The sequence below is a fragment of the Pristiophorus japonicus genome, chromosome 1 (genome assembly GCF_044704955.1).
Source record: "Pristiophorus japonicus isolate sPriJap1 chromosome 1, sPriJap1.hap1, whole genome shotgun sequence".
Classification (NCBI taxonomy): domain Eukaryota; kingdom Metazoa; phylum Chordata; class Chondrichthyes; family Pristiophoridae; genus Pristiophorus; species Pristiophorus japonicus.
The window spans coordinates 463,370,655-463,514,833 of record NC_091977.1 but is presented as its reverse complement, the minus strand read 5'-3'; the positions used below and the strand labels follow the sequence as shown (position 1 = coordinate 463,514,833).

Sequence of the window (144,179 nt, the reverse complement as noted above, 5' to 3'; positions counted from 1 at the left end):
CCAGCTCTGGCCTTGTGGTTGACCCTCGAACAGGTATGAGACACTGCTCTCACGCAAGATGAAAACATCATGGATGCTCCCTGGATATTGGGCATTGACTGCCATGATGTGCTGAGTATGGTCGCAGACGATCTGTACATTCAGGGAGTGGAATCCCTTTCAGTTTCGGTAAACCTCTGGATCCTCTAAAGGTGCTCGCAGAGCGATATGCGTACAGTCAATGGCAGCCTGAACCTTGGGGAAGCCAGCAATTCGTGCAAAATCTATAGCCCTGTCATTCTGTGTCTCCTTGGTTATTGGGAACATTAAAAAGTCCATCCTGCATGCATACAGTGCAGTAGTCACCTGGTGAATGCAGCAATGTGTAGTATGCTGCGAGATGAAGCATATGTTCCCCTGTTGATGCCTGAAAGGAGCCGGAGGCATAGAAGGCAGTCACCTTCACCTCGATGGGCAGTGCAGTCCTGTTGCCGCTGGTAGGTCTGCCTTTATGAGCATATCTCTGTTACCACAACTTTTCGGAAGAGCAGCCTTTGAATGCACTGTGTCTCAGACAGCTGCAGGTATGAGTGCTGTTCCCCGTAAACTCGTGGAGGGTGAGGCCTCCTCCACAAACGTCTGCGAGCTCTTCTTTATGCTCAAAATGTTCTCAAACCCTTCTTCCAGCTCGATGCTGCATAGAAAAAGCAGCCAGGAATAATGGCAGAGATATTATAGCTCCTATTCTTTTAAACATCCTTAAATATCTTTAAAAACAAACTATAAACCCAGAAAACTCACTGTTAAAAACGCAGCCTTCACTCCAAATCCTTTTACGCACTGAACTTCTGCTCTGTTTTTCAAGATGGCACCGTTAGCGCCAAATGTTCCCTGGATTCGACCTGGTAAGACTTAATTTTTTCAGGGTGTTTTTGGGATGGTGGTAAAAATGGCAATATCGGTGAATTTTCCGCCTTCGGCAATAGCGCAGCATTGAACGCCGATTGACGTCATAAAAACGGCTAAAAAAATGAGTGGCCAATAATTTTTAGTGCCATTGCAAAACCGCTGCCGAATTTTCCACCTGGACGCTAAATTTTGTGCAACTCGTTTAGCGCCCCAAAAAATTACTTTTTCCACTACGCCATAGCGAAAAACGGGTGCAAATCTGCCGAATTTCTAGCCCATTATGTACAATTCCCTATGAAAAAGAAATTCAAGTGAAAGTTTATCAAACTATTTGCTGATCTGATTTGTTTTAAACATATAACCATGAACACGCAATATAAAAAAAAAACTAGTCACTGTATTGCTGGTTAAAACTGTCAACTGAAAGCAATTTCAAAGACCCAGCTGGCTTAGTGAAAAATCACCTAGCTTTTAACCATTAGATTAATTTAACCATTAGATTCAAAAGATAAGATTGAGTAATATTTGACTCAAATATTTGACCTTCAAAATGAGTGTGCTTGATGGAAAATTGAGCTTTTCTCATTCCATGTTTTCTTATCTTTTTACATTGTCATCAACATTTTTGCTGCTTTGCAGCACAACTCTGTGGCTCCAGTTATACCACAGATATAGGCCCCGATCTTCACTTGCAAATGCACTGGGAGCGGGAAGTCCGATATCACATGGGAAACGCGGAAGTATGTTACGCGCGTCTGTCAGTGGCTTTTTAACAAAGTAACTTCATTATCATTTTACTTCCCGGTTTACCTGTCCAATCAGCAGCATCGGGTGTGATGAGGACTCACATGATGCAATCTCAACTCCAGTATTTAAAGGGACAATCTAAAGATGCAATTTGGAGGTGCATGGAGTTCTGGGGGAGAAAGGCAGAAGGAGAAAAATGGAAGGGAGATGTGCAAAGACTGCATCCCGGTTCAATGCTGCCTCCCTGGATGTGCTGCAGTGAGGAGTAGGAGGGATATATTCTCCCCAGCAATGGGAGGAGAAAACCTGACAGAAACCAAGAAGGCATGGTTGGAGGTGGCAGAGGAGCTGAGCAGCAGCAGCATAGTGCCATACTCCTGGATTCAGTGCAGGAAGCGGTTTAGTGATCTAAGCAGGTCAGGAAAGGTGAGTACACCTAAATCCTGATAAGCACATCATCCCAACACCCTCACTCAGCCTACTCACAAGCCTACTTCAGCATATCACTCCTCACACCCACTCATCTTGCAGGTGCACCCATCCCTCTCTGCCTCGGCACTTCCTCACGTTCCCATCTATCCATCCACCCTCATCCTTATGCATTAAATCCCTCTCCTTCATAGTGATGCTCACCAAATGCATTCCATCCATCAGTTGGACACATGCCATTACATTCACTCATGGGTCTCTTCTTTCTCTCCTTGCAGGAGAAGAAAGGGAGAGGCAGAGAATGAGAGATAGACTTTCACAGATCTCACAATGCACAGAGGTGGAAGCGCTGGAGATCAGTGGAGTTTTGGCATGCCTGGCTGTCAGAGATGGAGGCCTCCTAGCTACCTGGTGACAGAATTAATTATCAGACAACCACATGTCACACAGCACTCAGTTATGTTGATTTGATGTCAACAGCAAGTGAAATATGATCATGTTCATAATGATAACTTCCAAAATTACAGCATTTGTTTGTGTGTTTTATCTCCCACAGTGGCCCTCATACGTGGAGCAGGAGTTGATCGAGGTCACCGATGGCGATTCCTCAGGAGCTCAATCAGATTGCAGCGTCACAGGGCTCATACAGACCAGCTCAGATTCTCACACTTCGGTGGACCAGTCACCTGGTGACTCACACTCACAAGTGAACAAGAACAGATGGTGGAGTCAGGGACAGCAGTGGCATCCACGTCGGAGAGCCGCTCCAAGCTCTGCTCAGTTAGACACAGATGCTGGATCCTGGGGGCCTTCAATGAAGAGGATAATCATTGAGCAGCAGCAAAGAATGTGTGATATACTGACAGGTGTTACAATTGCATAGGGTGTCATGTATCTTACATTATTATATATAACTGTATTCTAACATGCTATACATGACTGTAATAAGATATGACCTGTAACCACCAGCATACCTTACCACCAGGGGTGCACTTGCAAGAGACAGGTATATAAGGACAGGTCTCAGGCAAATGCAGCATTCCAGAGCTGTGAAATAAAGGTGCAGGTCCAGAGTGACCTTGACTTCACTACATGCCTCATGTGAATCTGTACTGAGGGGACAGGACTTTACAGTGGCGACGAGTTACAGGATTACAGAATCCACAGAATGGCGAACAACGGATCAGATGAAAAGTACAATGCGGGAGACATTTGGGAGGACTTTATAGAAAGGCTCCAGCAAAGCTTTGTAACCAAAGACTGGTTAGGCGACGATAAGGCAGACAAGAGAAGAGCCTATCTCTCAACCAGCTGTGGCTCGAAAACATACGCTTTAATGAAGGATCTGTTGGCACCCGAGAAACCAGCAAGCAAGTCGTTTGAAGAATTGAGCACACTGGTAAGAGACCACCTGAAGCCAGCGAGCAGCCTACACATGGCCAGACACAGGTTCTACAACTACAGATGCTGTGTGGGCCAGAGCATACCCGACTTCGTGGCAGAACTTCGGAGGTTGGCTAGTTTATGTGAGTTCTCCGATGAACTGAGGAGAGAAATGCTGAGAGACGTTTTCATTGAAGGAATAGGCCACGCAGGCATATTCCGAAAGCTCATAGAGACCAAGAACCTGACCTTAGAGAGAGCAGCACTGGTTGCACAGACATTCTTGGTAGGGGAAGAAGAAACGAGGTTGATTTACAATGCAGGTACGACAACTAACAAAACATCGGAACAAGAAGTTTACAGCACTAAACAAGCTGCTACCCCCACACACAAACAAAACCGGGAGAACAGGCTCTCGACAGCAGGCAGAAGCCATCAAGGGCCACAGGAACGGCCATTCACACCTCATCAACCCACAATGCGAGCAATCAACTACAAACTGAGAGAAGCTCAAAAGAGATCAGCCAGACGCAGCTCATTCTTTGGGAACACTTTGAACAATGGAACAGGTCTGTGCTGGAGGTGTGGGGGTGGGCACTCGTCAAGGGGATGTTGATTTCAGCATGCTGTTTGCAGAAATTGTGAATATACAGGGCATTTGGTCCGCATGTGCAAAAAAATGGCAGCTCGGCTGGTATACGAATCGGATGGGTCGGAAAGCGAACTAGAAGATGGTGGGGACAGTACCCGGGACACCGATATACAGCGGGTCAACATGATCAATGGCCGCTGCTCCTACAACAGGAAGCCTCCTATAATGATGAGGGTCCTACTCAACGGGATATATGTCAACATGGAGCTGGATACGGGAGCGAATCAATCTCTCATGGGTGCTCAACAATTTGAACAACTGTGGCCGCATAAAAGAAACAGACCAAAACTCACAAGGGTCGAGACCAAACTAAGAACCTATACTAAGAAAGAAATCGTACCATTCCTCGCCAGCACCATGCTCTCTGTCACACACAAAGGGACAGTGAACCGACTTCCCCTGTGGATTGTCTGTGCAAATAGATGTTAACAAATATGATGTGATTGGGATTACAGAGACGTGGCTCCAGGATGATCAGGGCTGGGAACTCAACATCCAGGGGTATTCAACATTCAGGAAGGATAGAATGAAAGGAAAAGGAGGTGGGGTAGCATTGCTGGTTAAGGAGGAGATTAATGCAATAGTTAGGAAGGATATTAGCTTGGATGATGTGGAATCTATATGGGTAGAGCTGCAGGACACCAAAGGGCAAAAAAACGTTAGTGGGAGTTGTGTACAGACCTCCAAACAGTAGTAGTGATGTTGGGGAGGGCATCAAACAGGAAATTAGGGGTGCATGCAATAAAGGTGCAGCAGTTATAATGGGTGACTTGAATATGCACATAGATTGGGCTAACCAAACTGGAAGCAATACGGTGGAGGAGGATTTCCTGGAGTGCATAAGGGATGGTTTTCTAGACCAATATGTCGAGCAACCAACTAGGGGGGAGGCCATCTTAGACTGGGTGTTGTGTAATGAGAGAGGATTAATTAGCAATCTCGTTGTGCGAGGTCCCTTGGGGAAGAGTGACCATAATATAGTGGAATTCTGCATTAGGATGGAGAATGAAACAGTTAATTCAGAGACCATGGTCCAGAACTTAAAGAAGGGTAACTTTGAAGGTATGAGGCGTGAATTGGCTAGGATAGATTGGCGAATGATACTTAAGGGGTTGACTGTGGATGGGCAATGGCAGACATTTAGAGACCGCATGGATGAACTACATTCCTGTCTGGCGTAAAAATAAAAAAGGGAAGGTGGCTCAACCGTGGCTATCAAGGGAAATCAGGGATAGTATTAAAGCCAAGGAAGTGGCATACAAATTGGCCAGAAATAGCAGCGAACCCGGGGACTGGGAGAAATTCAGAACTCAGCAGAGGAGGACAAAGGGTTTGATTAGGGCAGGGAAAATGGAGTACGAGAAGAAACTTGCAGGGAACATTAAGACGGATTGCAAAAGTTTCTATAGATATGTAAAGAGAAAAAGGTTAGTAAAGACAAACATAGATCCCCTGCAGTCAGAATCAGGGGAAGTCATAACAGGGAACAAAGAAATGGCGAACCAATTGAACAAGTACTTTGGTTCGGTATTCATTAAGGAGGACACAAACAACCTTCCGGATATAAAAGGGGTGAGAGGGTCTAGTAAGGAGGAGGAACTGAGGGAAATCCTTATTAGTCGGGAAATTGTGTTGGGGAAATTGATGGGATTGAAGGCCGATAAATCCCCAGGGCCTGATGGACTGCATCCCAGAGTACTTCAGGAGGTGGCCTTGGAAATAGCGGATGCATTGACAGTCATTTTCCAACATTCCATTGACTCTGGATCAGTTCCTATAGAGTGGAGGGTAGCCAATGTAACCCCACTTTTTAAAAAAGGAGGGAGAGAGAAAACAGGGAATTATAGACCGGTCAGCCTGACATTGGTAGTGGGTAAAATGATGGAATCAATTATTATGGATGTCATAGCAGTGCATTTGCAAAGAGGTGACATGATAGGTCCAAGTCAGCATGGATTTGTGAAAGGGAAATCATGCTTGACAAATCTTCTGGAATTTTTTGAGGATGTTTCCAGTAGAGTGGACAAGGGAGAACCAGTTGATGTGGTTTATTTGGACTTTCAGAAGGCTTTCGACAAGGTCCCACACAAGAGATTAATGTGCAAAGTTAAAGCACATGGGATTGGGGGTAGTGTGCTGACATGGATTGAGAACTGGTTGTCAGACAGGAAGCAAAGAGTAGGAGTAAATGGGTACTTTTCAGAATGGCAGGCAGTGACGAGTGGGGTACCGCAAGGTTCTGTGCTGGGGCCCCAGCTGTTTACATTGTACATTAATGATTTAGACGAGGGGATTAAATGTAGTATCTCCAAATTTGCGGATGACACTAAGTTGGGTGGCAGTGTGAGCTGCGAGGAGGATGCTATGAGGCTGCAGAGCGACTTGGATAGGTTAGGTGAGTGGGCAAATGCATGGCAGATGAAGTATAATGTGGATAAATGTGAGGTTATCCACTTTGGTGGTAAAAACAGAGAGACAGACTATTATCTGAATGGTGACAGATTAGGAAAAGGGGAGGTGCAACGAGACCTGGGTGTCATGGTACATCAGTCATTGAAGGTTGGCATGCAGGTACAGCAGGCGGTTAAGAAAACAAGTGGCATGTTGCCTTCATAGCGAGGGGATTTGAGTACAGAGGCAGGGAGGTGTTGCTACAGTTGTACAGGGCCTTGGTGAGTATTGTGTACAGTTTTGGTCTCCTAACCTGAGGAAGGACATTCTTGCTATTGAGGGAGTGCAGCGAAGGTTCACCAGACTGATTCCTGGGATGGCTGGACTGACCTATCAAGAAAGACTGGATCAACTGGGCTTGTATTCACTGGAGTTCAGAAGAATGAGAGGGGACCTCATAGAAACGTTTAAAATTCTGATGGGTTTTGACAGGTTAGATGCAGGAAGAATGTTCCCAATGTTGGGGAAGTCCAAACCAGGGGTCACAGTCTAAGGAAAAGGGGTAAGCCATTTAGGACCGAGATGAGGAGAAACTTCTTCACCCAGAGAGTGGTGAACCTGTGGAATTCTCTACCACAGAAAGTTGTTGAGGCCAATTCACTAAATATATTCAAAAAGGAGTTAGATGAAGTCCTTACTACTAGGGGGATCAAAGGTTATGGTGAAAAAGCGGGAATGGGGTACTGAAGTTGCATGTTCAGCCATGAACTCATTGAATGGCGGCACAGGCTAGAAGGGCCGAATGGCCTACTCCTGCACCTATTTTCTATGTTTCTATGTTTCTATGTCCCCAGAGACCCCCCCAGCACTGCTAGGGAGAAGCTGGCTGGCAAAGCTAAACTGGAAATGAGATGATGTCCATGCCTTGTCATTAGAGGAACGGACCTCCTGCTCAACAGTTATAAAGCGATTTGAACATCTCTTTCAGCCAGGTGTGGGCACTTTCAAAGGGGCCAAAGTCAAAATCTACATCACACAGGATGCTAGACTGGTCCATCACAAGGCCAGATGTGATGAGGGAAAAGATTGAACACAAACTAGACAGGCTTCTGCGGGAAGGCATTATATCACCTGTGGAATTTAGCAACTGGGCAAGTCCCATCATCCCAGTCACGAAGCCTGATGGATCCGTACGAATCTGTGGGGACTACAAATCTACCATAAACAGAGTCTCCCTGCAGGACCAGTACCCGCTGCCCAGAGCGGAGGACTTATTTGCCACATTGGCTGGAGGTAAACTGTTCTCAAAATTAGACCTCACATCTGCGTATATGACACAAGAATTGACCGAGGAATCCAAGCTACTCACCACCATCAACACACATCGAGGCTTTTTCATGTACAATCGATGCCCATTCGGCATCAGGTCGGCAGCTTCCATATTCCAGCGCAACATGGAGAGTCTGCTCAAGTTCATCCCGGGGACGGTTGTATTTCAAGACGACATACTTATCACGGGCAGGGACACCAACTCCCATCTCCGTAATTTGGAGGAAGTACTAAAGTGGTTGGATCGGGTAGGCCTACGAGTCAAGAAATCCAAGTGCCTGTTTCTCGCACCCGAGGTTGAATTTTGGGCAGAAGGATTGCCGCTGATGGAATCCGCCCAACAGAGTCTAAAACAGAAGCAATTCGCCTGGCACCCAGGCCCCGGAATGTCTCAGAACTGCGCGCCTTTCTCGGGCTACTGAATTACTTTGGGAACTTTATGCAGAACTTAAGCACGCTGCTGGAGCCTCTCCACGTGCTAATAAGGAAAGGGTGCGATTGGTTTTCGGGGGACGCCCAGGAATGCGCCTTCAATAAGGCACGCAACCTTCTGTGTTCCAACAGTGTTTTGACTTTCTTTGACCCAGGTAAAAAGCTAGTCCTCACATGCAATGCGTCAGCGTATGGAGGCGGGTGCGTTTTGCAACATGTCAATAGTGCGGGCAAATTACAACCCATGGCTTATGCCTCCAGGTCACTTTCGCGGGCGGAGCGCGGGTACGGAATGGTAGAGAAGGAGGCGCTCGCGTGCGTGTATGGTGTCAAAAAGATGCACCAATACCTCTTCAGGGCCAAGTTTGCATTAGAAACCGACCACAAGCCCCTCACGTCCCTCCTATCCAAGAGCAAGGCAATAAATGCCAACGCCTTGGCGCGAATTCAATGGTGGGCACTCATGCTGGCGTCCTACGACTATACCATAAGGCACAGACCAGGCAGAGACAACTGTGCCGACGCGCTCAGTAGGCTATCCCTGGCGACCACGGAAGGGTCTGACAAACATGACTGTGAGATTGTCATGGCAATCGATGCCTTTGAGTCCACAGGTTCGCCCATGACGGCTCGCCAAATCAGAGCCTGGATGGCCAGCGACCCCACGTTATCCTTAGTAAAAAGATGTGTCCTAACCGGTGACTGGGTAGAGGCTCGCGATGCCTGCCCCGAGGAATTAAAACCCTCTCACAGGCGCATGCTTGAGCTATCACTACAAGCAGACTACCTGATGTGGGGCAGCCGAGTAGTCATGCCTCTGCGAGGCAGAGAGGCGTTTGTCCGGGAGCTCCATCGCGAGCACCCGGGGATCGTTCTCATGAAGGCCATAGCCAGATCCCACGTCTGGTGGCCTGGTATTGACGCGGACTTGGAGCTCTGCGTCCAAAGGTGCACCATTTGTGCCCAACTCAGCAATGCCCCCAGGGAGGCTCCACTGAGCCCCTGGCCCTGGCCTACCAAACCGTGGTCGCGAGTGCACGTAGACTATGCGGGCCCATTCATGGGCAGAATGTTCCTCGTAGTTGTAGATGCATTTTCAAAGTGGATCGAATGCACCATTTTAAACTCGAGCACAACCTCCACCACTGTGGAGAGCCTCGCAACCACGTTTGCAACGGAATCCCTGACATATTGGTCAGTGACAATGGTCCGTGCTTCACCAGCGCAGAATTCCAAGACTTTATAATTGACCACAGCATAAATCACGTCAAGACGGCACCGTTCAAGCCGGCCTCCAACGGCCAGGCGGAGAGAGCAGTGCAAATCATTAAACAAGGCATGCTTAAAATCCAAGGTCCCACTCTGCAGGGTCGCCTGTCGCGACTGCTACTGGCATACAGGTCTCGTCTGCACTCACTGACTGGGATCCCCCCCGCGCAACTGTTGATGAAAAGTACTTTAAAAACAAGGCTCTCATTAATCCTCCCAGACATGCACAAAATCGTTGAGGCAAAGCGCCGTAAGCTGATTGAGTACCATGACAGAAATTCGAGGGGGAGCCAGAATGAGATCGGGGACAAAGTGTTTGTACTAAACTATGGCAGGGGTCCCAAATGGCTTTCAGGGACAGTAACGGGCAAGGAAGGAAAAATGCTACTGGTAGTACAAATGGACAATGGCAAAACCTGCCGGAGGCATGTAGAGCAAGTCAAAAGCAGATTTACCAACAGCACTGTGGAACCAGAGGCAGACTACAATGTGGAACTCGCACCACACCTGGTGGACAGACAGAGGGAACAACCTGAGGAAAGGGCAATCCCAACAGACAGCCCAGGCGAGTCAACAACAATCACACCAATCGAAACAGACAGCCCAGGCGAGATACCAGCAACCACACCCAAAGAAAAACAGACACCAAGGCAAACAACTGAACCACAATTCAGACGCTCCACGCGAGAGCGTAGACCACCTGAGAGACTGAACCTATAAAGACAATAAGACCTTGGGGGAGGCTGATGTCATGTATCTTACATTATTATATATAACTGTATCCTAACATGCTATACATGACTGTAATAAGATATGACCTGTAACCACCAGCATATCTTACCACCAGGGGTGCACTTGCAAGAGACAGGTATTTAAGGACAGGTCTCAGGCAAGTGCAGCATTCCAGAGCTGTGAAATAAAGGTGCAGGTCCAGAGTAACCTTGACTTCACTACATGCCTCATGTGAATCTGTACTGAGGGGTCAGGACTTTACACAGGGAATAAGGCAGATGAGCTGAGAGCACAGATAGACACTTGACAGTATGATATCATAGCCATTACTGAGACATGGCTGAAAGAAGGAAAAGTATGGCAGCTCAACATTCCTGGTTACAGGGTTTTCAAACGGGATAGAGAGGGGGGTTAAAAAAGGAGGGAGGGTCGCAGTATTAATTAAAGAAACAATTACATCTGTTAGAAGGGATGATATGTTAGAGGGGTCATCAAATGAGGCCATATGGGTTGAATTGAAGAACAAAAAAGGGGCGATCATACTACTGGGAGTGTATTATAGACCCCCCAAACATTCAGAGGGAGATAGAAGAACTAATATGTGGGCAAATTGCTGAGAAGTGTAAAAACTATAGAGCTGTAATAGTGGGGAATTTGAACTACCCTAATATTAACTGAGAAAAAGCAGTGTGAATGGTACAGAAGGTGCAGAATTCCTAAAGTTCAGGAGAACTTCTTTAGCCAGTATGTAACAAGTGCAACAAGGGAGGGGGTGGTTCTGGACTTGGTTTGGGGGAATGAAGAGGGGCAGGTGGAAGTGATCATAATTCAGTAAGATTTAGGGTAGTTATTGAAAAGGACAAAGGTGGACCAGGAAAAAACATTCTCAATTGGGGTCAAGCCAATTTTGCTGAGTTGAGATGGGATTTGGCTTGGTGGACTTGAAACAGCTACTTGATGGTAAATCAGTGTCAGAGCAGTGGGAGGCATTCAAGGAGGAGATCCTGAGGGTACAGAGCAAGTATGTTCCCTTAAAAAAAAGGGTGAGGCTAACAAATCTAGAGCCCCCTGGATGTCAAGGGAAATACAGGGTAAGACGAAGAAAAAAATGGAAGCTTTATGACAGATTCCGAGAACGCAATACTGCAGAAACTCCAGAGGAGTATAAGAAGTGCAAAGGTTCAATTATAAAAGATATCAGGAAAGCAAAGAGAGAGCATGAAAGAATGTTGGCAAGTAAAATCAGAAAAACCCAAAGATGTTTTATAAATACATTAAGAGCAAGAGGATAACTGGAGAAAAGGTGGGGCCTATTAGAGACCAAAAAGGAAATCTGTGTGTAGAGGCAGAAGATGTGGATGTGATTCTTAATGAATATTTTGCATCTGTTTTCACAAAAAAAGAGGGCGATGCAGACTTTGCAATGAGGGAGGAAGAGTGTGAAATATTAGACGAGATAAACATAGTGAGAGAGGAAGTATTAAGGGGCGTAGCAGCTTTGAAAGTGGATAATTCCCCAGGCCCAAATGAAATGTATCCCAGGCTGTTAAGGGAAGCAAAAGAATAAATAGCAGAGGCCCTGAACATCATTTTCCAGTTCTCTCTGGTTACAGGTGTAGGACTGGAGGACTGCTAATGCTGTACCTTTGTTTAAAAATGGAGAAAGGGATAGACCTAGTAATTACAGGCCAGTCAGCTTAACCTCAGTGGTGCAAAAATTATTGGGAAAAATCCTGAGGGACAGGATAAATCTTCATTTGGAAAGACATGAATTAATCAAGGACAGTCAGCATTGATTTGTTAAGGGAAGGTTGTGTCTGACTAACGTGATTGAATTTTTCGAGGAGGTAACCAGGAGAGTCGATGAGGGCAGTGTGTATGATGTAGTGTATATGGATTTTAGCAAAGCTTTTGATAAGGTCCCACATGGCAGACTGGTCATCCAGAGAGTGGTGAACCTGTGGAATTCTCTACCATAGAAAGTTGTTGAGGCCAATTCACTAAATATATTCAAAAAGGAGTTAGATGTAGTCCTTACTACTAGGGGGATCAAGGGGTATGGTGAGAAAGCAGGAATGGAGTACTGAAGTTGCATGTTCAGCCATGAACTCATTGAATGGCGGTGCAGGCTTGAAGGGCCGAATGGTCTACTCCTGCACCTATTTTCTATGTTTCGATGTTTCTATGAAAGTAAAAGCCCATGTGATCCAAAATTGGCTCAGAGGCAGGAAGCAAAGGGTGATGGTTGATGGGTGTTTTTGTGACTGGAAGGCCGTGTCCAGTGAGGTTCCGCAGGACTCGGTGCTGAGTTCCTTGCTTTTTGTGGTATATATCAATGACTTGGACTTGAATGTTGGGGGTATGATTAAGAAGTTTGCAGATGACACTAAAATAGGCTGTGTGGTTGATAATGAAGAAGAAAGCTGTGGATTGCAGGTAGATATCAATGTACTGGTCGGGTGGGCGGAACATTGGCAAATGGAATTCAATCCGGATAAGTGTGAGGTAATGCATTTGGGGAGGTCTAACAAGGCAAGCGAATACATATTAAATGGTATGACACTGAAAAGTGTAGAGGAACAAAGGGACCTTGGGGTGCAGGTCCACAGATCCATAAAGGTAGCAGGCCAGGTAGATAAGATGGTTAAGAAGGCATATGGAATACTTGCCTTTATTAGTCAAGGCATGGAATACAAGAGCAAGGAGGTTATGCTTGAACTGTATAAAACACTGGTTTGCCGCAGCTGGAGTACTGTGTGCAGTTCTGGCCACCACATTACAGGAAAGATGTGATTGCACTGGAAAGGATTTACTAGAATGTTGCCTGGACTGGAGAATTTTGGCTGTGAGGAAAGATTGGAGATGCTGAGTCTGTTTTCTTTGGAACAGAGGAGGCTGAGGGGAGACCTGATTGGGGGTATAAAATTATGAGGGGCCTGGATAGAGTGGATAGAAATGATCTGTTTTCCTTGGCTGAGGGGTCAACAACCAGGGGACATAGATTTAAAGTAATTGGGGGGTGGTTTAGAGGTGATATGAGGGGAGGTTTCTTCACCCAGAGGGTAGTGGGGGTGTGGAGCTCACTGCCTGAAAGGGTACTAGAGACAGAAACCCTCACCACATTTAAAAAATACTTGGATGTCCACTCAAAGTGCCGTAACCTACAGGACTACGGACCAAGAGCTGGAAAATGGAATTCGGCTGGATAGCTCTTGGTCGGCCGGCGCGACACGATGGGCCAAAATGGCTTCTTTCCGTGCTATAAATTTCTATGAGTCTATGATTCACTGTGCATAATTGCAGAGAGATTGGAGGAGTGTAAGAGAAAATTAGCATTAGGGGAAAAAGCAAAATAAGGTTTAAAGTGTTGGCTTCTACATTGGCTCAGCAAAAGGGGCAGAAGGTCTGTGGCTGACCTCACCTTCTAACATATTCCAGCACCAAGGACCCAGAGGCCTCTAAATCAACATTGATGTACCAAAACACAAGATAACATTAAGGTACGTCCAGTCCGACAAGATAAGACTCTGTGAATAGACTCTAAACAGACTTTTAGGCGCTACGTACGATCAGCAAATTCAAACCCAATGAAGTCATCCAGTTAAGATCTAAAAGTTGCCTTGAGATCTTGGTCTGTCAATCCAAAATATCACTATTAAGGTAACCCAATTAGAGATTGAGGGAGGTCATACCGGGGGGGGGGGGGGGGGGGGCGAAGGATCTATGAAATGTATAAATGATGAACAATTTTGCTATTCAGGGAACATCTCCACTCACAGGCGGCTGTGATGAGGAGTGTTCCCGGACGTCCATAATTAAAGATCATTATACCTTGCCATCCATGTCCGTCTAATACTTCGAGGGCTGCTACGCGGGTTGGGACAAGCATCGACCCTTTATATCAAAGGGCCCGCTCGTGGGAAGAGAGGCCTTCCCATTTGGATTCCAGTTGCAGGCCAGTGCGATGATGGCTTTTACCATGGATAGAGGCGCAACTACGGAGCATCAATGCGGCAATGAAAGGAGTGCATGCAGGCCTTGAACAATGGCTTGCAGACTCTGGATGAACCTTAAATAGGATGACCAATACCCTAGCCTTGGCTTTGCAGCGCCCCACTGGTCCGCACCAAAATGTCCTCCTATAGTTGTAACAGTGAAGTGCGGCTGGGCCATGAGAGGTATGAGGGAAGAGGGGACTCCACTTAAAGCACGTCCACTTCTCACCCATTGACCCCCCACCACCTCGCCACCCATTCAGTCAGTACCCGACATGTTGCCTTGTATCCAGCTGGCCGCGCCTGCCCCTGCACAGGTGTAGGTGGAGCAGTCTTCGGTGATGGCCCTCAGGGGCTACAAAACCCAGAGGACATTGTCCAAGACCATCTCAGCAGTCAGTGCATGGATGTGAGCAGCCTACCGTTGCTACCCCTGCACAGGGGTTGCACCATGTAAAAGCACTAGGAAAAGGAAAATTAAAGATTTATAGCTGTACAAAGGTGTGCATGTGTCTGTAAGTTCCGAGGGACTGCCGATGATGATGATGATAAGTTTCTGTTTTTTACTTGAAGCACACAAATGTTATTTTTTTGCCTCACTTTCCTGACTTGTCCATTCTTGGTTGCTGGCTGGCAAGTGGCCTTTTCAGTTGTTTGATGATGAATGGGATGAATGGGAAGACATGACAGATATGGAAGTACCCTTCAGTACACACCAGCAAGGGTTTCCAGAATGGTTGTGGTATGCTAGGCTCTGCACAACATTGCCCAGCAGCAAGGTTTCGACCCGCAGAAGGACCAAGGCACAGAACACAGAGCCTCTTTGGAGGATTCCAAGCAGGAGGAAGACGTGGAGGAGGAAGGTGCTGAGGTCAATGCTCCATCAGCTGCGTACATTGTTGCCAAGGATGCTCTGATTATTACAAGGTTCAGTTAGGTTCCGCCAGTGCACCCACCTAACTACCACATGCAAAAGCCACTTTTTGTCCCCCCCACCGCCAAGTGACGGCAACCAATGCGGGGATGTGAAAGGGATTCTTGCTTGTTTGCAGAACTGCTTAATATTAATGGCATTGGGGGAGGGGGCAAAACAAGGCTTTTGCATGTGATTGTTCGATGGGTGCATGGTGGAACCTAAGTAAACCTCGCAGCAATCAGGGCAACCATGGGCAGCAATGTGTGTAGCTGGTGGAGCATTGCCCTCCGCACCATCCTCCTCCACGTCCACTTCCTCCTCCTTCTCCTCGGAATCCTCCAAAGATGCTCTGTGCTCTGTTCCTTGGTCCTCCTGCAAGTCCAAACCTCACTGCTGGGCAATGCTGTGTGGAGCGTAACATTCTGGAGAGCCTTGCTGGTATATACCGATCGGTGCCTCCAGATCAGTCCAGGCACCTGAAGCGCATTTTCAGCGTGTTGATGGCTTGTTCGATGACACATTATTGTAGCATTCTGGTACTCATTCTGACTGGCATCATTGCAGGTAAAATTGACATAATTGGCAGCCCTGGCAAACAAGCCATCAGTCACCTGCCTTATGCATTTGTGTAGTTGATAACTGGCATTCATTGTAGCACTCCGGTGCCTCATTCCTCTGGTTTCTGAGAGGTGCCATCAGCCATGTTTTAAGTGGGTATCCCTTGTCTCCTAGCAGCCAGCTGGTAACTCTGCTTCCAGATGTGAAGACGTCAGGGAGGTTGGACTTCCACACGACTAAAGCATTGTAGCAGCTCCCCAGGAATCTGGCGCATACCAGCATAAAAATCTTTTTGTGGTTGCACACCAGCTGCACATTGATAGAAAAATAGAAACATAGAAACATAGAAAATAGGTGCAGGAGTAGGCCATTCGACCCTTCGAGCCTGCACAACCATTCAATGAGTTCATGGCTGAACATGCAACTTCAGTACCCCATTCCTGCTTTCTCGCCAGACCCCATGATCCCCCTAGTAGTAAGGACTACATCTAACTCCTTTTTGAATATATTTAGTGAATTGGCTTCAACAACTTTCTGAGGTAGAGAATTCCACAGATTCACCACTCTCTGGGTGAAGAAGTTTCTCCTCATCGCGGTCCTAAATGGCTTACCCCTTATCCTTAGACTGTGACCCCTGGTTCTGGACTTCCCCAACATTGGGAACATTCTTCCTGCATCTAACCTGTCTAAACCCGTCAGAATTTTAAACATTTCTATGAGATCCCCTCTCATTCTTCTGAACTCCAGTGAATACAAGCCCAGTTGATCCAGTCTTTCTTGATATGTCAGTCCTGCCATCCCGGGAATCAGTCTGGTGAACCTTCGCTGCACTCCCTCAATAGCAAGAATGTCCTTCCTCAAGTTGGGAGACCAAAACTGTACACAATACTCCAGGTGCGGCCTCACCAAGGCCTTGTACAACTGTAGTAACACCTCCCTGCCCCTGTACTCAAATCCACTCGCTATGAAGGCCAACATGCCATTTGCTTTCTTAGCCGCCTGCTGTACCGGCATGTCAACCTTCAATGACTGATGTACCATGACACCCAGGTCTCGTTGCACCTCCCCTTTTCCTAATCTGTCACCATTCAGATAATAGTCTGTCTCTCTGTTTTTACCACCAAAGTGGATAACCTCACAGTTATCCACATTATACTTCATCTGCCATGCATTTACCCACTCACCTAACCTATCCAAGTCACTCTGCAGCCTCATAGCATCCTCCTCGCAGCTCACACTGCCACCCAACTTAGTGTCATCCGCAAATTTGGAGATACTACATTTAATCCCCTCGTCTAAATCATTAATGTACAATGTAAACAGCTGGGGCCTCAGCACAGAACTTTACGGTACCCCACTAGTCACTGCCTGCCATTCTGAAAAGTACCCATTTACTCCTACTCTTTGCTTCCTGTCTGACAACCAGTTTTCAATCCACGTCAGCACACTACCCCCAATCCCATGTGCTTTAACTTTGCACATTAATCGCTTGTGTGGGACCTTGTCGAAAGCCTTCTGAAAGTCCAAATACACCACATCAACTGGTTCTCCCTTGTCCACTCTACTGGAAACATCCTCAAAAAATTCCAGAGGATTTGTCAAGCATGATTTCCCAAGCATGACTTGGACTTGATGGAGTGGAAGCCCTTGTAGTTGACGAACGCTTCTGGGTGATCTATGGATGTTTTAATTTCCACATGTGTGCAGTTGATTATATTCTGCACCTGTGGCAAGCCAGCCAGAACCTCAAACCCGAGCGCTCGTTTATCCTGACTGGCATCAATGCAGGCAAAATTGACATCATTGGCAGCCCTGGCAAACAAGCCATCAGTCACCTGTCTTATGCATTCGTGGGCCACTAACTGGGAGATGCTGCAAATGTCTCCGGCAGAGCGCAGGAAGGAGCCAGAAGCAAAAAGGCTGAGGGCTGTGGTAGCTTTGACAGCTACTAGTAAAGCATGGCCACTAGGTCCAGCTAGCTGCAGGTCTTGTTCCAGCAGGCTGTCAATGTCTGCTACCACCTTACGTGACACCCTGAGCCTCCTGACACACTGCTATTCAGACATTTCAAGGAAGCTTATCCTCTGCCTGTATACTTTGTGTGCCGAGTTTGGCCTCCTGTGAGCTGAACCTCTCTGCTGCTCCCCTCTCTCCTGTGGAGGTACAGGTTTGTGACCAGCAGGCTGTTGCTGGTGCTGCTGCTGGTCATCTTAATCCTCATCTGAGGTGCAGTCTAAGGCAGCATAAGCAGCACCCATTCTGATCTGATAGACCGGAGCTCCAAAGTGCAGATCAGACCTCCAAAGTAGAAACTAATCGCTCAGCACAAGTACTGTGAGCAAACCCTTTCCCACTAGCAGGTAATAAAGCAGTTGTGAGTATTGAGTACTTATTGGCATATTCCCCTGAGATTACTTCAGCCCCCTCAATTGTTGCTGTGTACTCGCTTTGCTTTCACTGGCAAGTTCCATTAACCCCTGGAAATCCATGGTCTTGACATTAAGCACAAAAATGTAGGTCAAAATCCCTTTAATTGATCAATTTACATCTGATGATTGGTAACCCACCCCTCCTGAGGAGATTGCAGAATGCAGCCTAAGGTGCTCCAGCCAAATACAAAAGTCGGCTTCCTAATATGCTGACATTTTTGCCATCTTTATCTTCCTACCCGCAGCGAAGCCCATGCTCTCTTCCACAGTCTCACAGATAGATATCTGTAAAGTGTTGCTCTCAGTGAGGCAGATCAGAATGTTGGGAGGGAATGGGAAAATGGATTTTCTCCATGTTGCATTTTTAAACTTGTATTCTTGAAATGCTTCATTCAGCACACAAGTGGTTAACTCTCAAGACTGTACACACTTTATTAAATAGAAAAACAACCACCTGAACCAGTCTGTTTGTCTATTTGATTTCCCTCAAGGTGTAAGTTCTTTTGGGCTCATGCAATAATTATTTGAAGTGTTAATTAGTTAATCATCCCAGTAGTCGCCACTATTTAAAATTCCAAACATCTTGTGGCATTGTTAGCAATGTTTCCATTGTCCCTCAGGAGTACCATTGTGACATCTGGTTGGTTGAGATGTTGTTTTATTTAATCCATACAACATGGGGCTATTTTTTTTATATTCATTCTTGGTATGTAGCTGTCGCTGGCTTTGCCAGTATTTACACCCATCCTTAGTTGCTCTGATTTGATACAACTAATTGGCTTTGTTAGTCCACTTCGGAGGCCAGTTAAGTGTCGACCACATTGATGTGAAACTGGTGTCACATAAAGATCTGACTGGGTCAGGACGGCAGGTTTCCTTCTCTAAAGGACACGAGTGAACCAGTTGGGTTTTTAGGACAAGCTATATCTTTCAGGAAAGGATGACTAGGTTGGGTCTCTTTTCTCTTGAAAAGAGAAGGCTGAAGACTTTTGATAGAGTAGACACACAGAGAGTGTTTTCACTTGTGGGACGAGCATAACTGGAGGCCATCAACATAAAATAATCACCAAGAAATCCAATAGGGAATTTACCCAAAGAATGTGGAACTCACTACCACAGTGAGTGGTTGAAGTGAATAGTATAGATGCATTTAAGGGGAGGCTAGATAAGCATATGAGGGAGAAGGGAATAGAGGGTTATGCTGATAGATTTAGATGAGGAAAGACAGGAGGAGGCTCGCGTGGAACATAAACACTGGCATGGACTGGTTGGGCTGAATGGCCTGTTTCTGAGTTGTATATCCTGTGTAATCCCTGGTGGCCCAGTGGACGCCATGAAAGGGCCTGCAAAGCTTGCAGCGTTCCCCTCTTTTTACAGAAAGGGAGGGATGATGAACACGTCAGTGCTACATGGATAGGTCGCCTAGCGTCCGCAATGCGCCTGCGTAGCATCCCTGATCCTGCCCCAAGAGGAAGTGAAGCACGTGACATTGCGATTCACTTCCTGTGAGGGGTGGTAACTCCAATTTTGCTATCAGGGCAGGTCTTCTGCGCCGGATGCAGAATGCCCGGCTTCGGAAAGGTTACCGCCCCTGTGATATCTTCTCTACAAAATCACAAACACACACTTACAAGAGACTTCATTCCTTTTATTGTAAACAGCAGTGGCTGCATTACCAAAGTAGTGCACTAGATGGAATGCTATATTACACTTCTCTTTCCTGAATGAAGAAGCATTCATAACAAATAATTATTATACATAACTTGCATGGTTATACAAAAGATATGGACTTATTTTGCCGTATTTACAAATCAAACTTAACCACTTGTTTTCTGTTTCGAAGCAGATATCTTCACTCTCGAACAGAACTTCCCAAAGAAAGTGTCGAACTTAGACTTATTCTAAGGAAAGTTTTCCTCCAAGGGATGCCCTTGATCTACATTTGAACTCTCTACAACTTCAGGCTGTTTGTCTGCCTGACCCGGACTCAGACTTAAATTCTGACTTGCTCTGCTGCACCATTTGAAGCAGGGTGGTACATAAGAACATAAGAAATAAGTGCAGCAGTCGGCCATTAGCCCCCTCAAGCCTGCTCCGCCATTTAATAAGATCATGGCTGATTTGATCTTGGGCTCAGCTCCGCTTCCCTGCTCGTTCCCCATAACCCTTCATTCCCTTATCGTTCAGAAATGTATCTATTTCCACCTTAAATATGTTCAGTGCCCACGCCTCCACCGCTCTCTGGGACAGAGAATTCCACAGATTTATGACTCTCTGAGAGAAGAAATTCCTCCTCATCTCAGTTCTAAATGGGTGACCCCTTATTCTTAAACTATGCCTCCTAGATCTAGATTCCCCCACGAGTGGAAACATCCTCTCTGCACTACCTCGTCGAGCCCCCTCATTATCTTATATGTTGCAATAAGATAACCTCTCATTCTTCTAAACTCCAATGAGTATAGGCTCATCCATTCTTCATGTCAACGCCCTCTCCTCCAGAATCAACCTAGTGAACCTTCTCTGAACTGCCTCCAATGCAAGTATATCTTTCCTTAAATAACTGTATTTGTTGTTATTTTCCGCATCAGAAACACCTCTACCCACTTCGAATGGCTATCAATCACAATGAACAATTGCTGTCCTTCTAGCTCAGCAAAATCAATATGTAACCTTTGCCACACCCTGGGAGGCCATTTCCATGGCTGTAAAGGTACTGATGGTGGTTTTTTGCTTACCGATTGACATGTCGTACACTGACTAACGATGTATTCTATATCTTTATCTAGAGCTGGCCATCATAAGTAACTGCGTGTAAAACTCTTAGTCAAGCACATTCTCAGGTGCTGGTCATGAAGCCCTCCTAATAATTTGGGTCTGAACTTATTTGGAATAACTACTCTTGAACCCCACATGATACAATCTTTATCCATGGACAATTCATTCCTATGAACAAAGTACGGATGAATATCTTTCTCTGATACCTGGATTAGCCAGCCATTTGCCATGTAATCAAACAGCTTTGACATAACTGGGTCATGTTTTGTTGCTCTACCAATCTCTTCAGCTGTGACTGGCAGTTCATCAATGTATGAAAAATAGAACACTTCTTCCCTATCGGGTGCAACTTGTGATGGGGATGGCAACTTGGACATAGCATCAGCATTACTGCGATCAGCTGATCATCTGTACTCAATATCATACGTATATGCTGACAAAATCAAAGCCCATCTTTGCATTCGGGCTGCAGCTAATGTTGGAACTGGAAACTTTGGATGGAGGATTGCTGTCAGGGACTTATGGTCCATAACGATGTTAAACTTACGATAGTACAAGTATTTGTGGAACTTCTTAACCCCAAAAATTAACGCCAAAGCTTCCCTTTCGATTTGTGCATAATTACGCTCACTGACACTGAGAGTGCGTGAAGCAAAAGCAATTGGTCTCTCCTCACCACTATGTAGGTGTACACTAAACATCCGTAAGACAAAGGTCCTCCACCAGCCTGTCTTCACCGCACAGCACTGCCCCCCAGTCATCAAGATCCATGGCCCTGGACACCATTGACCACTTCCCATATCTCGGGAGCCTCCTATCAACAAGAGTAGGCATCGACGGCGAGATCCAACACCGCCTCCAGTGCGCCAGTGCAGCCTTCAGCTGCCTGAGGAAAAGAGTGTTTGAAGACCAGGCCCTCAATACTGCTACCAAGCTCATGGTCTACAGGGCTGTAGTAATACCTGCCCTCCTGCATGGCTCAGAGATATGGACCATATACGGCAGACACGTCAAGTTGCTGGAGAAATATCACCAACTATGTCTCCGCAAGATCCTACAAATCCCCTGGGAGGACAGGTGCACCGATATCAATGTCCTCATCCAGGCCAACATCCCCAGCATTGAAGCACTGACCACACTCGATCAGCTCCGCTGGGCAGGCCACATAGTTCGCATGCCAGACACGAGACTCCCAAAGCAAATGCTCTACTCGGAGCTCCTTCATGGCAAATGAGCTAATGGTGGGCAACAGAAACGCTACAAGGACACCCTCAAAGCCTTCTTGATAAAGTGCGACATCCCCACTGACATCTGGGAGTCCCTAGCCCAAGACCGCCCTAAGTGGAGGGAGTGCATCCGAGAGGGCGCTGAGCACCTCGAGTCTCAACGCCGAGAGAATGCAGAAATCAAGCTCAGGCAGCGGAAAGAGCATGCGGCAAACCAGTCCCATCCACCCCTTCCCTCAATGACTATCTGTCCCACCTGTGACAGAATCTGTGGCTCTCATATTGGACTGTTCAGCCACCAAAAAACTCACTTCCGGAGTGGAAGCAAGTCTTCCTCGATGCCTATGATGATGATGATGTAGTATATGAGAGATCACTGCCCCAACTCCATACTGAGAGACGTCACATGCTAGCTTGATCTCCTTAGATACGTCATAGTGAACTAACATGGTGCTCTCTACCAACTGGCTTTTACACTCCTTGAATGCTGTGTTGCATTCTTCTGACCATTTCCAATGGACCTTTTTTTTTAAACAGCTCATTCAGTAGATGTAACACTGTAGCCAAATTTGGTAGGAACTTGCCATAATAATTCAAAAGACCCAAAAATGATCAAAGTTCAGTGACATTCTTGGGAGTGGGTGCATTTCTAATTGCACCCAGCTTTCCCTTGGTTGGATGTAAACCATCTTTGTTTGCTCTGTGCCCTATACTCCACTGAGTTTTGAAATAACTCACACTTGCAAGCAGTCACTCGTAATCTGTGCTTGTCTAGCCAGTTGAGCACTTCATTCAACACGTTATTAGGGATTTGCCTGTTTGGTGCTAAAATGAGTATGTCTTCTAAATAATACACTACCTCTTCAATGCCTTGCAAAATTTGGTTCATCATCCCTTGGAATATGGTGGGGGCGGAAGACACTCCAAATGGTGGCCCATTGATATAGGCCTAGGTGAGTATTTATAGTCAAGCATGACTTGGACTCCTCATCTCGTTCAAGTTGTAAGTAGGCATTTGTAAGATCTAACTTTGAGAAGATCTGACCACTTGTCAGCGTTGTGAACAAATCTTCTAGATTTGGCAATGTATTGGGGGGATTACCCTCTGGAACCTGGTTTACGGTTACTTTCTAATCACCACACAACCTTACCTTACCATCTGACTTAGATACAACAACAATGTGGGTGTAGCCCAATTACATAGATCTATCTTAGAGATAATGTTCTCAATCTATGATCTTTTGAGTCCTTGCTCAACTCTCTCATTGAGTGCATATGATATGGGACGTGGCTTGCAGTAAACTGGTCTAGCATCCTTCTGTACTCTGACACTCACCTTGAAGCCTTGGATTGGACTGACTATTTCGCAAAACACCTTTGGATACTTCTTGATGACATCATCCTTCGATGCAAATCTCGTTTCAACACGAAAAATATAATTCCAATCCAGCTTCAGTGATCCCAATTAATTTTTACCTAGTAAGGCAAGCTTGTCTCCTGCCACCACTAAGAGAGACAAACTCTGAAATTATCCTTCACCAGTACGGTGATACGTCCTACCACAGGAATTTTCCCCCCTGAATAGCCTCGCAGCTCTATCTTTGACTTCGCCAGTGGAAAATCACTCAACTTGTCAAGATATAGTGATTCCGGTACTATGCGCACGGATGCACCAGTGTCGATTTCCATGGGTATCTTGGTTCCTGCAACATCTACTTGGATGACGATACTTTTTGAATCACTGTTAGATACCCTGTGCTCCTGATGACATATATCTCTTCATCCTGTTGCTTTTCGGCCATGCTACGTAGTGTCTGTGGATTTCTACTTATAGCCTTGAAAGTTGGTTTACTCTTCAGTCGGCATGCCTTTACAGGATGCCCAGTTTTCTTGCAGAAGAAACACTCTGTCTTCACATATGGACAACTCTGAGCAATATGTTGTCACAGACACCGATAGCACGAATTCAATGCTCTGTTACCATTGCCAGTTGCTGAGGCCTTGGGGCCCAACTGCTTTTACTTTTAACCTGCAGGCGATTCACCTCGGTTGTCTGACAACTGGAAATGGAACAAAATTCTCGGGAATACTGGTCGGCCATATCCATTGACATAGCAGTCTGAGAAGCTCATTCAAAAGTCAAGTTCGGGGTAGTCAACAACTTTCTTCTGATCGCTTCATTTTTCATCCCACAAACAAAGCGGTCACGCAATGCTCAGTCCTGAAAGTTTCCAATATGATAGTGACTTTAATGCTACAATGTACTCACTGATACTCTCATCAATTAATTGATCTCATGTTCCAAAACGATAATTTTCAGCAATTTCCAGGGGCTCAGGACTGTCGTGCTGAGAATCTCCATAAGTGATGTGTCTTTTGGCTTAATGGGAACAAGCACATTTTTCAATGTTTCATACACCTCGTGGCCTGCTTCAGTCAGGAAAGTAGCCCGTTTTCTTTCTAACATCACCTGGTTATGGTTTTCATCATCGGGAACTTCGATGATACTATTTGCAGTAAAAAAAAAACATTTCTAGCCTCTCCACATACACTCCAAAAGTCTCTCGGTCATGATGGAATTCACCCAAGCGCCCTTTAATTCCCATAGGCGGGTCCATCTGGACTCTGGCAGTTCAGCTAAGTGGGCTTCTAATTTACCTTGGATTTTTAGCTATTCTACAACACAGTCTCTCTAGTCTCTCTAGTCTCCCTGTTGTTTGGCGGGAATCATCCACCAACAAAAATTTCAGCTAGGGTATCCAGGAATCCTATCCTCATCACCAATGTGGTATATTCTCTATGACATCACAACACAATCAGACTGCAAGATAGCTCCATTTCCTTTTATTGTAAACAGCAGTGGCTGCATTACCACAGTAGTCCACTAGATGGAACTCTATATTACAGCCCCCAACCGGGGCGATAGCCAATTTCAGCCCCTATGTTGTAAACCTTCCAACTCTTTTAGGCTATTTATCCAACTGGTTTGTTAATTTAATCATCTATATTTGCCTACCCTTACAGTACAATGTCTTTGGCCCTGAAATTCATCTTCTCTGATGTTGTCAGTGTCATTGAGGGGGAAAATACAGGATTTGTAAGCAAAAAACAGTAAAAATAATTGTGCTATATTAATGTTCTTTCGACTGGTTCCATTCGTATCTATTTAATTGTAGCCAGAAAATCACCTGCAATGGTTTCTCTTTCCACTCCTGCATCATTACCTCTGGTGTCCCCCAAGGATCTATCCTTGGCCTCTTCCTATTTCTCATCTATATGCTGCTCCTTGGTGACATCATAAAAACATGGCTTCAGTTTCCACATGTACGTGGATGACACCCAGCTCTACCTCACCACCACTTCTCTCGACTCCTCCACGGTCTCTAAATTATCAGACTGCTTGTCCACCATCCAGTAGTGGATGAGCAGAAATGTTCTCCAATTAAGTATTGCGAAGACCAAAGCCATTGTCTTTGGTCCCCACCATAAACTCCATTCCATAGCCACTGACTCCATCCTTCTCCCCAGCATCTACCTGAGGCTGAACTAGACTGTTTGCAACCTTGGTGTCATATTTGACCTTGAAATGAGCTTCCGACCACATATCCGCGGCATAACTAAAACCGCCTATTTCCATCTCTGTAACATTGTCCATCTCTGCCCCTGCCTTAGTCATCTGCTGCTGAAACCCTCATCCATGCCTTTGTTACCTCTAGACTTGACTACTCCAATGCACTCCTGGCTGGCCTCCCACATTCTACCATGCGTAAACTTGAGGTCATCCAAAATTCTGCTGCTCATGTCCTAACTCGCACTAAGTCCCGTTCACCCATCAACCCTGTGCTCGCTGACTTACATTGGTGCTGGTGAGCAACACCTCGATTTCAAAATACTCATCCTTATTTACAAATCCCTCCATGGCCTCACCCCTCTCCATCTCTGCGCTCCTCAAATTCTCCCCTCTTGAGCATCCCTGATTATAATCACTCAAACATAGGTGGCCATGCCTTCAGCTGCCTAGGCCCTAGGCTCTGGAACACCCTCCCTAAACCTCTCGGCCTTTCTGCCTCTCTTTCCTCCTTCAATACGCTCCTTAAAACCAACCTCTTTGACCAAGCTTTTGATCATCTGCCGTAATTTCTTCTAATGTGGCTCAGTGTCAAATGTTTGTCTGATAACACTCCTGTGAAGTGCTTTGGGATGTTTTACTACTTTAAAGGCACTATTAAATACAAGTTGTTGTTGTTGTTCTGCATTAGAATAATGTAAAAACATATCTATACTCTTGCAATATCATATGGTCAACACCAATACATATAGGCCTACATTCAACGGAAATAAAAATCAGGAGAGATGTAAAACGGACTGCCGATTCACTATCACCCAATGTACACTATTGCAAAATAACTCCCTATTTTCTTAACTAAACACTTTCAGTAAATTATGCCACAATTGGAGTGAATAGTGAATATGTAACTTGTATTGTTTTTCTTAACAGTGCATATACTTTAATAGAAAAAAATTACCATAATTGATGAACAACTTCAGCTTGCTTCCACCATGGGAACAACTGGAAGATATACTGCATATGAATCAGAGACTGGAACTGGGAAGCAGCTACACTTGATTTTGAAGCAACTTGAACAGCGCCCTTGTAAGTTCCCTATGTACACTTAAAAACAAGCAATTTATAACATGCAATGCTAACAGTGGTTACTGCCTGCATGACAGTGCTGAAAGATTGCAGCTCTCAGTGTATCTAATGTTTTTTTTTAACTATAGTCATTTTTCCAATGTTGGCAGGATTCAGTACCAGTGTAGCAGAAACCACCTATATCCGATCAGTTCACAATGTTTCTAATGGGAATCCATGAAAGTAACCAATTCCATACATATTCTGGATGTAGATATAAGAGTATTTATCAGGTTCTCTTATGCCTGTAGATAGACTTCTGTGCAAAGTAAACATTTGACTCCATTTTAAATGCCATCTGAATGGACTGCATATAAATACCATAATACATTATTGCTACTTTGCAGGGTCATCTGTTTGCAATTAATCAAACAGCTGATTGCTATTCTTTACTGATATTCATCACCCCAGTCACAGCAGTGATTCACAATGGAAAAGCATGACTTTTAATTTATAAAATGCAATCAAATGCTTTTACACAATCATAAGAGCAGAATGTAAGATTTGATCTATGAATACAGGATATATTTAGCAAAAATGAAAGTAGTATTTTTTCTTATTGTAGATGTATTGGGTGCCAGCCTGCTAACTTAAATATAAAATAATTTGTTTGCCTTGGATGGCATTTCTGTATTTAAGACCAGCACACTCTTGTTCAGAGAGTTTAGGTACTAGCTGGTAACACCCATTGCCGGTTGTATGCAGGAGCACTGCTGGAATTTAAACAGTTAAACCCCTGTAGCTTACAAAAGTAGTTTGTTGCTTGTTTCCAGCCAGAGACAGCCTTCCCTGTTAAGGCATTGGTGTGAAGCGTTATGTGGAACTGAATGGGAAGAATTCTGCTCCCACTGACAGGTCTATTCCTCTTGATTCCAGCAATGAACCAGTTTGGCAGGTCAATCATCATGTCTTGGAAAACTGCAGTGCTGCCTGGTTTCTTATAAGTTTGCCGAGTCTGCCATATTTAGTTGCAGACATAAGAAGAGATCACTCATTGCCCTACCAAGAAGTCTCTGAATCCCTCACTGATGGTTCTGTGGCATCTCTCTCCAAGTGCAAGCTGTTATCACATGTTGTAGTCTGGAGCTCAGCACACAAACTGTATATGGCTCACTGGCAATCTGCAGAGTGGATAAACCTTGTGGGCACTGCATTATTCAATTGTGTAACCATTGCTTGCATCATGCCCTGCAAATAGGTAAATGACTCTTGCATATATTCAAGCTTTTGAAGTTTCGTCCATTTCAACCGGCACTGTAACAATGCTAGGTCACATTCATCAATATTTAGCCTTTCGTCAGCCCTCATATCTTCCTCATTGTGTGACATGATTAGCCCTGTGTTGGTCCTTCCAAGTCTATGTACCTTCCAGGAAGTATTTATCTGGACTGTTGCCTGCTTCAAATGATGATGAAACAGAGCGCTGTAGTAAGGCTTGTTGCTTAGAGAGCTTAGCTAGCAGCTCCCGTCTCACCATTACTGTAATAATAAGAAAAGAGCATATGATAAGTATGTGTGGATATTTTGCCATGTTGTAATTGCACAGAAAATACATAGCACACTTCACAGCACACTACATTCATTGTTTCAACTTGCTGAAACACAATTGCACTGAAAGGATGGGTGAGTACTATAAACCAAGTTTTTTTCTCCCATCCAATGACCTCCATTGTCAGTTTTTTGAAGGGGGTGAGACAGGATGGCTTGCTGAGACCCTCTGCCCATCTATGATTAGTTTTAGAGCTTGGGCTGCTTCCAGCATCATTTGCACATGCAACTGGTCTAATGGCAGTTCTCAAAAGTGGACCACAGGGTAGATTTTATGCTCCTGGCACAAAGTTTTTAATACCAGGAGCACATCTTGGTATTGGAGATCAGCAAGCTCCCCAGGTTTTTCCATTCAGTTCCCAGTGCACAAAGTATGCTGAGACTGCCACTTCCTCACAACTACCCTCATGTTCCTCACAATGTGAAATCTGAAGTCTCTCGACTGTATTGAATGAGCATTGCCCAGGGCTAGCAATTGCCCTATTTAACAGTAGTACTAAGCACCAGTAATACATAGGATTCCTATATCTCCTGTTAACCCCAAAGGCAGATAATATTAAATACTAGACCCACTTCATGCAACTGAAACTACTCATCATAGAAACACTTTGAAGTTACAACATGGAAACTGATCATTTGGTCCAACCAGTCCATGTCAGTGTTTATCTCCCACATGAGCAAACAATCCTGATCATATTTACTTGCACCGTTCTCATATCCCTTTAATCATTTATCATTCATTCAACTATCCAATCTAAACTTGAATATTGACATTGTTTCTGCTTCAACCATTAATTCTGGAATGAATTCCATTGTCTCAGAATTATGTAAAGAGGTATATCTTTGTTCTAAATGTCTTATATCTATGGCCCATCATTTTAGATCTCTCCATGACTGAAAATAGTTGCTTCTACCTACACTATCCATCGTTTCATAATTTTAAACACTTCTATAACATTACCTTGTAACCTGTGCTGTTCTAATAAATAAACAATATTTTAAGTCTTTCTTCATATATGTAATTCCTCATACCAGGCAGCATCTTAATAAATCAGCATTGTTCCTTCTCTAAAACCTCATTATCCTTCTTATAGTATAGAACTCAAAACTGTACATGGTATTTTATTGGTCTGACCTCAACTGGAGTATTGTGCCCAATTCTGGGCACCGTAGGAAGGATGTGAAGGCCTTAGAGAGAGTGCAGAGGAGATTTACTAGAATGGAACCAGGGATGAGGGACGTCAGTTACGTTGATAGACTGGAGAAGCGAGGGTTATTCCCCTTAGAACAGAGAAGGTTGAGAGATTTGATAGAAGTGTTCAAAATCATGAGTGGTCTAGACAGAGTAGATAGAGAGGAACTGTTCCCATTGGTGGCAGGATCGAGAACCAGAGGACACAGATTTAAGCTAATTGACAGAAGAACCAAAGGCGACATAAGGAAAAACTTTTTTACAGAGTGAGTGGTTAGGATCTGGAATGCACTGCCTGAGAGGGTGGTGGAGGCAGATTCAATCATGGCTTTCAAAAGGAAATTTGATAAATACCTGAAGGAAAAACATTTGCAGGGCTGAATGGGCTGAATGGCTGCCTTCTGTGCTGTAATCATTCTATGATTTTATTGATGTCTTGTTAAATATTTATATAGGCTCCATATTAGCTCTTGGTTCTTATATTCTATACCGCTTGTGATAAAACCCAGAATTCCATTAGATTTTTTATGGCCTTTGAACCTACACTCTCAAATCCTTTTGCTCTTCCACAGTACTGAGCTTACTTCCATTCAGAGTATATTTACTGCTGTTATCTTTTTCATCTTTTTAGCCCATTTCCGCACCTTAGCAATATTTCTTCGCAGTTTCCTTTGCTCTATTAAAGTATTAACTATGCCTCCTATTCTGGTATCATCTACAAATGTTACCAATCCCTCTAAGCCTATATTGAAATCATTGATATACATAGTGAACATATGTGGCCCCAGTACTGAACCCTGTGGATCACCATTACTCACTTCCAAACACTCTGAAAAACTGCCCTTAACTGCTACTTTCTGTTTTTTTCCTTCTTACCAATTTTTAATTCAATTTGCTATCCCCTTCCCTAACTCCATGGGACTGAAATTCAGGCACGCCAGAAAGCTGATTTTTTTTTTTACCTGGTTTTACCGGCGGGAGCGATAAGGTAGCCGTCCGATTGATTTTCAGGACTTAGAAGATTTTTTAATGTTGGACCGGAAGTCGGTCATAGTGGTGGGCGGAAGTTCGGCGGCAAGTCATGCTGATGGGCAGGATCAAGTCTCTGCCACTGTCACTCAGTGGCGGAGCGGTGGTGACGTCACTGCGCATGTACATCACCACGCTCTCTCCCCTCCATTAAAGGGGAGAGAATCGGGAATTTTTTAGCTTCGGCCACTGGGCCATCAGGGAGGGTTTTGGCCAGGACAGTGGCCTGTTGGTGGCCTGGCCGCACCTGGGGGAACAATAGTCTGGCCAACATGGAAGTCGGCCGCCAAAAATATAAAATGGCAGCCGCGGCATTTGGCCCTCACCTTTAATGACCACCGCACCGCCAGGTCAGAGAGAGAGAGCAGACAAGGTGCACCGACATAAAAAGCTGTCGGGGTCACGTTCATCGGCTTGTGGATTTTGTTCAGCAAATTTGGGGCGGAGTGAAATGGAGGTGCGGAATAGCAGCGGTGCGCACTTTGATAACGTGCTTTCAGCGGTTGGCAGCAGCAGGGTGGAAGTGGGGACAGGCCGAAAAATCCCCGAAGCTGAATTTGGGTCAGGGCGGCCAATGGACTGGAATGCGGTGGCCACACGATTCTGCCGCATGGCCGCTGCAAAACGATGGTAATGGACCTTATAGGGACCCTGAATTTCAGCCCCCATATCTCTTCATCTTCTCCCATATGGAACTGTTTCAAAGGCTTTCCTAAAGTCCATGTACACTGCATCCATTGCATGTCTCCCATTTACTATATCTATTACCTACTCAAATACATTTGATAAAGCTTGTCAAACCTGATCTCTTTTGAAATCTGTACTGCCTACCTCATCCGATTTCTCTTTATCTAGATATGTGGTGATTGCATCTTTAATTAGAGACTCAAAAATATTCCCTACCACAGATGTTAAACTAATTGGCTTGTAATTACCTGGGTTAGCTCCGGCTCCCTTTTAAAAATAGTTGCTATATTGGCCACTCTCCAATCCTCCAGGACACATTTACTCAATAGAGCCCTGAAGTATAAATTCGAGAGCTTCGACAATTCCTGCATATCTACAGCATATTTTCTTTCTTTTATCAATATTGCTACTCCACCTCCATTTTTATCTTTTCTATCCCTCCTAAATATATTATGTTCTGATATGTTTATTTTCCATTCTTAGCCAGTTTGCAGCCAGGTTTCTGCTAATGCTGTTAAGTCTATCTTCTTATAAAATAATTGCTTCCAGTTCCCCAGTTTATTTGCAACACTCTGCACATTGCAATATTTGCATTTTAACATTTTGCTTTGGAATTTTTAACACTACACCATTCCCCATGATTTCTTTGTCTAAGCTACCCCCAACTTTACTTCCGTCTTTTCCCATTTATAACCAGTCCATTTAATTTTATTCCTGTACTCCATATCTGTCTTACTAAATTGTTTTCTGCATGAAAGATTTGCTCATTCATTTCTCCCTTCACCATTAGTTGATCCTGGTTGCTTTTCTTTACCCAGCACTAACCCCCTCCATCCTTTTAGTTTAAATATCTCATCACTTCGTTATTTAACTATTTTACTAGTACATTAGCACCCTCTGTGATCTGATGTAGGCCATCCTTGAAGAATAACTCTCACCTGTCCCAGAAGTGGTGCCAATGCACAATAAAGTAGAATCCTTCATCCCTGACACCATGGGCCGAAAATGTTGTACCACCGGAAACAGCCGCGAGGTGGGAGCTCCTGCACCAGGCAGGAAGTCCCGTCCTACGAGCTGTATTGGGTTTACCGTCCGACAGGAAATGCAGCACAAAATCTCACGCTGCAATTGCTGTCAGGGGTGGGACCGGAGCACAAAGGGATGCAAAGTTTCCAGCGCTATGCAGTGGGACCCGTAGCGCAGGCTTGAAGACAGGGCCCTCCCCTTCCATTAAAGGGGATGGCCAAGCTGCCGAGTCTGCGGAAAGGAGATGGGGCCCTCACTGGACCACAAGGGAGTAGGATGCCGTGGCAGCAGCCCGGCACGCAAGCAGAGTGCCAGGCTGTAAGATCGCGGCATGGACCCTGCGATCTACAATCAAGAAGGCCGTGGTAAGTCAGCCCACTACCTCACCTCCCCTTTAATTTTCCCCCTGCGAGCGGCATTGCCCACGGCAGCTTCACGGGGAACTATCGAATTTTCGCTCCGGGGCGAAAACGGATCGCTGCGTATCATCGTCATCATTGCTAGCCCAGCAACCCAGGGTGCTACCGATTAGCACCGCCGCTAACTCCCATCTAATTTTGCAGGAGTCGGAAGCCACATTGCACCCGGGCACTAACGGGAAGCACAAATGACACAAATTTTTCCTCCCAAATCTTCAATTATTTACAATTAGATCATTTACAGAAGCAAAGATATAGACAGCTAAGCAGAGATATGGGCAAATAAGGGCCAATTTTAAGACTGTATGCCCCCAGGAAATCACAGGCATGATGTCCATGATTTTTCGCCCATTTTCTGCACTCATATAATTGATCCTGTCCTATAAGGAACAAATTGTACAGCACAATATTTATAAATGAGAAAGACTGCTTAAAAAATCATTTGTTGTCCCAGCTCCTTCTGACACAGATCTAAAAGAATGTTAATCTATTCTGTATTACATAAGCCACTGTACACAAAGTTCAATGATCTAAACTTTTATTAACCACTGCCATTGTGCCTACTATTTATACATTAGATTCCATCGATGCGACTGCAATTCCTTTAAGAAGTACAGTGAACAAAAGCTGAACAATATTAACTTGATAGGACTCATGGATAATATTTTACGTTATTTATATCCCTAATTTTATTATATGAAAGTAACGCAGACTTTCATATTGTTTCCCTGAGATTAATTTATAAAATTACGGGGAATTTTTGCTGAGACAATGAAAATAAGAATATAGGAACATCTATAAGAATACATTGGTCTAATTTTCAGTAGAATTAAAGTGTGGGCTGAATAACTAACATTTTGCAGATTTTCAGTAGCATTTTAAACACACTGAGCCCAATTTTACATTGGCTTTCAGCCTCATTTGATGCTGATCTGGAGTAAGTGTGGGATGGAAATCGACCACGGAGCCATTCTGCTAGCTTCCACCCGTTGCCATTATTTCCAGTTTTTGGCTCCAGGACTGATGGTGGATATTGCATATACCGATCTCAGTTATGATGGAGTGACATCAAATGTCACATTTTTCATCATTACCACCATAATAACGCTGGACACAAGGGGCACCAGCAGGTTCCAGGCTTTTAGCATTGCTATAGCTTATGAAGGGGAATCTAAATTGTAAGTAGTCCCATTAAGGAATGTAATCAAATGCAGACACTCTGCAACCCTTTGATTCTAAAAAAAATGGCATTCTTTCCAGCTGCTGCAAAGGCCACCCGCTCCATGGCCAAGGCTTGCAGAAGACATTTTTCTCTCTCCCCGAGGTGGGCCACCTAGCACAGGTGAGATACTGCTTAAAACCTGCCAAGATTATTCAAAGTATTCTGATTCTGAAACCTTCTCCAGAACCAGCAGTTGCCAAGTCAGATGGGCACAAAGTCTACCCTACTGAATTTATGTTGGGTTTTCACTCAGGAGGAAATTCCTGACTACTGTCCTCAGTCAAGTGAGTGAAATCGAGTTTTAGAGCTGTGTATATAGATATATATATTTATATCTTACTGCACTTCAACAGTATTTCATTGATTGTAAAGCACTTTGGACATTCTGAGATTGTGAAAGGCACGATATAAATACAAGTCTTTCTTTTTTTCTTTTATTAAAAATATTCCACAAGGCATGTACTAATTTAACCTGTTCTGCAAACATTTCCAATGGGGTTTTCAATGTTAAACACTTAACTGTCATATTTATTCGTTACACCTCTTTGTAATGCCACTAATTGAAGGAAGGGGGAGGTGATTTAATGGGTATACCAATGTTAACACTGATTTGGTAGAATTACCTGTTATACCATTAGGTGGCAGTGTATTATATATTCTCCACAAATCAATCAAAAAGCTTTCTGAAAAATTGTCTGCTTTTTACTGTCAATAACCAAACTTTCTTAGATTACATATTTTACTGCATGATTAAATTAATCCATTCAGTTATCTTTTGTGTCTTTTAATCTCATCATGCCACGATCAGTCACTAAAGAACTTCAAAAAGGAGCCTGAAATAGACATGAGGCCCCCAATTTGCAAAGGGCATAACACCAGTTTCAGGCAGGCAGTTTGGACGACTACAGTGCGCTTTAGCCAGTATGACATGTGTTGCGTTTCCAGTGCAGAATGAGTCAGGGCACAAATTATATTGGTCTCATCAGAAAAATGGGCAAATGCAAAATTGAATTTCTAAGCCAGTATCTTTCCTCATCCTAATTTGAGATTATTTTTTTATAAAAGTTGATAAACCTATGTTTTGTTGGCTGTTAGATAATGTACAATTCTAATTAATATCGGGTTATGTGATGGAGACAGATATATAGACATGCATACTATATTTCCTCATTCTAACTTGAAATCTATTTAAATAAAAATCAAGTTACATTCTGAAAGCAAGCCAAGTGTCTTTGAGAGAAATGGATAGAGAAGAAGGAAGTAAATTAAAAGTGAGGGTGAGGGAGCCTCTGGCCTCTCACTGCCTGCACTCAGTAGAAATGAGGGGGTAGTGGATAGAGGATTAAATGTGAGCTAAGTCACACTGAGGGGAAGGCACAATGGGAGCAATAAGGTTGGGAGGAACATGAGTGACAAAGAAGAAGATAAGAAGGGAGACACTAAGGCCTGTGGGCCACATTTTCCCTGCAACTCAACTGGCAAATGCAGCCTTCTGCCCTCAATAAATTATGTCCCCAGTACACCAATTTATTGATGCACCACCTTTCATCCAAAAGATAAAATGAAACAGGAAGGACACATAGAGATGCAAAAGAGAACAAAGGCAGAAAAAGAGTAAAATAAAAGCAACATTTTGTGAAATTTATTTGAAAAATGTATGTATTTCTGAGGAATATGCCAGAAATGGTTATGATTCATGGCATGTCTGTTTTTTCAGAACTTACCAAAATTTTCTATTTGCAAACTCCGACCTCTTTCCAAATGATAGAAAATTGCTGACAGTTCAAAGACAGCAAACATTTTTGGGGCTTAAATGTAAAAATATTTGCAGTATTAAACTCATGGAAACTTTCCTATATTATAACCATGCACGGATGCTATATATACTGTTTACATGTGGACAGATTAACCTTCCATGGGCCCAAAATTCATCAGGACATAGGGTCCACCCATTTATCGGCGGTATTCCGGCGGTGCATCGTTTAAAACTGCCAGAATACCGCCGCGACCCAAGAGTGCTAGCTTGGTGCAATTTGTTTTGCTGGTATGCGAGCGGTATGCAGCGGGCCATATGCAGTATTATAGTTGATCAAAATCAACTTTCTTGTTGATGGACGGTGCGACACTGCACTGCGCATGAGAGTTTTGGGGGGGGCAATTTTTCACAGATGCTTGCCCCTCCATGATTTCGGGGGTCAGGGGTCACCTGCACATGCGCAGAGAGTTGAAGTCAAGGGAGAGAGAGAGAGAAGGAGCGGAAAAGTCTTTGAGGGTCAGTTGTATTCATCAGAGATTCCTGAGTCAAATAATATTAATAATTATACAAGATCAACAATAATAATACATATTTTATAAATCAAAAATCATATAATAAATATAATAAATATAAATAATGATGCTTAAAATGAAGTTGAAGCGCAGGAAAATCGCAAAGGACAGGAGGTTGAGGGCCCCCTCATTCGACGAGACAAAGCTACCAGTGGGAGAATATTACAGAGAGATACTCCGACTTAACGAAGGGTGGTCGTCGAAAGCCCCCCCCAAAGGAGTACAACAGAATATGGGATGAGATCGGTGTTATATATGTGGATTTATATTTACTCTCTACAGCCACCAGAGGGCTCATTCCCCAGAGTCCCAAGGGATCCTATAATCCCTTGGGAGCACAGGTATTTAGGAAGCCTTCACAGGTTGGAGAGGCACTCTTGATACCTGCAATAAAAGACTAAGGTCACACTTTACTTTGAGCTCACAGTGTTCAGCCTGACTCTTTCTCCATACACTACAACTGGCGATGAGATACAGATAGCAAACCCAAAGATGCAGAGAACAGTGGGCATCCTGGAGAAATTCTCGGAGGGAGATGATTGAGAAACTTTTGTGGAGCGACTCGACCAATACTTCATGGCCAATGAGCTAGATGGGGAAGAGAATGCTGCCAAACGAAGGGCAATCCTCCTCACCGTCTGTGGGGCACCAACGTATGGCCTCATGAAGAATCTGCTCACTCCAGCGAAACCCACGGAGAAATCGTACGATGATTTGTGTACACTGGTCCGGGAGCATTTGAACCCGAAGGAAAGCGTTCTGATGCCGAGGTACCGGTTCTACACCTAGAAAAGGTCTGAAGGCCAGGAAGTGGTGAGTTTTGTCATCAAGCTGAGACGCCTTGCAGGACATTGCAAATTTGAAGGACATTTGGAGCACATGCTCAGAGATTTTTTCATACTTGGCATTGGCCACGAAGCCATACTTCGCAAGCTTTTGACTATAGAGACCTCAACCTTGAGTAAGGCCATAGCGATAGCCCAGGCGTTCATTGCCACCAGTAACAATACTAAGCCAATCTCTCAGCACACAAGTGCTGCTACAAGTACTGTAAACAAAGTGATGTTATTTTCAAATCGTAACGGACAGGGCAGGTCACACATACCTGCAGCTACATGTCCACAGATGTCTCAGAGTCCCCCATCAAGGGTGATGAATGCAAGGCCATTAACACCTTGTTGGCGCTGACGACACTTCGTGTGCCCAGGTCTTAAGCAAATTTCCTTCGCTGTTCGAACCAGGCATCAGGAAATTCCAAGGAGCAAAAGTGCAGATCCACCTAATTCCGGGTGCGCGAACCATCCATCACAAGGCGAGAGCAGTACCGTACATGATGAGAGAAAGGGTAGAGATCGAGCTGGACCGGCTGCAACGTGAGGGCGTCATTTCACCGATCGAGTTCAGCGAGTGGGCCAGTCCTATTGTCCCCGTCCTCAAGGGAGACAGCACCGTCAGAATCTGTGGCGATTACAAAGTAACTATCAATCGTTTCTCCCGGCAGGACCAATACCCACTACCAAAAGTTGACGACCTCTTTTCAACACTGGCGGGAGGAAAGACGTTCACGAAGCTGGATCTGACTTCAGGAACTGGAGGAATCATCGAAGGCCCTCACCTGCATCAACAAGCACAAAGGTCTTTTTGTTTATAACAGATGCCCGTTTGGAATCCGATCAGCGGCGGCGATATTCCAGAGAAACATGGAAAGTTTACTGAAGTCGGTCCCGCACACCGTGGTCTTCCAGAACGACATCTTGGACACAGGTCAGAACACAGTCGAGCATCTGCAGAACCTGGAGGAGGTTCTTCGTCGACTCAACCGCGTGGGGCTCAAGTTAAAACGCTCGAAGTTTGTTTTCCTGGTGCCTGAAGTGAAGTTCCTGGGAAGGAGGATTGCGGCGGACGGCATTAGGTCCACCAACGCGAAGCCAGATGCAATTGAGAACGCACCGAGGCCACAGAACGTGACGGAGCTGGGGCCGTTTCTGGGACTCATGAACTACTTTGATAACTTCTTACCGGGTCTCAGCATTCTTCTAGAACCACTACATGTATTACTACGAAAAGGGGGCAAATGGATTTGGAGCAAAAGCCAAGAAAATGCCTTTGTAAAAGCAAGAAAATTGTTAAGCTCAAACAAATTGCTAGTGTTGTATGATCCAAGTAAGCGTTTGGTACTAGCATGTGATGCGTCGTCATATGGCTTCGGATGTATATTGCAACAAGCTAATGATTTCGGGAAACTGCTACCGGTTGCTTATGCATCCAGGAGTCTGTCTAAGGCCGAGAGAGCCTACAGCATGATTGAAAAAGAAGCGTTAATATGTGTCTATGGGGTAAAGAAAATGCATCAGTACCTGTTTGGGCTAAAATTCGAAATGGAAACTGACCATAAGCCACTTATATCCCTGTTTTCTGAGAGTAAAGGGATAAATACTAACGCATCGGCCCACATCCAGAGATGGGCACTCACGTTATCCGCATACAACTACGCCATCCGCCACAGGCCAGGCACAGAAAACTGCACCGATGCTCTCAGTAGGCTGCCATTGCCCGCCACGGGGGTGGAAATGGCGCAGCCCGCAGATCTAGCCATGAAAGCATTTGAGAGTGAGCAATCACCCGTCATTGCTCAGCAGATCAAAACCTGGACAAGCCAGGACCCCTTATTATCTCTAGTCAAAAGCTATGTGCTTCACGGGAGCTGGTCCAGTGTCCCAGTGGAAATGCAGGAAGAGATAAAGCCATTCCAGCGGCGCAAAGATGAAATGTCTATACAGGCAGACTACATTCTGTGGGGCAATCGAGCAGTGGTCCCCAAGAAGGGCAGAGACACCTTTATCAATGACCTCCACAGTACACACCCAGGCATCGTAATGATGAAAGCGATAGCCAGATCCCATGTGTGGTGGCCCAGTATTGATGCGGACTTAGAGTTATACGTTCACAGATGTAATACATGCTTGCAGTTAAGCAATGTACCCAGGGAGGCGCCGCTAAGTTTATGGTCTTAGCCCTCCAAACTGTGGTCTAGGGTACATGTCGACTATGCAGGCCCGTTCTTGGGTAATATGTTCCTTGTGGTTGTTGATGCATACTCCAAGTGGATTGAATGTGAGATAATGGCTGCTAGCATGTCCGGTGCCACCACTGAAAGCCTGCTGGCCATGTTTGCCACACACGGCTTACTTGATGTCCTGGTGAGCGACAACGGGCCATGTTTTACCAGTGCTGAGTTCAAAGAATTCATGATCCGTAACAGGATCAAACATGTCACATATGCCCCGTTTAAACCAGCGTCTAATGTCAGGCAGAGAGAGCAGTGCAAACCATCAAGCAAGGCTTGAAGAGGGTAACTGAAGGTTCACTTCAGACTCGCCTATCCCAAGTCCTGCTTAGCTACCACACAAGATCCCACTCACTCACTGGGATCCCACCTGCTCAACTGCTCATGAAAAGAGCACTTAAGACAAGGCTCTCGTTAGTTCACCCTGATCTACATAAACAGGTAGAGAGCAGGCGGCTTCAACAAAGTGCATGCCATGATAGCGCAAATGTGTCACGCGAGATTGAAGTCAATGATCCTGTATTTGTATTAAATTATGGACAAGGTCCCAAGTGGCTTCCTGGCACTGTCGTGGCCAAAGAGCAGAGCAGGGTGTTTCGGGTCAAACTTTCAAATGGACTCATTCACCAGAAACACTTGGACCAAATCAAACTCAGATTCATGGACTACCCTGAGCAACCCACCTTGGACCCTACCTTTTTTGATCCCCCAACACACACACCAGTGGCAACCGGCACCACAGTTGACCACGAAGCAGACCTATCATCCACAGCAGCCCTGCAGGGCCCAACACATCAGGCAGCAAAGCAAGGCCAGCTACATAGCAACCCAGCGAGGGCCCAACAAATGATTCATCAACACCAGCTTTCATAATGAGACGATCAACCAGGGCAAGAAGGGCCCCAGATCGACTCACAATGTAAATAGTTACACTAATGACTTTGGGGGGGACTGTTGTTATATATGTGGACTTGTATTTACTCTGTAAAGCCACCAGAGGGCTCATTCCCTGGAGTCCCAAGGGACCCCATAATCCCTTGGGAGCACAGGTATTTAAGAAGGCTTCACAGGTTGGAGAGGCACTCTGGAGACCTGCAATAAAAGACTAAGGTCACACTTTACTTTGAGCTCACAGTGTTCAGTCTGACTCTTTCTCCATACACAAGTACAATGGTACGCACCAGAGAAACATGTTGTATGAGGTGGAACGACCTGGTGAGGGTAGCAAGAGTAAGTAATGATTTTATTTATGTATATCCCATGTGCCATGTACCATGTAAATATAAGTTCAGTGTCACACAGATGATGTTATTTATCCCAACGTTACAGCGATGTATTTGTACTTTCAGGAAATGATAAGTGGATCAATACAGTGTTTTGATGTGTGTGTGTGTGTGTGTGTGTGTATGTATGTGTGAACCAGTGTGTCTGCGATGTTAAATGGATTGAAGATTTTTACTTTCATTTACTTCACTTACTGCAGAAGAAGACATCTGCAATAGCAACAGATCAGCGGCGAATGAGGGAGGACGCCCAACGCAAGAACCATTGATGGAGATTGAGATCTGTGCCCTGTCGCTGGTCGAGGATAGCAACCATGCCACCCACACGGGATGGTCAATTCAATACAATCCCCAGTCTGTGTTGCGGTCCTGTAATGTCATGTAATGTAACTGTAACTGTAATCTTGGCCTCATGTAATGTAATTTTATTACACTGTAATGTTGGCCTCATGTAATGTAATTTTATTACACTGTAATGTTGGGCTCATGTGATGTGCTGCAATGTTGAGGGCATGTAATGCAATGCATATGTATATGTATATATGTATTGTCTGTCTGTGATATGTAATAGAGTAATGCAGCAGCGGTGGACATTTAAGTAAGACTGCGCTATGTCACTGTACTCATGTATTCATGTAACCCTGACCCCTTCCTTGGTGCCAAGGATTTTTAAATGTTGTTTTGTACTTCCAGACTCAGAGGATTCAGACCAGATCTCCACAGAGAGACCAGACGACAGAGCCACTGCCTCCACCTCTGGCGTCACCCAGCCCTCTTCCAAATTCATCCCTGCCAGAGGAAGAAGAGGAGGAAGAGCAGCTCATCCTGGAGCCAGTGGAGGTGGAGGTGGGGGTGGAGATGGAGGAGGGTACACCAGTTAGATCTGGGCCAGCTGGAACATCCTCCACCACCGAGTCTATATTCATGGGAATCTCCCATGCCTCCTCTGATTCTGCGGGACCAAGCGGTGCGCAGCAACGCACCCCGAGCATTGCAGCGCCTTTGCCGCAGCAAAGGAGGCTGATGCAGAAAAGGTCCATTGCTGCAAGACAGATAGGCGCATACCAGGTCAGGGTGTGTCTATCACAGGCCAGCGTCAACATAGGTCGAGAGCTGCTCAAGGCCATGGCTATGATAACCAGAAACATCGCGGCACTATCAGAACGACAGTTGGAGGATATGTCGCGTCTGATCACCGCGATGGAGCGAACCGCCGACTCCATCAATGCCATGTGGCAATCAACGGGTTCGGAATCCTCCCGTGCCACAGTAATTGGGTCGACAGCACCTGAGGGTAGGGAGCTCCCAGCAGCTTCCAGCCCTGAAGCCGTGCCTTCCGGATCAAGAGCTTCTCCTAAGGCTCCGTTTATTTCCCCCAAAATGTCTCATCCCCAACGACAGCAACAGCACTCGGGGTGCACTGCTGCATGCTGGCTTGGTACCACCACGGCGAGGTCCGGGCTCAGGGGCAGTGGGAAAGGGAAAGGCAGGAGTAAGAAAGGGGAGGGGGTGAGTCCGAAGGGTGGTGGAGTACACGGTCGAGGTCGCATCGAGGACAGTAAAGGGTGCTTTGTTGAAGTTTGATTTTTAAAAGTTTATTTCAAGTTGTTAAAGTTGTTCCAGTTGTTCAAAGTTATAGCTATAAGTTTTACAAAGTTTTACAATTGTTGCATATTTTTAAAATTTTTACATAAAAGTTTCAATTGAATTTAAGCACCCTTGTACCTAGAAACATAGAAACATAGAAAATAGGTGCAGGAGTAGGCCATTCGGCCCTTCTAGCCTGCACCGCCATTCAATGAGTTCATGGCTGAACATGCAACTTCAGTACCCCATTCCTGCTTTCTCACCATACCCCTCGATTCCCCTAGTAGTAAGGACTTCATCTAACTCCTTTTTGAATATATTTAGTGAATTGGCCTCAACAACTTTCTGTGGTAGAGAATTCCACAGGTTCACCACTCTCTGGGTGAAGAAATTCCTCCTCATCTCGGCCCTAAATGGCTTCCCCCTTATCCTTAGACTGTGTCCCCTGGTTCTGGACTTCCCCAACATTGCGAAAATTCTTCCTGCATCTAACCTGTCTAACCCCGTCAGAATTTTAAACGTTTCTATGAGGTCCCCTCTCATTCTTCTGAACTCCAGTGAATACAAGCCCAGTTGATCCAGTCTTTCTTGATAGGTCAGTCCCGCCATCCCGGGAATCAGTCTGGTGAACCTTCGCTGCACTCCCTCAATAGCAAGAATGTCCTTCCTCAGGTTAGGAGACCAAAACTGTACACAATACTCCAGGTGTGGCCTCACCAAGGCCCTGTACAATTGTAGCAATACCTCCCTGCCCTTGTACTCAAATCCCCTCGCTATGAAGGCCAACATGCCATTTGCTTTCTTAACCGCCTGCTGTACCTGCATGCCAACCTTCAATGACTGATGTACCATGACACCCAGGTCTCTTTGCACCTGCCCTTTTCCTAATCTGTCACCATTCAGATAATAGTCTGTCTCTCTGTTTTTACCACCAAAGTGGATAACCTCACATTTATCCACATTATACTTCATCTGCCATGCATTTGCCCACTCACATAACCTATCCAAGTCGCTCTGCAGCCTCATAGAATCCTCCTTGCAGCTCACACTGCCACCCAACTTAGTGTCATCCGCAAATTTGGAGATACTACATTTAATCCCCTCGTCTAAATCATTAATGTACAGTGTAAACAGCTGGGGCCCCAGCACAGAACCTTGCGGTACCCCACTAGTCACTGCCTGCCATTCTGAAAAGTCCCCATTTACTCCTACTCTTTGCTTCCTGTCTGACAACCAGTTCTCAATCCATGTCAGCACACTACCCCCAATCCCATGTGCTTTAACTTTGCACATTAATCTCTTGTGTGGGACCTTGTCGAAAGCCTTCTGAAAGTCCAAATATACCACATCAACTGGTTCTCCCTTGTCCACTCTACTGGAAACATCCTCAAAAAATTCCAGAAGATTTGCCAAGCATGATTTCCCTTTCACAAATCCATGCTGACTTGGACCTATCATATTACCTCTTTCCAAATGCACTGCTATGACATCCTTAATAATTGATTCCATCATTTTACCCACTACCGATGTCAGGCTAATTCCCTGTTTTCTCTCTCCCTCCTTTTTTAAAAAGTGGGGTTACATTGGCTACCCTCCACTCCATAGGAACTGATCCAGAGTCAATGGAATGTTGGAAAATGACTGTCAATGCATCCACTATTTCCAAGGCCACCTCCTTAAGTACTCTGGGATGCAGTCCATCAGGCCCTGGGGATTTATCGGCCTTCAATCCCATCAATTTCCCCAACACAATTTCCCGACTAATAAGGATTTCCCTCAGTTCCTCCTCCTTACTAGACCCTCCGACCCCTTTTATATCCGGAAGGTTGTTTGTGTCCTCCTTAGTGAATACCGAACCAAAGTACTTGTTCAATTGGTCCGCCATTTCTTTGTTCCCCGTTATGACTTCCCCTGATTCTGACTGCAGGGGACCTACGTTTGTCTTTACTAACCTTTTTCTCTTTACATATCTATAGAAACTTTTGCAATCCGTCTTAATGTTCCCTGCAAGTTTCTTCTCGTACTCCATTTTCCCTGCCCTAATCAAACCCTTTGTCCTCCTCTGCTGAGTTCTAAATTTCTCCCAGTCCCCGGGTTCGCTGCTATTTCTGGCCAATTTGTATGCCACTTCCTTGGCTTTAATGCTATCCCTGATTTCCCTTGATAGCCACGGTTGAGCCACCTTCCCTTTTTTATTTTTACGACAGACAGGAATGTACAATTGTTGTAGTTCATCCATGCGGTCTCTAAATGTCTGCCATTGCCCATCCACAGTCAACCCCTTCAGTATCATTCGCCAATCTATCCTAGCCAATTCACGCCTCATACCTTCAAAGTTACCCTTCTTTAAGTTCTGGACCATGGTCTCTGAATTAACTATTTTATTCTCCATTCTAATGCAGAATTCCACCATATTATGGTCACTCTTCCCCAAGGGGCCTTGCACAACGAGATTGCTAATTAATCCTCTCTCATTACACAACACCCAGTCTAAGATGGCCTCCCCCATAGTTGATTCCTCGACATATTGGTCTAAAAAACCATCCCTTATGCACTCCAGGAAATCCTCCTCTACCGTATTGCTTCCAGTTTGGTTAACCCAAACTATGTGCATATTAAAGTCACCCATTATAACTGCTGCACCTTTATTGCACGCACCCCTAATTTCATGTTTGATGCCCTCCCCAACATCACTACTACTGTTTGGAGGTCTGTACACAACTCCCACTAACGTTTTTTGTCCTTTGGTATTCTGCAGCTCTACCCATATAGATTCCACATCATCCAAGCTAATGTCCTTCCGAACTATTGCCTTAATTTGCTCCTTAACCAGCAATGCTACCCCACCTCCTTTTCCTTTTATTCTATCTTTCCTGAATGTTGAATACCCCTGGATGTTGAGTTCCCAGCCCTGATCATCCTGGAGCCACGTCTCCGTAATCCCAATCACATCATATTTGTTAACATCTATTTGCACAGTTAATTCATCCACTTTATTGCGGATACTCCTTGCATTAAGACACAAAGCCTTTAGGCTTGTTCTTTTAACACCCTTTGTCCTTTTAGAATTTTGCTGTACAGTGGCCCTTTTTGTTCTTTGGCTTGGGTTTCTCTGCCCTCCACTTTTCCTCATCTCCTTTCTGTCTTTTGCTTTTGCCTCCTTTTTGTTTCCCTCTGTCTCCCTGCATTGGTTCCCATCCCCCTGCCATATCAGTTTAAATCCTCCCCAACAGCACTAGCAAGTACAGTGTCAAACTTTTGGGGTAACAGTCATGAGGGTCCCAAAAAGCAGCTTTCCACATTCAAGCAAACCGTTCATTTATGAGCTGCTGCCGTAACAATTTTGCAGTGGCATACACTCCGCGTACCCTCCAGTGTGGTGTGGGTGCAGGGGGGGGGAGGCGGGGGGGCGCGATGGGTTCATCTGGATACTCCTCCTCATCCTCCTCCCCCTCATTTTCCTCTTCTGCCTCATCCATCTCCTGCACTCTCTCCTCAGGTGGTCCCGCAGTCCCCTGTGGCAATTCCTGTCCCTGCATGATTGATAAATTATGCAACATGCAGCACACCACTGTGAACTGAGCAATCTGTTCAGAATGGTATTGCAGCCTGCCTCCCGAGTGGTCCAAGCATCGAAAGCGCTGCTTCAGCACTCCATTTGCCTTTTCGATAAAATTACGTGTGGCTATATGGCTCTTATTATATGGTTGCTCGGCTTCTGTCTGAGGGTTCCGCAGGGGTGGATTAAGAGCCAGGTGCGAGGCCGTACCCTTTGTCCCCCAGCATCCAGCATTTACCTTGTGGCTGAGACACAGTGCTCTCACACAGGATGTGCACATCATGGATGCTCCCTGGAAAGTAGGCATTCACTGCCTTTATGTGCCTTGTATGGTCGCAGATGAGCTGCAAGTTGAGAGAGTGGAATCCCTTACGGTTTCAGTATACCTCAGCCTCCTGTAATGGTGCTCGCAGGGCTATATGGGTACAATCAACAGCACCCTGCACCTTGGGGAAGCCAGCAATGCGTGCAAAACCCAAAGCCCTCTCATTCTGTGCCTCCCTGGTCATTGGGAAGTTTATAAATTCCATACAGTGCTTCGGTTACCTATCGAATGCAGCAATGAGTAAATGAGTAGCGTGCTGAGAAATACAACATATGTCCCCAGCTGATGGCTGAAAAGAGCTGCATGCATAAAAGGAAAGTGCCGCAGTCATCTTCATCTCGACAGAGAGTGCAGTAATGTTGGTGATACTGGGCCACAGGTCTGCCTTAATGAGCTGGCCAATCTCATTGATCACCTCTTTTCGGAAGCGCAGCCTTCGAACGCACTGCGATCGGTCAGGTCCAAGTATGAGCGCTTCTTCCTGAAAATCCTTTGGGGGTAAGGCCTCCTCTTCCTTCTCCTCATCAGTCTGCAACCTCCTCCATTACCCTGACAATTCTGCTCAATAAACCTTCTCCCATCTGGATCCTTCATTAGACAGGTAGTCAGCAGTACAGGCTGAGATAGTACAGGCCCCATTTTTTTTAAATCTCTAGAATCTCATCAAATATCCTGAGAAAAACGCAAATGATTTTTCAATGAAAAAATTATTAACTCAAATGCCTTCTATCTTAATAATGTACTGAGTACCAATAAGAATACCTTTCCCTCTGTAAATTGCTCTGTAAAGTCACTGTTCACCTCAGAAATACTGAGGTGCTGCTTTTGCTGGCTGTTCCCGATTTCAAAATGGCGGCACAAAGCACTACCGCCCATTCCTGCCCAATTAGGATCGAGTAAAACCACCTTTTCCAGGATAGTACGCAGCTCCGGTGGTATGTGGGTGTTATGTGATGAAACTTGCACTTTTTGGGTGGTATGCGGGGGGTTCTACATGGTGGACGGTGTGCATACCGCTCGGCTGTAAGTCTGATCAACCTTCCGTTGAGCGATATGTCGCTGGTATGTACTTGTTTTTTGACCAAACTTGCATTTTTGGGCGGTAAGCGAGTGATATGTCGATGAATTTCGGGCCAATTCTACTCTTAGATAGCATTCACTACAAATTTCTAGTTTTCTTGCCTGTTATTGAAATGAGACATTGCTTGAGTTGCAACACAATTACTTAGTGCAAACAGATTGTGTTGCTTCCAGTGACTCCATGCCATTACCTGTGGATATATACAGTGGATATATACATCTTTTTGTCTACAGATCTCAGCTCCCAGGGTTAAAGAATATCAGCAGAGATTATAGTGGTCTGCAGCTGTCAAGAACTGATACATGCAATGTTTTCAAATGTTGTCTGGTCCCACTTTTTACTTTGGGCGTTCAGTCTGCAACTGGGCAATATCTGGTATCTATTTCTGAATGTCACAGGAATCTTAACCTAACACTGGTTGTCTAAGCTGTACTTAACATATAGCAAGCCCTTGTGAATGATTGTTTTTGCTGCTTTTTGGTTAAGGTAGAACCAAGGACTCTTTTAGTCAATTCCAGCCCAAAAATACTATTTCCATTTAGTTCGGTACGTGCAATATGTTCCGACATTATCATTGTGTGAAGTTTCGGAACTCATCAGAGTGAACTGTTGGACATTATTACCTACAAGTTGTTCATTCTTGGGCAATGTCATCAATATCCCGACCATCCTCAGATCCTCTGTTTAGCTTTGCCTTAAAGCTTAATTTTCACCATGCCCAAGTGCTCATCATACAGTTCAGCAAATACACTCTTGCACAATTTGATGGGAATCAGAACCTGAAATTCCCACATAAAACATCTTGATAAGAAAGTCAGGTCATCCTGTTGAGTAGAATGGGGCTATGGCAAATGTTTCAAACCACAACAAGTGCAACATGTCTGCTACATTGCAGTGATTCATCTTAGTTTACAGTGGTATTCACATCAAAATCTATTTGATGTGAATACATCTGGTTTGAGATCCAACTTTCTCACCCTCCAACTGAATTTGAAATTCAACCATGTTATCTTCACTCATTCCAAGAAGATCCTTTATTACAAGATCACTTATTAACCCTGTCTCATTACTCCGTACCAGATCTAAGATAGCCTGCTCCCTGGTTGGTTCCACAACGTACTGTTCAAAGAAACTATCCCGGATACACTCTATGAACTCTTCCTCAAGGCTACCCTGGCCAATTTGCTTTGTCCAATCAATATGAAGGTTAAATTCGCCCATAATTATTGCCATTCCTTTTTTACAAGCCTCCATTATTTCTCGATTTATACTCCGTCCAACAGTGTAGCTACTGTTAGGGGGCCTATAGACTATGCCCACCAGTGACTGTTTCCCTTTATTATTCTTTATCTCTACCCAAACAGATTCAACATCTTGATCTTCTGAGCCAATATCGTTTCTCACTAACACACTGATCCCATCCTTTATTAACAGTGCTACCCCACCTCCTTTTCTTTTCTGTCTGTCCTTCCGAATTGTCAAGTACCCCTGAATATTAAGTTCGCAGTCCTGGTCACCTTGCAACTATGTAACACAGAAACATAGAAACATAGAAAATAGGTGCAGGAGTCGGCTATTCAGCCTTCGAGCCTGCACCACCATTCAATAAGATCATGGCTGATCATTCACCTCAGTACCCCTTTCCTGCTTTCTCTCCATATCCCTTGATCCCTTTAGTCGTAAGGGCCATATCTAACTCCCTCTTGAATATATCCAATGAACTGGCATCAACAACTCTTTGCGGTAGAGAATTCCACAGGTTAACAACTCTCTGAGTGAAGAAGTTTCTCCTCATCTCAGTCCTAAATGGCTTATCCCTTATCCTTAGACTGTGTCCCCTGGTTCTGGACTTCCCCAACATCGGGAACATTCTTCCTGCATCTAACCTGTCCAGTCCTCTCAGAATTGTATATGTTGCTATGAGATCCCCTCTCATCCTTCTAAACTCCAGTGAATACAGGCCCAGTCGATCCAGTCTCTCTTTATATGTTAATCCTGCCATCCCGGGAATCAGTCTGGTGAACCTTCGCTGCACTCCCTCAATAGCAAGAACGTCCTTCCTCAGATTAGGAGACCAAAACTGAACACAGTATTCCAGGTGTGGCCTCACCAAGGCCCTGCACAACTGTCTCTGTAATGGCTATCAGATTTTACTCATTTGTATCTATTTGTGCCGTCAACTCATCTATTTTGTTACGAATGCTACGAGCATTCAGATAAAGAGCTTTTAAATTTGTTTTTTTGCCATTTTTCCCTGCTTTGACCCCACGTTCTGATTCACCTTTATGTTTATACATTCTGTCCCTTCCTGGCACGCTCTGGTTTTTATTTCCCCCAGTGCTACCCTGCTCTATAAACCTTCTCCTTATGCTTCGACTTTTAAAATGTTCACTCATCTGAATCCTCCCCCCACTAATTAGTTTCAAGCCCTCTCTACAGCCCTAGTTATTTGATTCACCAGGACCCTAGTTCCAGCACGGTCTAAGTGGAGCCCATCAGAACAGAGCAGCTCCATCTTACCCCAATACTGGTGCCAGTGTCCCACGAACCAAAACCCATTTCTCCCACACCAGTCTTTGAGGCACGTGTTTAACTCTCTGATCTTATTTACCCTATGCAAATTTGCTCATGGCCCAGGTAGTAATCCAGAGATTATTTCCTTTGTGGTTCTGCTTTTTAATTTGACCCCTAGCTGCTCATAGTCCCTTAGCAGAACCTCTTTCTTTGTCCTATCTATGTCATTGGTACCCACGTGAATCACAACAACTGGATCTTCCCCCTCACATTCCAAGTTCCTCTTCAGCCCTGCCTTAACCCAGCGCCAGGCAGGCAACACAGCCTTCGGGACTCGCGCTCTCGGCTGCAGAGAGCCGTATCTAACCCCCTAATGATACTGTCCCCTACCATTACAACGTTTCTTTTTACTCCCCCCATTTGAATGGCCCCCAGTACCATGGTGCTGTAATCAGTTTGCTCATCCTCCCTGTAGTCCTTGCTCTCGTCCACACTGGGAGTAAGAGCTCAAACCTGTTGGACAAGAGCAAGGGCTGAGGCTCCTCCATCATTCCATCCTGAGTCCCCAGACCTTCCTCACTCGTAGTCATACCCTCCCGTCCTGACCACAGATCGAATTTGAATTAATTAATCTAAGGGGTGTGACTGCCTCCTGGAATACAGTGTCCAGGTAACTTTCCCCCTCCCTGATGTGTTGTAGTGTCTCCAGCGCATCAACACGGAGCCTAAGTTCCTCGAGCTTCAGACACTTGCTGCAGATGTGGTCACCGTCAACCTCAATGGCATCCACCAGCTTCCACATGTTGTAGCAATGACATATCGTCTGCCCTGCCATCTCTAATGTCTCATCGGCGAGAGCATACAGAAACCAAGCACAGGCAGTGGAAGGAGCATGCGGCAAACCAGTCCCACCCACCCTTTCCTTCAACATATGTCTGTCCCACCTGTGACAGAGACTGTAATTCCCATATTGGACTATTCAGTCACCTAAGAACTCACTTTTAGAGCGGAAGCAAGTCTTCCTCGATTTCAAGGGACTGCCTATGATGATGATGATGATGAATGTATTTAATTAATTAGATTTTGTTTTTAGTTATTAATCCCGGCCTCTAATTTAAGGCCATTAATTTAAAGCAAGAAGAGGGCGAAAACCTTACCAACCAATCACTTCCCTGCCTTCCTGTGATGTCAAATGTAGTCACCTTGTTCTCCTTTGCCTCTCTCTTACCTGCTCACGCTGCTCCAATAGTCTCCTCTTCCCAATAGTCTTGTTTCCTTTTCTTGTCATGACAAGAAGAGGTAGATGGCAACCAAGTACCTGAGAATACTGACCACAGCATGCACAAATTTTGCAATGGGGCCTTGAAATATATTTGCATGTGTCAAGTGCCGAATAGAAACATAGAAACATAGAAAATAGGTGCAGGAGCAGGCCATTCGGCCCTTTGAGCCTGCACCACCATTCAATATGATCATGGCTGATCATTCCCTCAGTACCCCACCCCTGCTTTCTCTCCCTACCCCTTGATCCCTTTAGCCGTAAGGGCCACATCTAACTCCCTTTTGAATATGTCCAACGAACTGGACTCAACAACTTTCTGTGGTAGAGAATTCCACAGGTTCACCACTCTCTGGGTGAAGAAGTTTCTCCTCATCTCGGTCCTAAATGGCTTACCCCTTATCCTTAGACTGTGACCCCTGGTTCTGGACTTCCCCAACATCGGGAACATCCTTCCTGCATCTAACCTGTTCAGTCCCGTCATAATTTTATATGTTTCAATGAGATCCCCTCTCATTCTTCTAATGTCTGTTTCAGGTATCAATATGGTGGGGGGCACATTTCTGGTACAAAATATGCATGTCACATCAGCCATCATATTGAGGGGTCAAAATTCAGCACCCTAGAAAGACCTGTTATTGCCCATTTGTGGCACCATGCGGCGGAATTCCGTGGCCGCCGTTTTGTGGTCAATTGGCCGCCCGGACCCAAATTCAGATCAGGGATTTTTCAGCCTGGACCTGATTCCGCCCCGATGCTGATGACCGCCACAAGCGCGTCATCAGAATGCGCACCGCCGCACTCCCTTACCTGAAAAAGACACAAAGCGAAATTCAGCTCAAAAAATCATTGTCCTGCCGCGTGGTGCCCCCGACAGCTTTTTCTGTCGGTGCACCTTATCTGGAGTGTATGCGGCCCGGCAGCACGGTGGCCCTTCAAGAGGAGGGCCCACTGCCGCGGCCGCCACGTATTTATTTTTGCCGGCTGACTTCCCGATCGGCTGGCAAGATAGTGCCCACGGGTTCAGCTGTGCCGCCAACGGGCAGCCTGGCACCCCCTCTTGGGTGCCAGGCTGCTGGCCCAGCCGAAACCCTCCCTGGTGGCCCAGTAGCCAAAGATAAAAAAATGACTGATTCTCTCCCCTTTAATGGAGAGGAAAGAGCGTGGTGACGCACACGCGCTGTGACATCACCAACGCTCCACCGCTGAGTCACAGCGGCGGAATCCCGATCCCGACCCAAATTCAGTCCCTCAGCCTGCCTTTCTGTCGACCATCCGCCCCCACTATGACCGACTTCCCGTCCGACTTTAAAAAAAATGTAAATGTCCTGAAAATCGATCGGAAGGCCACCTCATGGATCCCAGTGGTAAAACCAAGTACAATGTTAAAGGTGCGCCAGCTTTCTGGCGTACTTGAATTTCAGCCCCTGAAAGTTTAGGTGTCCAATTAACACCTGTAAAATGGGCGCGGTGCCAACAAATTTCTCGGCCTGAGTGCCTCTTTCTCTACCGCCCACTGAAGACTTAATCTATCTTATTTGTTGTCACATCACTGCTTTAGTTACATAAATGTATTTTTAGTGAACATGCAAGCCCAAAATATTTCATACCAAACCAAAGTACAAAAGATTGAATGTAATCCTTGGCCTTATGAATGATTGTACTGAAGCATTAGTGTGTCACGTTCTCGGATATTCAAACTATTTCTCAATCTCTATTTGGGTCATTTAAAAATGTTCTTAACCCATTTTATCTCATTCACTCTTACTTACTCACAAGACATAATTGGGCCCAATTTTGGCCTTGACTTGCTCCAATTTTTTTGGAGTAAGTTGGTTTTTCTGGCGTAAGTTAAAAAACGGCATTTTCCCCAATAAACTTTCTCCAGAGTAACTCAGTTAGGTACGATTTTTTTTAGTTGAGTTTTTCTTTCAAAAGAGGGGCATTCTCAGCCACTTACGGCAGTTTTGGCCATTTATGCCACTTTGGCTAAAACGTACTCCAAATCGACTTCAGTCAGCGTATGTGGCCAGCTCTGAAAATCATTGCGGGCAGTTAAGAATTCGGCGCAGGTTAGTACATTTAAAGCACCAAGACTTACAAAGCACTAGACAAAGCACAAAAATAAGCATTCAATAACAAATAAAAAATACAAGGAAGCTGAGAGGACCTGCACCAAGACTTACAAAGCACAAACCACAAAAAGTAATAAGCAATTAGTCAATAACAAATAAAAAATAGAAGTCCTACCTTTATGCCAGAAACAATGTTTTTTTTAAAGTTCCCCCCCCCCCACGATCAAAACACCCTTCCCCTCCCCCCATCAAAACTCTCCTCCTCCCACCACCGCAACGCCCCCCCCACCACCCCCAGCCCCCAATCAAAACTCTCCTCAATAAACAAAGCACAACCATCAATAAATAAAAATTAAAACTCAAGTCCTACCTTGGCCCGGGAAATCAGCGGGCCGGCTGGCCTGTGCGGGAGGCCACTCAGCCGGGGATATGGGCTGCAAGTATCGGGTCCGGCTCACAGCCTGCAGGACACGCTGGGAGGGCGAGGAGCATGCGCGCAGACTTCACTGTGCATGCGGACAGCTGCTGGCACTGTTTTCTATGCTGGGCTGTTGCTCTGCCCCCCACTGCACTATGTATGCCACGCTGGAACACCGGAGACTCGGCAGAGCGGGCAGGATGGGGCCACTTTTTTTCGGCGCCGTTTCCAGCGCAAAGTCGGCACATTTAAGGTAAGTGCGCCGAAAAAAGGGGTTGGGGAAAATTGGGCCCAATATTTCAGCCTCTCATTGTATTTTATTGTTTTCCTATTTCTATTTTTAGTCTATCCACCATTACAAAATAAAAACACTTTCAGGTGCTTAACTAATTGCTGCAATACAAGTGATGGAATGTTGGATATACCTGCAGTTTAAGTCACAATAAGCTTGAGTCCCACTGCAGCTATTTGTTTTCACATGTCACAGACAAGGGGATTGAATTTTAATTTTCACAGAAAAAAGGACCAATTTGCGGAAAGCTGTGAGATACATGAAACCAGCTCTGTAATTACCTTGAAATTTTTCTGCCAACCTTAGTCTAACATCCTGGAATTTCAGGTAATAGCAACAGAATATAACTTGGTCAGTCACCATAAACCAGTGAAGGCCAGAGCTTTTATTGAACTATTGGTTATTTTTGAGCAATCAGCTTTTTTTGAGCTTGTATCAGTTTTTTGTAATTGTTGATCAAATTTTGCTAGCTTGATACATATGAAAATGTGGCTTTAACTTAAGAACATAAGAACATAAGAACATAAGAATTGGGAACAGGAGCCCCTCAAGCCTGCTCCGCCATTCAACAAGATCATGGCTGATCTGGCCGTGGACTCAGCTCCACTTACCCACCCGCTTCCCGTAACCCTTAATTCCCTAATTGGTTAAAAATCTATCTATCTTGATTTGAATACATTCAATGAGCTAGCCTCAACTGCTTCCTTGGGCAGAGAATTCCACTGTGAAGACTGAAGCAAAATAATTGTTTAAGGTCTCAGCCATTTCCACATTTCCCATTATTAAATCCCCCTTCTCATCTTCTAAGGGACCAACATTTACTTTAGTCACTCTTTTCTGTTTTATATATCTGTAAAAGCTTTTACTATCCGTTTTTATGTTTTGCGCAAGTTTACCTTCGTAATCTATCTTTCCTTTCTTTATTGCTTTCTTCGTCATTCTTTGCTGTCGTTTAAAATTTTCCCAATCTGCTAGTTTCCCACTAACCTTGGCCACCTTATACGCATTGGTTTTTAATTTGATACTCTCCTTTATTTCCTTGGTTATCCACGGCTGGTTATCCCTTGTCTTACCGCCCTTCTTTTTCACTGGAATATATTTTTGTTGAGCACTATGAAATCTTAGATGCTTTCACTTTTATACCTTTTCATTCTGACTCCAGGCCACCTGATTGATTATAATTACGTGTTACATTCTGCTGCCAGTTAATTGTCTTAAAAAGTAATATAAATCTTCCCCCTTTTTAGTTTTACTACAACCTTTAAGAAGCTTGCTTATACCAATTGATAATATTCTTCCTTCAATTCTTAACCTATTTGCTAAATAAAATTAACTTTCCTTTTAATGGCTGTTTTGAAAGGAGGAAGGAAGGAGGACAGTCGGAGTATATTTGAGTTTGTGTGTATGTATTGGCATATGCGGTGGAGCCTGGTCTCCAGTCATCTTGGATCCCCTTACCACTGGACCAAGACCTTGCTCCATCAAGACTGTGTGGTGGCTGGTGTGCAACGGCCACGCCACGTTAAAAAAATTCACGCATAGACATCTTCCACCATAGAAACATAGAAACATAGAAAATAGGTGCAGGAGTAGGCCATTCGGCCCTTCAAGCCTGCACACCATCCAATAAGATCATGCCTGATCATTCCCTCAGGACCCCTTTCATACTTTCTCTCCATACCCCTTGATCCCTTTAGCCGTAAGGGCCATATCTAACTTCCTCTTGAATATATCCAATGAACTGGCATCAACAACTCTCTGCAGTAGGGAATTCAACAGGTTAACAACTCTCTGAGTGAAGAAGTTTCTCCTCATCTCAGTCATAAATGGCCTACTCCTTATCCTAAGACTGTGTCCCCCGGTTCTGGACTTCCCCAACATCGGGAACATTCTTCCCGCATCTAACCTGTCTAGTCCCGTCAGAATCGTATAAGTTTCAATGAGATCCCCTCTCAACCTTCTAAACTCCAGTGTATAAAGGCCCAGTTGATCCAGTCTTTCCTCATATGTCAGTCCTGTCAGCCCGGGAATCAGTCTGATGAACCTTCGCTGCACTCCTTCAATAGCAAGAACTTCCTTCCTCAGATTAGGAGACCAAAACTGAACACAATACTCCAGGTGAGGCCTCACCAAGGCCCTGTACAACTGCAGCAAGACCTCCCTGCTCCTATACTCAAATCCCCTAGTTATGAAGGCCAACATACCATTTGCCTTCTTCACCGCCAGCTATACCTGCATACCAACTTTCAATGACTGACGTACCATGGCACCCAGGTCTCGTTGCACCACCCCTTTTCCTAATCTGCCGCCATTCAGATAATTTTCTGCCTTCATGTTTTTGCCCCCAAAGTGAATAGCCTCACATTTATCCACATTATATTGCATCCGCCATACATTTGCTCATTCACCTAACCTGTCCAAGTCACCCTGCAGACTTTTAGCATCCTCCTCACAGCTCACACCACCACCCAGTTTAGTGTCATCTGAAAACTTGGAGATATTACGCTCAATTCCTTCATCTAAATCATTAATGTATATTGTAAAGAGCTGGGGTCCCAGCACTGAGCCCTGCGGCACTCTACTAGTCAGTGCCTGCCATTCTAAAAAAGACCCATTTATCCCAACTCTCTGCTTCCTGTCTGCCAACCAGTTCTCTATCCATGTCAGTACCTTACCCCCAATACCATGTGCTTTGATTTTGCACACCAATTTCTTGAGTGGGACTTTGTCGAATGCCTTTTGAAAGTCCAAATACACCACATCCACTGGTTCTCCTTTGTCCACTCTAGTAGTTACATCCTCAAAAAATCAGTCATTTCTGGTGTGGAAGCAAGTCATCCTTGACTCCTGGGGACTGCCTATGATGACATGATGATGATTCTGCTATTATTATTAAATAATTTGTTTATAAGAACATAAGAACATAAGAAATAAGAGCAAGAGTATGCCATTTGGCCCCTCGAGCCTGCTCCGCCATTCAATATCATGGCTGATCTGATCATGGATTCAGCTCCACTTCCCTGCCCACTCCCCATAACCCCAAAACCCTTTACTCCCTTATCGCTCAAAATTATGCCTATCTCCACCTTAAATACATTGAATGACCCAGCCTTCACAGCTCTCTGGGGAAGGGAATTCCATAGATTTACAACCATCTGAGAGAAGAAATTTCTCCTCATCTCAGTTTTAAATGGGCAGCCCCTTATTCTAAGACTATGTCCCCTAGTTTTCGTTTCCCCTATGAGGTTCCTTTCTGCACCCATCTTGTCGAGCCCCCTCATTATCTTATATATTTCAACAAGATTACCTCTCATTCTTCTGAACTCCAATGTGTGTAGGCCCAAACTACTCAACCTATCCTCATAAGTTAACCCCCTCATCTTACTGGAATCAACCCAGTAAGCCTTCTCTGAACAGCCTCCAATGCAAGTATATCCTTCCTTAAATACGGAGACCAAAACTGTACGCCAGGTGTGGCCTCACCAATACCCTGTACAGTTGAACTATTTAAAATATATATTTTCCTCTTTTCATTAATTTTAACTAAAAACAGGATGTGAGTAAATTGGTAGAAGGCCGTTAGAAAACAGTAACAGACCTTTCTTATCCTGAGTTTTGCTCCTGTGCTAAAATGTCTTTACAAAATTTACCCTATGTTGAAAACATTTTTCTTAAGGACTGTTTATTGTCCTTTAACAAGGATTTAAGAGAAAATGATGCAATTCTGTGAGATGTAAGTTGCCAGTTTTTAAGAAATGAATGAAACAAGTAAAATACAGACTTGAATGATTGTTACCTGTTTGTTGATAGGTGATGGTGCAGGTAGAAATCTGGGTTGGAAAAATTTGCATTTCAATGGCTGAAGATAAACTCGTTCCATCTTCGACTGTTAATATTAGCCTAAAATTCCACAGTATGTGCTGGTGACAATGAACATTTACTCTGCCAATGCAAATCATGAAATTGGAGAACATGCTTGTTGTATATGAATAAAGAGTCTGACTGGATACTGTGAGCTCAAAGTAAAGTGTGACCTTAGTCTTTTATTGCAGCTCTCCAGAGTACCTCTCCAGCCTGTGAGGACTCCTTAAGTACCTGTGCTCCCAAGGGATTGTGGGATTCCTTGGCACTCCAGGGGATGAGCCCTCTGGTGGCTGTACAAGGCATATACAAGTTTACATATATAACAACACTCCCCCCCAAAGTCAGCAGTGTAACTATTTACAAGGTGAGTCGATCTGGGGCCTTTCCCTGGTTGATCGTCTCGGTGCAAATTCTGGTTTTGGTGAATCATTTGTTGGACCATCGCTGGGCTGCAGTGCAGCTGGCCTTGCTAGGCTGCCTGGTGTGGTGAGTCCTGCTGGGCTGCTGCGGGTGATTGGTTCTGCTTCGTGGCCAACCGCGGTGTTGGTTGCCACTGGTGTGTATGTTGGGGGGGTCAAAGAAGGTAGGGTCCAACGTGGGTTGCTCTGGATAGTCCATGAATCTGAGTTTGATTTGGTCCAAGTGTTTCCGGTGAATGAGTCCATTTGAAAGATTGACCCGAAACACCCTGCTCCCCTTTTTGGCCATAATAGTGCTGGGAATCTACTTGGGACCTTGTCCATAATTCAATACAAATACAGGATCATTGATTTCAATTTTGCGTGACACATTAGCACTATCAAGATATGCTCTTTGTTGAAGCCATCTGCTCTCTACCTGTTCATGTAGATCAGGGTGAACTAACAAGAGCCTTGTCTTAAGTGCCCTTTTCATGAGCAGTTCAGAAGGTGGAAACCAGTGAGCGAGTGGGGTCTCGTGCAGTAGCTAAGCAGGACTCGGGTTAGGCGAGTTTGTAGTGAGCCTTCAGTTACCCTCTTCAAGCCCTGCTTGATAGTTTGCACTGCTCTCTCTGCCTGACTATTGGATGCTGGTTTGAATGGAGCAGATGTAACATGTTTGATCCCGTTACGGGTCATGAACTCTTTGAACTCGGAACTGGTAAAACCTGGCCCGTTGTCGCTCACAAGGACATCAGGTAGTCCTTGCATGGCAAACATGGCCCATAGGCTTTCAGTGGTGACAGCGGATGTGCTTGCCGACATTATCTCACATGCAATCCATTTGGAGTACGCATCGACAAACACAAGGAATATTTTACCCAAAAACGGGTCTGCATAGTCGACATGGACTCTAGATCACAGTTTGGAGGGCCAAGACCATAAGTGGTGCCTCCCTGGGTGCATTGCTTAACTGCGAGCATGTGTTACATCTGTGCATGCAGGACTCTAAGTCCGCATCGATACCGAGCCACCACACGTGGGATCTGGCTATCGCTTTCATCATTACGATGCCTGGGTGGTTACTGTGGAGGCCACTGATGAAAGTGTCTCTACCCTTCTTGGGGACCACTACCGGATTGTCCCACAGAAGGCAGCCTGCCTGTATACCCATTTCATCTTTGCACCGCTGGTACGGCTTTATCTTGTCCTGCATTTCCACTGGGACACTGGACCAGCTCCTGTGAAGCACACAATTTTTTACTAGGGACAGTAAGGGGTCCTGGCTCATCCAGGTTCTAATCTGTCGGGCTGTGACGGGTGATTGCTCACTCTCAAATGCTTCCATAACCATGACTAAATCTGCGGGCTGCGCCATTTCCACCCCCATGGTGGGCAATGACAGCCTACTGAGAGCATCGGCACAGTTTTCTGTGCCTGGCCTGTGCGGATGGCATAGTTGTATGCGGACAACATGAGCGCCCATCTCTGGATGTGGGCCGATGCATTGGTATTTATCCCCTTACTCTCGGAAAACAGGGATACTAGTGGCTTATGGTCCGTTTCCAATTCAAATTTTAGCCCAAATAGATATTGATGCATTTTCTTTACTCCATAGACATAGCATAACAATTTTCTAGCTTTTACTGTCATGTATGCAACCTTCATACAACTGTAACCTTCATGTAACTGTAACCTTCATGCAACCACACTGTACATTGTATATATGTCCTGGAAAATCACACCTTGACCACAGGGGGTAAACTTGTGGGAGACACTCCTCTCCTGGGCACTCAGGTATTTAAAGGGAGGTCCCACGCAGGGTCATCACTTCTTGGTCCTGGGAATAAAGAAAGGTCACGTAGTGACCGTGTCTGCAGTACATGCCTCGTGTGATTCAGTAACAAGGTGCAGGGACATCACATTTGGCAACGAAAAACGGGAATCACCGAACCGCGAGGATGGCCACCGGTAGCACAGAGGAACATTACTGTGTGGGTGAGGACTGGGATAACTTCGTTGAGAGACTCCAGCAGAGTTTCGTCACAAAGGACTGGCTGGGAGCGGCAGCGGCTGACAAGCGGAGGGCACATCTACTGACGAGCTGCGGACCAAAGACGTATGCGCTGATGAAAGACCTGCTCGCACCCGAGAAGCCGGCGGACAAGTCCTTCGAAGAGCTCAGCCAGCTGATCAGTGAGCATCTCAAACCGCCGAGTAGCGTACACATGGCCCGGCACCGGTTCTACACACACTGGTGTCGGGAGGGACACAACATCTCGGACTTCGTTGCAGACCTGCGGTGCTTGGCCAGTCTCTGTAAGTTCACAGACACCTGCAGGGGGGAGATGTTAAGGGATTTTTTCATTGAGGGCATTAGTCATACCGGGATTTTCAGGAAGCTCATAGAGACCAAGGACTTGACTTTAGAAAGGGCGGCGTTGATAGTTCAGACCTTCATGGCAGGGGAAGAGGAGACCAAGCTAATTTACACGCGTAGCTCTGGTTTCAACGTGGCGATAGACCAGGGAGTTAACATTGTGAATGCGGCTCAGGACCCCGCAGGCAGGCAAGGGCATTTTGAAACCAGCCAGGCAGCAACAGACTCTAGGATGGGCCTGCAACAGGGACAATGGAAAGGGGATCGGCATTTCACGCCATCTCGAGGAACCATGCGTCCCGTGATGGGACCATTGACACCCACCATCAGAGCGCTTAGAAATAACCAAAGGGACAATCAGAGAGGAATGCCAGGTAACAGTCCTTTTGTTAACAACACCCTCGGCTCATGTTGGAGGTGTGGGGGTAGATATACTGCGAAAAGCTGCAGGTTCCAGCAATTTATCTGTAGGAATTGCAACATCAGTGGACACTTGGCCAGAATGTGCAGAAAGGCTGTAGCGAGGCTAATCTATGAGACAGAGGAACCAGACGAGGAATCTACAATGCTGGATGATGCTTGGGGTATGGATGCTGAAGTTGAGCGGATTCATGTGGCTGATGTCCACAGCTCATATACCAAAACGCCACCCATGATGATGAAAGTTTTATTGAATGGCATCCCGATGCACATGGAGCTGGACACAGGAGCCAGCCAGTCCCTTATGAGCGCCCAACAATTTGAGAGACTATGGCCACACAGAGCTGGCAGGCCAAAACTGGAATGCATTGACACGCAGCTACGGACGTACACCAAAGAGATCATCCCAGTGCTAGGCAATGAAAACTTAGTGGTAACACATAATGGATCAGAGAACCGGCTGCCACTCTGGATTGTCCCGGGAAACGGCCCCGCACTTTTGGGGAGGAGCTGGCTAGCTGAGATGAACTGGAAATGGGGAGATGTGCACGCCATTTCATCTGTGGAGCGAAGCTCCTGCTCACAGGTCCTACAGAAATTTGGGGCACTGTTTCAACTCAGTGTCGGGGCTTTCAAGGGCACCAAAGTAGTGATACGCATCACCCTGGTTGCCAGACCAGTGCACCACAAAGCCAGAGCGGTGCTTTATGTGATGCGTGAGAAAATTGAAAGTGAATTAGACAAGCTGCTCAGAGGGGGCATAATTTCGGCCGTTGAATTCAGTGACTGGGCAACCCCATCGTTCCTGTTCTTAAAGCGGATGGCTCGGTCAGGATTTGTGGCGACTACAAGGCTACCATCAACCGAGTGACACTGCAGGACCAATACCCGCTTCCGAGAGCGGAGGACCTTTTTGCCATGCTGGCAGGTGGCAAGCTGTTCACCAAGTTGGAGCTCACTTCAGCCTACATGACTCAGGAACTGGCTGAAGAATCCAAGCTTCTGACCACCATCACGGCGCACAAGGGATTATTTATCTACAACACGTGTCCATTTGGCATTCGTTCGGCAGCCGCTATCTTCCAGAGGAACATGGAAAGCTTGCTTAAATCCATTCCTGGAATGATCGTATTCCAAGACGACATCCTAATAATGGGTCGAGACACCGAGGAACACCTCCAAAACCTGGAGGAGGTGCTACGCCGACTGGACCAGTTAGGTTTGCGGTTGAAAAAGCCCAAGTGTGTGTTTTTGGCCGCAGAGGTCGAGTTTTTGGGCAGGAGGGTTGCCGCAGACGGGATCCGGCCCACCGAAGCTGAAACGGAGGCGATCCGCCGGGCGCCCAGGCCCGGCAACACATCGGAGTTGCGATCATTCCTGGAACTTTTGAACCATTTCAGGAACTTTCTGCCGAACTTAAGCACATTGTTGGAGCCATTACACGTGCTCTTGTGTAAAGGTTGTGAATAGTTTTGGGGAGACGGTCAAGAACGAGCTTTCAATAGCGCGCGGAACCTGCTTTGTTCTAACAAGCTGTTGACCTTGTACGACCTCTGTAAAAAACTGGTTTTAACATGTGATGCATCATCCTATGGGGTTGGGTGCGTGTTGTAGCAAAGTAATGATGACGACCTACTCCAACCGGTGGCTTATGCCTCCAGGTCGCTCTCCCAGGCAGAGCGTGGCTATGGCATGGTCGAAAAGGAAGCACTCGCTTGTGTTTACGGGGTGAAAAAGATGCACCTTTTCGGTAGGCGGTTCGAGCTAGTAACGGATCACAAGCTGTTAACATCCCTGTTGTCCGACAGCAAGGTTGTCAATGCCAATGCGTCAGCTCGCATACAGCGATGGCTCTCACGTTGGCTGCGTATGACTACACCATACGGCACCGGCCAGGCACCGAGAATTGCGCTGACGCGCTCAGCAGGCTTCCACTGGCCACCACTGAGGGGGCGTCGGAGCAAAGCGCTGAGATGGTCATGGCCGTTGAGGCTTTTGACACCGCAGGCTCCCCGATCACAGCCCACCAGATCAAAATCTGGACCAACAGAGATCTCCTCCTGTCCATGATAAAGAAATGTGTTCTGACTGGGGATTGGGCGCCCGCACACGGGGTGTGCCCCGAGGAGGTCAGACAGTTTCACAGATGGATGGATGGATGGGGCAGCCGGGTAGTCATGCCCCAGAAAGGAAGGGAAGCATTCATCAGTGAACACCACAGCGAGCACCCTGGCATCGTGTTAATGAAGGCCATTGCCCGGTCACATGTATGGTGGCCGGGAATTGACTCAGACCTGGAACACTGGGTTCGCGGGTGTACGATGTGTGACCAGCTGGGCAATGCCCCCAGGGAGGCCCCCCCTCAGTCCGTGGCCCTGGCCCACCAAGCCATGGGCACGTGTCCACATAGACTATGCGGGCCCGTTCATGGAAAAAATGTTCCTGATCATTGTTGATGCATACTCGAAATGGATCGAGTGCATCATATTAAACTCGTGCATGACATCCATCACAGGGGAGAGCCTGCGTACGGTTTTCGCGACCCATGGTTTGCCGGACATTCTGGTCAGCAACAATGGCCCGTGCTTCACCAGTCATGAATTCCAGGAGTTTATGTCGGGTAATGGCATCAAACACGTCCGGACAGTGCCGTTCAAGCCGGCTTCCAATGGCCAGGCGGAACGTGCAGTCCAAGTCATAAAACAGGGCATGCTCCGTATCCAAGGACCCTCCCTTCAGTACCGCCTATCTGCTGGCCTACAGGTCCCGCCCGCATTTGCTCACGGGAGTCCTGCCAGCGGAACTACTCATGAAACGCACGTTTAAAACGCGACTGTCCCTCATTCATCCAGCCCTGGCAGACATTGTTGAGGGTAAGCGCCAGTCCCAAACTGAGTGCCATGATCGAAATGCAAGGGGGAGGTATATAGAAATTGATGATCCGGTATTTGTTCTTAACCATGCTTTGGGACCCAAGTGGCATGAGGGCACCGTAATTGGCAAAGAGGGGAATAGGGTCATAGTGGTCAGACTCAACAATGGGCAGACATGCCGCAAACACTTGGACCAATTAAAGAAAAGGTTCAGCATAGTCACTGAGGAACCTGAGGAAGAGCATGAGATGTTACCCACACCACTGCCAGTGGATGAGCAACAAGGACATTCACCAACATGCACAGTCCCTGCGGCCAGCCCGGACAGGCCGGAATCACTCAGGTGACAGAGATGCATGCCAAGGCTCAGCCACCAGAGCCCCAACTGCGGCGCTCCACGAGAGAGCATCGACCACCTGAAAAACTTAACCTTTGACACAAAAAGAAGAGATGTCATGTATGCAACCTTCATACAACTGTAACCTTCATGTAACTGTAACCTTCATGCAACCACACTGTACACTGTATATATGTCCTGGAAATGCACACCTTGACCACAGGGGGTGAACTTGTGGGAGACACTCCTCACCTGGGCACTCAGGTATTTAAAGGGAGGTCCCATGCAGGGTCATCACTTCTTGGTCCTGGGAATAAAGTAACGTCATGCATTGACCGTGTCTGCAGTACATGCCTCTTGTGATTCAGTAGCAAGGTACAAGAACACCACATTTACAAAGGCATTTTCTTGTTTTTTTCCCCATACCCATTCGTCTCCTTTATGCAGTAAGGCGTGCAGTGATTCTAACAGTGTGCTGAGACTCAGTGAGAAGTTACCAATGTAGTTCAAGAGTCCTAGAAATGACCGCAGCTCCATCATGTTCTGTGGCCCCGGTGCATTCTCGATTGCCTCCGTCTTCGAATTGGTGGGCATGATGCCGTCCACCGCGATTCTTCTCCCCAGGAACTCCACTTCAGGTGCCAGGAAAATGCACTTCGAGCATTTCAACCTGAGCCTCACGCGGTTGAGTCGACTAAGAACCTCCTCCAGGTTCCACAAATGCTCGACTGTGTCCCAACCTGTATCCAAGATGTCGTCCTGAAAGACCATCATGTGCAGGACCGACTTCAGTAAGCTTTCCAGGTTTCTCTGGAATATCACCGCGGCTGATCGAATTCCAAACGGGCATTCGATGATTCCTCCAGCTCCTGCATCATGGAGGCCAAGGTCAAGTCCAGCTTCGTGAACGTCTTTCCTCCCACCAGTGTAGCAAAAAGGTCATCAGCCTTTGGTAGTGGATATTGATCCTGAAGGGAGAAACAATTGATAGTTACTTTGTCATCACCACAGATTCTGATGGTGCCGTCTCCCTTGAGGACTGGAACAATCGGACTGGCTCACTCGTTGAATTCGATAGGTGAAATGATGCCATCTCATTGCAGCCGGTCCAGCTCGATCTCTACACTTTCTCTCATCATGTATGGTACTGCTCTCGCCTTGTGATGGATGGGTCGCGCCCCCGGAATTAGGTGGATCTGCACTTTTGCTCCTTGGAAATTCCCGATGCCTGGTTTGAACAGCAAAATGAACTTGTTTAAAACCTGGGCACGCGAAGTGTTGTCAGCAGACGAGAGCGCTCGAACGTCGTCACAATTCCAGCGTATCTTTCCCAGCCAGCTCCTGCCGAGCAGCATGGCACCATCGCCCGGTACCACCCAGAGTGGTAGCTTGTGCACCGCTCCATCGTAGGAGACGTTTACAGTAGCACTGTCGATTACGGGAATCAGTTCCTTTGTGTAAGCTCATAGTTTCATGCGAATGGGAGTCAAGACTGTCTTTGAGGCCTTGCTGCACCACAATTTTTCGAAAGTTTTTTTGCTCATAATGGACTGGCTCGTGCCCGTGTCCAGCTCCATTGACACCGGGAGTCCATTTAATTCAACCTTCAGCATTATCGGGAGAAACTTTGTTGTGAATGTGTGCACCCCATATACCTCTGCCTCTTTGGTCTGAGGCTCTTGTTCATCATGATCCGCCATGGATCTGTCCTCCTCTGCAACATGGTGGTTTGCAGGATTAACAGGGTTTGCAGCTCGCCTGCACATATGTTGGAGGTGTCCCATTGTTCCACAGCCCTTGCAAACGTACCCTTTGAATGGAAATGATGATCACCCCCGCAGCGCCAACAAGGTGTTAATGGCCTTGCATTCATCACCCTTGATGGTGGACTCTGAGACATCTGTGGATGTACAGCTGCAGTCAAGTGGGGCCTGCCCCGTACGTTGCGATTTGAAACCAACATCACTTTGTTCACAGTACTTGTAGCAGCACTCGTGTGCTGAGAGATTTGCTTAGTATTGTCACTGGTGGCAATGAATGCCTGGGTTATCGCTATGGACTGACTCAATGTTGGGGTCTCTGCAGTCAAAAGTTTGCGAAATATCACTTCATGGCCAATGCCAAGTACGAAAAAGTCTCTGAGCATATGCTCCAAATTCGCAATGTCCTGCAAGGCATCTTAGCTTGGTGACATAATTCGCCACTTCCTGGCCTTCAGATCTTTTGTAAGCATAGTTCCGGTACCTCACCATCAGAACGCTTTCCTTCAGGTTCAGATGCTCCTGGACCAGTGTGCACAAATCATCGTACAATTTCTCTGTGGGTTTCGCTGGAGTGAGCAGATTTTTCATGAGGCCATACGTTGGTGCCCCGCAGACGGTGAGGAGAATCGCCCTTCATTTGGCAGTGTTCGCTTCTCCTTCCAGCTCATTGGCCAGGAAGTATTGGTTGAGTCACTCCATGAAGGTTTCCCAATCATCTACCTCCGAGAATGTCTCCAGGATGCCCACTGTTCTCTGCATCGTTTGGTTCGTCATCTGTATCTCATTGGCAGTTGTTATATATGAATAAAGAGTCTGACTGGATACTGTGAGCTCAAAGTGAAATGTGACCGTAGTCTTTTATTGCAGGTCTCCAGAGTGCCTTTCCAGCCTGTGAGGTCTCCTTAAGTACCTGCGCTCCCAAGGGATTGTGGGATCCATTGGGACTCCAGGGGATGAGCCCTCTAGTGGCTGTTCAAGGTATATACAAGTTTACATACATAACAGTGCCCATATCTGATATCATGGAATCATGGAATCATACAGCACAGAAGGAAGCCATTCGGCCTATCGTGCCTGTGCCAGCTCGTTAAAAGAGCTAGCCAATTAGTCCTACCCCCACTGTTCTTTCCTCATAGCCCTGCAATTTTTCCCTTTTCAAGTATATATCCAATTCCCTTTAGAAAATTACTATTGAGTCTGCTTCACAATTCTTTCAGACAGTGCATTCCAGATCATAATAACTCGTGATGTAAAAAATATTCTCCTCATTTCTGGTTCTTTCACCAATTACTTTAAATTTGCAGCCTCTGATTACCGACCCCCTTACCAATCAAAACAGTTCAATCAAAACCTTCATAATTTTGAAAACCTCTATTAAATCTCCCCATAGGTTCTCTCAGGAGAACAAACCCAGCTTCAAGTCTCTCCACACAACTGAAGTCCCTCATCCCTGGTATCATTCTAGTAAATCTCCCCTTTACCCTCTCCAAGGCCTTATCATTCTTCCTAAGATGTGGTGCCCAGAATTGGATACAAAATTCATTGATGGCAAGAAAGATTTCCTGCTACGGGTGAAAGAATTACCCTCATTCAGTAGTTTTGTAGAAATATTAGTTTTATATAGTTTCTCAAAACTCCTGTTTCCAATACATATTCAAACTGGAAGTTGTAGAGATTTGCAGATTACCTTTATTTATTCAATTTCACAAGCTGGAATAAAACTAATTGTTCACATGGAGCAGGCCGATAATTACATGGCTAACGCACATTAAATTCAGCAGGATTAAGTTTGGATTGGGGATGGCACAGGGTGTCAAGTTGATAAGAGCGCTGAGGCAATATCCCCTGCATCTAAATTTGCCTCTTGTGGATATTTTTCAATCAGCCACCACTCCAAAAGTTACACCACACATTTTTCTCCTGCTTTCTAACTGGATGTCTGTACTCAGGCTGTACAACAGGCTTGCAAAATCTTTGTTGGGCATTTCGACTAAACTTCGTTCTGCCAATTAAGTGGTTAAGATATATGAAGGCAGCATTTTTTTTTTTTTTTTTTATAGATGAGCCCCAGCTGGCTGATTAGCAGCAGTGGATTCAGTTTGCTCCCCGCTGCCTAAGAAGGGCGATCTCCGCCTCCTTAAGAACTGGCGCCCGGTCTCCCTCCTCAGCACGGACTACAAAATCTTCGCCAGGGCGATGTCTGCTCGCCTTGGTGCCATGCTGGACCACATGATCCACCCCGACCAGTCCTACACGGTCCCGGGCCGGACAATCCACGATAACATCCATCTGGTCCGGGACCTCATCCATTGTTCCCAGGAGGCTGGTCTGTCGGTCGCCTTCTTATCCCTCGACCAAGAGAAGGCGTTCGACAGGGTGGATCACGACTATCTGCTCGGAACTCTGCGCGCTTTCGGGTTCGGGACGCATTTCGTCGCCCGGATCCGACTTTTGTACGCCGCCGCGGAGTGTCTGATTAAGGTTAACGGGTCCTTGACAGCGCCCCTTCGCTTTAGGAGAGGGGTGCGCCAGGGATGCCCCATGTCCGGCCAGTTATACGCCGTTTGCGTGGAGCCTTTCCTGCGCCTCTTGCGGACGAGGTTGACGGGACTGGCTCTGCAAGGGCCGGGCGTGGAGGTCGTCCTCTCGGCTTACGCCGATGACGTGCTCCTCGCGGTAGAGGATCCCGCTGACCTGCGGAGGATGCGTGAGTGCCAGGAGATTTACTCGGCCGCGTCCTCCGCCAGGATCAACTGGGAGAAATGTTCCAGACTCCTGGTGGGTCAGTGGCGGGTGGACTCCCTGCCGGAGGAGCTCAGGCCTTTTGCCTGGAGCACGACCCATCTCCTCTATCTGGGAGTCTACCTTAGCCCCGACGAGGGAGCCTGGCCGGCGAACTGGCAGGAGCTGGAGGCCAAGGTCGCCGCTCGCCTAGGGCGCTGGACAGGACTGCTCCGAGTGTTGTCCTACAGGGGTCGAGCGCTAGTCATAAACCAGCTGGTGGCCGCAATGCTGTGGTACCGGCTGGTCACTTTGACCCCTCCCCCTGCGTTTGTCGCCAAGATGCAGAAGAAGCTGGTGGACTTCTTCTGGAACAACAGGAAGCACTGGGTCTCTGCCGCGGTCTTGAGTCTCCCGCTTGAGGAGGGCGGCCAGTCGTTGGTGTGCGTCAGCGCCCAGCTCGCGACTTTCCGTCTTCAGACCCTGCAGAGATACCTTTACGTCGAGCCCCCTCCTAGGTGGTGTGCTCTGGCGAGGTATTTCTTCCGCCAGCAGCGCGACCTCAATTATGACACGCAGCTCCTGTTTGTGAACTTGGGGGGTGCCAGGACCGCCCTCCGGGAGCTGCCTGTCTTTTCAGGGTCTGGAACAAAGTCTCCACCAAGCAGCTCTCCGCCGGCTGGAGTGGCGGCCGTCCTGCAGGAACCGCTGCTCGGGAATCCGTACCTCCACGGCCGAGGTTTTATGTGGCAGTCGGAAGAGAGGGCTGTGGCTGGTGAGGTGACCAGGGTCAGGGACCTGCTCAATGGCGGAGGAGCGGGCTGGATGGCGCCAGACACGCTGGCGTGGCGCCTTAATTCTGCCAACGTCCGCCACGCGGCCGATGCCATCGAGTCGCTAAAAACAGCTCTGGGCCCTGACTCCGTTAGGTGCATCGAGGAGGCTCAAGCACGTGGGGAGATCCCGTCCGAACTGACCCCCGTCCGGACGGAATTCCTCATCGGCGCCAAACCCCGGAACCTCCCTCGGGGGCCGGCGCCTCACAACTTGAGCCGCCTCGGGGAAATCCCCTCCGTGCCTTTCAGTTCCGCGCGGAGGGGTTTCCTGTACGGGCTGCTCCTGCACACCCTCAACTTTGCCATCCTCGCCGGCCGTCCGGACACGCCATGGCGTACCATCTTGCCGTCCGGAGGAGGTGGGGGTCCCCGATGGAGGGCACTCTACGCAGGGGTCCTCCCACTATTCATCGGGGACTTGGCCTGGGGGGTGGTGCATGGAGCAGTGCCGTGCAACAAATTTTTAAGCCGGTTCACGGACTCCCAGGCCGCCTGCAATTTCTGCGGTCTGGAGGAGTCCGTGTTCCATGTTTTTATGGAATGCACAAGGTTGCAGCCCCTGTTTTATTATTTGAAGGGGCTGCTCCTGAAATTCTGCTGCACTTCAGTCCCACTCTCCTGATCTTTGGGCACCCTGTGCGGAGGGGAGCGGGTAGGTCCGAAGGCCTCCTCGTAGGACTGCTCCTGGGCACGGCCAAGGGTGCCATCAGCCGGTCCAGGCAGCGGGCGGTCGAGGGGGTCATTCAACCTGACTGCCTACCTCTCTTCCGCTCTTACATCCGGTCCAGGGTGTCCTTGGAGATGGAGCACGCGGTGTCCACCGGTACGCTCGCGGCCTTCCGCGAGAGGTGGGCACCGGAGGGACTGGAGTGCATCATCACGCCCGGCAACCAAATTTTAATTTGATTTTACGTTTTAAAGTTTAATTTGTTTTAATTGCCGGTGCTTTTAGTGTCCCCTTCCCTTTTATAGGGGGCACCGGAGAAATTGTGATTTTAGTGCCCAAAAAAAAAACAAAAAAAAAACCAAAAACACAAAAAAAAAAAGGAAAAAAAGGGCCTTGTAAATGTCTGGTGTGTCACCCAGGTCGGGTGGCACAGTTTAATGTTTATGTTTTGCAGGTAGACTCTAAAAGAGTTTCAGTTTGCTCCCAAACCTTGGAAGCAAAAGGGTGCTTTTGATTTTAATCATTAAATATATAACATAAGGGCAATTAATCCTAAAGGATAAGTTCAGTGAGACTACACTTCAATAGTGGTGCTTCATTGAATGGAAGCTAAGAGCGGAGGACTGGCCATGTCAGCATGCCTGATTCTTAATGTTCACAATCTTCTAGTGACTAAAATGATTGAAGAATATATTCTGGTTTTTGCTCCTGTCAAGTGGGGTTCCGTACCAGGAGAGCCAAATCTCTGAAACTACCCATATATTTGTGATGAAAGAAAAATAAATTGGGCTAGATTTTACGAACCTCGGTGGGTCTGTGGTAGGCGACATCGGTGGTGGGTTCCAAACCCGCTGCTGTCTCCATCCCGGCTTTTGAAATGAATTTCCTGTAATTGAGTTTGTTAATCCTGGCCAGCGTGTTTCCCAGCCAATTGGAGGAAGCGGGTCTGGTGATGTCATTTGATGACATGTCATCAGCCAGTTTCCTTAAAGTGACCATCGCCAACTTTCGTTGGACAATTGTGCGGTCAGTGTTCTACAGCATTGAGGTGCTGTCAGTGTTCTACAGCATTGAGGTGCTGCAAACATTGACAAGCACAGCACAGATGTGTAGGGCTGCACCCAGACTCTCGCATGACTTCCTCCATATGCTGATGGAGGGAGTCACAGCACACAGGGAAATTCTCTTCCCTTCCAATGGAGGAAAATACTTCCCTAGGAGATTATAGGTTATGGGGAGCGGGCGGGGAAGTGGAGCTGAGTCCATAATCAGATTAGCCATGATAGGGGCCATATGGCCTATTCCTGTTCCTATTTCTTATGTTCTTATGTTCTAACACAGCCTGGATGCACATTGCAGAGGAGGGCATAAGCAGGGATGTCATCAAGGGGACCAGGCTGCAGTGGCGCAAACCTTTCAATGATCTCATGAGTGCAAAGCTACACTCAGCCTCATCCTGCTGTGCCACTCATCACATCTCCATCACTCTGTCTTCCCTATCCTACTCCTGCACATCCTTACTCACACCAACTTACCTTGCACCTCCACCCATCACTCTCTTGCGACGTTATCACATCCCCATCTCACTAGCCACCCCTCACACTCACCCTCATCCTAGTGCAATCATACCAACTAACAACAGACAAGGATAGGGACTTGGGTTTTTAAGCAATGTTCATGTAAAGTTTCTGTTAATGCGGTGTCAAATATTGAAACCTTTATTTTCAACACTTTGCATTCTTGGACAGATTTGTGTGCACCTTTGGAAGTGGCTTAGTGAGTTGCAGTGAATGGTGAGACATAACAGTAACCCCGCCCCCAATGGTGAAGAGTGTGAAAGGAATGGCTTGGGCATTGTATGGTGTTGGTGTGGGGTGGTGCTAACCTGGTGCACCATGTGGCAGCCAGGATGTACTGCCTCAAGTCAAGTAAATCTGGCCATGGTGAGGCCATCCCTGGCCTCACAGACAGCAATGTGGTCGTGTGCTAATGCCCTGTGTCCAGCATCAATTGATTGTGGAGAATGTTGGTACTGCTGGTGTGTCTGGTGATGCTGTGTGCCTGATGATGTTTTTGTGTAAGCATCGGCTCCCTAAGGATTGTTGGGCATTATCTGGACATTGTGTTTTAATATTTCTCAATGCAGAAAGAACTGGCAGCCTGTTGTGGGAGGGGTCCAGGTATTTTTCCATGTTGTACACAAACATCTGATGGGCGGGGGGAGTCTGGGACAAGTTACAATGGCCAGGAGAAGGCAACTCATCACAGGTTATGGGAAAAAAATGGAGGGTCCATTGTTAAGCAATATGAACTCATCAGAGATAGATCAGATGTAACCTGGTCAGTGATCAAGCCATTACCTGGATGAGATAACCCCAAGAGGCGGGAAACCAGAACAAAAGAAAACTATTAAGCCCCAGACCAGTTAGAAGCGAAAACCCATCACCAGCCATCACTGGAATACACATGGGCCACTCAGATAGAAGCCTCGAAACAAGGAAAAACTTTATTTGGCCAGAAGAAGAAAACAGACTTTGGATATAAAAGGTGGCCGCGTGGCCATCGCTTTCTCTCTTTTGCTCTCGCTTGCTTCACCTCTACAAGGACCGAGCACTCCATCTTGGATGGAGAGAAGAAACCACCAACGAGCAACCAGAGCCTCGCTATTCAACTGTGAAGCTAATCTTGTGATTGGAACTTGGATACTATAGACAGTACGGAACCAGAAGAGACATTTTCACCAGGAGAAGCAGTGAGTAAGCCAACGAATCGGTGAGCATCATCTGTAAGATCACAGCCACTGTGTGAGGAGGTGTCGTGTGCTCTCCCAACCAAGCCTTAGAAGGGTTTTAGTGGGGAGGTTTTGGTGCAAGGACCATAGGGGTACGCCCAGCCGGTCGCTACAGATTCGGTGGTACACTGTGGATCTGAGCAGAGGGTTTAGACGTTGGATATTCGCGATAGCGGCAGTTTAGACACGCCAGGTTATTGGACTGTACTGCATCATCACTGTATTTACTTGTAGTTTTGCTGTGTTGAGGTAGCTTTAATAAAGCATTGACGGTTGTGACCAAGGTATTTGTCCGTGACTCATTCATCTGTTCAGTACATTAATCACTCCCAGGTCTAGAACTAGTGTAATGTGGGGGTACATCGAAAACACCTAAGGGAAACCACTTACATGTGTTGGGGTTCATTGTGGTGGGATTCTGAGGACCAAGGTGAGAAGAATTTCAAAGGGCACCCAATGGATCAGAAGCAATCTCTCAATGGTGGGAAAGGTAATGAGGTCAAACTGGATGGAGATTTGTGTAAAGGCTTGCAGCAACTGAATCCATAGTGGAAATGCAGTTTAGAGATGCTACTGGTTAAGGGAACATTTCTCAATCAAAATAAAACACACCCGATCCAATTCAGTCTTACACCAAAGTTATGGCGGCTGGGAGCTTTGACTTGACATTTGAAGCTGTAAAATTAACAGCTGATTCAATGGCCACTGACCTCACACCTCAGCTTCACCTATGAGGTCTAGGCACAGCGGGAAACCAGTGGGTGACCTGTCAAATCCATAAAGCTGGGAAAAAGTCATTGTTAAGTGGCTATAAACAAGCCACTATAATTGCCACTCCCGTCGCTGCATGTCGGGTCTGCTCAGCTCTGACAGAACTGATATTTGGCAAAGGCACATCGTGGCGGGTTCACAGCGGGGTCCTGACCCACTGGGGAAAAATAAACATTTTCTCTTCCGACCCGCCACCAATCACGCCCGCTGAACCCCCGCAAAATCCAGCCCTCAGTAATTAGGCAGCATTACTCAGGGGTCTTCTTTTTGGCTGTCATTACTTTCTGCAGAAATGCCGTTGACATGTATGATCCAGTCTTCCACCAAAGTTACGGTGGCTGATCGGGTAGAATTCCCTAGGAAACTGCCAGCAGACGTCTCAAATCCAATTGTTTCAAAGAATGTCAACAATCTCACATATAACACAGATAAGAATATCTTGACACCTGCCTGAAACAGTTAAAGTCTTTGGACAGGTTTCCATCTTTTACCTGCTAACTGTTAAACTGCTGGTATAAATTTTGCAGGATTTTGAAAAGTTGTTTAATTCAGCAATACTATTAAAATAATTAGCACCTTAATTTGATGTCTGTATATATACAACTATAATTGAAGTATATATGGTGTTTTTTAAAAAATCTAGCATTTAAATTTGTTTCAAAGATGATGCCAGCTTTTCCACAAATTAATCTTTGTCAATACTCTCACCATTAACTTGACTGGCAAACAGTAAAGTAAGATGCAAACACTGGGAACCTGTCCTGTTAAAAAATGTCACCAGGGACATGTAACTTCTACTTAGTCCAAGCCAGGGAAAACCTTACTTTCTGTGATGGACAGCTTGATATAGCGAAGTTTATATTCATTATTGCTTTTGTTATGTCTTGAGATGCTCTGATAATGACTCCACGAGGCAAAGTATTGTACTTGAACTGTAGTGACCTTAATCCATTTAATATAATTCCAGAGTGAGGATACCACATGGTGCACTCCCTTTTATACCTGGGTACCTGTGGTGTACAGGTGACCCCTGGGCCTCCACCAGTTGCACCCTCTGGTGGTGCCAGCATAGTGTATACAGTGTGTACCTTGTAGATGGTACCTCCGGTAAACAAGTCTCTATCTTATGCAACTATACATTGACTACACAGAGAGTATATCTATAATGTACATATATAACATCACTCTCCCCCAAGTCTTTTGTACCAATATCTTTGCACTATGTGCTCTGGCTTAGCTTTCCCCAGACTTAAATACTAATAGCCCTTGCACCTTGGCTGTGCTTTGGCTTGGCTCTCTCCCTGTTAACCCCCAAGTCCTTATTGCCACAACGTTGGGTAGTGGTTATCAGTTGGGATGGTTCGATGATGCAGTGGGGCTTCAGTGGGTTCTGGGTGTGATCCATGTGTGTGTCCATGGCTACATACATCCATTTTCCACCCCACATGTAGATCATGCCGGTGGCTCATCACATTTATAAACATTCAAGTCCAGAAAAGGAAATTTGCATTTACATCATTGCATTTGTGGTACAGTTGTGAGGCAAGTGCATTTGACTGGTGAGATACATCTTTGGGATCAGTGCTGGGGTCAGCACCGGTGCATGAGGAAAAGCTAGTTCCAGAGCTGCTGGATGGTGTCTAGGTAGCCTGGTGGCGGTGCATTGCCCGGTGCTGGCAGTGGGAATCCGGGAAGCTCGAGTTGCCTGCTCTCGGGGCCTTTGCCGTTGCTCCTAGCGTCGGACAGGTTCACAAATGCCTGTGACCTCTCTGTCCTCTCCTTGTGCCCCGGGTCGCTGCTGCTCCCTGAGGAGCAGTCGTCTAGCAGTGCACAGGGAACTGCTACCTCGCTTGCCTGGGCGTTATTTGGTTTGGGATCCTGGCTGGTCCCAGTCCCAATTGGGAGAACCGTTGCGGGTGACCCTTGGTGGCGATGGGGTCTGGGGGCTGCGCCTTAGCACAGTCTGCTTTTTCAGGCTCATGGCAGTTGGTGCCATCGGGTGCCTGAGAGGTGGAGCCAATCAGGGGCAGGGTATCGATACCGGTGCCGTTGCCCTCCTGAGATCGCTTGCTCTGCAGCTTGTCTATTTTAGCTGTTTGTGGCCACACTCCGTGGTGCATCACTCTGGTCCCAGGGGTGCAGGTTACAGCATCGGGTAGCCCGCTGGACTTGTGTGCTTCCGATGGGTGTTTGCCCGCTACATTATCAGAATAGAGTTGAAATCCTGCTTCGCACAACGTTTCATTGTTTATAGTAGATAAACTGTAGCTCCGATCACAATCGCCCAACTTTTCTTTGCTTATTACATGTATAAAACTTTGATCATCAATTACAAGCATTACATTTAGCTCACGGTTGTTATTACATTGAGTGAGAATGTGGGACTGTCCCTTTAAGTGTGGTGGGTTGCTGGCCTCCTTTAAGAGAGCCTTGCTATCTTTACCCCTGATGCATTCACAATAAAGGATGAAACTGAGTTCTGTGTACAATGAGCAAGTGTGACCTTAGCTCCTTTAATAAGATTCCAGAGTGCAGGTACCTCGAGGGTGGCCTGTTTATATACCATGCTCCCAAGGGATGCTGAGATCCTTTGGGACTCCAACAGGTAGGCCGTCTGTGGTTGTGTAATACAGGTTACAAGGGGTTAAATACTTAACATCCCTTCCCCGTAAATTCAATAGTACATTTATTTACAAAGTGAGACGATCTGGGGCTTTTCGCTCCCTTGTCGATCGTCTCGGTACAAATGCGGGCAATTCAAAAGTTGTGGGTGAGTTGGTTAGTTCTTCACTGGGCTGCTGGGCAGCCAGCCTTGTCGGGCTGCTGGGGGATGGTGAGTTCGGCTACGTGGTCAACCATGATATCAGTTGCCACTTGTGTGTGTGTGTTGGAGGGTCAAAGTTGGTGGTGTCTTTTCTGGGTTGTTCGTAGCTGTTGGTGAACCGCAATTTGATTTGGTCCAAATATTTTCTGCACGTTAGTCCATTGGCCAATTTGACCTGAAACACCTTACTCCCCTCTTTGGCTATGACCGTGCCAGCGAGCCATTTGGGACCATTTCCATAATTGAGTACAAACACAGTGTCCTTGACCTCAATATCGCGTGACAAATTTGCGCGGTCATGGTACACACTTTTCCGCCTGCCCTTCACATGATCATGGAGATCAGGGTGGACAATAGTGAGCCTTGTTTTGAGCACTCTTTTCAAGAGCAGCCCGGCTGGGGGAACCCCGGTGAGTGAGTGGGGTCTGGTGCGGTAGCTGAGCAACACTCGGGATAGTCGGGTCTGCAGGGAGCCTTCCGACACGCGTTTCAAGCTTTACTTGATGGTCTGTGTTAGATATGTAAACTTGTATTTACTCTGTGCAGCCACCAGAGGTCTCATCCACTGGAGTCCCAAGGGATCCCATAATCCCTTGGGAGTACAAGTATTTAAGGAGACCTCGCAGGTTGGAGAGGCACTCTGGAGACCTGCAATAGGTTCTACACTTATAAAAGCTCTGAAGGCCAGGAAGTGCCGAGTTATGTAGCCGAGCTAAGGCGCCTTGCAGGACATTGCGAATTTGAAGGACATTTGGAGCACATGCTCAGAGACTTTTTCGTACCTGGCATTGGCCACGAAACCATACTTCGCAAACTTTTGACTGTAAAGACCCCAACAATGAGTAAGGCCAGAGCGATAGCCCAGGCATTCATTGGCACCAGTGACAATATGAAGCAAATCTCTCTGCACACAAGTGCTGCTACTAGTACTGTGAACAAAGTGATGTTGTTTTCAAATCGCAATGTACAGCGCAGGTCACACATGCCTTCAGCTGCATATCTGCAGATGTCTCAGAGTCTACCGTCAAGGGTGATGAATGCAAGGCCATTAACACCTTGTTGGCACTGTGGGGGTGATCATCATTTCCATTCATGCCAATTCAAAGGGTATGTTTGCAAGGGCTGTTGAACAATGGGACACCTCCAACGTATGTGCATGCGAGCTGATAATCCTATTAAACCTGCAAACCACCATGTTGCAGAGGAGGACAGATCCACAGAGGATCACGACGAACTAGAGCCTCAGACTGAGGAGGCAGAGGTACATGGGGTGCACACATTCACCACGAATTGTCCGTCGATAATGCTGAATGTTGAACTAAATGGACTCCCGGTGTCAATGGAGCTGGACACGGGCACGAGCCAGTCCATCATGGGCAAAAAGACTTTTGAAAGATTGTGGTGCAACAAGGCCTCAAGGCCAGTCTTAACTCCAATTCGTACGAAACTAAGAACTTACACAAAAGAACTGATTACCGTAATTGGCAGTGCTACCATAAAGGTCTCTTATGATGGAGCAGTGCACAAGCTACCACTCTGGGTGGTACCGGGCGATGGTCCCATGCTGCTCGGCAGGAGCTGGCTGAGAAAGATACACTGGAAATGGGACAACGGCCAAGCGCTATCGCCCACTGACGACACTTCATATGCCCAGGTCTTAAACAAGTTCCCTTCGCTGTTTGAACCAGGCATTGGGAAATTCCAAGGAGCAAAAGTGAAGATCCACCTAATTCTGGGGGCGTGACCCATCCATCACAAGGCGAGAGCAGTACCGTACATGATGAGAGAAAGGGTAGAGATTGAGCTAGACCAGCTGCAACGAGAGGGAATCATTTCACCGATCGAGTTCAACGAGTGGGCCAGCCCGATCGTTCCTGTCCCCAAGGGAGACGCCACTGTCAGAATCTGTGGCGGTTACAAAGTAACTATCAATCATTTCTCCCTGCAGGACCACTACCCACTACCCAAGGCCGACGACCTCTTTGCAACGCTGGCGGGAGGAAAGTCGTTCACGAAGCTGGATTTGACTTCAGCCTACATGATGCAGGAACAGGAGGAATCATCGAAGGGCCTCACCTGCATCAACATGCACAACGGTCTTTTTATTTTATAACAGATGCCCGTTTGGAATTCGATCAGCAGCGGCGATATTCTAGAGAAACATGAACATTACTGAAGTCGGTCCCGCACACCATAGTCTTCCAGGATGACATCTTGGTCACAGGTCGGAACACAGCCGAGCATCTGCAGAACCTGGAGGAGGTTCATGATCGACTCAACTGTGTGGGGCTCAGGTTAAAACGCTCGGTGCGTTTTCCTGCCTGGGAAGGAGGATTGCGGCAGACGACATCAGGCCCACCAACGCAAAGAATGAGGCAATCGAGAACGCACCAAGGCCACAGAACATGATGGAGCTGCGGTCATTTCTGGGACTCTTGACATACTTTGGTAACTTCTTACCGGGTCTCAGCACACTGTTAGAATCACTGCATGTCTTACTACGAAAAGGGGATGAATGGGTTGGGGCAAAAGCCAAGAAAATGCCTTTGTAAAAGCGAGAAAATTGTTACGCTCAAACAAATTGCTTGTGTTGTATGATCCATGTAAGCGTTTAGTACTAGCATGTGATGCGTCGTAATATGGCGTCGGGTGTGTATTGCAACAAGCTAATGATTTTGGGAAACTGCAACCGGTTGCTTATACATCCAGACTTCTGTCTAAGGCTGAGAGACCCTACAGCATGATTGAGAAAGAAGCGTTAGCGTGTGTCTATAGGGTAAAGAAAATGCATCAATACCTGTTTCGGCTAAAATTCGAATTGGAAACTGACCATAAGCCACTCTTATCCCTGTTTTCCGAGAGTAAAGGGATAAATACCAACGCATCGGCCCACATCCAGAGATGGGCGCTCACATTGTCCGCATACAAATATGTCATCCGCCACAGGCCAGGCACAGAAAACTGCGTTGATGCTCTCAGTAGACTGCCATTGCCCACCACGGGGGTGGAAATGCCACAGATTTAGCCATGGTTATAGAAGCATTTGAGAGTGAGCAATCACCCGTCGCTGCATGGCAGATCAAAACCTGGACGAGACAGGATCCCTTATTACCCCTAGTCAAAAACTGTGCTCCACTGGAGGTGGTCCAGTGTCCCAGTGGAAATGCAGGAAGAGATAAAGCCGTTCCAGCTGCGCAAAGCTGAAATGTCTATACAGGCAGACTGCCTTCTGGGGGGCAATCATGTAATGCTTCCCGAGAAGGGCAGAGATACCTTCATCAATGACCTCCACAGTACACACTCAGGCATCGTAATTATGAAATCGATAGCCAGATCCCATGTGTGGTGGCCTGGTTACGATGCAGACTTAGAGTCCTGCGTTCACAGATTTAATACATGCTCGCAGTTAACCAATGTACCCAGGGAGACGCCGCTAAGTTTATGGTCTTGGCCCTCCAAACCGTGGCCTAGGGTACACATCGACTATGCAGGGCTGTTCTTGGGTAAAATGTTCCTTGTGGTTGTAGATGCGTACTTCAAGTGGATTGAATGTGAGATAATATCGGCTAGCACATCCGCTGCCACCACTGAAAGCCTGCGGGCCATGTTTGCCACACGCAGCGTACCTGATGTTCTGGTGAGCGACAACGGGCCATGTTTTACCAGTGCTGTATTCAAAGAACGGGATCAAACATGTCACATCTGCCCCATTTAAACCAGCGTCCAATGGTCGGGCAGAGAGAGCAGTGCAAAATATCAAGCAAGGCTTGAAGAGGACAACTGAAGGCTCGCTGCAGACTCGCCTATCCCGAGTCTTGCTTAGCTACCGCACGAGACCTCACTCGCTCACTGGGATTTTAGCTGCTGAACTGCTCATGAAAAGAGTACTTAAGTCAAGGCTCTCGTTAGTTCACCCTGATCTGCATGAACAGGTGAGAGCAAGTGGCTTCAACAAAGAACATAACATGATAGCGCAAACGTGTCACGTGAGATTGAAATCAATGATCCTGTATTTGTATTGAATTATGGACAAGGTCCTGTGGCTTCCCGACACTGTCGTGGCCAAAGAGGGGAGTAGGGTGTTTCAGGTCAAACTTTCAAATGGACTCATTCACCGGAAACACTTGGACCAAATCAAACTCAGATTCACTGACCATCCTGCGCAACCCACCTTGGACCCTAGCTTTTTTGATCCCCCAACACACACACCAGTGGCAACCAACACCACGGTTGACCACGAAGCAGAACACATCATGCACAGCAGCCCTGCAGGGTCCAACACACCAGCCAGCCCAGCAAGACCAGCTGCACAGCAGCCCAGCGAGGGCCCAACAAATGATTTAACAATACCAGCGTTCACACTGAGATGATCAACCAGGGCAAGAAGGGCCCCAGATCAACTCACATTGTAAATAGTTACAGTATTGATTTTGGCGGGGGAGGGGGCGGAGACTTTTGTTATGTATGTAAACTTGTATTTACTCTGTACAGCCACCAGAGGTCTCATCCCCTGGAGTCCGAAGGGATCCCATAATCCCTTGGGAGCACAGGTATCTAAGGAGGCCTCACAGATTGGAGCGGCATTCTGGAGACTTGCAATAAAAGACTAAGGTCACACTTTACTTTGAGCTCACAGTGTTCAGTCTGACTCTTTCTCCATACATCAGACTCTGAACTTCCCGTTCTGCCTGGCCGTTGGATACGGGTTTGAACGGGGCAGATGTGACGTGCTTGATTCCATTGCGGGTCATGAATTCCTTGAATTCAGCACTGGTGAAACATGGCCCATTGTCATTGACTTGGACATCAGGCAGGCCATGTGTGGCAAACATGGCTCGTAGGCTTTCAATAGTGGCCGTGGACGTGCTTACAGACATTACACATTCAATCCATTTTGAGTAAATATCCATGACAACCAAGAACATTTTGCCTAGAAATGGGCCTGCATAGTCCACGTGGTCCTCGACCACAGTTTGGAGGGCCATGACCACAAACTTAGTGGTGCCTCTCTGGGTGCATTGCTCAGCTGAGAGCAAGTGTTGCAATGGCGCACACATGACTCTAAATCTGAGGATCTGGCTTTCATCATTACGATGCCTGGGTGGGTGCTGTGCATTTCACAAATGAATGTATCTCTGCCTTTCTTGGGCAAGACCACGTGATTTCCCCACAACAGACAGTCCGCCTGCAGGGACATTTCATCTTTGCGCCTGTGGAACGGCTTAATTGCCTCCTGCATCTCTGCTGGAACGCTGGACCAGCTCCCATGGAGGACACAGTTTTTTACCCAAGGACAGTAAAGAATCCTGGTTCATCCAGGTCCTGATCTGGCGGGCCGTAACGGGGGACTTTTCATTTTCGAATGCATGCATTACCATGAGCAAGTCTGCAGGCTATGCCATTTCCACCCCGGTGGTGGGCAATGGCAACCAACTGAGAGCATCAGCGCAGTTCTCTGTGCCCGGTCTGTGGCAGATTACATAGTTGTATGCCGACAGTGTGAGCGCCCATCTTTGGATGCGGGCAGAGGCATTGGTGTTAATCCCCTTGCTCTCAGAGAACAACGATATGAGCGGCTTGTGGTCAGTTTCAAGCTCAAACTTGAGGCCAAATAAGTACTGCTGCATTTTCGTCACCCCGTAAACACATGTCAGAGCCTCTTTTACAATCATGCTGTCGACCCTTTCGGCCTTGGACAAACTCCTGGATGCATAAGCGACCGGTTGCAAAATCCCCGATTCATTAGCCTGCTGTAACACACAATCGACCCCATATGACGACGCATCGCAAGCTGGCACTAATCATTTACAAGAGTTATACAAGACAAACAGTTTGTTTGAACACAACAGATTCCTGGCTTTCTTAAAGGCAGCCTCTTGTGAATTTCCCCATACCCAGTCAGTTCCCATGCGCAGCAGCGCATGTAGGGGTTCCAGCAGGGTGCTTAACCCAGATAGGAAATTATCGAAATAGTTAAGGAGTCCCAGGAATGACCGCAGCTCCATCACATTCTGTGGTCTCGGCGCGTTCTTGATGGCCTCCGTCTTGGCGTCAGTGGGTCTGATGCCGTCTGCCGCGACTCTTCTTCCCAAGAACTCGTCCTCCTGCGCCAGGAAAACACACTTTCAACCTGAGTCCCACGTGATCCAACCAACGAAGGACCTCTTCCAGATTCTTCAAGTGCTCCATGATGTCCCGACCTGCAACCAGTATGTCGTCCTGGAAAACCATGGTGCGAGGAACCGATTTTAGCAGGCTCTCCATGTTCCGTTGGAAGATTGCCATGCCGACCAAATCCAAAACGGGCATTCTTATAGATGAACAGACCTTTGTGTGTATTGATGTAGGTGAGGCATTTAGAAGACTCCTCCAGCTTCTGCATCATGTCGGCCAAGGTCAGGTCCAGCTTGGTGAACGTCTTTCCTCCAGCCAGGCTTGCAAATAGGTCGTCTGCCTTAGGTAGCAGGTACTGGTCCTGTAGCGAAAAACAGTTAATCGTTAATTTATAGTCCCCACAAATTCTGACCGTGCCACTCTCTTTAAATACCGGGGACAATCAGACTGGCCCACTCGTTGAATTCCACTGGCACAATGATGCCTTCTCGCTGCAGTCTATCCAGCTCAATTTCCACTTTCTCACGCATTATATATGGTACCGCCCGTGCCTTGTGGTGGATGGGTCGCATACCGGGAACCAAGTGGATCTGCACTTTCGCCCCGAGAAGCTTCCAATGCCTGGCTCGAACAATGATGGAAACATTCTCAGAACCTGGGCACATGAGGTATCATCGATGGACGGAAGCGCTCAAATGTCGTCCTAGTTCCAGCAGATTTTCCCAGCCAGCTTCTGCCGAACAATGCGGGGCCATCCCCTGGCACAATCCACAGCAGGAGTTCGTGTACTGCTCCATCAGAGGAGACTTTGACTTCAGCACTGCCAATTACAGGGATCAGTTCCTTGGTGTAAGTCCTTAGCTTGGTGTGAATGGGTCTTAGATTGGACCTGTGTGCCTTCTTTCCCCACAGCCTGTCGAAGGCCTTTTTACTCATTATCGACTGACTCGCATCCCTTGGGAGCACTGTATATAAGCCGGCCCCTTAGGCCTGTTCCCGACTCTGGAGTATCTTATTAAAGACTGAGGTCACTGTTACTTTAACCTCCCTGTGTGCAGTCTCATCTGTGTTAGGAACACAGCAACTGGCGAGGAGTATACGAATCCAACGTAAAGATGCAGCAAACTGTGGGCATCCTAGAGAAGCTCTCGGAAGGTGAGGACTGGGAAGCCTATGTTGAATGGCTAGACCAGTACTTTGTAGCCAACGAGCTGGACGGAGAAGGAAGCGCTGCAAAAAGGAGAGTGGTCCTCCTCATGGTCTGCGGGGCACCGAGCTACAGCCTCATGAAGAATCTTCTGGCTCTGTTGAAACCCACAGATAAGTCGTATGAGGAACTGTGTACTGGAGCATCTTAACCCAAAGGAGAGGTGCTGATGGCCAGGTATCGGTTCCACACGTGCCAGCGATCTGAAGGTCAGGAAGTGGCGAGCTACGTCGCCGAGCTAAGGCGACTTGCAGGACAATGTGAGTTTGATGGCTACCTGTAGCAAATGCTCAGAGACCTTTTTGTACTGGGCATTGGTCATGAGACCATCCTATGAAAACTTTTGACTGTAGAGACACCGACCCTCAGTAAGGTCATTACGATAGCACAGGTGTTTATGTCCACCAGTGAATAACACCAAACAAATCTCTCATAAGAACATAAGATAAGAACATAAGAATTAGGAACAGGAGTACGCCATCTAGCCCCTCGAGCCTGCTCCGCCATTCAACAAGATCATGGCTGATCTGGCCATGGACTCAGCTCTACTTACCCGCAAGCTCTCCGTAACCCTTAATTCCCTTATTGGTTAAAAATCTATCTATCTATGATTTGAAAACATTCAATGAGCTAGCCTCAACTGCTTCCTTGGGCAGAGAATTCCACAGATTCACAACCCTCTGGGAGAAGAAATTCCTTCTCAACTCGGTTTTAAATTGGCTCCCCCGTATTTTGAGGCTGTGCCCCCTAGTTCTAGTTTCCCCTACCAGTGGAAATAACCTCTCTGCCTCTATCTTGTCTATCCCTTTCATTATTTTAAATGTTTCGATAAGATCACCCCTCATCCTTCTGAACGCCAACGAGTAAAGACCCAGTCTACTCAATCTATCATCATAAAGTAACCCCCTCATCTCCCGAATCAGCCTAGTGAATCGTCTCTGTAACCCCTCCAAAGCTAGTATATCCTTCCTTAAGTAAGGTGACCAAAACTGCACGCAGTACTCCAGGTGCGGCCTCACCAATACCCTATACAGTTGCAGCAGGACCTCCCTGCCTTTGTACTCCATCCCTCTCGCAATGAAGGCCAACATTCCATTCGCCTTCCTGATTACCTGCCGCATCTGCAAACTAAATTTTTGGGATTTATGCACAAGGACCCCCGGGTCCCTCTGCACCACTGCATGTTGTAATTTCTCCCCATTCAAATAATATTCCCTTTTACTGTTTTTTTTTCCCAAGGTGGATGACCTCACACTTTCCGACATTGTATTCCATCTGCCAAACCTTAGCCCATTTGCTTAACCTATCCAAATCTCTTTGCAGTCTCTCTGTGTCCTCTACACAACCCACTTTCTCACTAATCTTCGTGTCATCTGCAAATTTTGTTACAATACACTCTGTCCCCTCTTCCAGGTCATCTATGTATATTGTAAACAGTTGTGGTCCCAGCACCGATCTCTGTGGCACACCACTAACCACCGATTTCCAACCCGAAAAGGACCCATTTATCCCGACTCTCTGCTTTCTGTTCGCCAGCCAATTCTCTGTCCATGCTCATACATTTCCTCTGACTCCGCGTACCTCTATCTTCTGCCGTAACCTTTTGTGTAGCACCTTATCGAATGCCTTTTGGAAATCTAAATACACCACATCCATCGGTACACCTCTATCCACCATGCTCGTTATATCGTCAAAGAATTCCAGTAAATTAGTTAAACATGATTTCCCCTTCATGAATCCATGCTGTGTCTGCTTGATTGCACTATTCCTATCTAGATGTCCCGCTATTTCTTCCTTAATGATAGCTTCAAGCATTTTCCCCACTACAGATGTTAAACTAACCGGCCTATAGTTACCTGCCTTTTGTGTGCCCCCTTTTTTAAACAGAGGCGTTACATTAGCTGCTTTCCAATCCGCTGGTACCTCCCCAGAGTCCAGAGAATTTTGGTAGATTATAGCGAATGCATCTGCAATAACTTCCACCATCTCTTTTAATACCCTGGGATGCATTTCATCAGGACCAGGGGACTTGTCTACTTTGAGTCCCATTAGCCTGTCCAGCACTACCCCCCTAGTGATAGTGATTGTCTCAAGGTCCTCCCTTCCCACATTCCTGTGACCAGCAATTTTTGGCATGGTTTTTGTATCTTCCACTGTGAAGACCGAAGCAAAATAATTGTTTAAGGTCTCAGCCATTTCCACATTTCCCATTATTAAATCCCCCTTCTCATCTTCTAAGTAACCAACATTTACTTTAGTCACTCTTTTCCGTTTTTATAGATCTGTAAAAGCTTTTACTCTCAGCACACAAGTGCTAGCAATGTTCATAAATTAACTGGAACTGTGCTTGCGAGCAGAAATGTACAGGGCAGAAACCACGAGTCTGCAACTGCCAGCAGACTTCAGGTGACCCAGCTGACTCAGAGTCCGCAACAAAGGATGAATGCAAGGCAGTTCACACCTTGTTGGTGTTGTGGAGGCTTCCATTCAGCCTATTCATGCCGCATCAAAGGGTATGTTTGCAAGAGCTGTGGAACAATGGGGCACCTCCAGCGAGCTTGCAGACAAGCTGCAAGCTCTGCAAAATCTGCGAACCACCAAGTGGCAGAGGAAGATCGGTCCATGGTAGATCAAAGCAATTTTGAGCCTCAGAGAGAGGAGGCAGATGCTGAAGTACACGGGGTGCACACATTTTCGACGAAATGTCCACCTATAATGCAAAACGTAAAATTGAATGGCTTACCCGTAGCCATGGAACAGGACACTGGCGCTAGACAATCCTTCATGAGTAAAAAGATGTTTGGGAGACTGTGGTGCAACAAAGCGCTCAGACCAGCTCTGAGCCCCGTCCACACAAAACTGAGAATGTACACCAAAGAGCTTATCACTGTCCTGGGCAGCGTCATGGTCAAGGTCACCTATGAGGGCACGATGCACGAACTGCCATTCTGGATTGTCCTGGGCGATGGCCCCACACTGCTTGGAAGGAGCTGACTGGGCAAAATCCGCTGGAACTGGGATGACATCCGAGCATTTTCACATGTCGATGAGGCCTCAAGTAACCAGGTTCTTAACAAATTTCCTTCCCTTTTTGAGCCACGCATTGGAAATGTTTCTGGGGCGAAGGTGCGGATCCACTTGGTCCCAGAGGCACGACCCATTCACCACAAGGCGTGAGCGGTACCTCACATGATGAGGGAGAGAGTGGAAATCGAGCTGGACAGGCTGCAACGCGAGGGCATCATCTCCCCAGTGGAATTCAGCGAGTGGGCCAGCCCGATTGTTTCAGTACTCAAAAGTGATGGCACGGTCAGGATTTGCGGGCGATTATAAAGTAACTATTAATCGTTTCTCGCTACAGGACCAATACCCGCTACCTAATTTAGACGACTTATTTGCGACGCTGGCAGGAGGCAAGACATTCACCAAGCTCGACCTGACTTCGGCCTACATGGAGGAGTCTTTGAAGGGCCTCACCTGCATCAACACGCACAAGGGACTGCTCATCAACAACAGATTTGTAATTCGGTCGGCTACAGCGATCTTCCAGAGAAACATGGAGAGCCTACTCAAGTCAGTACCACGCACGGTGGTCTTTCAGGACGACATATTGGTCACGGGTCGGGACACCGTCGAGCACCTACAAAACCTGGAGGAGGTCCTCCAGCGACTGGATCGAGTAGGGCTGTGGCTGAAGAGGTCGAAATGCGTCTTCATGGCAACAGAAGTGGAGTTTTTGGGGAGAAAGATCGTGCCAAGACAGAGGCTATCAGGAATGCACCCAGGCCACAGAACGTCATGGAGCTGCGGCCGTTCCTGGGATTCCTCAACTATTTTGGTAACTTCCTACCGGGATTAAGCACCCTCTTAGAGCCCATACATGTGTTATTGCGTAAAGGTGAGAACTGGGTATGGGGAAAAAAACCAAGTAATTGCTTTTGAGAAAGCCAGAAACATTTTATGCTCCAACAAGCTGCTTGTATTGTATAACCCGTGTAAAAGACCTGTACTAGCATGTGATGTGTCATTGTTCGGAGTAGGGTGTGTATTACAACAAGCTAACGTTGTGGGGAAGTTGCAACCTGTTGCCTATGCTTCCAGGAGCTTGTCTAAGGCCGAAAGGGCCTTCAGCATGATTGAGAAAGAGATATTAGCCTGTGTGTTCGGGGTAAAGAAAATGCATCAGTACCTGTTTGGCCTCAAATTTGAGCTGGAAACCGATCACAAGCAACTAATATCCCTGTTCACTGAAAACCAAGGGGATAAATACCAATGCCTCAGCCCGCATACAAAGGTGGGCACTCGCGCGATCAGCGTATAACTATACCATCCGCCACAGGCCAGGCACCGAGAACTTTGCGGATGCTCTCAGTCGGCTACCATTGCCCACCACAGGGGTGGAAATGGCGCAGTCTGCTAACTTGTTGATGGTGGCGCAGCCCGCAAACTTGTTGATGGTCATGGAAGCGTTTGAAAATAATAAATCACCTGTCATGGCCCACCAGATTAGGTCTTGGACCAGCCAAGATCCTCTGCTGTCCCTCGGAAAAAATTGTGTACAGCATGGGACCTGGGCCAACATCCCCGTTGAAAGGCAAGAGCTAATCAAGCCGTTCCAGCGGCGAAAGGACGAGCTGTCCATTCAGGCAGACTGCCCATTGTGGGGCAGCCGCTTAGTGCTACCGAAAAAGGGCAGGGAGACATACATCTCAGATCTCCACAGAACACACCCGGGTCTAGTAATGATGAAAGCGATAGCCAGATCCCACGTGTGGTGGCCCGGTATCGACTCTGACTTAGAGTCCTGTGAATGGCAATGCAGCGTGTGTGCTCAGTTGAGCAACGCGCCCAGAGAGGCACCACTAAGTTGTGGTCCTGGACTTCCAGACCATGGTCGAGGATCCATGTCGACTATGCGGGCCCGTTTCCCGGTAAAATGTTCCTGGTGGAGGTGGATGCTTTTTCAAAATGGATTGAATGTGAAATAATGTCGGGAAGCACCGCCACCGCCACGATTGAAAGCCTGAGGGCCATGTTTGCCACTCACGGCCTGCCTGACATACTGACAACGGGCCATGTTTCACCAGTGCCGAATTTAAAGAATTTATGACCCGCAATGGGATCAAACATGTCACCTCAGCCCCGTTTAAACCAGCCTCCAATGGGCAGGCAGAGCGGGCAGTACAAACAATCAAACAGAGCCTTAAACGAGTCACAGAAGGCTTACTCCAAACCTGCCTGTCCCGAGTACTTCTCAGCTACCGCACGAGACCTCACTCGTTCACAGGGGTGCCCCTGGCTGAGCTACTCATGAAAAGGACACTTAAAACCAGACTCTCGCTGGTTCACCCCAACCTGCATGATCAGGTAGAGAGCAGGCGGCACCAACAAAATGTAAACCATGGTCGCGCCACTGTGTCACGGGAAATTGATCTGAATGACCCTGTGTATGTGCTAAACAAGGCACGGTGATAGCTAAAGAAGGGAATAGGGTGTTTATAGTCAAACTAGACAATGGACAAATTTGCAGAAAGCACCTGGACCAAACGAGGCTGCGGTTCACAGACTGCCCTGAACAACCCACAGCAGACATCACCTTTATCGAGCCCACAACACACACCCAAAGGATCAACGACACCACCCCGGACCAGGAAATTGAACCCATCACACCCAACAGCCCAGTAAGGCCAGGCTCACCCAGCAGCCCTGCAGGGCCAACAACACGCTAGCCCAGCGAGGGCACAGCCAACACACCAGAACAGTCATTTGTACCGAAGCGGTCCACTAGGGAAAGAAAGGCTCCCGACCGCCTCACCTTGTAAATAGTTTTCACTTTGACTTTGCGGGGGGGTGATGTTGTGTATCTGTAAAGCATGCACTCCCATGTTCCGCCACCAGGGAGCTCATCCCCTGATAACCCAAGGGATCCCAGCATCCCTTGGGAGCACTGTAGAAAAGCCAGCCCCTAAGGCCTGTTCCCGACTCTGGAGTGTCTTATTAAAGACTGAGGTCACTGTTACTTTAATCTCCCTGTGTGCAGTCTCATCTTTTTTTTTAATCCAATTTCGTTCCAGATCAACTCTAACGCCAAAGATCACTTTGCGCCAATGTGTTTGATCTTAGGCCAAAAGGCCGAGAGACGAAGTTGCACCGTTCCTGGAAATATTGCAATACCAGGTCGGTGCATGGAGTGGACGGGGCATGCCCCTGATCCAGCTCCCTGTCCAAAAATCAATTCAATATCATGTCCCCATAGGGGATATTAAACTGATAAGAACAGATACTACACTTGATCTTAGCCAAAAGGCCGAGAAGCAATGTGTAGTCTCATCTTTTTTTTTGAAATTCGTAGCCAATCGTTCCAATTCTTTGTCAAATCACAAACGCCAGAGGTCACCTTGCACACGCCAAGGATCACTCTGCGCCAATGCTCTTAGCCAAAAGGCCTAGAGCCACTGCACCGTTCCTGGAAGTACTGCAATACCAGGTTCGTGCCATGGAGGTGGATTTTTTTTTAAATTATTTTTTATTTTAATTCGTAGCCAATCGTTCCAATTCTTTGTCAAATCACAAACGCCAGAGGTCACCTTGCACATGCCAAGGATCACTCTGCGCCAATGCTCTTAGCCAAAAGGCCTAGAGCCACTGCACCGTTCCTGGAAGTACTGCAATACCAGGTTCGTGCCATGGAGGTGGATGGGTCAAGCCACCCCACACACCTCCGTGGAGGTGGATGGGTCAAGCCACCCCACCCACCTCCTGTTTCCAAAAAAGCAAGCATATACCTTCCTGACCAGGGAGAAACCACCCGGAGGTCATGGTGGCTGGTCAGGTCAGTTACGCATGATCTTAGCCAAAAGGCCGAGAAGCGATGGGTCAGGAACACAACACCGTACACTTCTGCCTCCTCGGTACACGACTCCAATTCAGCCTGATCCACAGTGGATCGATCTTCCTCTGCAACGTGGTGGTTTGCAGAATTTGCAGAGTTCGCAGTTATCCTGCACATTCGCTGGAGGTGTCCCATTGCTTTTCCACCGTTGCACACATAGTGCTTGAAGCAGCACTGATGGAACCGATGATCACCTCCACAGCGCCAACAATGTGTTAACTGCCTCGAGTTAACGATTGATGGCGGACGCTGGGTTATCTGAGGTCGTGCAGCAGCAGCCGGCGTGTACGTTCTGCCATGTATATTCCTGCTCGAAAACAATGTTACTTTGTGCACAGTACTGGCCGAAACTTCTTTACTTTGCAAAATCTGTTTGGTGTTGACGCTGGTGGACATAAATGCCTGGGCTATCGTTATGGCTTTACTTAGATTCGGAGTTTCAACAGTCAACAGTTTGCGAAGGATTACCTCATGGCCAATATCCAGTCCAAAAAAGTCTCTCAGCATTTGTTCTCGGAATCCTTCAAATTCACAATGTCCTGCGAGGCGCCTTAGTTCGGTGACATAGCTCGCCACTTCCTGACCCTCTGACCGTTAACATGTGTAGAACCGATATCTCGCCATCAAAACACTTTCCTTAGGATTAAGGTGCTCCCGGACCAGCATACACAATTCTTCATAGGATTTAGCTGTTGGTTTTGCCGGAGCTAGGAGATTCTTCATGAGGCCATCGGTTGTTGCCCCACAGACAGTTAGGAGGATCGCCCTTCGTTTGGCAGCGTTCTCATCCCCTTCCAGCCTGTTGGCCTCAAAGTATTGGTTGAGTCTCTCCAGGGAGGCCTCCCAATTGTCCCCTTCTGAGAACTTCTCCAGGATACCAACTGTTCTTTGCATTTTCACGCGGTTGTTCATTACCTCGTCGCTAATTGATGCGTTCACAATAAAGGATGAAACTGAGTACTGTGTACAGTGAGCAAGTGTGACCTTAGCTCCTTTAATAAGATTCCAGAGTGCAGGTACCTCGTGGGTGGCCTGCTCATATACCATGCTCCCAAGGGATGCTGGGATCCCTTAGGACTCCAACAGGTAGGCCCTCTGGTGGTAGTGTAATACAGGTTGCAAGGGGTTAAATACATAACAAACCCACTCCTCTTTTTCACTTTGTACCACATGTTGCTCCATCAGTGCTGCACCTCGTGGTCTGGCCGCCGCCATCTTTTCCTTCAGTGCTTCACCTCGTGGTTTGGGCGCCATCTTTCTTCCATCCACGATGTCGGCTGCTGTGATCCTCTTCTCCCCGGGTTCTGCCTCCGAAGCTGGGAAGTCGCCTTTGGATCTGATTTTCTTCCTCCGGAGTCCTGCAACTGGAGCCTGGAAGATGCGTTCGGGTCATCTCAGCTGGATCATCTCCACGCAGTCGTGCTGAGTGGTCTGTGCCTCGGGTACTGTGCTGGTTTGCTCTCTGGTGCCGGATCCAACCTCAGGTGGGGGCTTGCTTTGCCTCTGAGCATGGGGGACGTCGATCGCTGGAGGGATGAAATCTTCCCAGCTCCAATGGATCTTCTCCATCCACCTTCCTCCGAGTAGTGTTGGTCCATCACCTGCAACAATCCACAGTGGTAACTTGTGCACCGTGCCTTAACATTCACACTACCAACGACTTGGATAAGTTCATTGGTGTAGGTGAACAGCTTTGCTTGAACCGGGACCAACTTGGGTCGTTCAATTTGATTGTCCCATAGACTCTCAAAGGCTTCTTGATTCATTACTGACTGGCTCGCCCCCGTGTCCACCTCCATGAAGACTGGAGCGCCGTTTATCTCGACTTCCATTCTCAATGGGGAACATTCTGTGGTGCAGGTAAACATTCCGTACACCTTATCGTGGGGCTGAGCTGCCTCTCTGACCAACTCTTCATAATCCGCGCTGGATTCATGGCCCTCTGCAGACTCTTCATCAACACAGTGAGTCATATTTCTCTTACACATTTGCTGGAGGTGACCCTTTGTGCTTCACCCTTTGCACACATAGTCCTTAAAACGGCACTGGTGAGACCAGTGATTTCCTCCACAACGCCAGCATGGTGCTAACCGATTAGCACCCTCCGCAGACTCAGAGTTAAGGGATTCGGGGGCCTGTTCTCTCTCCCCTGAGGAAATTCACATTCTACAATCCTGCCTCTAAAAGGCACCAGTCTGTGTACAGTACTTGCCAGGTTTGAGTCCTGAGGATGAGTCATCCGCCTAGAGCCGCAGGTCGAGGTCATGAACGCCTGGCTCATGGCGATGGCCTTCTGCAGTGTGACTGTAGTATCCGCAGATAGTAGCCTGTGAAGAAGGCCCTCATGGCCGATTCCGATGACAAAGATATCCCACAGCGCTTCAGTGAGGTGTTCGCCGAAATCACACAGTGTCACCAGCCTCCTGAGGTCTGCAGCATATTTCGCGATTTCCTGGCCTCTGGGTTGTCGGTGGGTATAAAACCGGTGTTTGGCTGTGAGGACGTTCTCTCTGGGCTTGAGTTGTTCTTGGATCAGCGTTACAAGCTCCTCGTACGTCTTGGTCGTTGTCTTCGCTGGTGCCAGCATGTCCCCGACGAGCCCATAGACTGTGGGCCCACAACTGGTGAGCAGGATAGCTCTGCGCTTATCAGCCAGTGTGGCCAGATCATCGCCTGCCAGGTCTTGTGCTGTGAAGACATGGTCGAGCCTCTCTACAAAGGCATTCCAATCATCACCATCGGCGAACTGCTGCAACATACCAAGGTTAGCCATTCCGTGCTCTGATAATGACTCCATGCAGCGAAGTATTGTACTTGAACTGTAGTGACCTTAGTCCATTTAATATAATTCCAGAGTGAGGGTACCACATGGTGGACTTCCTTTTATACCTGGGTACATGTGGTGTACAGGTGACCCCTGGGCCTCCACCAGTTGCACCCTCTGGTGGTGCCAGCATAGTGTATACAGTGTGTACCTTGTTTATGTTACCTCTTATGCAACTATACAGTGACTACACAGAGCATATCTATAGTATACATATATAACATCTTGAGGTAGAAACAGGAGGAACTTTGGGCCTGATTTTGCTTCAACAGGTCATCTAACGGCATCTGCCATTAGTTAGATTTGCTCAGGCACCCTTCAACTGAAAAGATTTTATCCACAAAGTTGCTGAAAGTGCAAGCTGATAACGGCACAGTGAGGAAAACAGAAAATCTGGGACATGAGTGAACAGGGCAAACAAATGTTTATATCCTTAAATAATGAGATTGAAGAATTGGGAAATAAACAAAGGTGTGTTAATTAAAGGGGGTGAATTCAATGTCAAATCAAGTACATAAAGAGAAATAAAGAGAGGGGAAGAAAGATTGGACGCAAAATTCGGATCATTGGTGTCCGTTTTTTGGGTGCAACGAGTTATCTTGGAGCTCTAAAATGAAGTCTGCAGTGTGGGGAGAATCAAGCCGGCCGCCATATTGATGAGGACATTAGTGCATGCGCAGTGAACAGCCATTGGAAGTATGCAAAGCAGGCAGATCATAACATCAATCAGCAATACGCAATAAATGCTGGTCTTGCCAACGACGTGTATGCCCCATGAACTAATTTTTAAAAAAAGAAGGACTCCCCTTCCAGTACTATTTAAAGGGATAATCAAGTAGGTTAGATGTTGGTTTACATCTTCTGATTGTTTGTATGATTCTATGGGCTAGATTTTCCATTAGATTTGCATGCATAGCGCCCACTTAACATCCATTTTACCGCTGAAATGAGGTATAAGGCCCAGATATCGCCCATTTAGTCAAAAAATGAAACTGATGCCCATTTTTTGGAAACTTATCGGCGAGCGTTACTTTCCTCATGTACGTAACGCCGGGAAAAAATAATACCGCCCGCCCACTTTATTTTGTCGTAAAGATCAAATTTGTCGAAACTAAAGCCCAGGAGATCGCCCAGCCTCACTTTCACCACCTCGCACACATCTCGCCCACAACATCGCTCGCCCAAAACACCGCTCAGAAAAAGTGGAACTGTTCTGAACGAATCACAGCGGTGTGGGCGCCATATTTTAAATCGCAGGTCGCTTCATTCAAAAGGCTGCTTCAACTTCGGGGGAGTTTGGATTGACTCTGGAGTTCTTCTCAGGTGAAGTGACCATCTCAACAGACACATTTTCAGATTCTGCATGATTGGGGTTTATTGTAGATGTATTTTAGTATGCACATTATTGCTTCTGATCAATCACTATTATACTTTCAATGAAATGGGGCCAGCCATTACTACGCCTGCATCAATTAATACACAGATGCTGCAGAGTGCAAAGGGCACAACGTCTAATGCACATCATTATGTGCCCAATCTCAGATGTGCCAGAATGAGGAGGAGGTCCAGACCATACACACCCCGCACGTACAGGGAAAAGAGGTCTTACCTCGACGTGTCCGAGCACACCTGACTTCGGAGACTGCGCTTTCACAAGGTGGTGATCATAGAAACATAGAAACATAGAAAATAGGTACAGGAGTAGGCCATTTGACCCTTCAAGCCTGCACCAGTATTCAGTAAGATCATGACTGATCATTCACCTCAGTATCTCTTTCCTGCTTTCTCTCCATACCCCTTGATCCCTTTAGCCGTAAGGGCCACATCTAACTCCCTTTTGAATATATCCAATGAACTGGCATCAACAACTCTCTGCGGTAGGGAGTTCCAGAGGTTAACAATTCTCTGAGTGAAGAAGTTTCTTCTCATCTTAGTCCTAAATGGTTTACCCCTTAATCTTTAAACGATGTCCCCTGGTTCTGGACTTCCCCAACATCGGGAACATTTTTCCTGCATCTAACCTGTCCAGTCCCATCAGAATCTTATATGTTTCTATGAGATCCCCTCTCATCCTTCTAAACTCCAGTGAATACAGGCCCAGTCGATTCAGTCTCTCCTCATATGTCAGTCTTGCCATCCCGCGAATCAGTCTGTTGAACCTTCGCTGCACTTCCTCAATAGCTAGAACGTCCTTCCTCAGATTAGGAGACCAAAACTGAACACAATATTCCAGGTGAGGCCTCACCAAGGCCCTGTACAACTGCAGTAAGACCTCTCTGCTCCGATATTCAAATCCCCTACCTATGAAGGCCAACATACCATTTGCCTTCTTCACTGCCTGCTGTACCTGCATGCCAACTTTCAATGACTGATGTAGCATGACACCCAGGTCTCGTGGAACCTCCCTTTTTCCTAATCTGCCGCCATTCAGATAATATTCTGCCTTCGTGTTTTTGCCCCCAAAGTGGATAACCTCACATTTATCCACATTATATTGCATCTGCCATGCATTTGCCCACTCACCTAACCTGTCCAAGTCACCCTGCAGCCTCTTAGCGTCCTCCTCACAGCTCACACCGCCGCCCAGCTGAGTAACAACTGCAAACTTGGAGATATTACACTCAATTCCTTCATCCAAATCATTAATGTATGTTGTAAATAGCTGGGGTCCTAGCACTGAGCCCTGCTGCACCCACTAGTCACCATTTATCCCGACTCTCTGCTTCCTGTCTGCTAACCAGTTCTCTATCCACATCAGTACATTACCCCCAATACCATGTGCTTTAATTTTGCACACCAATCTCTTGTGTGGGACCTTGTCAAAATTCTTTTGAAAGTCCAAATACACCACATCCACTGGTTCTCCCTTGTCCACTCTACCAGTTACATCCTCAAAAAATTCTAGAAGATTTGTCAAGCATGATTTCCCTTTCATAAATCCATGCTGACTTGGACCGATCCTGGCACTGCTTTCCAAACGTGTTGTTATTACATCTTTAATAATTGATTCCAACATTTTCCCCACTACTGATATCAAGCTAACCGGTCGATAATTACCCATTTTCTCTCTCCTGCCTTTCTTAAAAAGTGGTGTTACATTAGCTACCCTCCAGTCCATAGGAACTGATCCAGAGTCGATAGACTGTTGGAAAATGATCACCAATTCATCCATTTCTAGGGTCACTTCCTTAAGTACTCTGGGATGCAGAATATCAATGAAATATGCAAGCTCATCAGGTCAGATATGCAGACTGCCATCAGGACATCAATGTCGGTCGAGGTCAAGGTCACCGCGGCACTGCCTTTCTACGCGTCCAGTTCCTTTCAGGACTCTGCAATCGAGATTTCCCCTCTGTCTCACATGCCACACATCACTGCATTAGACAAGTCACGGAAGCCCTGGACGCGCGTAGGATGGACTTTATCAGCTTCCCCATGACCACGGAGGCTCAGACTGACAGGTCTGGAGCATTCTACCACATTGCTAAGTTCCCCAGGGTGCAGGGAGAAATACAGTGCACTCACATCGCCATGCGGATACCTTCTCAGGACCCAGAGCTTTTTTGTAACCAAAATGGATTTCACTCCCTGAAGGTCCAATTGTTGTCGACCACAACCAAATAATAATGGCAGTGAATGCCAAATGTCCGGGCAGCTTCGATGAGGCTCACATCCTGCATGAGAGCACTGTCTCTGACATGTTTAAGAGTCAGCCACAAGGACAATGCTGGATGCTTGGTCACAACCAATATGGCCTAGCTACCTGGCTGATGACCCCGCTGCGTGACACCCACACCGAGGCCGAGAAGTGATACAACCAGAGCCACAGAGACACACGCAATGTGGTCCAGAAACAATAACTACGCTTATGTAGTGCTTTAGATGCCTGGAGCACTCAGGAGGGGAGCTATAATACACCCCTGAGCAAGTAGCTCCATGCTGCACAACCTGGCTATCAGGAGGGGACAAGAATTGCCAGAAGGGACTGATCCACCTCAGGAGAGAGAGGAAGAGGAGAACGAGGGGCTGGATGCTGAGCTAGGGCCAGACAATTAGGCTGACTATGCAACTATGCCCACGCCCCCCTCCAGATTGGAGGAAAGGGACGTGGTGGCTACATAGCTGCAAGATTCTTACGTCTGCAGCTCATAACTGAACAATTTGCCTGAAAGAACGTTGCTGTGATTGACAAAGCTGAAATGCTGCTGTGTCTGTGCAGCTCAGACATCAATGGTGGGCATCACCTTGGTTGTGTTAAAGCTTAAGTTGATTCAAGTTAAGTTTTATTTAACCCTTTCATGTTAAGGAATCACCAGTGTGTAGCGGTTCAGCTATTGGAGACAATGCGCAACAAGGTTATGTTGAATAAAAACATTTTATGCGACCATTGATCTGAAATCATAAGCATCACGGGCAAAAACACCCCACCACCACCCCACTGTTTCAACCATTGACATCAATCAAATGGTCAACATGTCCAGCAAAACAGAATACAAATGCAAAGCAAGGGGGTGCCCCCTAGCCCACACACATATTACAACAAATTGCATACACAGAGATGGAGATATAACACAGCCATCACCTGCGGACACGCACCTCACTTTCCTTCCCCCCTCCCTTTCTTCTCCCCATCTCTACCCCTTCCGCTCCTCGCTTCATGCCACCTGACCGAAGAGCTCCTCAGGCGGTGCCTCATTGGGCGGGATGAAGGCAGAGGCGATACGGGAGCGGAAGGGGGGCCGAGGGGGCAACATTCTCTGATGCAGAAGCAGGATCTTGGTCCTTCCTCTCATCTGTCGTTCGCGGTGGTGGTGGAGTGCCATGCTCCGGGACCACTGGCATGCCTGTGCCAGCAGTATTCCTGGCTATCGCCTCCAGGGCCTCCGCTATTTGCGAATGTACTCAGTCATGGTGGCCAGCCGTCGGGATATGCCCCACAATGTATTTGGTCAACAATGTCTACAGTCCTCCTGGATCACTGTACTATCTCTCGGCTCTCATGTGGCTCTTGTGGAACAGACCTGCCTCGTCCACAAAACCTCCGTGGGGTCAGCGCCATCTGGGGACAAATGGGGTGCCCTGTGGTGAGGTGGTTGGGCCCAGTACCTCCAGAGTGGCCGGAGGAGCACTAGATGGCCTTGGGGTGGAATGGTTTCTGGAGCGTGGTGATGCAGGTTCCTCGAAGTCCGCGCTCTCATCCGTAGAGAACAGACCCAGCGGATTGACGGGCGAGAATCGGTGCTCCTCAGCACCAGATGTAGGATCGTCCGGTGAGTCCGGCCCCGCGCCCCACCTTTGAGCCTCTGTGGTCTTGCCTTGGGACGCGCTACTGGCTGAGCTGCAAAACACAAATGAGGATATTAGAGGAGAAAGGGGGTGCTAGGGTGACAAGATGAATCCAGCGCTGCACACAGCATATGCATGACAAAAGCACCACCGTTATCAAAATCATCGCAGACATCACATTTCATGACCATCAACACATTCTGCATTGCAATGATTTTGATTAGGCCAGCATTATTTATAGGACAATTTTAGAAATCATCTATCATATATTATTGTTTGGATATGAGTGGGTGTGGTATCTATTGACTTCACATCACGCAATGGTGTATACTTTACTCACGTGCATCACTTCAGGGTCTGCAAATGCCTGCGTGGCCGTCCGGGTACGCTTCCGCATGAGTGCGAGCACCCGCTCCTCCATGTCAGTGATGTCGCTGGGGACTGGTGGCCCCCATCCGTTCGCCTTTGCACGGACCTCATCATCGATAGCTTCTTCTGTAAAAGGTGACAGAATGACTTGACATGGCATAAGATCATTGCATGATATCATTGCTAGGTGCTGTCACAGACACTGATACAACACATAACCGACAGATGTATTCATGATTATTATGATAATTATCATTGTTTACCTAAAGACGAGCACCGTGACCGCAGGCTTTGAGTACAACATTCCCAGTAAAAGTGCACAACCTCACATCTGATGATAGTCACTCATGACTCTTACAAATCAAATTAAAATATATAGAAGTACATGTAAATAAATGTAATACTTACTCTTGCGGATCCGACAAGGTCGTTCCATCGTTTGTGGTATTGGTTGCGCTCACGCTCCTCGTTGGTCGCCGACGAGACCACCTCTGCTATCTCGGCCCATATCTTCTGGTCGGCCTTTGGGGTGGGCTTCCCACGCCCTCCCAGAGTCAAATCACCCCAGCGTAATGCGCCTTCCTGCAGGAGGGAGGCATTTGCCTTGTCCGAGAATCTCCTCGGTCTTTTGCGCCCTCCAATGTGCTCCTCTCCCAGCTCACTGCTCTCACCAGCATCAGTCTCCACAGTGTGCTGTGATGCCTCCTCCTCTCTCTCCATTATAGGCACCAAATTCGGGCTAATATCTGGCTTGTAACAGCTTATTTTTTTTCTCCAATTTGCTTAAAGCTCTAAACTCTCCCTCCTTCCTCCCAAAGCAGCCACACCACACCCACACAAACCTTCACTCCCTCTCAGCTCCCTCTCTCTCTGTCTCCTCTTCTGCGCCTGTTATGATGGCTGCGCCTGTTATGATGGCCCTTGACCTCCTGAATCACGGAAATCGAGCTTTGCCATACCATTGCGAAGGACGGCGACACTTTACGGCAGAAGGTCAGAGGGATTTAATGCTACCACCCATTTCATAACGGTCGCGGTAACGGCCAATTTCAAAAATGGAGATTAGGGTCTTTGAGAATGGGCGACAAGCCGGCGATCTGAAAACCCATTTTTACCACCCACGCCAGAAATAAGGCCCATTTTTAGGTGATCTGCTCAAAAGTGTACAACATAGAAACATAGAAAATCGATGCAAGAGTAGGTCATTCGGCCCTTCGAGCCTGCACCACCATTCAATACGATCATGGCTGATCATTCCCCTCAGTGCCTCTTTCCCACTTTCTCTCCATACCCCTTGATCCCTTTAGCCATAAGGGCCATATCTAATTCCCTCTTGAATATAAAATCTAACCCTACAAGTTTTTGGTACTTTCTATAGTTGTTTCATATTGCAAAGGTTGACAGGGAGTTGTGCAGCAGGCGCTGAAAGACTTCTGCAATCAAAAACACAATTTCTAAATTTGCGGATGGAGAGTGGTGCGGGGGCAGGGGGCGGGGGGGATAGCCAATACTGAGGAGGGCAGCAACTAATTACAGGAGGACAGAAATAAACTTGCAGAATAGGCAAATGAAGTTCAACACAGATAAATGTGAGATATTACATTTTGGTAGGAAGAATAAGGTACTCACTTATTACTTGGAAGGTGCAAGTTGAGGTGGGGTAGAGGAACAAAGGGATATTGGAGTACAAATACACAAGACACAGGTTATCAAGGCTGTAAACAAAGCAAACCAAGCACTAGGGTTTATTTCTGGAGATATAGAATTGAAAAGCAGGGAAATTATGCTAAACCTGTATCGAACCTTGGTTAGACCACACTTAGAGTACTGTGTACAGTTCTGGTCGCCATATTATAAAAAGGATATCGAGGCACTGGAGAGAGCGCAGAGAAGATTTACAAGGATGATACCAGAAATGCAAGGGTACATATCCAGGAAAGGATGAACAGGCTGAGTCTCTTTTCTCTTGGAAAAAAAGAGGCTGAGGGGGTGACCTAATAGAGGTCTTTAAAATTATGAACGGTTTTGATAGAGTGGATACAGAGAGAATGTTTCCACTTGTGGAGAAGACCATAACTAGAGGCCATCAATATAGGATCGTCACCAAGAAATCCAATAGGGAATTCAGAAGAAACTTCTTTACCCAAAGAGTGGTGAGAATGTGGAACTCACTCCCACAGGGAGTGGTTGAAATGAATAGTACAGATGCATTTAAGGGGAGGCTAGACGAGCATATGAGGGAGAAGGGAATAGAGGGTTATGCTGATAGATTTAGATGAGGAAAGACGGGAGGAGGCTCGAGTGGATTATAAACATCGGCATGGACTGGTTGGGCCGAATGACCTGTTTCTGTGCCATATATCCTATGTAATACAACATGACTTGGAGAACGAACAGAGGCTACACAGAGCAGGACAAACTACTAGAAGAGTCAGGAGGAGGAGGAAGAGAAGGGTTCTCAGCAGGAGGCCATATGCGCCCAGGTTGTTCAGGGAGCCATTCTCCTATCTTAGCCTCAGCGAGGAACAATGTGTGAGGACATCCTCACTGAAATCTGTCACTTGCTGCAGCCACAACTGCAACCTCAGGGCAGGGCGAGGAACGCATTACCCGTGGCTGTGAAGGTGACCGTGGCGATGAACTTTTATGTATCTGGATCCTTCCGGCTGGAGCTGGATATATTCACAATATTTCACAATTGTGTAAGGGAGATCACTAATGCTCCCTATTCAAAGAGAGCTGACTGCATTTTAATCTCACTTGCCAGGGAGCAGCAGGTGGAGTGAGCTCACAGCTTTGTGAGGTTTGCAGGCTTCCCCTTGGTACAAGGGGCCATTGACTGCATGCACATCGCTTTGCGTGCACGCATGTCAACTCTGCTCTATATCGGAACCAAAAGAGATTCCATTCCCTCAATGTGCAGCATGTGTGCAGCCATAGGCAGTGAATCATGCAGGTCAATGCCCGGTATCCTGTCACCATACCCGGTGCCTTCATTTTGTAGCAGTCCCCTGTGCCACCTGCATTTGAGCCACCACGGCAAACCAAAGGGTGGCTACTGAGCGACAAGGCTATCCGCTGACGACATGGCTCATGACTCCATTTGGCCCAACCAGTCCATCCGCAATCCACGCACACCTGCACAGCAATGAAAGCCATGCTGTCACACGGAATGTAGTAGAGCAGACCTTTGACATGCTGAAAAAATGCTTCCTCTGCCTGGACAACTGTGGAGGTGCCCTGCAGTACTCGGCAGAGCGGGTGTCGAATTCATGGTGGTCTGCTGCATGCTGCACCATCTCTCCATCATGAGGGCACAGCCCTTGCCACTAGCTATATGGTGAGCAGCTAAGGAGGCGGAGGAGGAGGAGAAAGAGGAAGGGAGAAGGCAATCTAGACAGCCTCTTTCTGCCTGGGCTGTCCGTGAACAACTCATCTGAGTGCAACACGAGTAACAGCAACCCCAATTCTCCATTCACCAACAGTCCCACAGCTTACCTTCCCTCGATCACTGACCATAACAACATCCGCTTGGCCACAATGCAAAAATAAAAACCTCCACAAAATAAACATTGCAAACCAAATTTATAAATCAAATCATGTCATATTACATACAACTAATCAACTAATCACCCTTGTACATTCCCTTAGTGTTTGTCTTCCATGTGCATTTGCCTATCCTAATGCTCCTACACAGTGCTGTCCCAGTGGCTGCAGCATGGCTGGTTGAAGGCTGCTGATTTTCAGTGGGGACACTGCAGATGGTTTTAGAGTGCGACCTCGAGCAGCCCAGCTGTGGACTGCACCATCTTGGCATAGGTGGCAGCAGTCTGGACTGGCTGGCTGACAGGCAACAGAAAGGGCACTGGCGGAGTGGCAGAGGTGGGAGGACAAATGCTGTCATCCTGAGAGAGGAGAGTAGGTTATTGTTCCATGGAGCCACTGCCACTCCCCCGGGACGGTGCCTCAGCATTCCTAGTAATCTGTTGAAGGATAGATTGCTGGACTGCTCTGACACTCTTTTAACACTATAATCCACAATAATGATGGCAGAAAGCTTACCTTGCATGAGAGCAGTCTGAGCTTCCACTGCAACACTCAGACATTGTGTGGCTTCTGTTTGTACTGCAATGGAAGCTGTGACATCGGCCATCAGATGCTGCATCATGTTTGGGTCTAAAAGTACGCTAATGGAGCTGACCAACACTTCCATTCTGGAAAGGATGGGCTTCAAGCTCAGCACCACGCCCTGTGCAAGTTCATGCCATACTCCTCCATGCTCCTTGACATGGCATCCAAGTTTTCTGTTCAGCTTCCCAATGAACCAAACATTTCATGTGCATACATACCATCAGTCTTCTTCTGTATTCTTGTCCCCTGCTCTGGCCACAGGCCCCTCATGCCCGATCTCTCACCATGTGCAGACCCCGCCTCTATCCTATCCTCTGAATTATTCGCAGTGTCAGTATCTGTAAGTTTGAAATTGAGTGATGGTGTGTCTTCATCATCACTGCCTTCTTGCTCTTCCACTACCACCTGGGTAGGTTACAGTTCTTGTGTATCTGAAAGGAGAAAGGCACATGGATGGGGTTGTGGTGAGTGGAGTGAGGAAGTAAGAGGTGCATGTTTATAGCATCTGTAGCTTGTAAAGCAGAAGAGATTTTTGGATGAGGGGGAAATAGGATGTGAGAAGGAGGATTAGGTATGAGGAAATCGTCATTTTCGATGGTTTCAGCCCCGTCGGTGCCCAAGGCCTTACTTCCTCCATGGGGTTAGGATATGCAGGTGCGCCTGTCCTGCTCTGGTTAGCACCTGCTATCTCCGATTGTGTGCCACCTTGTCATACAAGAGAGAGGGATGTGTGTCACTGAATGTCTTGCAACCTATTTGGGTGATGTGGCTGCCAGTGTGTGCAAGCTGTGAGATGTGAGCGTGAGGCTTGCAGCATTACTAAATGTGTGAGAGTGAGGTGAAGCTATGAATGTTAGGTATGAGTCCTGATTGATAGAGATTGTTGGTAGGTGAGTGATGGGGGTGTAGTGCATTGAGCAGTATGTGAAGCCAGGGGTGCAGTTGATAGGATATGACACTTGAAGATGCATTCACTGACCTTGACCATTCACGTGAGGTCATTGAACTTCTTGCGACACTGCATTCAGGTCCTCAGTGCTTGACGCCTGGCATTGACCTCCATGGCTGTCTGCTCCCACTGCCTTTTGACTGTGTGTCTGGAGGTCACCTGCCCCCCTGCAGATACATGACCTCTCTCTTCCTTTCCACCTCCTCCACCATAGCCTCTAGTGCAGGGTCCAAAAACCGTGGAGCCCACTCTCTCCCATGTTATGCCATTCTTCACTGTTTTCCAGGTCAGATTCACTTCCTGAATAACTTCCAAAACTTGCTCCAGCCACAATGCATTTCCCCTTTAAGAGGTGCAGACTAGCGTTCAGCAGTGCAGGCTAGCTTTAATTAATGCTGGCAATAAATGATTTTGGGCCCCTTGCTGATGCATGCAGCCGATCAACAGCATGGTTTGCGCTGGCTGCATGCTGAAATAATTGATACGAATAGGCAGCACGAAGTTGGCATGCTGCCTGCATTACATTAAACAGCATGGGTTAATCGAGCATCGTGATACCACAACCATTTTCAGGGATTGTCTCATTTAGCCCCCTTCGAATTAAGAGAAAAAAGAAAATAAAAGGAAAAGAAAAAACATTTTAATCCAAAAATTGGCATTTTTAACATTTCTCTGAAAATTCAAAACCTGAAGGGACTATTGTAATTGTTATAGAAACATAGAAAATAGGTGCAGGAGTAGGCCATTCGTCCCTTCTAGCCTGCACCGCCATTCAATGAGTTCATGGCTGAACATTCAACTTCAGTACCCCATTCCTGCTTTCTCGCCATACCCCTTGATCCCCCTAGTAGTAAGGACCTCATCTAACTCCTTTTTGAATATATTTAGTGAATTGGCCTCAACAACTTTCTGTGGTAGAGAATTCCACAGGTTCACCACTCTCTGGGTGAAGAAGTTCCTCCGCATCTCGGTCCTAAATGGCTTACCCCTTATCCTTAGACTGTGACCTCTGGTTCTGGACTTCCCCAACATTGGGAACATTCTTCCTGCATCTAACCTGTCTAACCCCATCAGAATTTTAAATGTTTTTATGAGGTCCCCTCTCATTCTTCTGAACTCCAGTGAATACAAGCCCAGTTGATCCAGTCTTTCTTGATAGGTCAGTCCCGCCATCCCGGGAATCAGTCTGGTGAACCTTCGCTGCACTCCCTCAATAGCAAGAATGTCCTTCCTCAGGTTAGGAGACCAAAACTGTACACAATACTCCAGGTGTGGCCTCACCAATGCCCTGTACAACTGTAGCAACACCTCCCTGCCCCTGTACTCAAATCCCCTTGCTATGAAGGCCAACATGCCATTTGCTTTCTTAACCGCCTGCTGCACCTGCATGCCAACCTTCAATGACTGATGTACCACGACACCCAGGTCGCTTTGCACCTCCCCTTTTCCTAATCTGTCACCATTCAGATAATAGTCTGTCTCTCTGTTTTTACCACCAAAGTGGATAACCTCACATTTATCCACATTATACTTCATCTGCCATGCATTTGCCCACTCACCTAACCTATCCAAGTCGCTCTGCAGCCTCACAGCATCCTCCTCGCAGCTCACACTGCCACCCAACTTAGTGTCATCCGCAAATTTGGAGATATTACATTTAATCCCCTCATCTAAATCATTAATGTACAGTGTAAAGAGCTGGGGCCCCAGCACAGAACCTTGCGGTACCCCACTAGTCACTGCCTAGAATAACTCCGCAAGATTGAGTACTGTGAGCTTAAACTGATGTGACTTTAATCTCTTTAATAAAACTCCAGAGTGCCAAAACAGCTTGGCAGACAACCTTTTATACTCGCTTGCATGAGGTGTGCAGGTGACCCTTGGGTCTCCAACATGTGTGCCCTCTGGTGGCAAGTCTTACACAGTTATAATATGTGCATAAATAACATCACTCCCCCCCGCCCCTCCCCCCACCCCCGCCCCAAGGTCTTTGATACAAGTTATTTACAAGTTGAGATGATCCAGGGCCGTTCGCTCCCTGGTTGAACGTCTGAATTCGAACCCTGGCATGGGTGATTTGGTCGGGCCATTTCTACACTGCAGTGCGGCTGGTCTGACCGGACTGTTGGGCATGGTGGGTTCATCTTCTTGATTGACGGCGCGGTCGATTGCTGGTTGGGTGTGTGTTGGTGAATCGATGATGGTGATGTCCTCCAAGTTGTTCCTGGTTGTCAGTGAATCACAGTTTGGTCTGATCCAAATGCTTTCTGCACATTTGTCTATAACATAGTTTGACAATAAACACTCTATTCCCCTCCTTGGCCAAAATAGTGCCAGCAACCCATTTGGGACCATGACCGTAATTAAGGACAGACACAGGGTCGATTACATCAATGTCACGCGATACAGCCACGCGATCGTGGTACATATTTTGTCGGTGACGCTGGGTTTCCACATGATCATTAAGATCCAGGTAGACTAAGGAGAACCTGGTTTTGAGTGCTCTCTTCATTAACAATTCCGCCGGGGAAACCCCGGTAAGCGAGTGGGGTCGAGCCCGGTAACTGAGCAGAACCCAAGATAAACAGGTCTGCAGGGAGCTGTCCGTCACTCATTTCAAGCTCTGCTTGATAGTTTGGGCTGCCCATTGCGTTTGACCGTTGGATGCGGGCTTAAACAGGGCAGACCTGACAAGCTTAAGGCCATTGCGGGTCATAAACTCGGTTGAATTCCGAGCTGGTGAAACACGGTCCATTGTCACTGACAAGGACGTCGGCAAGCCATGGGTGGCAAACATGACCCGGAGGCTTTCAATGGTGGCAGTGGACGTGCAGGATGATATGATTACACATTCAATACATTTAGAGTAAGTGTCCACTACTACTAAGAACATCTTTCCTAGAAAGGAGGCCAGCGAAATCTACGTGGATCCTGGACCACGGTTTGGTGGGTCATGACCACAGACTCAGTGGGGCCTCCCTTGGTGCATTGCTCAACTGTGAGCAAGTGTTACATTGGTGTATGCATGACTCCAATTCCGAGTCAATGCCAGGCCACCAAACGTGTGACCTGGCGATAGCCTTCATCATGACTATGCCTGGGTGGGTACTGTGTAGGTCACGTATAAACGTTTCCCTGCCTTTTTTTTGGCAAAACCACGTGATTACCCCATAAGAGACAATCCGGCTGGATGGACATTTCATCTTTACGTTGGTGAAATGGCTTAATTTCGTCTTGCATTTCCCCGGGAACAGCCGACTAGCTCCTATTAAGGATGCAAGTTTTTATAAGTGATAGCACAGCGTCCTGGCTGGTCCAGGTCCTGATCCGATGAGCCATGACATGTGGCCCCTTGTTCTCAAAAACATCCATGACCAGAAGCAAGTATGCGGGTTTCGCCATTTCCACCCCGGTGGTGGGCAATGGTAGCTGACTGAGGGCATCAGCACAGTTCTCCGTGCCTGGTCTGTGGCGGATAACATAGTCATAGGCGGTCAATGTTAGTGCCCATCGTTGGATGTGGGACAAAGCATTGGTGTTTATACCTTTGCTTTCTGAAAACAGAAAATGAGCGGTTTGTGGTCGGTTTCAAGCTCGAACCGGAGTCCAAATAGGTATTGGAGCATTTCCTTAACCCCATAAACGCATGCTAACACCTCTTTCTCGATCATATTGTAGGCTCTTTCAGCCTTAGATAGACTTCTAGACCGGTTGCAGTTTGCCTGATACATTGGTTTGCTGTAACACACCCGACCCTGTACGAAGATGCATCACAAGCTAGCACGAAACATTTACACGGGTCATACAATACAAGTAACTTGTTAGAACATAACAGGTTTCTGGTCTTCTCAAAGGCTGTCTCTTGAGATTTACCCCAAACCCAGTCGTCACCCTTACGTAGCAACATGTGCAATGGTTCCAGCAAAATGCTCAACCCGGGTAGAAAGTTCCCAAAATAGTTGAGGAGTCCCAGGAACGAATGCAGCTCTGTCACATTCTGTGGTCTGGGTGCGTTCTTGATGGCCTCCGTCTTTGAGTCTATCGGTCTGATGCCGCCTGCCGCAATCTTTCTCCCCATAAAATCGACCTCTGGGGCCAGGAAAGTACACTTGGAGTGTTTCAGCCTGAGTCCCACTCTGTCTAGTCGACTTAGAACCTTTTCTAGGTTGTGCAGGTGTTCAATGGTATCACGACCGGTGATCAGGATGTCGTCTTGAAACACAATGGTGTGCGGAACCGATTTCAGCAGATTCTCCATGTTCCTCTAGAAAATGACAGCAGCCGAGCGAATCCCAAAAGGGCATCTGTGGTATATAAACAGTTCTTTGTTCGTGTTGATGCACGTCAATCTTTTCAAACATTCAGCCAGCTCCTGTGTCATGTAAGCGGAGGTTAGATCCAATTTGGTGAACGACTTCCCCCCTGCTAACGTTGCGAACAGGTCATCCGCCTTGGGTAGTGGATACTGGTCTTGTAACGCGACTCGTTTGATCGTTACCTTGTAGTCTCAGCAGATTCTGACCATGCCATCGCTTTTCAACATCTGAACAATTGGGCTGGCCCGCTTATTGAACCCAACTGGCGATATGATTTCCTCTCATCGAAATCTGACCAGTTCGATCTCGACTTTCTCCCTCATCATATATGGAACCGCTCAAGCCTTGTGATGAACAGGCCGTGCATCAGGGACGAGATGGATCTGCACCTTGGCGCCTGTGAAGTTGCCGATGCCTGGTTCAAATAGCGACAGAAATTTGCTCAGCACTTGAGCGTACAAGGCGTCATCCACCGAAGATAGTACTTTGATGTCATCCCAGTTCCATCGAATCTTTCCTAGCCAGCTTCTGCCGAACAGTGTTGCGCCATCGCCTGGTACAATCCACAGTGATAAGTCATGCACCACTCCATTGTACAATACCTTCACTGCTGCACTGCCAATGACTGGTATGAGCTCGTTGGTGTAAGTGTGCAGCTTTGTATAAATCGGGCTTAGTTTGGGCCTTTGTGCCTTGTTGCCCCACAGTTTCTCAAAAGCCTTCTGGCTCATAATTGACTGACTGGCTCCCGTGTCCAACTCCATGGAAACTGGAATGCCATTTAATTTGACTTTCAGCATTATAGGAGGGCTCTTGGTGATGAAGGTGTATACCCCATACACATCTTTCTCAGCCTTGGGTTGAGTTGCCTCTCTTACTCGTTCTGCTTCATCTGCTTCGGATAGGTTATCTTCTGCCGACTCTGCCAAATGATGAGTCGCAGACGTTTGCAAATTCGCTGGAGGTGCCCCATTGTTTCGCAGCATTTGCACACGATGTGCTTGAATCGACATTGATGGGCTCTGTGATCACTCCCGCAGCGGCAACATGTTGTTAATGGATTCGCATCCACGCCCCACGGCGGATTCTGAATCATCCTAGGCCTTGAAGCTGCAGAGGTGTAGGCCCTGCCATGTACAGTACTGCCAGCTAACGGCTTTATTTTATTCACAATACTTTCCGGTGAGCTTCAATGCTGAAACGTAGAAACATAGAAACATAGAAAATAGATGCAGGAGTAGGCCATTCGGCCCTTCGAGGCTGCACCACCATTCAATAAGATCATGGCTGATCATTCACCTCAGTACCCCTTTCCTGATTTCATTCCATACCCCTTGATCCCCTTAGCCATAAGGGCTATATCTAACTCCGTCTTGAATATATCCAATGAACTGGCATCAATAACTCTCTTCGGTAGGGAATTCCACAGGTTAATAACTTTCTGAGTGAAGAAGTTTCTCCTCATCTCAGTCCTAAATGGCTTACCCCTTATCCCTAGACTGTGTTCCCTGGTTCTGGACTTCCCCAACATTGGGAACATTCTTCCTGCATCTAACCTGTCCAGTCCTGTCAGAATTTTATATGTTTCTATGAGATCCCCTCTCATCCTTCGAAACTCCAGTAAATACAGACCCAGTCAATCCAGTCTCTCCTCATATGTCAGTCCTGCCATCCCAGGAATCAGTCTGGTGAACCTTCGCTGCACTCCCTCAATAGCAAGAGCGTCCTTCCTCAGATTAGGAGACCAAAACTGAACACAATATTCCAGGTGAGGCCTCACCAAGACCCTGTAAAACTGTAGCAAGACCTCCCGGCTCCGATACTCAAATCCCCTAGCTATGAAGGCCAACATATCATTTGTCTTCTTCACCGCCTGCTGTACCTGCATGCCAGCATTTCAATGATTGATGTACCATGACACCCAGGTCTTGTTGCACCACCCCTTTTCCTAATCTGCTGCCATTCAGATAATATTCTGCCTCCGTGTTTTTGCCCCCAAAGTGGATAACCTCACATTTATCCACATTATACTGCATCTGCCATGCATTTGCCCACTCACCTAACCTGTCCAAGTCACCCTGCAGCCTCTTAGCATCCTCCTCACAGCTCACAACGCCACCCAACTTAGTGTCATCTGCAATCTTGGACATATTACACTCAATTCCTTCATCTAAATCATTAATGTATATTGAAAACTGCTGGGGTCCCAGCACTGAGCCCTGCGGCACTCCACTGGTCACTACCTGCCATTCTGAAAAGGACCCATTTATCCCGACTCTCTGCTTCCTGTCTGCCAACCAGTTCTCTATCCACGCCATCCCCAATACCATGTGCTTTAATTTTGCACACCAATCTCTTATGTGGGACCTTGTCAAAGGCCTTTTCAAAGTCCAAAAACACCACATCCACTGGCGCTCCCTTGTCCACTCTACTAGTTACATCCTCAAAAAATTCCAGAAGATTTGTCAAGCATGATTTCCCTTTCATTAATCCATGCTGACTTGGACCGATCCTGTCACTGCTTTCCAAATGCGCTGCTATTACATTTTTAATAACTGATTCCAGCATGTTCCCCACTACTGATGTCAGGCTAACCGGTCTATAATTACCTGTTTTCTCTCTCCCTCCTTTTTTGAAAAATGGTGTTACATTAGCTATCCTCCAGTCCATAGGAACTGATCCAGAATTGATAGACTGTTGGAAAATGAGCACCTGTGCAGTTAATTCATCCACCTTATTATGAATACTCCCCACATTGAGGCACAGAGCCTTCAGACTTGTTTTTTTTAACACACTTTGCCCCTTTAGAGTTTTGCTGTAATGTGACCCTTTTTGATTTTTGCCTTGCGTTTCTCTGCCCTCCACTTTTACTTTTCTTCTTTCTGTCTTTTGCTTCTGCTTCCCTCTGTCTCCCTGCATAGGTTCCCATCACCCTGCCATATTAGTTTAACCCCTCCCCAACAGCACTAGCAAACACTCCCCCTCGGACATTGGTTCCGGTCCTGCCCAGGTGCAGACCATCCAGTTTGTACTGGTCTCACCTCCCCCAGAACCGGTTCCAATGTCCCAGGAATTTGAATCCCTCCCTTCTGCACCACTCCTCAAGCCACGTATTCATCTGAGCTATCCTGAAATTCCTACTCTGACTAGCACGTGGCACTAGTAGCAATCCTGAGATTACTACCTTTGAGGTCCTACTTTTTAATTTAACTCCTAGCTCTCTAAATTCAGCTTGTAGGACCTCATCCCATTTTTTACCGATATCATTGGTACCTATATGCATCAAGACAACTGGCTGTTCACCCTCCCCCTTCAAAAGTTCCTGCAACTGCTCCGTGACATCCTTGACTCTTGCACCAGGGAGGCAACATACCATCCTGGAGTCTCGATTGCGGCCGCAGAAACTTCTATCTATTCCCTTTACAATAGAATCCTCTACCACTATGGCTCTCCCATTCTTTTTCCTGCCCTCCTGTGCAGCAGAGCCACCCACGGTGCCATGGACTTGGCTGCTGCTGCCATGCCCTGATGAATCATCCCTACCAACAATACCCAAAGCGGTGTATCTGTTTTGGAGGGGGATGACCACAGGGGATCTCTGCACTGCCTTCCTTCCACTGCTCTTCCTGTTGGTCATCCATTCCCTATCTGTCTGTGTAACTTTTACCTGCGGTAAGACCAACTCTCTAAACGTGCTATTCACGGCATCCTCAGCATCGTGCATGCTCCAGCGTGAATCCACCCGCAGCTCCAGTGCTGCACTGCGGTCCGTCAGGAGCTGCAGCAGGATGTAGTCGTCAGGGACACTGGAAGCATCCCTGAGTTCTCACATAGCACAGGAGGAGCATGACATGTGTCCGAGCTCTCCTGCCATGACTTAACCCTTCGATTAACTTAATTTGGCAACAACAATGATAAAGGTTACCTGCTGATCGGGAAAAGAAAAAGAAAAACTACTCACCAATCACCAGCCAATCACTTACCCCCTTGGCTGTGACGTCACCTTTCCATTTCTTTCTACTTCTTTGTTAACCTTCTGCCCCTGCACCAGCTGGCCTCCTCGACGCTGCCCGAACTCCCGACTGCCGCTGATCCCCAGACTCCCACTGGGCCTTTTATAGGCCTCCTCGACGCTGCCCGAACTCCCAACTGCCGCTGATCCCCGGACTCCCACTGGGCCTTTTATAGGCCTCCTCGACGCTGCCCGAACTCCTAACTGCCGCCAATCCCCGGACTCCCACTGGGCCTTTTATAGGCCTCCTCAACGCTGCCCGAACTCCCGACTGCCGCATTTTCAACAGCCGCACTCACCCTATATCATTCTAATTCAATCCCAAGCATAGAATTCCAGTCTGCCACATCCATTACATTAGATTCCCCCCAAACATGATATTTGCATTTATAATTAACATAATTGTCTGCTGTTTAATACAAACATAGCATTTTCTCCAATTATTCATATTTTTAATGCTTAGCACAATGAATCTCTTTACTGTCCAATTTTAGTTTAAAACTGTACCTTCAAAGATCAATCTTTTAACAAAATGATAAAAGAGAATATTTTATTCTAGAATTATGAATTGCTGTATAATATTTTTTCATTACAGCATGAGTATTTCATCTGGTAGAAGTATGAGCCTGATAATTGACTTCATTTTTTTGCATTTTATGGAAATTCTGATCAAAACATAATCAAGGTTCAGATATGAAATAATTTACCAAAGTGGTTAGATGTTATTTTTGGTTCATGAGGCACCAATATTTGTTCTAATATCGTATCCACTGTTAACTGTTAAATGAGTTTCACAAATATTTAAATCTAATATAAGTAAACTCCTGATCTAAGCAATTCTCAAATTTATGTTGAATTAAGCTTTGTTCAAAAAGTTCAATGCAAAAAAAAATTTTGCGATAATGATTTTGAAATTAGCCAGATTATCACTTAAAAAAAAAAAGATTAATTCCTGGGATGTGGGCATCACTGACAAGGCCAGCATTTATTTCCCATCCCTAATTTCCTTTGAGAAGCTGGTGGTGAGCCACCATCTTGAACAGCTGCAGTCCTTGTGGTGAAGGAACTCCCACAGTGCTGTTAGGGAGCGAGTGCCAGGATTTTGACCCAGCGACAATGAAGGAACGGCGATATATTTCCAAGTCAGACTGGTATGTAACTTGGAGGGGAACTTGCAGGTGATGGTGTTTCCATGCTCCTTCTAGGTGGTCGAAGTCGCAGGTTAGGGAAGTGCTGCCAAAGAAGCCTTGGTGAGTTGCTGCAGTGCACCTTGTAGATGGTACATACTGCAACCACTGTGCGCTGGTGGTGCAGGGACTGAACGTTTAAGGTGGTGGATGGGGTGTCAATCAAGTGGGCTGCTTTGTCCTGGATGGTGTAAAGCTTCTTGAATGTTATTGGAGCTGCATTGATCCAGGCAAGTGGAGAGTATTCCATCACACTTCTGACTTGTGCCTTGCAGATGGTGGAAAGGCTTTGGGGAGTCAAGAGGTGAGACACTCACTGTAGAATACTCAGCTTCTGACCTGCCCTTGTTGCTACAGATTAAGTGGTTGGTTCAGTTAAGTTTCTGGCCAATGGTGACCCCCAGGATATTGATGGTGAGGGATTTGGCGATGGTAATGCCATTGAATGTCAAGGGGAGGTGATTAAACTTTTGCTTGATTGGAGATAGGCATTGACTGGCATTTGTGTGGCATGAACGTTGCTTGCCACTTATCAGCCCAAGCCTGAATGTCATCCAGGTCTTGCTGCATGCGGGCATAGAAACATAGAAACATAGAAAATAGGTGCAGGAGCAGGCCATTCAGCCCTTCTAGCCTGCACCACCATTCAATGAGTTCATGGCTGAACATGAAACTTCAGTACCCACTTCCTGCTTTCACGCCATACCCCTTGATCCCCCGAGTAGTAAGGACTTCATCTAACTCCCTTTTGAATATATTTAGTGAATTGGCCTCAACTACTTCCTGTGGTAGAGAATTCCACAGGTTCACCACTCTCTGGGTGAAGAAGTTTCTCCTTATCTCGGTCCTAAATGGCTTACCCCTTATCCTTAGACTGTGACCCCTGGTTCTGGACTTCCCCAACATTGGGAACATTCTTCCTGCATCCAACCTGTCCAAACCCGTCAGAATTTTAAACGTTTCTATGAGGTCCCCTCTCAATCTTCTGAACTCCAGTGAATACAAGCCCAGTTGATCCAGTCTTTCTTGATAGGTCAGTCCCACCATCCCGGGAATCAGTCTGGTGAATCTTCGCTGCACTCTCTCAATAGCAAGAATGTCCTTCCTCAAGTTAGGAGACCAAAACTGTACACAATACTCCAGGTGTGGCCTCACCAAGGCCCTGTACAACTGTAGCAACACCTCCCTGCCCCTGTACTCAAATCCCCTCGCTATGAAGGCCAACATGCCATTTGCTTTCTTAACCGCCTGCTGTACCTGCATGCCAACCTTCAATGACTGATGTACCATGACACCCAGGTCTCGTTGCACCTTCCCTTTTCCTAATCTGTCACCATTCAGATAATAGTCTGTCTCTCTGTTTTTACCACCAAAGTGGATAACCTCACATTTATCCACATTACACTTCATCTGCCACGCATTTGCCCACTCACCTAACCTATCCAAGTCACTCTGTAGCCTCATAGCATCCTCCTCGCAGCTCACACTGCCACCCAACTTAGTGTCATCCGCAAATTTGGAGATACTACATTTAATCCCCTTGTCTAAATCATTAATGTACAATGTAAACAGCTGGGGCCCCAGCACAGAACCCTGCGGTACCCCACTCGTCACTGCCTGCCATTCCGAAAAGTACCCATTTACTCCTACTCTTTGCTTCCTGTCTGACAACCAGTTCTCAATCCACGTCAGCACACTACCCCCAATCCCATGTGCTTTAACTTTGCACATTAATCTCCTGTGTGGGACCTTGTCGAAAGCCTTCTGAAAGTCCAAATATACCACATCAACTGGTACTCCTTTGTCCACTTTATTGGAAACATCCTCAAAAAATTCCAGAAGATTTGTCAAGCATGATCTCCCTTTCACAAATCCATGCTGACTTGGACCTATCATGTCACCATTTTCCAAATGCGCTGCTATGACATCCTTAATAATTGATTCCATCATTTTACCCACTACTGAGGTCAGGCTGACCGGTCTATAATTCCCTGCTTTCTCTCTCCCTCCTTTTTTAAAAAGTGGGGTTACATTGGCTACCCTCCACTCGATAGGAACTGATCCAGAGTCAATGGAATGTTGGAAAATGACTGTCAATGCATCCGCTATTTCCAAGGCCACCTCCTTAAGTACTCTGGGATGCAGTCCATCAGGCCCTGGGGATTTATCGGCCTTCAATCCCATCAATTTCCCCAACACAATTTCCCGACTAATAAAGATTTCTCTCAGTTCCTCCTCCTTAATAGACCCTCTGACCACTTTTACATCCGGAAGGTTGTTTGTGTCCTCCTTAGTGAATACTGAACCAAAGTACTTGTTCAATTGGTCTGCCATTTCTTTGTTCCCCGTTATGACTTCCCCTGATTCTGACTGCAGGGGACCTACGTTTGTCTTTACTAACCTTTTTCTCTTTATATACCTATAGAAACTTTTGCAATCCGCCTTAATGTTCCCTGCAAGCTTCTTCTCGTACTCCATTTTCCCTGCCCTAATCAAACCCTTTGTCCTCCTCTGCTGAGTTCTAAATTTCTCCCAGTCCCCAGGTTCGCTGCTATTTCTGGCCAATTTGTATGCCATTTCCTTGGCTTTAATACTATCCCTGATTTCCCTAGATAGCCACGGTTGAGCCACCTTCCCTTTTTTATTTTTACGCCAGATAGGAATGTACAATTGTTGTAATTCATCCATGCGGTCTCTAAATGTCTGCCATTGCCCATCCACAGTCAACCCCTTAAGTATCATTAGCCAATCTATCTTAGCCAATTCATGCCTCATACCTTCAAAGTTACCCTTCTTTAAGTTCTGGACCATGGTCTCTGAATTAACTGTTTCATTCTCCATCCTAATGCAGAATTCCACCATATTATGGTCACTCTTCCCCAAGGGGCCTCGCACAATGAGATTGCTAATTAATCCTCTCTCATTACACAACACCCAGTCTAAGATGGCCTCCCCCCTAGTTGGTTCCTCGACATATTGGTCTAGAAAACCATCCCTTATGCATTCCAGGAAATCCTCCTCCACCGTATTGCTTCCAGTTTGGCTAGCCCAATCTATGTGCATATTAAAGTCACCCATTATAACTGCTGCACCTTTATTGCATGCGCTCCTAATTTCCTGTTTGATGCCCTCCCCAACATCACTACTACTGTTTGGAGGTCTGTACACAACTCCCACTAACGATTTTTGCCCTTTAGTGTTCTGCAGCTCTACCCATATAGATTCCACATCATCCAAGCTAATGTCTTTCCTAACTATTGCATTATTCTCCTCTTTAACCAGCAATGCTACCCCACCTCCTTTTCCTTTTATTCTATCCTTCCTGAATGTTGAATACCCCTGGATGTTGAGTTCCCAGCCCTGATCATCCTGGAGCCACGTCTCCGTAATCCGAATCACATCATATTTGTTAACATCTATTTGCACAGTTAATTCATCCACCTTATTGCGGATACTCCTTGCATTAAGACACAAAGCCTTCAGGCTTGCTTTTTTAACACCCTTTGTCCTTCTAGAATTTTGCTGTACAGTGGCCCTTTTTGTTCTTTGCCTTGGGTTTCTCTGCCCTCCACTTTTCCTCATCTCCTTTCTGTCTTTTGCTTTTGCCTCATTTTTGTCTCCCTCTGTCTCCCTGCATAGGTTCCCATCCCCCTGCAATATTAGTTTAACTCCTCCCCAACAGCACTAGCAAACACTCCCCCTAGGACATTGGTTCCGGACCTGCCCAGGTGCAGACCGTCCGGTTTGTACTGGTCCCACCTCCCCCAGAACCGGTTCCAATGCCCCAAGAATTTGAATCCCTCCCTGCTGCACCACTGCTCAAGCCATGTATTCATCTGCGCTATCCTGCAATTCCTACTCTGACTAGCACGTGGCACTGGTAGCAATCCCGAGATTACTACTTTTGAGGTCCTACTTTTTAATTTAGCTCCTAGCTCCTTAAATTCTTTTCGTAGGACCTCATCCCTTTTTTTACCTATGTCGTTGGTACCAATGTGCACCACGACAACTGGCTGTTCTCCCTCCCATTTCAGAATGTCCTGCACCCGCTCCGAGACATCCTTGACCCTTGCACCAGGGAGGCAACATACCATCCTGGAGTCTCGGTTGCGTCCGCAGAAACGCCTATCTATTCCCCTCACCATCGAATCCCCTATCACTATCGCGCTCCCACTCTTTTTCCTGCCCTCCTTTGCAGCAGAGCCACCTACGGTGCCATGAACTTGGCTGCTGCTGCCCTCCCCTGATGAGTCATCCTCCCCAACAGTACTCAAAGCAGTGTATCTGTTTTGCAGGGGGATGACCACAGGGGACCCCTGCACTATCTTTCTTGCACTGCTCTTCCTGCTGGTCTTCCATTCCCTATCTGGCTGTGGACCCTTCTCCTGCGGTAAGACCAACTCACTACACGTGATACTCACGTCATTCTCAGCATCGTGGATGCTCCAGAGTGAATCCACCCTCAGCTCCAATTCCGCAACGCGGACCGTCAAGAGCTCGAGGCGGATACACTTCCCACACACGTAGCGCCCAGGGACACCGGAAGTGTCCCCGAGTTCCCACATGGTACAGGAGGAGCATATCACGTGACCGAGCTCTCCTGCCATGTCTTAACCTTAGATACCCTTAAATTGGTAATAACAATGTTGCAGTTCACTTACTGATATAAAAAAGCATGGACTGCTTCATTATCTGAGGAGTTGCGAATGGAACTGAACACTGTACAATCGTCAGCGAACATCCCCACTTCTGACGTTTTGATGGAGGGAAGGTCATTGATGAAGCAGCTGAAGATGGTTGGGCCGAGGACACTCCTGAGAAACTCCTGCAGCGATGTCTTGGGGCTGAGATTATTGCATTCCAACAACTATAATCATCTTCCTTTGTGCTAAGTATGACTCCAGCCAGTGGAAAGTAACCTTTGCTGCATCCAGTGCGCTCAGCCGTTTCTTGATATCACATGGAGTGAATCGAATTGGCTGAAGACTGGCTTATGTGTTGGTGGGGACCTCAGGTGGAGGCCAATATCGATCATGCACTCAGCACTTCTGGTTGAAGATAATTGCAAATGCTTCAGCCTTGTCTTTTGCACTCGAGTGATGGGCTCCATCATCATTGAAGATGGGAATGTTCATGGAGCCTCTTCCTTCCATTAGTTGTTCAATGGTCCACCACTATTTTCGACTGGATAGAAACATAGAAATCTACAGCGCAGAAGGAGGCCATTTCAGCCCATCGTGTCCGTGCTGGCCGACAAAGAGCCACACGGCCCTTGGTCAGCAGCCCTGAAGATTACATATAAACCTATGAACAATGAACAATGGCGGAAAGGTAAAGAGCACCCGGCCCAACCAGTCCGCCCCACACAACTGCAAAACCTCATGCATTGCAACATTTTACACACCACCCCAACCGGAGCTATGTGACCTCCTCGCAGAGGAAAAAAAACAAATAAAAACCCAGGCCAATTGTGGAAAAAAATCAGAGAAAATTCCTCTCCTACCCACCCAGGCGATCGAAACTAGTCCAGGATATCACTCTAGCCATATTCAATTCCCTGCAGTACTTACCATCGTATGTGCCAGCCAACAAGAGGTTATCCAGTCTAATCCCACTTACCAGCTCTAGGTCCGTGACCCTGCAGATTACAGCACTTCAAGTGCCCATCCAAGCACCTTTTAAATGTGGTGAGGGTTTCTGCCTCTACCACCATTCCAGGCAGTGAGTTTCAGACAACCCTCTGTGTGAGGAAGCTTCCCCTCAAATCTCCTCGAAACCTTCCACCAACCACTTTAAAACCATGCCCTCTCGTAATTGACTCCTCCACCAAGAGAAATAGGCCTTTGCTATCTACTATATCCAGGCCCCTCAACATTTTATACACCTCAATGAGGTCTCTCAGCCTCCTCTGTTCCAAGGAGAACAACCCAGCCTATCCAATCTGTCCTCATAACTAAGATTCTACAATTACAGGCAGCATCCTCGTAAATCTCCTCTTCACCCTCTCTTGTGCAATCACGTCCTTCCTAAAATACGACGACCAGAACTGCACGCAGTATTCCAGCTGAGGCCAAACTAGAGCATTATACAATTCAAGCATAACCTCCCTGCTCTTGTATTCTATGCCTCGGCCAATAAAGGCAAGCATTCCGTATGCCTTCTTAACCACCTTATCCACCTAGCTTGCTACTTTCAGGGATCTGTGGACAAGCACTCCAAGGTCCCTTTGTTCATCTACACTTCTAAGTGACCGACCATTTAATGTGTATACCCTTTCCTTATTAGCCCTCCCCAAGTGCATTACCTCACACTTCTCTGAATTAAATTCCATTTGCCATTGCTCTGCCCACCTGACCAGTAGATTAATATCATCCTGCAGTCCATGGCTTTCCTCTTCATTATCAACCACACAGCCAATTTTAGTGTCATCTGCAAACTTCTTAATCATACTACCTATATTTAAATCTCACCATCATAGGCAGTCCCTCGGAATCGAGGAAGACTTGCTTCCACTCTAAAAATGAGTCCTTAGGTGGCTGAACAGTCCTATATGAGAACCACAGTCCCTGTCACAAATGGGACAGATAACAGTTGAAGGAAAGGGTGGGTGGGACTGGTTTGCCGCACGCTCTTTCCGCTGCCTGCGCTTGATTTCTGCATGCTCTTGGCGATGAGACTCGAGGTGCTCAGCGCTCTCCCAGATGCACTTCTTCCACTTAGGGTGGTCTTTGGCCAGAGACTCCCAGGTGTCAGTGGGGATGTTGCACTTTATCAGGGAGGCTTTGAGGGTGTCCTTGTACCGTTTCCTCTACGCACCTTTGGCTTGTTTGCCGTGAAGGAGTTATGAGTGAAGGAGCGCTTACTTTGGGAGTCTCGTGTCTGGCATGCGAACTATGTGGCCTGCCCAGCAGAGCTGATCAAGGGTGGTTAGTGTTTCAATGCTGGGGAGGTTGGCCTGGTTGAGGATGCTAACGTTGGTGCATCTGTCCTCCCAGATGATTTGTAGGATCTTGCGGAGACATCATTGGTGGTATTTCTCCAGCGACTTGAGGTGTCGACTGTACATGGTCCATGTCTCTGAGCCATACAGGAGGGCGGGTATTACTATAGCCCTGTTGACCATGAGCTTGGTGGAAGATTTGAGGACCTAGTCTTCAAACACTCTTTTCCTCAGGCGGCCAAAGGCTGCACTGGCACACTGGAGGCGGTGTTGAATCTCGTCATCAATGTCTGCTCTTGTTGATAAGACGCTCCCAAGGTATGGGAAATGGTCCACATTGTCCAGGGCCGCGCCGTGGATCTTGATGACTGGGGAGGGGGGGCAGTGCTGTGCGGCGCGGACAGGATAGATCCTTGATGTATACCACAAAAAGAAAGGGACCCAGAACTGAGCCCTGCAGAATCCCACTGGAAACATCCATCCAGTCATAAAAACATGCATCAACCATTACCCTTTGCTTCCTACCTATAAACCAATTTTGGATCCAACTTGCCTCTTTGCCATGGATCACTTGGGCTTTTACCTTCATGACCAGTCTGCCATGTGGGACCTTATCAAAAGCTTTGCTAAAGTCCATATCGAACTAGTGGCCCGAGAAATAGAAGATGCATTGATGGTCATTTTCCAACATTCCATGGACTCTGGATCAGTTCCTATGGATTGGAGAGTAGCTAATGTAACCCCACTTTTTAAAAAAGGAGGGAGAGGGAAAACAGGGAATTATAGACCGGTGCGCATGACATCGGTGGTAGGGAAAATGCTGGAGTCAATGATTAAAGATGTAATAGCAGCGCATTTGGAAGGCAGTGACATGATCGGTCCAAGTCAGCATGGATTTATGAAACGGAAATCATGCTTGACAAATCTTCTGGAGTTTTTTGAGGATGTAACTAGAAGCATGGATCAGGGAGAACCAGTAGATGTGGTGGATTTGGACTTTCAAAAGGCTTTTGACCAGGTCCGACACAAGAGATTAGTGTGTAAAATTAAGGCACATAGTATTCAGGGTAATGTACTGACGTGGATAGAGAAATGGTTGGCAGACAGGAAGCAAAGAGTGGGAATAAACGGGTCCGTTTCAGAATGGCAGGCAGTGACTAGTGGGGTGCCGCAGGGTTCAGTGCTGGGACACCAGTTCTTTACAATATACATTAATGATTTAGATCAAGGAATTGAATGTAATATCTCCAAGTTTGCAGATGACACGAAGCTGCGTGGCAGTGTGAGCTGCGAGAAGGATGCTAAGAGGCTGCAGGGGGATTGGACAGGTTAGGCGAATTGGCAAATGCATGGCAGATGCAACATAATGTGGATAAATGTGAGGTTATCCACTTTGGTGGCAAAAACAGTGTTGTGTATCTGTAAAGCATGCACTCCCATGTTTCGCCACCAGGGAGCTCATCCACTGAAGTCCCAAGGGATCCCAGCATCATAAGAACATAAGAATATAAGAACATAAGAACATAAGAATTAGGAACAGGAGTAGGCCATCTAGCCTCTCGAGCCTGCTCCGCCATTCAACAAGATCATGGCTGATCTGGCCGTGGACTCAGCTCCACTAACCCGCCCGCTCCCCGTAACCCTTAATTCCCTTATTGGTTAAAAATCTATCTATCTGTGATTTGAATACATTCAATGAGCTAGCCTCAACTGCTTCCTTGGGCAGATAATTCCACAGATTCACATCCCTCTGCAAGAAGAAATTCCTTCTCAACTCGGTTTTAAATTGGCTCCCCCGTATTTTGAGGCTGTGCCCCCTAGTTCTAGTCTCCCTGATCAGTGGAAACAACCTCTCTGCCTCTATTTTGTCTATCCCTTTCATTATTTTAAATGTTTCTATAAGATCATCCCTCATCCTTCTGAACTCCAACGAGTAAAGACTCAGTCTACTCAATCTATCCTCATAAGGTAACCCCCTCATCTCCGGAATCAGCCGAGTGAATCGTCTCTGTACCCCTTCCAAAGCTAGTATATCCTTCCTTAAGTAAGGTGACCAAAACTGCACGCAGTACTCCAGGGCCAGCTTATATACAGGGAGCACTGTATATAAGCCGGCCCCTAAAGCCTGTTCCTCATTCTGGAGTGTCTTATTAAAGACTGAGATCACTGTTACTTTAACCTCCCTGTGTGCAGCCTCATCTGTGTTAGGAACACAATAACTGCCGACGAGAATACGAATCCAACGCAAAGATATAGCAATCTATGGGTATCCTGGAGAAGATCTCGGAGGGTGAGGTCTGGTAAGCTTATGTCGAACGGCTAGACCAGTACTTTGTAGCCAACGAGCTGGGCGGAGAAGGAAGCGCTGCAAAAAGAAGAGTGGTCCTCCTCATAGACTGCGGGGCACCGACCTACAGCCTTATGAAGAATCTTCTGGCTCTGGTGAAACCCACAGATAAGTCATATGAGGAGCTGTGTGCACTGACTTCGGAGCATCTTAACCCGAGGGAAAGCGTGCTGATGGCGAGGTATCGGTTCGACATGTGCCAGCGATCAGAAGGTCAGGAATGGCAAGTTACGTCGCCCAGCTAAGGCGACTTACAGGACAATGTGAGTTTGATGGCTACCTGGATCAAATGCTCAGAGACTTTTTTGTACTGGGCATTGGCCACGTGACCATCCTACGAACATTTTTGACTGTAGAGACACCGACCCTCAGTAAGGCCATTGCGATATGTCCACCAGTGACAACACCAAACAAATCTCTCAGCACACAAGTTCATAAATTAACTGGAACTTTGTTTGCGAGCAGAAATGTACAGGGTAGAACCCACAAGACTGCAACTGCCAGTAGGCCTCAGGTGACCCAGATGACTCATAGTCCCCAACAAAGGATGAATGCAAGGCAATTCACACCTTGTTGGCGTTGTGGTGGCTTCCATTCAGCCTATTCATGCCGCTTCAAAGGGTATGTTTGCTTGAGCTGTGGAACAATGGGGCACCTCCAACGAGCTTGCAAATGAGCAGCAAGCTCTGCAAAACCTGCTAACCACCATGTGGCAGAGGAAGATCTGTCCATGGTGGATCAAAGGAATTTCAAGCTTCAGAGAGAGGAGGCAGATGCTGAAATACACGGGGTGCACACATTTTCGACGACATGTCCACCTATAATGCTAAACGTAAAAGTGAATGGCTTACCCTTAGCCATGGAACTGGATACTGGCGCTAGCCAATCCATCATGAGTAAAAAGATGTTTGAGAGACTGTGGTGCAAGAAGGCATTCAGACCAGCCCGAGCCCCATCCACACGAAACTGAGAACTTACACCAAAGAGCTTATCACTGTCCTGGGCAGCGCCATGGTCAAGGTCACCTACGAGGGCACGGTGCACAAATTGCCACTCTGGATTGTCCCGGGCGATGGCCCCAAACTGCTTGGAAGGAGCTGGTTGGGCAAAAACCGCTGGAACCGGAATGACATCCGAGCGCTATCACATGCCGATGAGGCCTCATGTACCCAGGTTATTAACAAATTTCCTTCTCTTTTTGAGACAGGCATTGGAAACTTTTCCGGGGCGAAGGTGCGGATCCACTTGGTCCCAGCGGCACGACCCATTCACCACAAGGCGCGAGCGGTACCTCACATGATAAGGGAGAGAGTGGAAATCGAGCTGGACAGGCTGCAATGCGAGGGCATCATCTCCCCAGTGGAATTCAGCGAGTGGGCCAGCCCGATTGTTCCAGTACTCAAAAGTGATGGCACGGTCAGGCTTTGCGGTGATTATAAAGTAACTATTAATCGTTTCTTGCTACAGGACCAATACCCGCTACCTAAGGCAGACGATCTATTTGCGATGCTGGCAGGAGGCAAGCCGTTCACCAAGCTTGACCTGACTTCGGCCTACATGATGCAGGAGCTGGAGGAGTCTTCGAAGGGCCTCCCCTGCATCAACACGCACAAGGAACTGTTCATCTACAACAGATGCCCGTTTGGAATTCGGTCGGCTGCAGCGATCTTCCAGAGAAATATGGAGAGCCTACTCAAGTCGGTACAACACACAGTGGTCTTTCGGGACGACATATTGGTCACGGGTCGGGACACCGTCGAGCACCTACAAAACCTGAAGGAGGTCCTCCAGTGACTGGATCGCGTAGGGCTGAAGAGGTCAAAATGCCACTTCATGGCAACAGAAGTGGAGTTTTTGGGGAGAAAGATCGCGGCGGACGGCATTCGGCCCACAGATGCCAAGACAGAGGCTATCAGGAATGCACCCAGGCCACAGAATGTCACAGAGCTGCGGTCGTTCCTGGAACTCCTCAACTATTTTGGTAACTTCCTACCGGGGTTAAGCACCCTTTTAGAGCCCCTACATGTGTTATTGCGCAAAGGTGAGAACTGGATATGGGGTAAAAAAACCAAGTTATTGCTTTTGAGAAAGCCAGAAACATTTTATGCTCCAACAAGCTGCTTGTATTGTATAATCCGTGTAAAAGACTTGTGCTAGCATGTGACGCGTCGTCGTACGGAGTAGGGTGTGTATTACAACAAGCTAACGTTGCGGGGAAGTTGTAACCTGTCGCCTATGCTTCCAGGAGCTTGTCTAAGGCCAAGAGGGCCGACAGCATGATTGAGAAAGAGGCATTAGCCTGTGTGTTCGGGGTAAAGAAAATGCATCAGTACCTGTTTGGCCTCAAATTTGAGCTGGAAACCGATCACAAGCCCCTCACATCGCTGTTCGCTGAAAACAAGGGGATAAATACTAATGCCGCAGCCCGCATACAAAGATGGGCACTCGCGCTATCAGCGTATAACTATACCATCCGCCACAGGCCAGGCACCGAGAACTGTGCAGATGCTTTCAGTTGGCTCCCATTGCCCACCACAAGGGTGGAAATGGTGCAGCCTGCAAACTTGTTGATGGTCATGGAAGCGTTTGAAAATGATAAATCACCTGTCACGGCCCGCCAGATTAGGACTTGGACCAGCCAAGATCCTCTGCTGTCCCTAGTAAAAAACTGTGTGCTGCATGGGAGCTGGGCCAGCATCCCCATTGAAATGCAAGAGCCAATCAAGCTATTCTAGCGGCGAAAGGACGAGCTGTCCATTCAGGCAGACTGCCTGTTGTGGGGTAACCGCGTAGTGCTACCAAAAAAGGGCAGGGAGACGTTCATCTCGGATCTCCACAGCACACACCTGGGTATAGTAATAATGAAAGCGGTAGCCAGATCCCACGTGTGGTGGCCCGCTATTGACTCTGACTTAGATTCCTGTGTACGGCAATGCAGTGTGTGTGCTCAGTTGAGCAACGCGCCAGAGAGGCACCACTAAGTTTGTGGTCCTGGCCCACCAGATCATGGTCGAGGATCCATGTCGATTATGTGGGCCCGTTTCTCGGTAAAATGTTCCTGGTGGTGGTGAATGCTTTTTCAAAATGAATTGAATGAGAAATAATGTAGAGAAGCACCGCCACTGCCACCATTGAAAGCTTGAGGGCCATGTTTGCCACCCACGGCCTGCCTGACATGCTGGTCAGTGACAACGGGCCATGTTTCACCAGTGCCGAATTTAAAGAATTCATGACCTGTAATGGGATCAAACATGTCACCTCGGCCCCGTTTAAACCAGCCTCCAATGGGCAGGCAGAGCGGGCAGTACATACCATCAAACAGAGCCTTAAACGAGTCACAGAAGGCTCACTCCAAACCCGCCTGTCCTGAGAACTGCTCAGCTACCGCACGAGACCCCACTCATTCACAGGGGTGCCCCTGGCTGAGCTACTCATGAAAAGGACACTTAAAACCAGACTCTCGCTCATTCACCCCAACCTGCATGATCAGGTAGAGAGCAGGTGGCAGAAACAAAATGTAAACGATGGTCGCGCCACTGTGTCACGGGAAATTGATTTGAATGACCCTGTGTATGTACTAAACTATGGACATGGTCCCAAGTGGCTTGCGGGCACGGTGATAGCTAAAGAAGGGAGTAGGGTGTTTGTAGTCAAACTAGACAATGGACAAATGTGCAGAAAGCACCTGGACCAAACGAGGCTGCGGTTCACAGACTGCCTAAACAACCCACAGCAGGCACCACCTTTTTCAAGCCCACAACACACACCCAAAGGATCAACAACACCACGCCGGACCAGGAAATCGAACCCATCACGCCCAACAGCCCAGCAAGGCCAGGCTCACCCAGCAGCCCTGCAGGGCCAACAAACGCCAGCCAGCTAGGGCACAGCCAACACACCAGAACAGACTTGTGTACAGAGGCGGTCCACCAGGGAAAGAAAGGCTCCCGGTCGCCTCACCTTGTAAATAGTTTTCACTTTGACTTTGGGGGGGAGTGATGTTGTGTATCTATAAAGCATACACTTCCATGTTCCGCTACCAGGGAGCTCATCCACTGAAGTCCCAAGGGATCCCAGCATCCCTTGGGAGCACTGTATATAAGTCAGCCCCTAAGGCCTGTTCCTCACTCTGGAGTGTCTTATTAAAGACTGAGGTCACTGTTACTTTAACCTCCCTGTGTGCAGTCTCATCTGTGTTAGGAACACAATAAACAGGAAGGCAGGTTATTATCTGAATTTTGACGGATTGGTCAAAGGGGAAGTGCAACGAGACCTGGGTGTCATGGTACATCAGTCATTGAAGGTAGGCATGTAGGTACAGCAGGCAGTAAAGAAAGCAAATGACATGCTGGCCTTCATAGTGAGGGGATTTGAGGAAAGGAGCACGGAAGTCTTGCTGCAGTTGTACAGGGCCTTGGTGAGACCACACATTGAGTATTGTGCGCAGTTTTGGTCTCCTAATCTGAGGAAGGACGTGCTTGCTATTGAGGCAGTGCAGCGAAGGTTCACCAGACTGATTCCTGGCAGGACTGACATATGAGGAAAGACTGGATCAGCTAGGCTTATACTCACTGGAATTTAGAAGAATGAAAGGGGATCTCATAGAAACGTATAAAATTCTGATGGGACTGGACATGTTAGATGCAGGGAGAATGTTCCCAATGTTGGGGAAGTCCAGAACTAGGGGACACAGTCTCAGGATAAGGGGTAAGCCATATAGGACCGAGATGAGGAGAAACTTTTTCACCCAGAGAGATGTGACCCTGTGGAATTCTCTGCCACAGAAAGTTGTTGAGTCCAGTTGATTGTACATATGCCAAAGGGAGTTACATGTTGCCCTTATGGCTAAAGGGATCAGTGGGTATGGAGAGAAGGCTGGGGTGGGGTGCTGAGGTTGAATGATCAGCCATTATCATATTGAATGCTGGTGCAAGCTCGAAGGGCCGAATGGCATGCTCCTGCACCTATTTTCTATGTTTCTATGAAGCTGTTCAACCTTCATCGTCTCCAGGCCAGGTCCAAGACTACCCCAACCTCTTTCTTCGAGCTACAGTATGCGGACGACGTCTGCGCTGCGCATATTCAGAGGCTGAACTCCAGGACATAATCAATGTATTTACTGAGGCATACGAAAGCATGGGCCTTATACTAAACATCCATAAGACAAAGGTCCTCCACCAGCCTGTCCTTGCTGCACAGCACTGTCCCCCAGTCATCAAGGTCCACGACGCAGCCCTGGACAACGTGGAACATTTTCCATACCTCGGGAGCCTCTTACCAACAAAAGCAGACATTGATGAGGAGATTCAACACCACCTCCAGTGTGCCAGCACAGCCTTCGACCGCCTGAGGAAAAGAGTGTTCGAAGACCAGTCCCTCAAATCTACCACCAAGCTCATGGTCTACAGGGCTATAGTAATACCTTCCCTCCTGTATGGCTCAGAGACATGGACCATGTACAGTAGACACCTCAAGTCGCTGGAGATATACCACCAACGATGCCTCCACAAGATCCTACAAATCCCCTAGGAGGACAGATGCACCAACATTAGTGTCCTCGACCAGGCGAACATCACCAGCATTGAAGCATTGGCCACACTTGATTAGCTCCGCTGGGCAGGCCACATTGTCTGCATGCCAGACACGAGACTCCCAAAGCAGGCACTCTACTCGGAACTCCTTCATGGCAAATGAGCCAAAGGTGGACAGAGGAAACGTCACAAGGACACCTTCAAAGCCTCCTTGATAAAGTGCAAAATCCCCAACAACACCTGGGAGTCCCTGACCAAAGACCGCCCTAAGTGGAGGAAGTACATCCAGGAGGGCGCTGAATGCCTCGAGTCTCATCGCCGAGAGCATGCAGAAAACAAACGCAGGCAGCGGAAAGACCCTCAACGACTGTCTGTCCCGCCTGTGGCAGGGACTGTGGCTCTTGTATTGGAATGTTCAGCCACCTAAGGACTCATTCTAAGAGTGGAAGCAAGTCTTCCTCAATTCTGAGGGACTGCCTATGATGATGAAAGTTCATATACACTATATCATACGTACTACCCTCATCGAACCTCCTGGTTATATCCTCGAAAAATTCAATCAGGGTTAGTCAAACAAGATCTTCCTTTAACAAATCCATGCTGACTGTCCCTGATTAATCCTTGCCTTTCTAAGATTCATCCTGTCCTTCAGGATTTTTTCCAATAATTTTCCAATCACTGAGGTTAGGCTGAAAGGCCTGTAATTACTCGGCCTATCCCTTCTTAAACAAGAGTTTGTTAAAAAAGACAGAATGAAGAAAAGTAAAAGTGGAGGGCAGAGAAACGCAAGGCAAAAATCAAAAAGGGCCACATTGCAGCAAGATTCTAAAGGGGCAAAGTGTGTTAAAAAGACAAGCCTGAAGGCTCTGTGCCTCAGTGCGAGGAGTATTCGGAATAAGGTGGAAGAATTAACTGCAAAGGCAGCAATTAATGAATATGATATCATTGGCATCACGGAGACATGGCTCCAGGGTGACCAAGGCTGGGAACTCAACATCCAGGGGTATTCAACATTCAGGAAGGATAGACAGAAAGGAAAAGGAGGTGGGGTAGCGTTGCTGGTTAAAGAGGAAATTAATGCAATAGTAAGGAAGGACATTAGCTTGGATGATGTGGAATCTGTATGGGTGGAGCTGCGGAATAGCAAAGGGCAGAAAGCGCTAGTGGGAGTTGTGTACAGACCACCAAACAGTAGTAGTGAGGTTGGGGACAGCATCAAACAAGAAATTAGGGATGCGTGCAATAAAGGTACAGCAGTTATCATAGGCGACTTTAATCTACATATATATTGGGCTAACCAAACTGGTAGCAATACGATGGAGGAGGATTTCCTTCAGTGTATTAGGGATGGTTTTCTGGATCAATATGTTGAGGAACCAACTAGAGGGCTGACCATCTAGATTGGGTAATGTGTAATGAGAAAGGACTAATTAGCAATCTTGTTGTGCGAGGCCCCTTGGCGAAGAGTGATCATAATATGGTAGAATTCCTTATTGAGATGGAGAGTGACACAGTTAATTCAGAGACTAGGGTCCTGAACTTAAGGAAAGGTAACTTCGATGGTATGAGATGTCAGTTGGCTAGAATAGACTGGCAAATGATACTTAGAGGGTTGACGGTGGATAGGCAATGGCAAACATTTAAAGATCACATGGATGAACTTCAACAATTGTACATCCGTGTCTGGAGTAAAAATCTGTGGCTAACAAGGGAAATTAAGGATAGTGTTAAATCCAAGGAAGAGGCATATAAATTGGCCAGAAAAAGCAGCAAACCTGAGGACTGAGAGAAATTTAGAATTCAGCAGAGGAGGACAAAGGGTTTAATTAGGATGGGGAAAATAGAGTATGAGAGGAAACTTGCCGGGAACATAAAAACTGACTGCAAAAGCTTCTATAGATATGTGAAGAGAAAAAGATTAGTGAAGACAAACGTAGGTCCCTTGCAGTCAGATTCAGGTGAATTTATAATGGGGAACAAAGAAATAGCAGACCAATTAAACAAATACTTTGGTTCTGTCTTTACGAAGGAAGACACAAATAACCTTCAAGAAATATTAGAGGACCGAGGCCCGAATGAGAAGGAGGAACTGAAGGATATCCTTATTAGGTGGGAAATTGTGTTAGGGAAATTGATGGGATTGAAGGCCGATAAATCCCCACGGCCTGATAGTCTGCATTCCAGAGTACTTAAGGAAGTGGGTCTAGAAATAGTGGCTGCATTGGTGATCATTTTCCAACAGTCTATCGATTCTGGATCAGTTCCTATGGACTGGAGGGTAGCTAATGTAACACCACTTTTTAAAAAAGGAGGGAGAGAGAAAACGGGTAATTATAGACTGGTTAGCCTGACATCAGCAGTGGGGAAAATGTTGGAATCAATTATTAAAGATGAAATAACAGCGTATTTGGAAAGCAGTGACAGGATCGGTCCAAGTCAACATGGATTTATGAAAGGGAAATCATGCTTGACAAATCTTATGGAATTGTTTGAGGATGTAACTAGTTGAGTGGACAAGGGAGAACCAGTGGATGTGGTGTATTTGGACTTTGAAAAGGCTTTTGACAAGGTCCCACACAAGAGATTGGTGTGCAAAATTAAAGCACATAATATTGGGGGTAATGTACTGATGTAGATAGAGAAGTGGTTGGCAGACAGAAAGCAGAGAGTAGGGATAAATGGATCCTTTTCAGAATGGCAGGCAGTGACTAATGGAGTGCTGCAGGGCTCAGTGCTGGGACCCCAGCTATTTACATTGTACATTAATGATTTAGATGAAGGAATTGAGTGTAATATCTCCAAGTTTGCAGATGACACTAAACTAGGTGGCGTTGTGAGCTGAGAGGAGGATGCTAAGAGGCTGCAGGGTGGCTTGGACAGGTTAGGTGAGTGGGCAAATGCATGGCAGATGCAGCATAATGTGGATAAATTTGAGGTTATCCACTTTTGGGGGCAAAAACACGTAGGCAGAATATTATTTGATGGCGGCAGATTAGGAAAAGGGGAGGTGGAACAAGCCCTGGGGGTCATGGTACATCAGTCATTGAAAGTTGGCATGCAGGTACAACAGGTGGTAAAGAAGACAAATAGTATGTTGGCTTCATAGCTCGGGGTTTTGAGTATAGGAGCAGGGAGCTCTTACTGCAGTTGTACAGGGCCTTGGTGAGGCCTCACCTGGATTATTGTGTTCAATTTTGGTCTCCTAATCTGAGGAAGGACATTCTTGCTATTGAAGGAGTGCAGTGAAGGTTCACCAGACTGATTCCTGGGATTGCTGGTCTGAGATATCAGGAGAGACTGGATCGACTGGGCCTTTATTCACTGGAGTTTAGAAGGATGAGAGGTGATCTCATAGAAATATATAAAATTCTGACGGGACTGGACAGGTTAGATGCAGGTAGAATGTTCCCGATGTTGGGTAAGTCCAGAACCAGGGGACACAGTCTAAGGATAAGGGGTAAGCCATTTAGGACTGAGATGAGGAGAAACTTCTTCACTTAGAGAGTTGTTAACCTGTGGAATTCCCTACCGCAGAGAGTTGTTGATGCCAGTTCATTGGATATATTCAAGAGGGAGTTAGATGTGGCCCTTATGGCTAAAGGGATCAAGGGGTATGGAGAGAAAGCAGGAAAGGGGTACTGAGGTGCATGATCAGCCATGATCTTATTGAATGGTTGTGCAGGCTCGAAGGGCCGAATGGCCTACTCTTGCACCTATTTTCTATGTTTCTAAGTACCTTATTAGCTGTCTTTCAGTCCTCCGGCACCATGCCTAAGTCCAAAGAGGACTTGAAAATGATGGTCAAGCCCTCTGCTATTTCCTCTTTTGCTTTGCTCAACAGCCTGGCATGCATTTCACCTGAGTCTGGGGACATATCCACTTTCAAAGCTGCTAAACCCCTTAATACCTCCTCTCTGACTATGTTTATTTCATCCAGAATGTCACACTCCTCCTCGTTAGCAGTATCTGCATTGCCCCTTTCCTTTGTGAAAACAGACACAAAGTATTCATTAAGAACCATATCAATATCTTCCACCTCAACACAGAGATTACCCTCATGGTCTCTAATAGGCCACACCCTTTCTTTCGTTATTCTCTTGCTCTGAATATATTTATAGATCATCTTTGGGTTTTCCTTGACCTGAAGTCCAGAGTCAATATTGAAGACTTCCAGGGCCACTCCCTCCCAACTGCATACCACTGTGCCACCACCCCTGGTGGGTCTGTCCTGCCGGTGATGGAGGAGCCTGGGACATTGCCTGAATGGTATGATTCTGTGAGTATGACGATGTCAGACTGTTGCTTGACTAGTCTGTGGGACAGCTCTCCCAATTTTGGCACACGTCCCAGATGTTAGTGAGGAGGACTTTGCAGGGTGGACCGGACTGTGCGTGCCATTGTCTTGTCTGAAACCAGTGCTGAGGTCAATGTCCAATGGTCTGTCCAGTTTTATTCTTATTATTGTTTTTCGTAGTGGCTGTGTACAACTGAATGGCTTGCTAGGCCATTTCTGAGGGCAGCTAAGATTCAACCACATTGTTGTGGGTCTGGAGTCACATATAGGGCAAGCCAGGTAAGGATGGCAGATTTCCTTCCCTAGTGAACCAGATGGTTTTTGATGTCAATCTGATAGTTTCATGGTCACCATTACTGATACTAGCTTTTTATTCCAGATTTATTTACTTCACTGATTTTAAATTCCCCAGCTGCCATGGTGGGATTTGAATTCACATCTCTGGATCATTAGTCCAGGCTCTAGATTACTCGACCAGTAACATAACTACTATGCTACTATTCCCGTCACTTGATGAAATGTTGTAGATACATGCTGCTCACAAACTCCAGCTTGCCAATTTTTGCCAAATATCCCTTTAAATGATTTGTGCCACCATGAATTAATAGATTTGATTGAATTAGAATTAGATAGAATTCAATAGAATTAATTGAATTATTCATTCAATTGCTGCTTCATAAGAAAATGAAAGGGGAGCTGATGGGTTGCTTTTATTTATGCCGAAACATTGCAGCATAGAGCTTTATTCTGGCAATATGACTGTTTACTTAATTCATAAAGGAAAACAATGTGGGTGAGACATCATGAAACCTCTTTGCCAAGAAGAGCGAGTCAGCGTCCCCTTCCAAGACCAAACATGCATGTCATGGGGAGCTTTAGGTTAAATAACAGTGCTGGCCACTGTAATGGATAAAAGTATAATCTCATATCTTGGATTACTAACTGATCTATCTATTGTCAGGGTTTCCTTTATTTCCACATTCATTTCAGATGACCAGCTGGAATACACCTACCATTACATAATACCAATTGTAAATTATATGGAGGAGAAATTGATTATCGCCCTGTTTGGGAGCGATAACTTTTGAGAGGCAGGAAACTTAGCACCTGGCACTAAAGTTTCCTCCCTCTCAAAAAATTTGCTTTAGCGCTGCCGGAAGGAAGTGGAGCGCTAAATCAAGCGTTGCACTTCCTTCTTGGAGTACTAACGGAGCACACACTTCAGCAGTGCTGCACACTGGGCCATGCAGCACTGCCGCATACAAAGGGCTCTTCCCTCCCTATCGCTGCAGGTTCTGTAATGAAAAAAGCATTTACCTGACCACCAAGGGAGCAGGAGAGCTGCGCAATTAGTCCGGCACCCAAGCACAGTGTGGGGCTCAGCGATCGTGGGCAGGACCCCTCGAAGAAAATGGAAAAACACAGCGAAAATTTTTTCATTTACTTAACTTGGCCACCTCGTCTTTAATCATCGCCCTGGTAACGGCCGGCCTCCCGATCCACACTTCCTGCAGTTGCCGGTATTTTCGCCCGGCGTTGCTGCAGGCAGCGAAAGTCAATTTCAGGGCCGATGTGCCAGCAGCGTGACGCGCACAGCGATGACATCACGATCTCCGGGAGCAGTCAATCGGGGCACAACACTACAGCGCAGCCATTAAACTCTGGCTCAATGTGGCAGGAGTCGTTGTCAGCACCGAGCTCGGGAACTCACACATTTTCACCATGTTATCGCCCCTGGGCGGGGCGGGGGGGGCTTAACAGGAGGCTCAAATGCATCGAATTTCTGTCTCAGACTGCTGGTTGTGTCAGGTCGAAGAAACCAGATATGTGTTTCCTGTTATGTATTACATGCAACACGAGATTGTAGGAACATAAGAACATAAGAATTAGGAACAGGAGTAGGCCATCTAGACCCTCGAGCTTGCTCCGCCATTCAACAAGATCATGGCTGATCTGGCCGTGGACTCAGCTCCACTTACCCGCCCGCTCCCCATAACCCTTAATTCCCTTATTGTTTAAAAATCTATCTGTGACTTGAATACATACAATAAGCTAGCCTCAACTTGGGCAGAGAATTCCACAGATTCACAACCCTCTGGGAGAAGAAATTCCTTCTCAACTCGGTTGTAAATTGGCTCCCCCGTATTTTGAGGCTGTGCCCCCTAGTTCTAGTCTCACCAATCAGTGGAAACCTCTCTGCCTCTATCTTGTCTATCCCTTTCATTATTTTAATGTTTCTATAAGATCACCCCTCATCCTTCTGAACTCCAACAATTAAAGACCCAGTCTACTCAATCTATCATCATAAGGTAACCCCCTCATCTCCGGAATCAGCCTAGTGAATCATCTCTGTACCCACTCCAAAGCTAGTATACCCTTCCTTAAGTAAGGTGACCAAAACTGCACGCAGTACTCCAGGTGCAGAAGGACCTCCCTGCTTTTGTTCTCCATCCCTCTCGCAATGAAGGCCAACATTCCATTCACCTTCCTGATTACCTGCTGCACCTGCAAACTAACTTTTTGGAATTCATGCACAAGGACCCCCAGGTCCCTCTGCACCTCAGCATGTTGTAATTTCTCCCCATTCAAATAATATTCCCTTTTACTGTTTTTATTCCTAAGGTGGATGACCTCACACTTTCCGATATTGTATTCCATCTGCCAAACCTTAGCCCATTCGCTTAAACTATCTAAATCTCTTTGCAGCCTCTCTGTGTCCTCTACACAACCCACTTTCCCACTAATCTTTGTGTCATCTGTAAATTTTGTTACACTACACTCTGTCCCCTCTTCCAGGTCATCTATGTATATTGTAAACAGTTGTGGTCCCAGCACCGATCCCTGTGGCACACCACTAACTACCGATTTCCAACCCGAAAAGGACCCATTTATCCCGACTCTTTGCTTTCTGTTAGCCAGCCAATTCTCTATCCATGCTAATACATTTCCACTGACTCCGCATACCTTTATCTTCTGCAGTATCCTTTTGTGTGGCACCTTATCGAATGCCTTTTGAAAATCTAAATACACCATATCCATCGGTACACCTCTATCCACCATGCTCGTTATATCCTCAAAGAATTCCAGTAAATTAGTTAAACATGATTTCCCCTTCATGAATCCATGCTGCGTCTGCTTGATTGCACTATTCCTATCTAGATGTCCCGCTATTTCTTCCTTAATGATAGTTTCAAGCATTTTTCCCACTACAGATGTTAAACTAACCGGCCTATAGTTACCTGCCTTTTGTCTGCCCCCTTTTTTAAACAGAGGCGTTATATTAGCTGCTTTCCAATCCACTGGTACCTCCCCCGAGTCCAGAGAATTTTGGTAGATTATAACGAATGCATCTGCTATAACTTCCGTCATCTCTTTTAATACCCTGGGATGCATTTCATCAGGACCAGGGGACTTGTCTACCTTGAGTCCCATTCGCCTGTCCAGCACTACCCCCCTAGTGATATTGATTGTCTCCAGGTCCTCCCTTCCCACATTCCTGTGACCAACAATTTCTGGCACGGTTTCTGTGTCTTCCACTGTGAAGACCGAAGCAAAATAATTGTTTAAGGTCTCAGCCATTTCCACAGTTCCCATTATTAAATCCCCCTTCTCATCTTCTAAGGGACCAACATTTACTTTAGTCACTCTTTTCCGTTTTATATATCTGTAAAAGCTTTTACTATCCGTTTTTATGTTTTGCGCAAGTTTATCTTCGTAATCTATCTTTCCTTTCTTTATTGCTTTCTTAGTCATTCTTTGCTGTCGTTTAAAATTTTCCCAATCTTCTATTTTCCCACTAACCTTGGCCACCTTATACGCATTGGTTTTTAATTTGATACTCTCCTTTATTTCCTTGGTTATCCACAGCTGGTTATCCCTTCTCTTACCGCCCTTGTTTTTCACTGGAATATATTTTTGTTGAGCACTATGAAATCTTAGATGCTTTCACTTTTATACCTTTTCATTCTGACTCCAGGCCACCTGATTGATTATAATTACGTGTTACATTCTGCTGCCAGTTAATTGTCTTAAAAAGTAATACTTCACTTGAATATATTTTTGTTGAGCACTATGAAAGAGCTCCTTAAAAGTCCTCCACTGTTCCTCAATTGTGCAACCGTTTTGTCTGTGTTTCCAGCCAACTCTTTCCTCATCCCAATGTAGTCCCCTTTGTTTAAGCATAGTACGCTCGTTTGAGACACTACTTCCTCATCCTCAATCTGTATTACAAATTCAACCACACTGTGATCACTCATTCCGAGAGGATCTTTTACTAGGAGATCGTTTATTATTCCTGTCTCATTACACAGGACCAGATCTAAGATCGCTTGCTCCCTTGTCGGTTCTGTAACATACTGTTCTAAGAAACAATCGCGTATGCATTCTATGAATTCCTCCTCCAGGCTACCCCGTGCGATTTGATTTGACCAATCGATATGTAGGTTAAAATCCCCCATGATTACTGCCGTTCCTTTTTCACATGCCTTCATCATTCCCTTGATTATTGCCCGCCCCACCGTGAAGTTATTATTTGGGGGCCTATAAACTACACCCACCAGTGACTTTTTCCCCTTACTATCTCTAATCTCCACCCACAATGATTCAACATTTTGTTCATTAGAGCCAATATCGTCTCTCACAACTGCCCTGATATCATCCTTTATTAACAGAGCTACCCCACCTCCTTTCCTTCTTGTCTATCTTTCCGAATTGTCAGACACCCCTGTATGTTTAATTCCGAGTCTTGGCCCCCCTGCAACCACGTTTCTGTAATGGCCACCAAATCATACCCATTTGTAATGATTTGTGCCGTCAACTCATTTACTTTATTTCGAATGTTGCGTGCGTTTAGGTAGAGTGTTTTAATACTCGTTTTTAAACCATGATTTTTAGTTTTGACCCCTCCTGCAGCCCCTTTACATTCAGTGGCCCTTTTTGTTTTTTGCCTTGGTTTTCTCTGCCCTCCACTTTTACTCATCTCCTTTCTGTCTTTTGCTTTTGTCTCATTTTTGTTCCCCTCTGTCTCCCTGCATTGGTTCCCATCCCCCTGCCATATCAGTTTAACTCCTCCCCAACAGCACTCGCAAACACTCCCCCTAGGACATTGGTTCCGTTCCTGCCGAGGTGCAGACCATCCGGTTTGTACTGGTCCCACCTCCCCCAGAACCGGTTCCAATGCCCCAGGAATTTGAATCCCTCCCTGCTGCACCACTGCTCAAGCCACGTATTCATCTGAGCTATCCTGCAATTCCTACTCTGACTAGCACGTGGCACTGGTAGCAATCCTGAGATTACTGCTTTTGAGGTCCTACATTTTAATTTAGCTCCTAGCTCCTTAAATTCGTCTTGTAAGACCTCATCCCTTTTTTTACCTATATCGTTGGTACCAATGTGCACCACGACAACTGGATGTTCACCCTCCCTTTTCCGAATGTCCTGCACCCGCTCCGAGACATCCTTGACCCTTGCACCAGGGAGGCAACATACCATCCTGGAGTCTTGGTTGCGACCGCAGAAACGCCTATCTATTCCCCTTACAATCGAATCCCCTATCACTATCGCTCTCCCACTCTTTTTCCTGCCCTCCTGTGCAGCAGAGCTAGCCACGGTGCCATGAACTTGGCTGCAGCTGCCCTCCCCTGATGAGTCATCCCCCTCAACAGTACTCAAAACGGTGTATCTGTTTTGCAGGGAGATGACCGCAGGGGACCCCTGCACTACTTTCCTTGCACTGCGCTTCCTGCTGGTCTTCCATTCCCTAGCTGGCTGTGGACCCTTCACCTGCGGTAAGACCAACTCACTAAACGTTCTATTCACGTCATTCTCAGCATTGTGGATGCTCCAGAATGAATCCACCCTCAGCTCCAATTCCGCAATGCGGTCTGTCAGGAGCTGGAAGCGGATACACTTCCCGCACACGTAGTCGTTAGATACAAGAGGAGCATAACACATGACCGAGCTCTCCTGCCATGACTTAACCCTTAGATACACTTAAATTGGCAACAACAATGCTAAAGTTTACTCACTGTTATAGAAGAGAAAAAAGAAAAACTACTCACCAATCATCAGCCAATCACTTACCCCCTTGGCTGTGACATCACCTTTCTGTTTCTTTCTACTTCTTTTTTGCCTTCTCCCTGTAGCTGCACAAGCACGCCTCTCGCCGACCCCGGACTCGCGCTGCTCCGAGCTCCTGCCTCCTCAAACTGCCTGACTCCCGCTGGCCTTTATAGGCCTCTCGCCTACTCCAGACTCGCGCTGCTCCGAGCTCCCGCCTCCTCGACTGACTGCTCATGAATACGAAGTTAACTGTGTGCAATGTACCCGTTAAGCTGCTGTGGTCACATAGTGGTCTGGAGGTTTCGCCCAGGCCACTCGTGGCTTTTCAATTGGAATAACTGCGCATGCGCGAACATTTAAATGGGCTGTGTAGACACTTGAAGGGGCCATGCACCCAAAAAAACAGGGAACAGAGATTCTGAGATTGTTCAGTTGTGCTTGAATACAAATTGCACTGCATAGTTGTCAGGGCACAAGTAAAATTAGTCCTACACCAGTCACCGTGCAATGATGTGTTGTGTAAAGTCAATATTAATGATTTTTCCTAATTTTTGATTTAGACGAGGGGATTAAATGTAGTACCTCCAAATTTGCGGATGACACTAAGTTGGGTGGCAGTGTGAGCTGCGAGGAGGATGCTATGAGGCTGCAGAGTGACTCGGATAGGTTCGGTGAGTGGGCAATTGCATGGCAGATGAAGTATAATATGGATAAATGTGAGGTTATCCACTTTGGTTGTAAAACAGAGAGACAGACTATTATCTGAATGGTGACAGATTCGAAAAAGGGGAGTTGTAACGAGATCTGGGTGTCATGGTACATCAGTCACTGAAGGTTGGCATGCAGGTACAGCAGGCGGTTAAGAAAGAAAATAGCATGTTGGCCTTCATAGTGAGGGGATTTGGGTACAGGGGCAGGGAGGTGTTACTACAGTTGTACAGGGCCTTGGTGAGACCACACCTGGAGTATTGTGTACAGTTTTGGTCTCCTAACTTGAGGAAGGACATTCTTGCTATTGAGGGAACGCAGCGAAGGTTCACCAGGCTGATTCCCGGGATGGCGGGACTGACATATCAAGAAAGATTGGATCAACTGGGCTTGTATTCACTGGAGTTCAGAAGAATGAGAGGGGATCTCATAGAAACGTCTAAAATTCTGACGCGTTTAGACAGGTTAGATGCAGGAAGAATGTTAACAATGTTGAGGAAGTCCAGAACCAGAGGTCACAGTCTAAGGATAAGGGGTAAGCCATTTAGGACCGAGATGAGGAGAAACTTCTTCACCCAGAAAGTGGTGAACCTGTGGAATTCTCTACCATAGAAAGTTGTTGAGGCCAATTCACTAAATATATTCAAAAAGGAGTTAGATATAGTCCTTACTATTAGGGGGATCAAGGGGTATGGCGAGAAAGCAGGAATGGGGTACTGAAGTTGCACGTTCAGCCATGAACTCATTGAATGACGGTGCAGGCTCGAAGGGCCGAATGGCCTACTCCTGCACCTATTTCCTATGTTTCTATGTTTCTAATAAATACACCATGGTTCTCATGGTCAAAACAGCAGCTGCAACACATCAAATACCAAATCTAATAAATAGCAGGCTTTCCAAATGTCCTGGGATGTAGAGAAGTTGTATCCACTTATGGGGAAGTCCAAAATCAGGGGCCATAACTATAAGATAGTCACTAATAAATCCAATAAGGAATTCAGGAAAAACCTCTTTACTCGTGAGTGATGAGAATATAGAATTCGCTACCACTGGATGCATTTAAGGGGAAGCTAGATAAGTACATGAGGGAGAATGGAATATTAAAATATGTTGATAGGGTGAGATGAAATAAGATGGGAGGAGCTTCAAGCGGATCATAAACACCACATGGACCTGTTGGGCCGAAAGCCCCTTTTCTGTGCTGTAATGTATTAAATCATTTACATATGTGAAATTCCTTCAAAATAGGAAAGGGTTTCATTCCATGAACAGGGGATTTGAACACTGATGCCACCTCAGGTAATCCCATCGTTAATTGATCCCAATTATTGTCCTGGATGCTTGGGAGCCCATGTTCAATTGTTTTCAAATTTCCGAGCAAATCTTTCTATGGCTTCCCTGCGAAAGTCTGAGGTGAGCAAGATTCAATCGTGGTTAGAACCTTCAGAGTTGAAATATCTAATCTGTATTCTGATTGGAGGATGGGAGATGTTTTTTCTCTGTATACAACAGAGACAGCAAAAGGTTTACAGATTTCAGCTAATAATGCGCTGTAATGGGTTTAACTGCCTTTGTATATCATTACCATGTTCTATTTTTCCATTCTGTGCAATTTCTGGATCTTTACATTTTACTGCCAGTGATTAGTAAGAAAATGTCATATTTCACAAACCTTCCCTGTTGTAAATTATATTTATAGGATAAAAATAGTGCAATGCACATGGTACTTAGTCAATGCATGTTTAGGGCTGATTTTGACTGGCATTTAAATTTAAAATAGAACTGTCGGTCATATGCAAAGTGAACCAATTATACAGAGTTGTTTGAATTTGAATTATTCCTCTTTTCAGACTGCAACTGGTGAAACTTGGTATAAGGATCTGAACTGCAGCTGTTTTTTTTCCCAACTGCATATGCACTGTAACTGAATTTAAATGAACAGCCACTAAATCAAAACTATAGAAATATACATCAATTTGTCAGTCACCTTGTCACAGTTTGAAGCATTCTCATATCTGGACTAGAATGTTCTGAGTTCAAGCTCCATTCCAGCACATAATCTGTGATGACACTCTAGTACAGTGATGAGGGATTGTTACATTGATGGAGTTGTCGTCCTTCAGATGAGTTGTTCAAATAGAAACATAGAAACATAGAAAATAGGTGCAGGAGTAGGCCATTCGGCCCTTCTAGCCTACACCGCCATTCAATGAGTTCATGGCTGAACATGCAACTTCAGTACCCCATTCCTGCTTTCTCACCATACCCCTTGATTCCCCTAGTAGTAAGGACTTCATCTAACTCCTTTTTGAATATATTTAGTGAATTGGCCTCAACAACTTTCTGTGGTAGAGAATTCCACAGGTTCACCACTCTCTGGGTGAAGAAATTCCTCCTCATCTCGGTCCTAAATGGCTTCCCCATTATCCTTAGACTGTGTCCCCTGGTTCTGGACTTCCCCAACATTGGGAACATTCTTCCTGCATCTAACCTGTCTAACCCCGTCAGAATTTTAAACGTTTCTATGAGGTCCCCTCTCATTCTTCTGAACTCCAGTGAATACAAGCCCAGTTGATCCAGTCTTTCTTGATAGGTCAGTCCCGCCATCCCGGGAATCAGTCTGGTGAACCTTCGCTGCACTCCCTCAATAGCAAGAATGTCCTTCCTCAGGTTAGGAGACCAAAACTGGACACAATACTCCAGGTGTGGCCTCACCAAGGCCCTGTACAATTGTAGCAACACCTCCCTGCCCTTGTACTCAAATCCCCTCGCTATGAAGGCCAACATGCCATTTGCTTTCTTAACCGCCTGCTGTACCTGCATGCCAACCTTCAATGACTGATGTACCATGACACCCAGGTCTCTTTGCACCTGTCCTTTTCCTAATCTGTCACCATTCAGATAATAGTCTGTCTCTCTGTTTTTACCACCAAAGTGGATAACCTCACATTTATCCACATTATACTTCATCTGCCATGCATTTGCCCACTCACCTAACCTATCCAAGTCGCTCTGCAGCCTCATAGAATCCTCCTTGCAGCTCACACTGCCACCCAACTTAGTGTCATCCGCAAATTTGGAGATACTACATTTAATCCCCTCGTCTAAATCATTAATGTACAGTGTAAACAGCTGGGGCCCCAGCACAGAACCTTGCGGTACCCCACTAGTCACTGCCTGCCATTCTGAAAAGTCCCCATTTACTCCTACTCTTTGCTTCCTGTCTGACAACCAGTTCTCAATCCATGTCAGCACACTACCCCCAATCCCATGTGCTTTAACTTTGCACATTAATCTCTTGTGTGGGATCTTGTCGAAAGCCTTCTGAAAGTCCAAATATACCACATCAACTGGTTCTCCCTTGTCCACTCTACTGGAAACATCCTCAAAAAATTCCAGAAGATTTGTCAAGCATGATTTCCCTTTCACAAATCCATGCTGACTTGGACCTATCATATTAAATGAGGTCCATCTGTGTGATTCAGGTGGAAATTAACGACTCTATGTTATTATTCCAAGTAAAGACAAAAGTTCTCCTGATGTCTTAGCCAACATTCCTCCCTCAAGCAACGCTACCAAAAACTGGTCATTCATCTCCGTGCTATTTGTGGGATCTTGCTGTTTTAGCTAGATTACAGCTGTAACTGCAGTGATGAATTTGGGGTAACCAGAAGCTCCACCCATAACCAAAGCTACAGGAGACTCTCAGACAAAGCGAGAAGCTAATGCATCCAAGCCCTGGTTTGATTCTCAGCCCTTCTGCCACACTCCCGCCAGAGAATGGAAAGCTGTCTGCGCTTGATTTCTGCATGCTCTCGGCGACGTGCCTTCCCAGATGCACTTCCTCTACTGAGGGTGGTCTTTGGCCAGGGACTCCCAGGTGTCAGTGGGGATGTTGCACTTTATCAGGGAGGCTTTGAGGGTGTCCTTGTAACAGTTCCTCTGCCCATCTTTGGCTCGTTTGCCATGAAGGAGCTCCGAGTAGAGCACCTGCTTTGGGAGTTTCGTGTCTGGCATGCGAACGATGTGGCCTCCCAGCGGAGCTGATCGAGTGCTTCAATGCTGGGGCTGTTGGCCTGGTCGAGGACACTAACATTGGTGCATCTGTCCTCCCAGGGGATTTGCAGGATCTTGCGGAGATGTCATTGGTGGTATTTATCCAGCAACTTGAGGTGTCTACTGTACATGGTCCATGTCTCTGAGCCATACAGGAGGGCGGGTATTACTGCAGCCCTGTAGAACATGAGCTTGGTGGCAGAATTGAGGGCTTGGTCTTCGAACACTCTTTTCCTCAGGTGGCCGAAGGCTGCACTGGCGCACTGGAGAAGGTGTTGAATCTTGAAATCAATGTCTGCTCTTATTGATAAGTGGTTCCCGAGGTATGGGAAATGGTCCACATTGTCCAGGGCCACGCCGTGGATCTTGATGACTGGGGGGCAGTGCTGTGCGGAGGGGACAGGTTGGTGGAGGACCTTTGTCTATGGGTGATTAGCGTAAGGCCCATGCTTTTGTATGCCTCAGTGAATACATTGACTATGACTTGGAGTTCAGCCTCTGTATGTGCACAGACGCAGGCATCATCCACGTACTGT

The 144,179-nt window shown here is 46.7% G+C and overlaps 1 non-coding gene and 1 pseudogene across 1 annotated transcript; both read right to left on the bottom strand.

The window, feature by feature from the left end:
• Nucleotides 1–89,881: 89,881 nt before the first annotated feature.
• On the bottom strand, nucleotides 89,882–90,060 carry LOC139278651 (U2 spliceosomal RNA; annotated as a pseudogene).
• Nucleotides 90,061–90,422: 362 nt separating this feature from the next.
• LOC139279181 (U2 spliceosomal RNA) lies at nucleotides 90,423–90,614 on the bottom strand. Its single transcript, XR_011596416.1, has one exon. It is a non-coding gene; the product is annotated as a U2 spliceosomal RNA (small nuclear RNA).
• Between the last annotated feature and the right edge of the window lie 53,565 nt (nucleotides 90,615–144,179).